At 40.5% G+C, this 144,179-nt stretch overlaps 2 protein-coding genes across 7 annotated transcripts; both read left to right on the forward strand.

Moving 5' to 3' along the window:
- Window positions 1-13,875: 13,875 nt before the first annotated feature.
- LOC131233905 (serine/threonine-protein kinase TOUSLED) lies at window positions 13,876-96,440 on the forward strand. Of its 6 annotated transcripts, XM_058230750.1 has the most exons (16): window positions 13,877-14,547; window positions 35,307-35,396; window positions 44,370-44,573; window positions 54,380-54,430; window positions 58,457-58,564; window positions 58,695-58,739; window positions 58,960-59,072; window positions 62,825-62,891; window positions 67,969-68,035; window positions 75,080-75,177; window positions 75,354-75,533; window positions 76,083-76,293; window positions 78,617-78,881; window positions 80,466-80,520; window positions 81,614-81,775; window positions 96,065-96,440. In XM_058230750.1, exons 1-16 carry the CDS (start codon window positions 14,317-14,319, stop codon window positions 96,158-96,160), a joined length of 2,043 nt encoding a protein of 680 aa, XP_058086733.1. In that variant the 5' UTR covers window positions 13,877-14,316; the 3' UTR covers window positions 96,161-96,440. The 6 variants fall into 6 exon arrangements, with proteins under 6 accessions (XP_058086729.1, XP_058086733.1, XP_058086728.1 ...); XM_058230746.1 differs by lacking the exon at window positions 96,065-96,440 and having other exon boundaries at window positions 13,876-14,547; window positions 81,614-81,949; XM_058230745.1 differs by lacking the exons at window positions 13,877-14,547; window positions 96,065-96,440 and adding an exon at window positions 21,938-22,614 and having other exon boundaries at window positions 81,614-81,949.
- Window positions 96,441-131,230: 34,790 nt separating this feature from the next.
- LOC131233081 (probable glycosyltransferase At5g03795) lies at window positions 131,231-140,065 on the forward strand. Its single transcript, XM_058229683.1, has 3 exons — window positions 131,231-131,639; window positions 133,976-134,540; window positions 139,491-140,065. The coding sequence occupies exons 1-3, from the start codon at window positions 131,279-131,281 to the stop codon at window positions 140,023-140,025; spliced, it is 1,461 nt and encodes a 486-aa protein (XP_058085666.1). The 5' UTR covers window positions 131,231-131,278; the 3' UTR covers window positions 140,026-140,065.
- The last annotated feature ends 4,114 nt before the right edge of the window (window positions 140,066-144,179 follow it).

Here is a 144,179-nt window from a genome sequence, read left to right on the forward strand (position 1 = left end):
TTTGATCATCATGATCATTCCATGATGGGGCCATTCTCTATGGACCCTATTATGAGTTTATTTTTCTTGTATACCTAGGGTCATCTAGACCGTCTATTTTAGTGGAGAAGGGATCTCCACCGTTGGATTTTGAATTAATGAGCCCATGTGTAATGGGACCCACTTGATGTATGATTGGTTGCAAGGGAGGGCCCATAGTGTCGGGGTCCCTCCATCACACGTGTCCCACTCTCTATCCCTCTCTCTCCCTCTCTATTTCATTTTCTTTTATGAGATCATGATATGGTTGTGTGGCCCACTTGAATGGACCCCACCATGAGGCATGTATTCTATCCAAACCATCTACAAGTGGGGCCCACTTTGTGTGTATTGTATCCACACCATCCTCCATGAGGTGGCCCACCTAAGCAGGGTGTAAGACCCGTGTCTTAGTCCGTACCGTTCCGTTGGCTTCTGCAGTCCTCCCGGTCGAATTCTGACGACCTGAGACCTATGCCATTGCGACCATGTCGTCGCTACGATTCCGATGCCGCGTCTCGTGCGTCAATCCGACGTCTAGATCTCAAGATATGACCCGTGTACGATCATAGCGGTGGACCGCACGTTGCGGGCCATGGTGTACACATTTCCCCATAATCATAATGAGGATGATGTCATCCTAGGGATGACATCACCTTATTCTACAACCTAACCTACCCCCCTTACCTAGCCTACCCCATAAATGCTCTCTTTTTTTTTTCCAAAACTCATTATTACACCTCTTACAACCCATCCTTTCACTCTCTCTATCCTCTCACTTTCTCTCTCTTCTCCTTCACTTCCATTGCTAGCCATGGACATCTTAAGCAAGCTCCATTTCCAACCCTCTTACCTTTAGATCCCTCCTAATCTAACCCTTAGAAGCCCATCTCCACCATTGGAAGGAGTCCTGGAAGGCTTATGAACCCATGGGAAGAAGAAGAAGGAGAAGATCAAGTGGGTGTCTCTCTCTCTCTCTCTCTCTCTCTCTCTCTCTCTCTCTTTCTCTCTCTTTCTTTCCCCTCCCTATAATGAAGTGGGCCCTACCACATCATGTTAAATTCACTCCATTCATCAATGGTGAGGCCCACCACATTTTTAGGTAAAATACACCATCCGGTGGGAATATATATATATATGTGTGTGTGTGTGTGTGTGTGATATATTATACCAGTATCATGCTAATACATATAAATATACATATATATGTAAATATATTTGGTGGGCCACATCCATGTGGGACCCACCACAATGCATGTGTTCATCCATGCCGTCCAGCGTCACTGGACGCTGGACGGGTAAGGCGTGGAGTGTGTATGTACTAACATGGGTGTGTACTAATGAAGGTAACAAAAAAAAAGGGGGTTGCTTTTGAAATAGCCTACCCATGTAGGCTCCATCTTTATGTATGGGGCCGATCCACGCCGTCCATTCCATTCTTCAGCTCATTTTAGGCGTTGAACCAAGAAATGAAGTTGATCCCATTTTCTGGCGGGCCATACCATAGGAAGTAGCGGTGTTACCATTAAAATCCACCCTGACCCTTCTATTCGCCAAAAACGGGCCGCATATTGGACTCTTTTGGTTAGTCTTGGACCAAGGAATCCAATGGCTGGAGTGGATCTTGCTGATGTGGGCCCCATCTACTAAAAACCACTGAAAAAAAAGAGACAATAGACAGCAGCAGCTGCTGCTGTCAGTGCACGCAGCAGGCGCTGCCTGCGGGTGACAGACATACGGACGGGTTGGGGCTCACGGCCCCAGTTGTGGGCCCCACTGTGATGCGTTTCGAAAATCTACTCCATGCATTTGATGGGTCCCCTCGGACCAGATGACCATATCAAAAATCAACTGTATACGGAACTCCGGTGGGCTACACCATTTAAAATCATGTGAAGACATGCCTAAACATATAAAAACACTTGGTGGGGCTTACCTGAAATTTGGATGAAGGTGAAACTTGGTCTGAACGGTCAGCCAAGTGGGACGCACCCAATGAGCGGGCTGGATCTGTGGACCACATCGTGGTGGGCCCCTGACTGTGACCTTATAGTCAGTTTGGATGGCAATAAATAATACCGTGGGCCCCTGGTCCACACGACCCGTGAACAGTTTAGATGGTAAACAAATAAACATTACAGTGGGCCCATTTTGGACGGAAAATAAATATTACAGTGGGCCTTATCAGGCCCACGTGACCTTATAAACAGGTTGTATGGCAAGTAAACATTGCAGTGGGCCCCTGGCCCATGTGACTTATCAACAGATTGGATGCAAGTAAATGTTGTAGTGGGTCCCAATGTCATGTGACCCTATCAACAGGTTAAAATAATAATATTATTAATAATATTAAATAAATAATAAATAAGTAAATATTGTAGTGGGCCCCAGGTTAATATGACCTTATCAACAGGTTGGATGCAAATAAATATTACAATGGTCTAGGTTGGATGCAAATAAATATTATAGCGGGCCCTAGGCCCATGTGACCCTATCACCAGACCAGTTTGGATGGAAAATAAACATCATGTTGGCCCCAGTTTGGATGGACAGTATGTTGGACCCTAGGATGGGTGGAAAATAAACATTTTGGTGGGTCTTACTTAAGACCCGTTTATGTATGTGTTGTGTCCACAATTGTGGACCTCCATCACGGAATATGTGACTTATCTTTGCCTTCTATCCCTATGGGACCCACCACGATGCATGTGTTTCATCCAACCGTCCAACCATTTTTGGAAAATGATTTTAAGGTTTAGGATGAAAATAATACAGATTTAGTTATCAAGTGGACCATAGTGCACGGTGAGGATTGAACGACTATCTTTGAAATCTTGAAACCTTATGATTAGATTAGATGGGAAATAAATGTTATGGCGGACCTTGGAAATTTTAGTAGTGGAAATCATTATCACCACTTATATTTGAGTGTGCCCCATTTGATATACATGGGGCCCATTGGTGTGGCCCATTTGATGTACGTATGACCATGTTATGAGGCCTACTTTGATGTATTTTGTGGCCCATTTGTCAGGCCCACTTTGATGTATTTTTATCCACGCCATCCAGGGTAGGCACCCCATTATGATATATATCAGGGCTTATGGGTTGAGGCCCATTAGTGCTGCCCATTTGATACAACCCACTTGATGTGTACGAGGCCCATTAGTGCGGCTCATTGATGCAAGGCCTATTGTGACATGTATTGGGCCCATGACGCGTGACCCATTTGATGCGTATAAGACCCATGGGTAGGGCCCACATATTATGTATTTGAAGCCCATGAGCAGGGCCCACCTGAGGTTTATATATGGGCCCCATTAATGTGGCCCACTTGTATTTGAGGCCCACGGGTTGCAGCCCATGGGTCGCGGCCCATTGTGATATATACTCGGCCCATACGTCGTGGCCCATTGAGATGTGTTTCCGACCCATTTAGTGAGGCCATTGTGAAATATTCCTGCTCATGTGATGAGGCCCATCGAGATGTATTTCTGGCTCATATGATGCGGCCCATAGCGATGTGCATTAGGCCCATGTAATGCGACCCACTTGATTTATGAGACCATTGTGTAAGGTCATGGGCCTACTATATGTTTGGCCCTATGTGGGCCACTCGTTTGGAGCAATATTGATTAGATGTCCACACTGTGACCTTCCCTTAGGCCTTGATCGGCCGATTACCTAATACCGATCGAGGCTGATTATTGATCTAGGCCGATTACCGATTCTGATTTGTCGCAACTAATTGTTGATTGTCGATCGAGGCTGATTATCGATCGAGGCCGATTACCGATTCTGATTTGTCTTGGCCGATTGCCTAATACCGATCGAGGCTGATTATTGATCGAGGCCGATTACCGATTCTGATTTGTCGCAACTGATTGTTGATTGTCGATCGAGACTGATTATCGATCGAGGCCAATTACCGATTCTGATTTGTCGTGGCCGATTGTTGATTATCGATTGAGGCTGATTATCGATCGAGGTCGATTATCGAATTTGATCTATCTTGACCGATTGCAGAATATCGATCGAGACTGATTATCGATCGAGGCCGATTACCGATTTCGATTATCGAGGCCGATTTTGATTGCCGAGGCCGATTGTCAAGACCTATAGATGTATATGCGATCCATAGTTGAGGTCCATTGTGATGCATTTGAGGTTCAGGCGATAGAGTCCATTGTGATGTATATAAGGCCCATGGTGTTCTATATGTGGCCCTTGTGTGAGGTTATGGGTCCACTATATGTTAGGATCCATGAGGGTCATTCCTTAGGGGCAATGTTGGTTAAACGTCCACATTGTCGAGGTCGATTGTCGATGCCGGTTGTTGATATCAATTATGAGTATGTGACAGCATAGCATCATGATACATGCCCATACGCATCATTTGCATGTTTGTTATTAGATGTGGTTGATCATTGCATATGTCATTGAGCATGTTGTTATAAGACTTCCTGATAGGCGGAGGTTATCTCACATGAGCACGCGGTGTGCGCAGGATTGATGCATGACTGGATTGTATGACTCATGCATCTCGCATTATGATTACTGTATGCCCTAGCGATATCAGGGTCGTAGCCTCCACAGGCATATCGTGGATGGCCAAATGGGACATCAAAAATGTTTGGTTCTAGCATACGGGCGCCATAGATGTCCCTGGATGAAAATCCCTAAACCTCCGTGGCCAGGAGACGCCCCAACGTTGAGACCGAGTGGATACATGAGCGCCCGAGTGCCGAATACCAGGAGGCCACGTCTCCCACTGTGTCGTGGTCAGTTGGGAGGGGGTGTAGCCTTACCGGCCCGAGGGTAGGGGGCAATACTAGGCTGAGTTTGACCAGCTCGTGAATGGGTCCGCTATCGACATGCCGGATAGGTATTGGAAGACTATTGGCCAGGCGGATAGTGAGGTTTCTTACGCTCACTTGGACTGTGCGGCTGGGAGAGCGGCAGTGCCATTTGGAGTGTACTAAACCCCGGTGATGATCCCAGAGATGAACCGTACTGATATGTGGACTTAGTGAGTAGGAGTTGCATACTCATTCATTCATTCATCATTCACTATCTACTCGGGCTGGTGGTGCGCAACTATTTGTTACGTGTACCTTCGCAATGGCCAGGATTTCGGTTGGGGCGCGTGACTAACCTGAGATCAGGAGTTTACCACATTGTGTCTGACCATCCAAATTAGGTATGGGACTAGTTTGGATAGAAGTCCATTGTGATGGACCCCATAGCTTGTGATACTACGTACTACCATACCGACTTCACACTCCAGCATGGTCATTCCATTTGCACTGCATGTTGCATTACATCCGCAGCATATGGTATGGTTGACGCTATTCATTTTACTTATCAGGAATGTATATTGCATTGCATCCTCTGCATCTGATATTTGGCTCTTTACGACTCTTCATTTGCATACTGATTTGTATTGTGTATTTTAATATTGTATGATTTATGCACTTATCAATATTTCCGCTTACTCTGTTATCGTATGATCTATGACTTTGTCAGTATTTCTGTTTACTCTGATAATTCCTGCTCTTGTCAGTATTTCTTCTTCCTCTGATAGCTCATGATCTTGTTCGTATATCTGTTTATTCTGATATTGTACGATTTATGGATCACCAGTATTTTTGGTCTTGTATGATGATGGCATTGTATTGAATACTTGGCACTTATCTTGTGCACACACTTACACCACCCTCTAAGCTTTCTATAAGCTTATGCACGATAGATGCGTGCAGGAGATGTTAGGTTGCAGCATTGTTGAGCTTGGAGGGTGCAGCGGTCTTCTGAAGCTTGATTTTCGATTTATGTATTTTCCTTTCAGCATTGTACTCAAATGATTATATTAGTGGATATGTGATGATGATGTTGCCTTTGTGATTTGGGTATGCTTGTGGTTATGCTTATTATGAGTTGAATGTATATAAAAAAAAATCCTCCTTGTAGCATCCCAGGATCGGAATCTGGCGTATGAACGCAAGGAGCCGAGAATGGGGTACTGCGGAGGCTGTCAGCACCGAATTTGGTGATCGAAAATTTTGTGAGTCCGGTTTCCGAGTTTGGGGCATGACACAGGCCCACCTCTAATGTATTTGTTACGTGCAACGTCCAGCGTCCAGGGACGCTGGACGTGGTTTGGAAAACACAAATATCAGCTTGTTTCCAAGCTTATAGGTGGCCCACTCATGTAGGCCCCACCTTGATGCATGTGTTCAATCCACGCCGTCCATCCTCTTCCTCAGATTATTTTAGGCATTGAGCCGAAAAATGAGGTTGATTCGAGTATCTGGTGGGCCATAGCATTAAAAACGGTGATTTTCACCTTTCAAATTTGCTTAAAATTTCTTACGCACCAAGACATGTCCAATATTGGACTCGATGGACTTATCATAGTCTGTAGAGACTAATGGTTGGGGTGGATTTACTTAACGCGGGCCTCACATATGAAAAACCCTAAAAAATTTGGGTTAAAAAAAAAATTACATAAAGGGGCAGCGCCAGCTGCCCCTGACAACAGCAGCAGCACACTGCTGCGTATGGGCGGTCGGGCCAGGGACTACGGCTCTACATGTGGGCCCCACCATGATGTGTACTTTACATCCACACCGTTCACGAGGTGGGCCACTCCCAACAGTGGGCCTTCTCCAAATTTCATCTCCATCCACAGCTCAGGTGGCCCACACTGCAGGAAACAGTGAGATTGAATTTCTGCCATTGAAACCGTTTTATGGGCCACAGAAGTTTTGGATGAAGATGAAATTTGTGTTTTTCCTTTCACTCAGGACCGTGTGACCTTGTCAACAGGTTGGATGGCGGGAAAACATTATGGTGGGCCATACACGTGGAACCCACCATTGTTTTATGTGTTGCCACACCGTCCACAGCTGTGGACGGTGGAACCCACCATGATATATCCATTTTATGCTGGACGGTGGAGCCCACGGTGATGCATGTGTTTTATTCACACTGTCCAACGACAGTGGGACCCACCAGGATGCGGGTGCTGCATCCAAACCGTCCATCCATTTTAGAAGCTCATTTCTTGGTTCAAAACTAAGAATGAGTCAGATCCAAGGTTCAAGTGGACCCCACCATCTACGTGGATAGTGACATCCACCATTCAAAACTTTTAAGGGCCACCTGTGATATATATATATATATATATATAAGGTCTATGTGTAGAGCCCACTTGTTGCATATTTATGGCCCATTGTGATGTATTAGGGCCCATGGATTGAGGCCCATCTTGATTTAATTGTGACCATCCATTGAGGCCTACCTTGGCATTTATAAGGCCCATGAGATGGGGCTCATATTGATGTAATTGTGGCCGTTGGTGTGGCCCATCTGATATATATATATATAAGGCCCATGTCACGAGGCCCATTTTGATGTGTTCTAAGGCCCATGGGTTATGGCCCATTGCAATGTACATAAGGCCCATTGGTGCTACCCATTGATGTGGCCAACTTGATGAATATTAGGCCCATATAATATGGCCCATTTGATGTATTTAAGGCCCAATGAGATGTACCTAAGGTCCATTGCAATGTGTGATCTCTACATGGTTCATGTGATGAGGTTTACGACGGGCTATGCCTTGGGAGCAATGATGGTTTGACGTCCATATTGCAAGTATAATATTGGTTAAATGTCCACTTAGGGCCCATTGATAGGCTCGTACTTGTTGTGTGTACGCCGTCTAGTCCATCTGCGTTATAAGGATAATGCATTACTTTATAACATGTTTAGTATAGTTCCATAATTCATGATCATACGCATCATATGTATGCTTGATATGAGAAGTGACTGATCATAGCATATGCCTTCGGTCAGATTGTTTAGGGGCTCCCAAATGAGCGGTGTTGCGCTACATGAGCGCACGATATGCGCAGGATTACTGCATGACTGGATAGTATGATTCATGCATTCGCATTGTGTGATATGGTACTGTTCTCCCTAGCGACATTAGGGCCGTAGCCTCCACAGGCATATCGTGGTTGACAGGATTGGATACCGAAAATCTTGTTCTACATGGGGTGTTATAGATATCCCTGGGTAAAAGTCCTTAAACCCTTATGGTACCAAGAGGTTGCTCCAATATCTAGACCGAGTGGGTGCATGAGTGCCGAGTGCTGATTACCAAACGGTCGTGCTTTCCACTGTGTCGTGGTCGGTTGGAAGGGGGTGCGGCCTTATCCGCCCAAGACGAGGGAGCAAAGCTAGGCTGAGTCTGACCAGCTCGAGGAATGAGTCCGCTATTGACCAGCTGAGCTCGATATTGACAGGTGGATAGTAAGGTCTCTTCCACTCACCTTATTGCGAGCGATGGGGCGGCAATCTGGTTGGAGTGTACTAGACCCCGGTGATATTCCAGAGTTAAGTTGTATTGATATGTGGACTTAGATGAGGATTCGCATGCTTGAGTTACATTTTGCACCACATGGCCTTGGTATGACCGACATCATTCATGTCTTGCACCGCATGGCCTTGGTACGACTAATAGCATTCATGGATTCATTAGCATGTTCCGCATTACTCTGAGACTGCATAATTATATTACTACCTTACGCACACACTTACACCACCCTCTAAGCTTTCCATAAGCTTATGCACGACCGTTGCGTGCAGGTGACGTTGGATCGCAGCAGCGCTGAGGCTTGAGCATGTGGCAGATTATTTTGGAGTTTTTGTTCATCATCATTGTATTTTAAACTTTATGCTCATTGTACTTGTAAAGTTTTTTTATCATAGTGAAAAATGTGATGGACTTTTTGGTTGTTGTTTGTGAGTTATGCCTTTGGTTATGCTTATTACGAATCAAACTAATGTTGAAAATCCTCCTCGTAGTATCTTATGATCGGAACTTGGCGAATGGGGGCTGGGAGCCGAGAATGGGGTTCTACGGAGGCTATCGGCGGCAAATTCGGTGATCAAGAATTTTGTGAGCCCGGTTTCCGAGTTTAGGGCGTGACATTAGGCTCATGTGAATGGTCCATTGTGATGTGGCCCACCGTGATGCGGCCCATTGTGATCTATTTAGCCCATATGATGAGGCCTGATATGATGTGTATAAGGCCTATATGATGAGGCCCGATGTGATGTATGTGAGGCCCATCGTGATGTGTATTAAGGCCCTTGAGTGAGGCCCATGGTGATATATATTAGGCCCTTAAGTGAGGCCATGGGTTAGGCTCTATGTGGGCCATTCCTTAGGAGCAATGTTGGTTAAATGTCTACATTGATGGGCAATGATGGTTAAATGTTCACATTGTGACCTTCCCTTAGGCCTTGTTAGGCCCTTTCTCATCGGTATCGATTATCGAAGCCGATTATTGATACCGACTATCGATGCTTATTACCGGTGTCAATTAGCGAGGCCGATTATTGATGCTGATTATCGGTGCCGATTATCGATGTTGTATCGGTGCCGATTATCGAGGCCGATTGTCGATGCCGATTATCGATGTTGATTATCAGTGCCGATTATCGAGATCATTGCTGATCATCGAGGCTGATTATTGATGCCGGTTATTGATACCGATTATGAGTATGTGACAGCATAACATCATGATACATGCCCATACGCATCATCTACATGTTTGTTATGTATCATTTGCATGTTTGTTATGAGATGTGGTTAACCATTGCCTATGTTATAGGGCAGGTTGTTTGTGGGACTCCCTGATAGGCGGAGTCATCCCACATGAGCGTGGTATGTACAAAATTGATGTATGACTGGATTGTATGACTCATGCATCACGCATTTTGTGATATGACTACTGTATGCCCTATCGATATTAAGGTCGTAGCCTCCACAGACATATCGTGGATGGTCAGATGGGACGCCGAAAATATTTTGTTTTAACATACGGGCGTAATAAATGTCCCTGGGTGAAAATTCATAAACTTCTGTGGCCAGGAGACGGCTCCACGTCGAGACCATGTGGATATGTATGAGCGCATGATGGTCGTATACTAGTTGGCTGCATCTCCTACTATGTCGTGGTTGGTTGGAAGGGGGTGTGACCTTACCCGCCTGAGTGAGGGGGCAATATCTAGGTTGAGTTTAACCAGCTTGAGGAATGAGTCCACTATCGATGAGTCGGGCCCAATATTGGTAGGCGGATAGTAATGACTCTTCCACTTACCCAGTCGTGCGCTCGGATACGAGCGACAAGCTGGCGTAGAGTATAATAGATCCCGATGATGATCCTAGAGATGTATGGTAATGATATGTGGACTTATTGAGCAGGAGTTGCATACTCAACATTTTTACTCATTCATTCATCCATTCACTATCCACACGGGCTGGTGGTGCGCAACTAATTGTTATGTGTACCTTCACAGTGGCTAGGATTTTGTTTGGGGTGCGCAACCAACCTGAGATTAGGAGTCTACCACATTGAGTTTAGCTATCCAAATTCAGGTACAAGACTAGTTTGGATAGAAGTCCCTTGTGATGGACCCCATAGCCTGCGATATTATGTACCATCATCCTAGCTTCACACATTAGCTTGGTCTTTTCATTCGCACCGCATATTACATTACATTCGCGGTATATGGTATTTTAGGTTGCTATGTTTCTGCATTTATATGGCATAGATACGGTCGACGGTGTCCGTGGACTCGTTAGGATTTGCATATTGCATTGCGTATCAGTATATGATATTAGACTTACTATATCTCCGCATTACATAGTTGTTCTACATTGCTTCCTTAATATATGATATTGACTTATTATGTTTTTTTGCATTGCATAGCCTAGATAAGGCTGATGGTATTTATAGACTTCTCAGTATGTTTCCGCATTGCTCTGATATTGCATACTTGGCATTTACCTTACGCACACACTTACACCACCCTCTAAGCTTTCTATAAGTTAATGCACGATAGATGCGTGCAGGTGGCGTTAGGTCGTAGCAGCGTTGAGCTTGAAGCGTGCAGCCGTCTTTTGAAGCTTTGATTTTCGATTTATGTATTTCCCTTTTAGTACTATATTCAGATGTTTATATTAGTGGATATGTGATGATGATGTTGCCTTTATGATTTGGGCATACTTGTGATTATGCTTCTTACAAGATAAATGTACGTTGAAAAATCATCATTGTAGGATCCCAGGATCAGAACCTAGTGTATGGGCGTTGGGAGCCGAGAATGAGGTATCACGGAGGCTGTCGGAATCGGATTCGGCGATCGGGAATTCTATGAGCCCATTTTTCGAGTTTGGGCCATGACACCTTTGCTTACTATGATGTTCACCTGTTTGTTTGAGATGCCAATCTTTGTTAGGCTTATGGGCTTGGATTTTAGGCTCAATCTTGGGTTTGTCTAAGGCTTGGGTTGAGTAGTTGAGTTGGTCGAGTCTTGGGTCGACGAGTCGACTCAAAATGACTGAATGAATTGATTCAATGGGTTAACTCGGTTGAACCGAGTCTTGGAAGTCTTATGGTTTGTTTTCCTAGGGGTTTAGGATTTAAGATCAAGGTTTGGGTTTAGGGTTTGGATCAAAGTTTGGGTTTAGGTTTTGCCCATTCATCGGGACCGTTCAATTTTGTCAACTTGTCAGCCTTAGGTAGGGTGTCTGTATATGCCCATCTTTGACAGATGTTGGGTGCAAAAGAATGCTAAAGTTAATGGACACCTCACCTTCTGTAGCTAGATTATGAATGTGGTATAGATTTGTTACATGCCTTTGTGTTAATGTTAGTTAATTGTTTGGACATATATGACTTGTACATATCATGAGGGTTTGGGAAAATGTTGTGATTGTCCTTGCACTTTATGTGGCATTATGAGTAACCAATTGCAACCATTTCACTCCCAATCAGTACTAACATTGGAATAGTACAGTAGGGCTTATGTGCTTTCTACGACCTCATGATGATACTAACTCGAACTAGAACGTCTATTGTTTCCTATATCACCCGAGGAGTGCTTGTTTTGCTTGATCGTCGAAGTGGATAGCTTACCCCGTGCTTTTTGCAACCTCGCAAGGATCTCACTACACTGACTTTGACTCGATCAAGTTTCGCAAGCATCCAGTTTAGGTATGTGTAAGTGACATTTTTCTATGCAATCTTCTGGTTTTGACACTTAAGTTACAATTCATCTTTTCTAATGTTTAGATGGTTCATTCTAATTAGGTCTAGCCCAACGTCTTTCCTTATAATTAGCACGTGGTATGATCGTTATGTCATTGATGTTCAGATCAATTGTACTTTATGCGCATTCAGATTTGATAATCTCGAGGAAAAATATGAGATGTCGGATCTTATTTGATCTCACGCTGACTCCCACCAAGGGTTATGAAAGATCTCTTAGTGCCTCGGGAGCTTGACGCTTATATTTTTGTGATTTTTAAAAAAATCATCCCATCATGAGGAGCGATACTCCGCGGGGGTTTTTATTGCAAGATAATTTTTAAAGAGTGTCCAACCTACTTGGTTGTCTCCACTGGGGATGCTTGTGGGACTTCAAGTAAGTTGGTTTTTATTTAAAACATGCAAGAGATTAGTGTGTGTGGTGATTGTGATTAACTCGGTTGGGGATTATGATTTTAGGACTTTGTGCTTTATTGTATTGGTTTTGATGGTTGCGATCAGAACTAAGATTTGCTGGGAATGGTTCATATTTTAGAGAACAAATTCAGAACATCAACTAATATTGAAATATTGATTTCAATTGAGTAGTAGGACAACCTCGACCAAATCTCTTAGGCAGGACAACTTTATTTCACAACTTTATCGATTTTAGTATTTCAAGATAATAAATACGAGGAAAAGATTATTAAACACTACAAGACAACTAGAATTATAGTGGTTCAATGTTAACACACCTACTTCACTCCTAAATTTATTTCTTCATGTAATTATGCCTTTCCGCTGTAATAAAGACTTTCACATGTTATCCTTAACAACCTCTTACAATTTGTGATTTTCATGGGCTACTACAACTAACCTCAAGTGATTTTAACGGGCTTATTACTTTTCAACCTGATGAGATTTTTCCGGATAATCTCATTCAACCTAAGTAAAAGTAAATTACTGGATGAAAACGTATCTTCTTGAAAACATGAGTTGAAATGAAGATATTGGTGAAGCTTTTGAAGATAAAGCTTCAGTAAATACATTAATTCATTCTTTTCACATATGAAGATAAATCATTGTATGCACAATTAAGAAGGATATATGGATAAATAAATTTTCAAAAATTAAAATACTAAAAACTACAAATTCAATAATCTATTCTTAAGTTAAGTATATGCCACTTTCTATTTGAATTTAATAAGGCCTAAGAAGAGAATTGAATAAGATAAGATATAATATATGAAAGACAATTCAAATATCTTGAAAATAAGAAGATTTTTCATTATTGTTTCGTGCATTTTCTTCCCTTGTATTGAAACAGTGAGAAATGGCCTCTATTTATAAGAGCTTTGGTTAGCCTGAGAATTCCTTTGATAGAGTTTTATAATTTTGTTTTAACGGGTTAACAAATTTCGTAGGATTTAATTTGAATCAATCTTAGACTGGCTCGAGATTCCTCTGGCTGGACAGAGACATGGTTCAGCTAGCCTGAGATTCATGTAAATCAAAACAACTTATTATTGAAAACTGAACCTGGAAGAATCGGAATTTAAAATCGCACAAACTAATAATTGATTTTCCATCCATAAAAGATTGCAAAAATTGAATGGTCTTGATAGCTGCACACCAGGGCCGCATCCGAGGATGGTGAGCCACAAAAATTTACAAAATGGTGTTGACCCTACAACCCAGGAGTCTAGCCACAGCTCCCAACAATAAATGGTGCCAAACCAAAACCATGAACCCAAAAACGGCCAGTCCATCGTTTCATAGGTGCTAGGGCAAAACATAATTTTTTCCCTTCCACTTTAATTTTCTCAGCGTCTCTCTGTGTAAGCATCTACATGGTCCCATCTTTCATTTCTCCTTTTTTCTCTCTTCCGTACCTCTACTGTTAGAAGCTTTCTCCAGTCACAGAAGAGAAAAGAACCCACCTCTCTCTCTCTCTCTCTCTCTCTCTCTCTCTCCAGCAAAAAACTCAAATCCCTACTCCGATAATCACCCTTCCTCCCTCGAGTGCCATACATGTGGCCTATTTTAGCAATGCTGGCGAATTTTTAACTTTTATTGTTTTTCGCCCTTGCCAGCGGCAGGTGCTTTTCTTGTTAGGACTTCTTCGCCAGTTGATCTGAATTAGGGTTTCTGGAGTCTCTCTCTCTCTCTACGAGATTGGTTTTGATATTCTGCAATGTCGTCAGAGGACATGCTTATGCACTTCTCGTCAAATTCGAACCAATCGGATCCATCCCTGCCGAATAAGCTGGCAAAGCTCGAGGCTCGGATGGCAGGGAAGGGCTCTTCAGCAACGTCGGCCCCCACACAGACCTTGCAGTGGCAACAGTCTTCCTCTTCGTCAAAATTTGGAGGCAACCCAGAGGAATTTCCAGAACCGTCAACTTCAAGCGATTCCGATGATGATGTGAGTTATTTATCATTTTACTTTCAGATTTCCTCAACTCTATGGGCATTGGCAAGGATGCTTTATAGCATCCATGGCCCGAGGAATTCCAGAGGAATACTTACATTTTCAGTTTGTAGTTTGTAAAGTGGGGCCTGTGGTTTAATGATCAAGACCATCATTCTGTTGGGCCCAGTGGTGAATGGGCCATGCTCCAAACAACTCCTTTCAACCTCTCAAAATTGGGTTTTGCTAACATCCCCACCTTCATATGGGGATGTTTGCGACCCCTGAAGCTTTTAAGTGACATGTGAGATGCCCAATCATCAATCTGCATTGTCCATTTGTTCGTACAATTAGAGACATGCCATGTGATGCAAATCCGAAAGGGAAAGCAAATAAATCAATAAGAAAAGAAAGAGATTGCAGGGAAATACCCAACAATCCTCTAGCCAAAAGTTAGAGATTACAAATGGAAGGCTGTGAGCAAGCCCTACAGTCCTTTAGTCTTGAACTAGAGACCACTCCCCGTCCCTTAAACAGCTACCGTGGAGAAAATAAGAGAATTTCATAAAGAGAATATTAATCAGCTTGCCTTATTCCATAGGCCATAGGCCCTATTTATAATCAAACCTTACAATCTGTAATAAAGGCCATGTAATCTAAAGATAGAATTCCTAGCTAGCCAATATCTGAGAAAATAGGAAACTACCTAAATAAGAAAGCATTGTAATTAAGAAGGTGTCTAAATAAGAAAATCCTCAAATAAGAAAAATAAAATTACTTCTTGCTAAAGGAAATTTCCTAACCTAGAGATTTGAAAGAAAAAGAAAAGTGGAGATGAGTTAAAAAGGGAAAGTGGGTATTTTCTTGTGCACACATGAAATGTCGGCCTTTTCCTCAAATCTTGATCAATCGGCTTGTGTGGCCATTTGGTTGCATCACCATGGTGCAAAAATAATGCCAACATCTGATTAATAGCATGGAAAATGGGCAGTCAAGATTGAGTGTAGAAACAAAATAGGTCCAATCATCATCTTGAACCATCTATTTGATGGATCCCACTTTATATTGCTTATGATTCCAAAGTAGCACTTTTGTTTGGCCTCATTCATAGTGTTGGGATCATTGGATCAACATGATTCTTGCATCATGGCTTCTCCCAATGGTACTATTGAATGACCAGTCTAGATTGATGATTGGGCATCCCACTTGTAAATTAAAAGCATTGGGGATGTTGTTAATGTCCCCATGAAGGTGGGATGTTAGCCACTAAACATGGCGCTAGTCTATTTTCAATTGTAAACAAGGGCCGAGTGAATGGTTCTAGATCAGGGGCCATTATAGGATCCTTGACTTGATTCCCGGGATATTATATTAAGCTTTTCAGTTTTTACAAGGCCATGGTTTAGTTTTCTAGACATTGATATTTAGGGCCCACCATGAATGGGAGCTTTGCTAGTGCAGCTTGCTCAAGATGTCCTACCTTAGGTTCTGCCTCATAACTATCCAAAACGGCAATCAAGAGGTCCCACCATATATGGCCCGCATGACACAAACTCTAATATGTGATGTCCTACCTTACTGTTCATTCTAGTTCCATAGCGGTCTCAAACTCAATTTTGTACAAGTGGCGAGATCTCTAATCTGTGAGACTTTTTCCATATGGCACATGTACGGTGGAGCCTTCTAGGCCTGGATCATCATGTTGTGGGTTAGAAGGGCAAGTAGCTCGGGTGTGCCTTTGTAGCTTTCTCATAGTTGAGGCCCCAAAAATTTCCTTTATTGAATGATCCTTGCTTTTCATTTTGTATCATGCACATAGATGTTTGAGAATAAAAATACAACACCAGTCTACATTCAACTAAAAAGGCTTAAAGATCTTCCACTGCCATTTACAAGAATTAACTTTTGTGGATTTTCTTGTTAACTCCATTGGATTTGGTTGAGATCTTTGTTAAATGTAGGATCTCTTGCGGATGGTTCAATGGATGTTGCTGTTTCAAAGAAGTCTAGGAAATGCAGAACTGAAATAGGGCTGGCATAGTTGTATGGTTAATGGATGATACCATTACATTTTTGAATGATGTTTTCATTTTATTTGAAATATTTCTTTTTTGTTAACTCTGACACAGTTGGCTAAGAACTTTGGGAAGTTTGGTTGTATTGTAGATGTTTTCATTCTATAGGAAATGAAATCAAGGAGTATGGGTGATAAGGCGGTCCCCTCAGCCTGGCAAGCTTGATCCAGCTTTAGACTAAGCTTGGACCTACTAGCTTGGCCCGTGGGCCGGGCTTAGGCTTGCCATGTATGGCCCAATCAATTTTTGGTCTGGGTTTGAGCTCTAGTCATTTTAACTTGACTCGGCTTGGTCCAACTTGGCCAGGCCCGGCTGCACATGCGCACATGTTCTATCCTACAAATATGCTATTCCAATCCTTGGTTAGGCAACACATGCATTTTGCACGTCGACCATTGGTTTCATTTTTCTAAACGTCTATTTCTTTGTGCCTTTGCAGCCCACTTGTAAATGATTTAATTATGAACTTACCGTGGCAAAAGGGATTTGATCAAGTTTCATGCCGGGCCTAACTAATTTTTTCGGGCTTGGGCTTTAGTTTGCTATGCAAGGCTCATGTAAGGCTTGGGCTGTATGGGCTCATGCCATTGATACTGCTCCCTAGATGAGGCAATGAAAGCCATCAAGGTGATGAACGACAAAAAGTTGTAAGGTAGGGAGGTTCAAGTTTGCTAGTCGAGAGACAAAGGCTTGAGGTTCAAGGGATGAAGCAATTTGTCTTTATAACCCCAAAATTGGAAAAGGTTCTCGAGTCATGTCAGTAAGGTGTTAGCTAGTGTTGAGAGAGGAGGGTCATTTCTTGATGTTGTCTGTGAACCCAAAGCTTTAGAGGCTTTATATAATGCTGGGAAATTACCTTAGGTGATGAGGGTTCACAGTCTATTGTTGAGAGAATATCTATAGAACTTGCTTATAATGTAGTTTCCACGGCTAGTAGGTGCAGTTTGCATCATGGTTCAAAAATCGGTTTTGGTATATCATATCATTCACCATCGGTATGGGGTTGTATCGCTCTGTATCACCCTATATTGGTCTGTTCTAGGACTGAAATAGGGCTGGCATAGTTGTATGGTTAATGGATAATACCATTACATTTTTGAATGATATTTCCAACCTTGGTTTTCCTTTGAAAGAACTCAAGGATCAGTTCACTCCTTTTGTTTTTTGTTTTTTGACGATACAGGGTGTTCCCGCCCCTTTTGAGGCGAAACTATTCCCTGAGGATACATGCAATCATCCGCAACCACGTGTATCAGGTAATGTCGAGAATGGGAGTTGAACCCACACCCGTAGGGAGCAAACCCACGGTGATGGCCGCTCGCCCAAACCTCGTCAGGTACTCTTCTCCTTTTGTAAAATAGCTAAAATTTTAGTTGCATGTATTTTATAGAACCACTTTGATTTTGAGAGGAGGTTGTCTCATTTATTAAGGACTGAGGCTAAACTTAGGCTATGATGGTGAAGATCCATTCGAAGGCTTTGGTGCCCAATTGCTTTTGGTCAACATGGCTCGAGCAGATCTGTTTGATGGTGAAGAGACTTTGGTGAGAGAATCATCTCTTGATCTATCTCGGGTGGAGGCTCTCGCTGAGGTTTTTGGGTGGAGGTTTAGATGCCAGAAATGATGCCATGTGGTCCTACTTTGGGGGAAGGGGTTGAAGCTAGCTCTTGTCTCGATGCTTTGCTTCGGTTGCTGTTGTGTCAAAATGAGATGATCCCATCTCTCAAAATATCTTCCGTTGTTGCGTCCGATCTAACTACAACCATGTCCCAACTTTACCCTCATATGACATGTGGAGAAGAGATAATTTCCTTCTTTTAAGCCAGAGGCATGTGTTATCTTGCACGAGTTGAGCACCTTAGGCTCGTTACGCGTGGGAAACGTAACGGGCGAGTCACTCGTGTCTCCTCCTCACATGTATGCTGTCCAGACCTCCTTTATATCCAACAAAGGAGTCGACTCGCATTCCAAAACTGGGTGCGGGGTCTTCTAGGTTTCTCTCCCCATTTAGAAAGGCTCTTTCAAGGTTCCTTATTTGAAGAAGGTAGGATGGTCAAGAGTGGCCTCAAAATGGTGGAGGTTTGAGACAATTTCTATGAGGCAAGGTATTCAAAATCGGTTACGTAATGGCTGTTACGTAACGATAATGATCATAGCTGTTATGCGTTATGAGGTCGAAACCGTTACAGAAAAAACAGGCCGTAACGGCCCGTAATCGTCCTGTAACAGTCCTGTAATGGTTTTTTCAAAAAATAAAAAATGGCTGTAACGACCGATACGGGGGCTGTAACGGCCCGTATCATAACGGTAACAGTGGTGGCCGTTGAGGCCACCGTTACCGTTTCGGAACACCTTGGAGGTAGGTGAGTCATTGTACCTTGCCGAAGATGCTGCAAGTGGGGAATTCTTCGATGATGTACTCGATATTACTCCTTTGGGATTTCTTTGAAGATGTTGCTTGATTTGCTCCTTCAATAGATATCAAGGTGTTGGAGTGCTTTTCGGGTTTGGGAAGTAATATATGTTGGTCTTCGGAAAGGGGCATTACGGTTGATAGATGTTTCTCGGTGGAAGGAGGGGCGCCCGGTGTCCTCTATATAGAAGGGATCTATCCGAAGCAGAAATAGCCGATTGCGCTGAATTATTAAATAGACTCCCAACTTTTCCTTCCTTCCCCTAATGAAATGGACTCTCTACACTAGCTAGCTTCTCCTTTCGGGTCTTTCACAATCATATCTTTCTACAACTCGATTCGCCCTTGTAGATCCGATTTGGAAGACATCGTTCCTTTTGGATTTTGGTCTTATGGGCCCCCTCCGAAAGTCGCTTCTTTTGTTTGGCTGGCGGGTAGAAATCGAATCCTCAGTTCCTCACCATAAACAATCTTCAGAAGAGAGGGATGACCATCCTGAATGTTTGTCATCTGTGCATGTTTGACGTGGATTCAGGTGATCATATCTTCATTCACTACCCCTTCGCCGTAGAGATTTGGTCTAACATTCTTTCTATCTTCGGGGTGCATTGGGTTATGCCACTTCATTCCTTGCACCTGCTAGCGGCTATTCATGGGGTTTGCTTGCCAAAAGAAAGGCTAATTCTTTGGAGGCTGTCCCTTCTGGCAATCTTTTGGAATATTTGGCTCCAGCGCAATGCCTGCTGCTTCAACAACAAGATGCTCCCATGTGGCCAATTGCGCTGGAAGATAAAAAGGGATGTGGTTGATTAGGTTGTTTCGAAATTCAATCTCAATGTGGATGTATCTCATTCATCCTTGGGTTTGTAAATCCCTTTTCTTCATAAATTCCTTCTCAAAACAGTGCCTATGGATCAAGAGGAATAGGCGCTGTTTTGAGAACGTTTCCTGGCCCGTTTAGGTTATGATCTGGTGTGTGAAGGCCTCCTTTTTGAATGGGCCTCTATTCTCAATAGCCTTGATTGATTGCTATTTCTTCCTTTATTTTAAGCCTTTGCCTTCTGTGTATTCTTTTCTCGCTGGCGGTTGCTAGCGGGTCTTAAGTTTAGGTATGTGTAAGTGACATTTTTCTATGCAATCTTCTGGTTTTGACACTTAAGTTACAATTCGTCTTTTCTAATGTTTAGATGGTTCATTCTAATTAGGTCTAGCCCAACGTCTTTCCTTATAATTAGCACATGGTATGATCGTTATGTCATTGATGTTCAGATCAATTGTACTTTATGCGCATTCAGATTTGATAATATCAAGGAAAAGTATGAGATGTCGGATCTTATTTGATCTCATGCTGACTCCCACCAAGGGTTATGAAAGATCTCTTAGTGCCTCGGGAGCTTGACGCTTATATTTTTGTGATTTTAAAAAAAATCATCCCATCATGGGGAGCGATACTCCGCGGGGGTTTTTATTGCAAGATAATTTTTAAAGAGTGTCCAACCTACTTGGTTGTCTCCACTGGGGATGCCTGTGGGACTTCAAGTAAGTTGGTTTTTATTTAAAACATGCAAGAGATTAGTGTGTATGGTGATTGTGATTAACTCGGTTGGGGATTATAGATTTTATGACTTTGTGCTTTATTGTATTGGTTTTGATGGTTGCAATCAAAACTAAGATCTGCTGGGAATGGTTCATATTTTAGAGAACAAATTCAGAACATCAACTAATATTGAAATATTGATTTCAATTGAGTAGTAGGACAACCTTAACCTAATCTCTTAGGCAGGACAACCTTATTTCACAACTTTATCGATTTCAGTATTTCAAGATAATAAATACGAGGAAAAGATTATTAAACGCTACAAGACAGCTAGAATTATAATGGTTTAATGTTAACACACCTACTCCACTCCTAAAATTATTTCTTCATGTAATTATGGCTTTCCACTGTAACAAAGACTTTCACATGTTATCCTTAACAACCTCTTACAATTTGTGATTTTCATGGGCTACTAAAACTAACCTCAAGTGATTTTAACGGGCTTATTACTTTTCAACCTGATGAGATTTTTCCGGATAATCTCATTCAACTAAGTAAAAGTAAATTACTGGATGAAAACGTATCTTCTTGAAAACATGAGTCGAAACGAAGATATTGGTGAAGCCTTTGAAGATAAAGCTTCAGTAAATACATCAATTCATTCTTTTTTCATATGAAGATAAATCAATGTATGCACAATTAAGAAGGATATATGGATAAATAATTTTTCAAAAATACAAATACTAAAAACTACAAATTCAATCATCTATTCTTAAGTTAAGTATATGCCACTCTCTATTTGAATTTAATAAGGCCTGAGAAGAGAATTGAATAAGATAAGATATAATATATGAAAGATAATTCAAATATCTTGAAAATAAGAAGATTTTTCAATATTGTTTCATGTATTTTCTTCCCTTGTATTGAAACAGTGAGAAATTGCCTCTATTTATAACAAACGATTTAGAGCTCCGGTTAGCCTAAGAATCCCTTTGATAGAGTTTTATAATTTTGTTTTAACAGGTTAACAGATTTCTTGGGATTTAATTTGAATCAATCTTAGGCTGGCTCGAGATTCCTCTGGCTGGACAGAGACATGGTTCAGCTAGCTTGAGATTCATGTAAATCAAAACAGCTTATTATTGAAAACTGAACCTCGAAGAATTGGAATTTAAAATCGCACAAACTAATAATTGATTTTCCATCTATAAAAGATTGCAAAAATTGAATGGTCTTGATAGCTGCACACCAGGGCCGCATCCGAGGATGGTGAGCCACAAAAATTTACAAAATGGTGTTGACCCTACAACCCAGGAGTCTAGCCACAGCTCCTAACAATAAATGGTGCCAAACCAAAACCATGAACCCAAAAACGGCCAGTCCATCGTTTCATAGGTGCTAGGGCAAAACATAATTTTTTCCCTTCCACTTTAATTTTCTCAGCGTCTCTCTGTGTAGGCATCTACATGGTCACATCTTTCATTTCTCCTTTTTTCTCTCTTCCGTACCTCTACTGTTAGAAGCTTTCTCCAGTCACAGAAGAGAAAAGAACCCACCTCTCTCTCTCTCTCTCTCTCTCTCTCTCTCTCTCTCTCCAGCAAAAAGCTCAAATCCCTACTCCAATAATCAACCTTCCTCCCTCGAGTGCCATACATGTGGCCCATTTTAGCAATGCTGGCGAATTTTTAACTTTTATTGTTTTTCGCCCTTGCCAGCGGCAGGTGCTTTTCTTGTTAGGACTTCTTCGCCAGATGATCTGAATTAGGGTTTCTGGACTCCCCTCTCTCTCTCTCTCTCTCCCCGAGATTGGATTTGATATTCTGCAATGTCGTCAGAGGACATGCTTATGCACTTCTCGTCAAATTCGAACCAATCGGATCCATCCCTGTCGAATAAGCTGGCAAAGCTCGAGGCTCAGATGGCAGGGAAGGGCTCTTCAGCAACGTCGGCCCCCACACAGACCTTGCAGTGGCAACAGTCTTCCTCTTTGTCAAAATTTGGAGGCAACCCAGAGGAATTTCCAGAACCGTCAACTTCAAGCGATTCCGATGATGATGTGAGTTATTTACCATTTTACTTTCAGATTTCCTCAACTCTATGGGCATTGGCAAGGATGCTTTATAGCATCCATGGCCCGAGGAATTCTAGAGGAATACTTACATTTTCAGTTTGTAGTTTGTAAAGTGGGGCCTGTGGTTTAATGATCAAGACCATTATTCTGTTGGGCCCAGTGGTGAATGGGCCATGCTCCAAACAACTCCTTTCAACCTCTCACAATTGGGTTTTGCTAACATCCCCACCTTCATATGGGGATGTTTGCGACCCCTGAAGCTTTTAAGTGACATGTGAGATGCCCAATCATCAATCTGCATTGTCCATTTGTTCGTACAATTAGAGACATGCCATGTGATGCAAATCCGAAAGGGAAAGCAAATAAATCAATAAGAAAAGAAAGAGATTGCGGGGAAATACCCAACAATCCTCTAGCCAAAAGTTAGAGATCACAAATGGAAGGCTGTGAGCAAGCCCTACAGTCCTTTAGTCTTGAACTAGAGACCACTCCCCCTCCCTTCAACAGCTACCGTGGAGAAAATAAGAGAATTTCATAAAGAGAATATTAATCAGCTTGCCTTATTCCATAGGCCATAGGCCCTATTTATAATCAAACCTTACAATCTGTAATAAAGGCCATGGAATCTAAAGATAGAATTCCTAGCTAGCCAATATCTGAGAAAATAGGAAACTACCTAAATAAGAAAGCATTGTAATTAAGAAGGTGTCTAAATAAGAAAATCCTCAAATAAGAAAAATAAAATTACTTCTTGCTAAAGGAAATTTCCTAACCTAGAGATTTGAAAGAAAAAGAAAAGTAGAGATGAGTTAAAAAGGGAAAGTGGGTATTTTCTTGTGCACACATGAAATGTCGGCCTTTTCCTCAAATCTTGATCAATCGGCTTGTGTGGCCATTTGGTTGCATCACCATGGTGCAAAAATAATGCCAACATCTGATTAATAGCATGGAAAATGGGTAGTCAAGATTGAGTGTAGAAACAAAATAGGTCCAATCATAATCTTGAACCATCTATTTGATAGATCCCACTTTATATTGCTTATGATTCCAAAGTAGCACTTTTGTTTGGCCTCATTCATAGTGTTCGGATCATCGGATCAACATGATTCTTGCATCATGGCTTCTCCCAATGGTACTATTGAATGACCAGTCTGGATTGATGATTGGGCATCCCACTTGTAAATTAAAAGCATTGGGGATGTTGTGAATGTCTCCATGAAGGTGGGATGTTAGCCACTAAACATGGCGCTAGTCTATGTTCAATTGTAAACAAGGGCCCAGTGAATGGTTCTAGATCAGGGGCCATTATAGGATCCTTGACTTGATTCCCAGGATATTATATTGAGCTTTTCAGTTTTTACAAGGCCATGGTTTAGTTTTCTAGACATTGATATTTAGGGCCCACCATGAATGGGAGCTTTGCTAGTGCGCTTGCTCAAGATGTCCTACCTTAGGTTTTGCCTCATAACTATCCAAAACGGCAATCAAGAGGTCCCACCATATATGGCCCGCATGACACAAACTCTAATATGTGATGTCATACCTTACTGTTCATTCTAGTTCCATAGCGGTCTCAAACTCAATTTTGTACAAGTGGCGAGATCTCTAATCTGTGAGACTTTTTCCATATGGCACATGTACGGTGGAGCCTTCTAGGCCTGGATCATCATGTTGTGGGTTAGAAGGGCAAGTAGCTCGGGTGTGCCTTTGTAGCTTTCTCATAGTTGAGGCCCCAGAAATTTCCTTTATTGAATGATCCTTGCTTTTCATTTTGTATCATGCACATAGATGTTTGAGAATAAAAATACAACACCAGTCTACATTCAACTAAAAAGGCTTAAAGATCTTCCACTGCCATTTACAAGAAATAACTTTTGTGGATTTTCTTGTTAACTCTATTGGATTTGGTTGAGATCTTTGTTAAATGTAGGATCTCTTGCGGATGGTTCAATGGATGTTGCTGTTTCAAAGAAGTCTAGGAAATGCAGAACTGAAATAGGGCTGGCATAGTTGTATGGTTAATGGATGATATGATTACATTTTTGAATGATGTTTTCATTTTATTTGAAATATTTCTTTTTTGTCAACTCTGACACTGTTGGCTAAGAACTTTGGGAAGTTTGGTTGTATTGTAGATATTTTCATTCTATAGGAAATGAAATCAAGGAGTATGGGTGATAACAGGTTGGGCGGTCCCCTCAGCTTGGCAAGCTTGATCCAGCTTTAGACTAAGCTTGGACCTACTATCTTGGCCCGTGGGCCGGGCTTAGGCTTGCCATGTATGGTCCAATCAATTTTTGGTCTGGGTTTGAGCTCTAGTCATTTTAACTTGACTCGGCTTGGTCCAACTTGGCCAGGCCCGGCTGCACATGCACACATGTTCTATCCTACAAACATGCTATTCCAATCCTTGGTTAGGCAACACATGCATTTTGCACGTCGACCATTGGTTTCATTTTTCTAAACGTCTATTTCTTTGTGCCTTTGCGGCCCACTTGTAAATGATTGAATTTTGAACTTACCGTGGCAAAAGGGATTTGATCAAGTTTCATGCCTGGCCTAACTAATTTTTTCGGGCTTGGGCTTTAGTTTGCTATGCAAGACTCTTGTAAGGCTTGGGCTGTATGGGCTCATGCCATTGATACTGCTCCCTAGATGAGGCAATGAAAGCCATCAAGGTGATGAACGACAAAAAGTTGTAAGGTAGGGAGGTTCAAGTTTGCTAGTCGAGAGACAAAGGCTTGAGGTTCAAGGGATGAAGCAATTTGTCATTATAACCCCAAAATTGGAAAAGGTTCTCGAGTCATGTCAGTAAGGTGTTAGCTAGTGTTGAGAGAGGAGGGTCATTTCTTGATGTTGTCTGTGAACCCAAAGCTTTAGAGGCTTTATATAATGCTGGGAAATTACCTTAGGTGATGAGGGTTCAGTCTATTGTTGAGAGAATATCTATAGAACTTGCTTATAATGTAGTTTCCACGGCTAGTAGGTGCAGTTTGCATCATGGTTCAAAAATCGGTTCTGGTATATCATATCATTCACCATCGGTATGGGGTTGTATCGCTCCGTATCACCCTATATTGGTCTGTTCTAGGACTGAAATAGGGCTGGCATAGTTGTATGGTTAATGGATGATACCATTACATTTTTGAATGATATTTCCAACCTTGGTTTTCCTTTGAAAGAACTCAAGGATCAGTTCACTCCTTTTGTTTTTTGTTTTTTGACGACACAGGGTGTTCCCGCCCCTTTTGAGGCGAAACTATTCCCTGAGGATACATGCAATCATCCGCAACCACGTGTATCAGGTAATGTCGAGAATGGGAGTTGAACCCACACCTGTAGGGAGCAAACCCACGGTGATGGCCGCTCGCCCAAACCTCGTCAGGTACTCTTCTCCTTTTGTAAAATAGCTAAAATTTTAGTTGCATGTATTTTATAGAACCACTGCGATTTTGAGAGGAGGTTGTCTCATTTATTAAGGACTGAGGCTAAACTTAAGGCTATGATGGTGAAGATCCATTCGAAGGCTTTGGTGGCCAAAGGCTTTTGGTCGACATGGCTCGAGCAGATCTGTCCGATGGTGAAGAGACTTTGGTGGGAGAATCATCTCTTGATCTATCTCGGGTGGAGGCCTGGGCTCTCGCTGAGGTTTTTGGGTGGAGGTTTAGATGCCAGAAATGATGCCATGTGGTCCTACCTTGGGGGAATGGGTCGAAGATAGCTCTTGTCCCGATGCTTTGCTTTGGTTGCTGTCGTGTCAAAATGAGACGATCCCATCTCTAAAAATATCTTCCGTTGTTGCGTCCGATCTAACTACAACCATGTCCCAACTTTACCCTCATATGACACGTGGAGAAGAGATAATTTCCTTCTTTTAAGCCAGAGGCATGTGTTATCTTGCACGAGTTGAGCACCTTAGGCTCGTTGCGCGTGGGAAACGTAACGGGCGAGTCACTCGTGTCTCCACCTCACATGTATGCTGTCCAGACCTCCTTTATATCCAACAAAGGAGTTGACTCGCATTCCAGAACTGGGTGCGGGGTCTTCTAGGTTTCTCTCCCCATTTAGAAAGGCTCTTTCAAGGTTCCTTATCTGAAGAAGGTAGGATGGTCAAGAGTGGCCTCAAAATGGTGGAGGTTTGAGACAATTTCTATGAGGTAGGCAAGGTATTCAAAATCGGTTACGTAATGGCCGTTACGTAATGATAATGATCATAGCTGTTATGCGTTATGAGGTCGAAACCGTTACAGAAAAAACAGGCCGTAACGGCCTGTAATTGTCCTGTAACAGTCCCGTAATGGTTTTTTCAAAAAATAAAAAATGGCCGTAACGACCGATACGGGGGCTGTAACGGCCCGTATCGTGGCTGTAACGGCTCGTATCATAACGGTAACAGTGGTGGCCGTTGAGGCCGCCGTTACCGTTTTGGAACACCTTGGAGGTAGGTGAGTCATTGTACCTTGCCGAAGATGCTGCAAGTGGGGAATTCTTCGATGATGTACTCGATATTACTCCTTTGGGATTTCTTTGAAGATGTTGCTTGATTTGCTCCTTCAACAGATATTAAGGTGTCGGAGTGCTTTTTGGGTTTGGGAAGTAATATATGTTGGTCTTCGGAAAGGGGCATTACGGTTGATAGATGTTTCTCGGTGGAAGGAGGGGCGCCTGGTGTCCTCTATGTAGAAGGGATCTATCCGAAGCAGAAATAGCCGGTTGCGCTGAATTATTAAATAGACTCCCAACTTTTCCTTCCTTCCCCCAACGAAATGGACTCTTTACACTAGCTAGCTTCTCCTTTCGGGTCTTTCACAATCATATCTTTCTACAACTCGATTCGCCCTTGCAAATCCGATTTGAAAGACATCGTTCCTTTTGGATTTTGGTCTTATGGGGCCCCTCCGAAAGTCGCTTCTTTTGTTTGGCTGGCGGGTAGAAATCGAATCCTCAGTTCCTCACCATAAACAATCTTCAGAAGAGAGGGATGACCATCCTGAATGTTTGTCATCTGTGCATGTTTGACGTGGATTCAGGTGATCATATCTTCATTCACTACCCCTTCGCTGTAGAGATTTGGTCTAACATTCTTTCTATCTTCAGGGTGCATTGGGTTATGCCACTTCATTCCTTGCACCTGCTAGCGGCTATTCATGGGGTTTGCTTGCCAAAAGAAAGGCTAATTCTTTGGAGGCTGTCCCTTCTGGCAATCTTTTAGAATATTTGGCTCCAACGCAATGACTGCTGCTTCAACAACAAGATGCTCCCATGTGACCAAGTGCGCTGGAAGATAAAAAGGGATGTGGTTGATTAGGTTGTTTCGAAATTCAATCTCAATGTGGATGTATCTCATTCATCCTTGGGTTTGTAAATCCCTTTTCTTCACAAATTCCTTCTCAAAACAGTGCCTATGGATCAAGAGGAATAGGCGCTGTTTTGAGAATGTTTCCCGGCCCGTTTAGGTTATGATCTTGTGTGTGAAGGCCTCCTTTTTGAATGGGCCTCTATTCTCAATAGCCTTGATTGATTGCTATTTCTTCCTTTATTTTAAGCCTTTGCCTTCTGTGTATTCTTTTCTCGCTGGCGGTTGCTAGCGGGTCTTTAATAAAAAATCCCTTACTCTTCAAAAAAAGATGTTACTCCTTTGTAAGCGATGAGGGAGATTCCTGTTGGTAGCAATGATAATCCTTCTCCTACCTCTCTTCTGAATCATTCCTCACACTCTCGGGACATCAATTTGATGACGAAAGAGGAATTGTGATGGCACAAAGACATGTTGGAGCCTGTCGGCAAATCGGTAGGGATGTTCGTAGGTGCAGAAGACGACGATGTGCAAACTTCCATTAATTTTGTTTAGGAGAAGCTGATGCAGGACGAATGCATGTGGATAAACGATGAAGTGAGATCAATCAACAAATTAAATTAGATAATCAAAATCACAATCATGCCAAAATCATCAAATATCTCAGGAATCCAACATGAAACTATGAATAGTCTAATCCACAATCAAGAAATTACGCCATGCATGATCATTGGATACTAGATATTAGGATCTAATTGATGTAAGAACACCCAATTAGCATGGGAATAAGTCTATTTCAAAAGGGAAGGACTATTGCTACCTAGGGTTTGCTCGATAAGATTGTAGCCTAACCTAGGATTTGAGGAATTTGGGGAAAAAAATGTGGAATTAGGGTTTAGATGGTTTAATTGGCTAAGGGATTTAGGGGCATGGGTATTACTTGAGGGCCATTAGGGATTTAAGTGGTTGGAGGTTTGGGGTTTTAGGTTAATCAGGGAAATTTAGATTCTAGGGTTTAGGGATTTTGGAATTAGGGTTTTTAGAAATTGGGAAAAATAGGAAATTTGGGATCTAGGGTATAGGGATGGGAAATCAAGGGGTTTTGATGGAGGAAGCAAGGGGAAATCAAGGGATTGATGGGCTGTTCGTGCGGTCATCCTAGGGGCTCGTATGTTGATGCAAACCCGAAAGGAAAATAAAATAAATCAATAAGAAAAGAAAGAGATTGTGGGAAAAGATGCAACAATCCTCTAGCCAAATGCTAAAGATCACAAAAGCAAGATTGTGAGCAAGCTCAATAGTCCTCTAGTCTAGAACTAGAGCCCACTCTCCCTCCTTTCAACAACCACCGTAGAGAAAATAAGAAAATTTCATAAAGAGAATATTAATCAGTTTGTCTTATTCCATAGGCCATAGGTCCTATTTATAATAAACCTTACAATTTGTAATAAAAGAAATGGAATCTAAAAATCTATGAAAATAGGAAATAACCTAAATAACAAAGTATTCTAATTAAGAAAATGCCTAAAATAAGAAGATACTTAGATAAGAAAATATTTAAAATTATTCCCTGCTTAAAATAAAGATAGGAAAGAAAGAGCAGATTTTCTAATCGAGAGATTTGAAAAAAATGGGAAGTGATGATGGACTAAAAAAGGAAGGTGGTCCTTTTCTTGTACACATGTGCGGAGCCTGCACGTGTGGGATGTTGGATGATTGCATCACATGTGTGCTTGTACGGTCACACGTGTGGGTTGTTGGCTTGGGTTTTGGGGTCCTCAATGGTTGGGTTCGATTAGGGTTGAAGTTAGATGATGAAAATTTGAAGAAAAAGATGATTTTGGATGGCTTTGGATGGGAATGGAAGAAGAAAGATGAAGTTTTGGGAAAATACCTCTTTTGGATAGGAAGAGAGAAGGAAGATGATAGATGGGAAGCCTTGTACTTTCGTTGAATGGGGAATGGAATCACACTACACCCAAGCTCCAAATCACATGGAGTATTCTCCAAATCACATGAAGAAGAGAAAACACAAAGTTCTTTTTTTTTTTTTTCAAAATAATGGCATTAGGGCTCCCCCCTCCCTTCAGAAAGAGACTAATACAAAAAACCTCTCAGGAAAGAATTTTCATAAAAAACCTATCTCAAGTAAAACATAAAATAGTCCAAAAATAATAAAACAAATGACAAAAACTACTCAAAACAAATAAATCTAAACTATTCATGGTCAATGGGGTGGTCCATGATCAAGAGTGGTCCAAAGGCCCATTGTGCACAATCCAATAGTTCGATCGTTGCGTGCATTCAATCCAACAATCTAGACTCCTCAAGAATGTAGCCCCACATGCATTTCCTAGTGTAGGGTCTTCGAAGATGTATCAAATGCATTTGGGGTGTTCAAAACAGTCCACTTGGGCTCACGTAGTGGTCATCCATCCAGAGGTAGACCCTGAATGATGCTTTGATGTCCTCATCATAAGCAACCGAAAGTTTGAAGCAATTCGAAAAAAAAAATCTAGGTTGGAGAGGATTGATGAGCTTGGAGAGCTCTGTGAACTATGAAGTTGATAGTTGCAGTGGTGGCAAAAAAGGCAGTGGTCTAAGAATTGGTTACCAATGAAGCTTCTATCTTGGAACGCTGAGAGGGGGGAGGTCCTTCTTAGTGTCAGTTGTATTCAGGGAGATCTCGTCACAGTTTAAATGGTCTTTTACTGTGGTATATGGAATTTGTTCAAGATTTCAACGGAAAAAGCATGCTCGCCAAGGGTTGGGGGCCTCTTTCAAAGACTTAATTCCATAGAAAACGAGAGCAGAGTCTTTCATAGGCTTTCGGCCCATTAGCCTTATTGGAAGCAACTATAAGATTCCGGCCAAGGTGTTGGCTAACCAATTTAGATAGGTGCTCCCGTCGGTCATAGTAGAATATTAAGGAGCATTTGTTGCGAATAGATAGATTTTGGACAATGCATTTCTTGCCCATGAATGCATCGATTCTACACAGAGGGAAGGAATTAAGGGTGTGGTTTACAATTTGGACACATAAAAGGCATATGACCACGTCGAATGGGATTTCTTGGAATACATGTTGAGTAGAATTGGTTAGTTGGATGTGTGAATGTGTGTCGTCGACCTCCTTTTCCATATTGATTAATGCTTCAACAAAAGGTTTCTTTCAAGGATCAAGGGGCTAAAGGTAGGGGCACCCACTATCTCCTTTTCTATTTATAGTGGTTGTTGAAGCTTTGAGCCGCATGCTAATCAAAGGGCAAGAGGGGTGGGCCTCATATCGGGTTATATCGGGGGCAAGGAATGGGGTTCGGATCACTCATCTACAATTTATGGGTGACACTTTGTTATTTTGCGATGTGGATGAAGTCAAGGTAGATAACCCAAGGAAGATATTGGGGTGCTTAAAAGAAGTATTGGGACTTAAGATAAATGTTCGGAAGAGCGAGATACTCAGATTTAAGTAACGAATGGACAGTTTAATTAGCAAGTGTCTTCAGGTGTGGAGTAGGCTCCTTTCCATCTACCTACTTGGGTCTTCCCCTAGTTTGCCCAAGCACTTATGGAGTAAGGTGATAGAGATGTTTGAGTGGGAAGTATCAAAATGGAAGGCGGGACACTTGTCATTGGTAGGGTGCGTTGCTCTCATCAAGGCTACCCTTTCTAATCTTCCTGTATATTTCATATCATTGTATAAATGCCCTAAATATATGTATTGGAAAGAATTGACAATCTGCATAGGGACTTTGGCAAGGAGTATAAGAGAAACGTAAATTTCATCCTCTCAAGTGGGAAGAAGTGTGCAAACCACTTTCTGCTGGAGGAGTAGGCATTAGGAATTTGGAATCTTTGAACGTATCTCTTCTTGGTAAATGGCAATGGAGATTTGGGGTGAAAGTAGGAAGCCTATGGAGGGAAGTTGAAGCTATTTTCCGAATTTGTTAAATGACAATTACTCTATGAGCATAGAGATAGAAGGAACCATAAACTCAAATAACGTTAGAGTCCATAGATACTTTCGTAGGATTAGGATATCTGAAGTGAAAGAAGCTTTGAGAAAGACGAAAATAGGAAAGGCCCTTGGACTAGATGGTATACCAGTAGAGGTTTGGAAGTGTATGGGAGATACTGGGTTATTTTGGTTGACAAAGTTGTTCAACAAGATGGTAAGATCAAAGAAAATGCCAGATGGATGAAGGAAAAGTACTGTTGTACTTATTTATAAAAATTACAGAGCTGCACCAACTATCGTGGGATTAAACTTATGAGCCATACTATGAAACTTTGGGAAAGAGTAATTGAACAAAGACTGAGGCATGAGACGAATGTATCAAAAAATCAATTTGGTTTCATGATAGGGAGGTCTACTGTTGAAGCTATTTTCTTACTCAGACAACCGATGGAAAATATAGGGAGAGGTGGAAGGATCTCCATATGGGTCTACTGTTGAAGCTATTTTCTTACTCAGACAACTGATGGAAAATATAGGGAGAGGTGGAAGGATCTCCATATGGTCTTTATTGGCTTAAGAGAAAGCTTACGATTGGGTCCCTAGAGAGCTAATCTAGTGAGTGTTGGGAGAGAGGGGTTTAAAAATGATATGTTTGACATGATTAAAGATATGTTTGAGGGAGAAGTAATTCAGTAACAAATATGAGGACCAGTGAGATCCCAATAACCGTAGGCTTCTACCAAGGGTTGGGGTTGAGCCCGTTCTCTTTGGTTGTTAGTTATGGACTAGTTAACGAGGCATTTGTAGGAAGAGATCCCATGGGATATGTTATTTGGAAATGACAGTTTTGATTGACATTTTTTTTTTTTTTCGATTGAGAAGGCTCTAATGGAGTCTTTGAAGATCGCTTGGATCTGGATGTCACACCCTTTTTCTTCATCTTCTCTTCACCCATCATTATGGCATGATAATGTGCTTCAGATGTGTGGATCCATGATCCATTATGTCATAATAAGATCCTACCAAAATAAAAAATGTCATAATAAGTTCGTAGAATTATTCCATGTGCAACTTTGCATGCTTTCATTTCCTTTGGTGAAGATGCGAAACTTAAGAAGAAGATAATACATGTAATTCGGTGGCAAAAATCTATGGTTAAACCTTCTTGTCATCTTTTGCCAACTTTTGATCCTCAATTTCACCTCGTTCTCCTGTGTTTGCCGAAGTTTCATCCACTGCGCGATTATGTCGATCCTTAACTTCATGGCAACTAGTTTCTTTTTTTCTTTTTAATGATCCAAGAGTTTTTTTGGTTCAAAGTATTCTTCCAACTGCTAGCCATATAGAAACATCCAACTGTGGAATTCTGGAAGATAAAACTTTAACACCTGAATCATAGTGTTGATCGTGGTACTAGCTCCTTTGTTCATTTCTCCTACAACCCCGGGTCTTAGATGCTTTTGTTGTACCAGATCATGCTTGAATGTCACTTAGCTTCGTCTTCTTCCCACTGCATTATCAATTGGATAAGTTGATTTGACTTATTACACATACTGCGCATCATGGTTGTCAGACTTTGGTCCATTGATTTTTAGATATTCTCTCTTCTGTGGAGCTAGCTCTGCTTGTTGCATTTGTGAAATCCTAACTGCTGGGTTCTGATGCTTGGCTGATTTAGAGTAGATCCTAGCATAGGATCAAAACAGGTTGAGTTCCTATGGAACTTGCTATGATACCAAATTGATGCATCGGGATAGGTAGAAACATCCCCTTTTTTATTGCAATCCTTAATGAACGAGAGGTCTCAGTCAGATTCTCTGATAAGTAACTATGAGGCAACTATGATTCTATTACCAAAAACAAACTTTTTTATTTTTTTTGAATTTCTATGAATAATTTATTAAAAGAGCCTGAAAAACACTCAGGACAAAATACAACCGAAAAAAAATAAATTACAAATCCAAAATAGAGTGAGCTACACTGATGTCAACTTGAAGAAGCTTTGAAGCCCACTCGCATGCATCCCTTTTTGCCTTCCAGAGATTCCCAAATACAAACTTTACTGCAGGAATATATAAAATAGCAGAAAATATAATTCAATTTCCAGCAATTGAGTACCCAAAAAACCAGCTGTAAAAAAAACAAAAAAAAAAAAAAACCCCCAAAACAACCCCAAACATTTCTCACTTCTGACTTCAACATAGATCCAGTTACATTTGACTTCAAACAAAAGCTACAACATTAGCCATTATTCTTTTTGTGGCTTTCATCAGCCCTAAATACTTGCTAAGCGGATCCTCAGACTTTCTTCTAATCTCGTCCATTAACTCTAATTAAAGGGACTCCATAGGAATAAATCTACTTGAAATGATAAAATCCCAAACCACCATGACTTCCACCCAAATGGCTCTTGTGAACGGATCTCTTCTTTAGCTGTCTTAAAACCAATGGTTTGCACACCTTTAAAAAAAAAAAAAAACAATCGCTTTCACATCTATAGTTATGACAAGAGCATCTTTTGATAGAGGGCTGCTGAGGTCAGTACCAGGCTGATTTCAGTATGATGTTTCCCAACTTTTGCTCTCAAAACTTGCAATATGGGTCCCATCTTTGCTGTCAGTTCCCCAAAGGCTGAATCTGGGCATCTATCGTTGACACTCGTGGTCTGTTCGGGGGCTTGCTTCGTAAATGTATTGGGCTACATCAGTCCCTAAAGACTTCCGAAGATTACATTTGCTTTTGCTTCTGTTAGCAGGCTTAGAACCTGCACTCATGACTGCATCAGTGAAAAATTAGATCATACTCAGGTAGAGTATGGAGGATCATACAGCTGCACGTTCCCAATGTTGACATAGTATGGGTGTAATAGAGATCCAGACTTTTTCAACTGTGGGCCCACAGTTGCAGGAAAATTGCTTAAAATCACTCCGGCTGGACAATCCTAACCTTACCCATTGTTGTTTCTCTTTCAGTCATCCATTTGGTGATCAATGATATGGCGAGGATTGGTTGATCAGTCCGATTTATTTTTTTGTTTTTTGGGGACATGCCTTGCACACATGGCGCAACCAATCTGGACAGTCTGGGTTGATTCACATGCTTTCCACCTATATGGTGGTTCTATGCATGAGTATGACAAACTATACTCCGCTACAATAAGGTATAATTCCTTTACGTTGGAATTTAGGTTCTAGGTTTTTCAGTTCCGAGCCGGTAAGTCTGATGGATTTGATCAGTTTTGCTTAGCCGGTAGTCTAAATTCATTTATTTATTTTTGGGTTCTTTTGCTGGTTCTGAAGTGCAATTATTATTATTATTTTTTTTCCAATTGAATTATGATCTATTTGAAAATATGTAATGAAATATGGGCTTTTAATATTTCTTTATTGCACGAAAGTTAATGCCTGCAATCACTAATTTCAGATTGGCGGGGAGTTCTTGATACAAGCCAACATTCAGAAACGGCAAAGACTTCAAGAGGACTATGAAACAGCGCTTGTTCAACAGTCTGAGGTGCGTTGACATGTGTGATGCCTTCTTCCTTTTGGAACTTGGGTATAGTCACATAAACTCAGGGTGAACATCGATAATATCAACCAATATTATTGATATCGATATCATCGATATTGCACCGATATCATCGATATTGCACCTCAATTATATAAAACCTATAGGAAGTTGTGAGACTTTTGGATATCATCATATCAATGATATTATCGCAATGTATTGATAATGTATCATCGATACATTGATACTAACAACCATTATTTGCAATATCGATAATATCGTCCAATATTATTGGTATCACTCCTCAGGGATACAAAACCTCAGTGGAGTATAAAAATCCCTGGTATCGCTCAATTTATTGCAATGCATCGTGCGATATCACAAATGTCACGATATATCACGAGGTATCGTTATAGTCCTTTTTGATTTTTTCCCATTTATTGATGATATCTATCGATGAATATTGTTGATACTATTAGGGAACTGCGGTTGTGTTGAGAGGAAATGCAAAAAATCCTTCATTTCTTGTATTTTTCCTTCTTTTTCCCTCTTCTAAATACATCTAGGATAGATTTCGGTCCATCCTCTTGAATCTTTTGGGAGAAAAACAAAAATTTCAAGTTGGAATCAAGATCAAAGCATATTTGGGGCTGGTTTCGATTTAGTGAGTATTTTTGCATTTTGATCCTTTTTTTTTTTTTAATCATATAAATTCAGTACCAAAAGGTTGGAAATGCTTGATTCATCATGTTTTGCATGGAAAATTAAAGATTTAACCCATCGATTTCAAGATTTGTGGGTAGGTGGTCTGATTTGGGAAAAATGGGGGATTAATCGAAGTTTCTATAATTTCTCCCAAATTGGTTGCAACCTTATTGTCCAAACATGAAATAAAAAATGTATGAGGCCTGATCTACTGATTTATGTAATTTGGAGATTTTTTGGAAAAAATATTTTTTAATTAAAAAATAAAAAAAATGATATATTTTTTCTTCGAAATTTCACTTATATCAACGGTCAATTAGGCCCAATTTCAGAGTATGTAGGAGTGTTTGATGAAATCATCATCACATACAGTCTAATTTCAAGATTTGGGGGTAGGTTGTCCGATTTTGGGGGAAATTGGGAAAATTCAAAAAATTCTCAATTTCCCCCATATTGGTTGCATTCTTATTATCTTGCTTGTGTTTTCGCACATGTCTTCTTACATTTATAAATTATATGAATAGACTTCGAATATACTTGCATCAGTCCAGTCAGACGACATATAGCTTAGGACCCTATACAAAGGAAACGTATAATGTGCACTTGTTTTTTGTGATGTTATGGTTTAAAAGTGTGTATCTATGTCCTTTTTAACAATTCCTGATGTTTCATTGAAAAATTCGACCAATTTCCCAATGTTTCCCCATGTTTCCCAAAGAGTGCGATAAATTCCCCGATACAAACAATATGTCCCATGTGATTACCGATATGTATTTGTATTCCAAGGGTGCGATACGTAACACAATACTGATACGGTAAACATTGATGACAACAACACTGGGGTTCTCTTAAAAATTTGAAAAAGAAACCTTACAAAATCCCAAAATTTGTCAAATCTTTCACTTCTAATCCATTTCTTAGATTTATAAATGATATGAATTGATTTTGAATATAGTTTTTTTTTTTTTTGAAAGATGATGCAAATTTATTGGGGATAGAAGTCAAAGAAAAACAAAACTATACAAACAAAAGAAAAAGGAAAGGAAAAGAAAACAATAAAAGAAAAGAAGAACAAGAAAAGGGAACCACAGACACTCCAAAACCCAACTTGAACCCACTCAAAGAAGCCACTCATATAATAACATGAAAACCAGGTTAATCACCCTCAACTGCTTTGGTTGTGAAAGACTTGGTGATTTCTTTCCTACCAAATCAACCATTAGATGGCCAAGAGAGCAAGCCTCCATTTTCGAGAACTAAAGTAGCCTTGTGAATCTCCATGCCAAGCTTGAAATTGAGGATCCATCGACTCAGGCATCACCCATGACACGCCCGAAGATCGAAAAATGCTAAACCACATCACCCGAGAGAAGGAAGAATGTATAAAGAGGTGATCCAAAGACTCCTCCATGTTTGAACACAACAGGCAGTCATTTGGAAGCACAATAGATCATTTCTGGAGGTTGTCGATTGTGAGAATCATTCTCCCTGCTAGCCAGCCGCACCCCCCCCCCCCCCAACACACACACACACACCAAATGTCCTACCAAAATCTGACCCTCAAACTCTCCCCCACTGCAAAACTGAACTTTTTGAGCACCCTAAGGGTCACCCAAATAATCATTTCCCAATGAATGAGGCTTGATAAGACGAAACTGCCAAACCACTTACCCAAAAGCGTGGAGTTAACAGGATTAAGCCGCCTAATTGAATTTAGTTGCATCACTTCTGTTAGACAACATATAGTTTAGGACCTCATGCAAAGGAAACTTATTATGTGCACTTATTTTTTGTGATCTTTTGATTTCTAAGTGTGTAATGACATCTTTTTTAACATCCCTATAGGTTCCATTGAAAAATTTGACCAATTTTGCAATGTTTCTCTAAAACTACAAAACATCATGCGATGCATCCAATATTTCCTATGCGATAACCAATATGTTTCCATATCCTAAAGGTGCCATATATCTGTCGATACCGATATTGAAAACATTGTCTGATTCTACCATGCAATGTCACTAGGCACTTAGATTTGCTTCTTTTTTTGCCTCTCCCCACGTTCTGTTGTTTATGTTTTTTGACCTTTTGACAATGGCAAAATGTATCTTTTTGGGCATAAATTAGCTGCACTTGCTGTCATCCATAGTTTGTAAGTGTGCATGTTTAATCTACCTTTACCAAACCATATGCCTTGAATTGTGGTGCTTTTGCACTTGTAGTTAGCAGTGTTCACAATATTGATACTATTGGCCGATATAATCGTCATCGTTGGCCAGTGACACAAAACCTGTCAGGAAAAAAAGAAGAAGAATTGTTTGTATTGTGCAATTTATCGCATGATATTGTACGATTTTTTTGCGATATCACCAATATTATCGATATTATTGTGTTTTTATCAGCGGATTTTATCATGGACTCATGGGTTTACTGTAGACTCTGTTACGAACTCATGGTTCTACTGTAGCTAACAACCATTCAACGATAATTTCAACGATAAAAGGGCCAGGAATGTCGGGGTTGCATGATTACTGATTTTTTTTAAAAAATAAATTTTAAAGCGGGAAAATCTTTCAATCCATGTGAGAGGGGATTTTTGTACCTGTAGAAAAATATTTTGTGATCGGAAGTAGAATTTGGTGGGCCGCTTGATCGATCGACAGTGGTGCACCGCACGTGCGATTTTTTTTTTTGAATTTTCAATTTTTTTTAGATTTAAATTGCGAAGGACATTTTGGCCACAAGTTTGCAAAAAATCCCGAAGATTTGGGTTTAGTTGAGAGATTTTATGGTTTTCAGAAGGACCAGAATCCTCTGTTTCGAAAATGGCTTTGCAAGCCTTTTAAGGGAACGCGGGTTGTGTATTACCCCCATCAGATGTAGCTAGAGATGGGCAGTCCTGTCATGCCCTCTGTGGGTTCCACCTTGATGTATATGTTTTATTCAATCCGTCCATCTATTCTAGAAGATCATTTTAGGACATGAGTCCAAAAATGAGATATATTGAAGGCTAAAGTGGACCACACCACAGGAAGCAGTGGAGATTGAAGGCCTACCATTGAAAACTTTTTGGCAAGGACATAAGTTTTGGATCAAGCTGATATTTATTTTTTACCTTCATTTAGGTCTATGTGACCTTCTGAATAGGTTGGATGGCAAATAAACATCACAATGGGCCCTAGGAAGTTTTGAATAGAAAGCGTTCTATCACCACTGCTTCCTATGGTGTGGTCCACTGGAGCCTTCAATCTGCCTTTTTTGGGATCATTCCCTAAAATGACCTGTTAAAAATGGATGGACTATGTGGATAAAACATATAAAACACGGTGGGCCCCATACAGCCCCTGGTAGGTCCGTCCGTCTCTTGCTACGTCCTAGCGGGGGTATTACCCAATCAATGCTCTTTTTACGGGAGCGGAACGGATTAAGAGTGTTACAGGCTGGGTATTACCCTTACCATGGGGCCCACCTTGATGATTTGGTTTATATCCACATCGTCCATCTGTTTTTTAACCCATTTTAGGACGGGGTCCCAAAAATTATGCAGATCCAAATCTTAGGTGGACCACACCACATGAAAAGTGGTGATTAAGTGTTTCACCATTAAAAATTCCAAAGGGCCCATCGTTAGGTTTTCATCATGTTGCATTCCAACCTATTGATAATGTCAAGAAGATCCGGATTAAGGGAAAAATACAAAGATCATCTAGATCTAAAACTTTTGTGCCCCATAAAAAGTTTTTAATGGTCATTCATCATTGTTTCTAGTGGTATGGTCCACCTGAAATTTAGATCTTCTTAAGGTTTGGGATCGCGCCCTAAACTGAGATGGAAAAACAAATGGACGGTGTGGATATACAAAAAATACATCAAGGTGGGCCCCACACAGTTACAGTAACACCCACTAAGGTGTTACCTAGGTAACAACTAATCTGCTCCCCTTTTTATGTGCGACTTCCATGCGAGCAGTCAACGTACTCTGTGGGCCCCACCATGATATCATGTGTTTTATCTGCACCGTCCATGTATTTTGGATGATTAGTTTAGGGCATGAGCCGAAAAATGAGTCAGATTCACATTTCAGGTGGAGCACACTATGAAAACAGTGGTGATTTAAAGCTTACCATTAAAAGCTTCTTTGACCCACCTTAACATTAATTTGCCATCCAACCACTTTTTAGGCCCCCTTGTTTCATCACATAACATGTAGATGAAGGGAAAACCAAATATCATCTTGATCGAAAGTTGGGGCCCCTAAGAAGTTTTTAGTGGTAGTCATTCAATGATCACTGTTTCGTATGGTGTGGTCCACCTCATATTTGGATCTGCCTCATTTTTTTGGCCCATGCCCTAAAATTATTTGCCAAAATGATTTGACGGTGTAGATACACTGTATTACATTGAGGTGGCCCCATGGTCAGGGTCCTTCCCAATTCACTTTTAGCTCTTGGATTTAGGGAAGCGGATTGCGTATTGAGTAAACTCTTTGGTGAGCAGATTAGGTGTTACCTAGGTAACACCTTAGTGGGTGTTAGGCTTTAGAAGCTAATGTGTTGCCCTTACAATATGAAGTTACGAGAGAGGCTGCTACGAGGCAAAGGAAGAAGAAAAGCGCAGAGGACCCATTGGACCTAATGGCGATCAGACAACATGCATTTGTTGAGTTCGAGGAAGAGGATCCAATTTATCACTGGGTTAGGTCGAATGACTTGGATGCTTCGAATGGGCAGCCGGAGCCACATGTGGCAGCGTGACAAGGGATTGATGTTGATGCACTTGTGGAGTGGTAGAGTTCTTCAGAAGAGGCATTTAACCCATTAATGAGGAGTTTGGAGAGCAGCCCATGACAATCACTATCACATGGGACATGTGGCGGGCATGCATTATTTGACACCGAGACTGAGACAGAGTGATGCTAGTGACAATGGTGATGGCAACGATGGTGATGGGGGTGATGGCGATGGGGATGGTGGTGGCAAGAGAGAGTCTCAGAGGCCTCTTAGCCCATTTACTAGGGAGAGGGATTTTGATCATGCCACCCAGGATACTGACTATGGTTCTCGTCCAGATGAACCATGACCCCATCTTGTCATTAACAAGGCATACACTCGTAAAAAGCCATTGGAGAAGAAGAAGACCACATAACTAAGAAAATTAGAGGAGTGGTTACTGGCCATATCCAAGAAGGATGCATACAGTCGTGGGAGTATTAGAGGCTCTAGACGGGGATCACGGAGGACGAAGGGGAGCTCGAATTTTAGGCCTCGGCATGATTATTGATTATAGACATAGGAGAGTTAATGCATGGGCATTTTCACACTAGGCTCAAGTGGGGTTGCCTGTGTGATGCAGGGGCACACTCGGGGTGGGCAGCCCATGTGAGGCGGTACCCATGTGAAGTGGGGCCCACGAGGGGGGTTCGGCTGAGGTCCTAATCCATGGGATGTGGGGCCTGGGCTATAAGATAAAGGGATTAATTTGCCATGCTCTATCAGTTTGAGCTTTTAGAGTTAGTGGTTAATTGTCCCGCATCAAGAGTAGTTCAAGCTTTGTACCACATTATGGGTATGGATATTGAGCTAATGGATATGCGGCGAGCGACTCCAATAGTTACGGCTCATCGTTTTTTGACTACGGTCAAGATTTTACTTTCGCATATGGGCAGGGATATGGTCAACAATATGGATATGGAGAGCAGTATGGATACCTAGGACTTCCATCTACGTTCCTTTTCCTTTTTTTTTTTTTTTTCTTCTTTTTCCGTTCTCTATTTTAGCATTGCATGCTTGCAAGCTACCGAAACCTTAAATCTGTAAATCTAAAGTCAATGCATACGCTCAAAAAGTCAAAAGCTAGCACTCAACACTTACCTGACAGACAACAATAGCCATACACCATAGTGGACCATTATATGCCCAAAAAAAATATTGCTTTGTCTGTTTACTTGCACCTTTTATCCTTCAAAAATTTATCTTACACCTTTTGATTTTTGATTTTTGATTACTTAAAAGGTTCAAGCTTACGCGCAACTGACATGTATAAGCTGATACATGTGTCAGTTTTTTTTTTTTTTTTTTTTTTTTTCTTTCTGGAAAAGCAATAAACCGCAATGGTACCAATCTTTTACACCTTGTTCATATCCTGGTTGCATGCGCGTGTACGTGGGTGGATGTGCTGAACAATATTTACATGGATACTTTTCCTAACAGAGTTATATCCCTGTATTGCATAATATTTGCATGTGTTTTGAGTCCATTCTTTGATTCTTTGCATCATAACCTTGTCTGCATAGTAAAAAGTTTCATGGCATATGGGTCAACTTTTAAAGATATAATGGGGTGCCCTTCCTAGGCAACGGTTTAAAAAAATCATTTGAAACCGGTAAGTATCTGGTATTGGAGGGTGGTGGTTGAAACTGGTAAGTATCTGGTATCAGAGGGTGGTGGTTGAACACACTGCCCCGATTCACATTCAGGACACCAAAATCAGGTTGACTTGGTTCTGACTTGACTGTGTCGGAGCAATGTGTTTGAGGCGGGATGATTCAGACTGAGTCATCCCCGATGACTCGCCGGACTTCTTTGAATCAAGTTGTGTGGGGCTCAATTCATCCATGATATTTTTTGATAATCTGTCCTGTTCATCCCATGAGGCCATCCATTATCGGCCCTTAGCCCAAATTACAGCCAAAAATGAACTCAAGTTGGCCACAGCAGTGGTAACAATTGGGAGAATGCCCACCCTAGAAAAATATGCAGTTTTTTGGGGCCAACCATTGTGTCTATCTCCTATCCAATGTGTTCATGAGGTGAGACATATCAAGATGAAGGGACACCCAAAATATATGATTGATCAAAAACTCAGGTGGGCCACGGTAATTGAATTAAGAAATTTAGGGGGGTGTTTACATTATTTCCTTTGTTGTGGCCTGCCTAAGTTTTGGTTCATCTTGATTTTTTGGGGTATCTTATCATCATGGTGTGGCTGGCACGGTTTGGATGCTGCACATGAATTAACATGGCCCCACAAGCCAAACCAGTCGATGTAGTTGAGACGTGGTGTGTACATTCGCTGCCGTTTTAGTGTTTATGATTTCTGTGTTGTGTTTTGATAACTGTCTGTGAAAACTAAAGAGGCTGGATCCTCTGCAACATTTGTAGAATAAACTTATCTACAACATGCTGTGTGAAGCCCACTACATGTAAAATCATGTCAAAATCAAGCTGATACAAAGCTTAAGTAGGCCACTACATGTAAAATCATGTCAAAATCTCTAAAATCGCGTGGTGTGGTCCACCTGCATTTTGAATGGCCTGGAATTGCCCATTCATCTTGGTGGGGCAAATATTCTGAATGATTTGGATGACATATATGAAACAAGGTAGGTGTCACAAATAATATGAAGGTTCTAATGGTGGGCATCCGTCCCAACAACTGTTCCCTGTGGTGTGGCCCACCTGTGTTTTGCATTTGTTCTGATTATTAGGACACAGGGCAAACTTGAAGGGAGTCTCCTTTTGGATGGTTTGGATATAGTTCCTATAGCACGTTGGGCCCTACACATTGCATTGTAGAATAAGTTTCTTCTACAAAAGTTGTAGAGGTGCCTGCCTCAAATCTGAATTTGAATTGACAAGTTATTTCATACTCTGGTAGAGTCTGACGCTTGATACACAATGCACTTAGAATTGTACATGTGGCATACATCAGCTCATATTAAACTGACTAAATTGTGGTGTCCACTGTTTTTGAGTCAGTTCCAAAATCAGATTGGTTGAACAATCCCAACCGCTGATTCAGGGAGACTTGTTTGTTGAAATAGGTCTGTCGGACCTTGGTGGTGACTCATCCTTTTACATATGGCATTAAACACAGCCATCTGAACAGTCAAAATTTTGGAATACATTGTGGATGGAGCCTATATATAAGATTTAAATATCAAGAAATCCTAATCATCTGGTCAGGGCTGAATGGAGCATAGATTTGGCGTATCGACTGATAAGGCCCCGATGCAGACCGTTATCAGCAGTGACTGATATGGTATTCGGAATTCACTTTTTAAACCTTGTTCGCAGACTGCGAGATTTTAGGTTTCTCCATTTTCATAGGGAGTCAAATTCAGTGCTGGATCACTTGGTTAATGATAGTTTATTTTTGGTTCTTTATTTATTAGGCATTTAACCTTTGATTTGGTCTTGGCTTAAGTCCTTCATTGTCTTCCTTTTTCCATAAGAGTTTCTTTATAGAGATTTCTCATACTAATGTAAATAAAACCAGGGAGTAGTGGATGGTAGGATGAAGACCATGGAAACAGTAGATGTCGAAGCTGGTGTTGATGATGCACCTAGGCGAAAACAAGGTCGTGGTAGGGCACGGTCAGTGACAAGCAGGGGACGTGGTTCAAGGGCTAATGATCAAGCTCGCTCCCAGAGTTCCTCATTTTCACCATCAAATGGTCATCTTGGGAACTCGGCACATAAGGTTTGTACAATACTTTATACCTTCTAGAGCTTCTATTTCCTTTTCCTTTACACACGCGCGTGCGCGCACACACACACACACACCTGATTAGTCATTTTCATTTCATCTTCTTTATTGTTTCCCAATGTTGGATAAAGTTTGGGTAAGACGTAAGAGCATGCACCTTGGCATCTAGCTATGCATCACTGTATTTACAATCAGGCAAGCATGTCTGTATATTTCCCATGATGGAGTAGTTATATATTGGGACAGTGGAATCCATCTTTATATATATATATATTCCTACTTTACAATATACTATTGGTTGAAGATGGAATATAGCCATGAACCCCTTGCTCACATGTACAAATTTGATAGTAGTATTCTTTTGATAGTATATAACTTGTTCAAAAGAAGGATATCCATTGAAATATCTGATAGGTTAATGTTGAGGCATAAAATAAAGGATCAAGATTGAATAAAAAAGAAGACGAAAGTTATGAAAATAGAAAGAAGAGAATGAAGAAAGTGAAGACTCATGGTATCGCGCCAACCTGCGCAAAGGGTACTGATTGCGCGGGTCGGTGCAAAACCCCATTTTTGGTTGTGTGCTCCTGCACAAAAGGTAGACTGATTAAGAAGTTGGGGTCTTTGTGACGAACCACGCAACAGTGTAGTGTTTTGCGGACCCGCGCAAATAGGATAAGGTGTTGCGCGGACAGGCTCAAATGAAGATCTGGGTATGCTGACGTGGATGGCTGAGATTTGATGAAAGGTGGGCCCATGACACGGACTTCAAGTGTTCGCATATGTGGAAACCTATAAATACCCGACTCCCCCTCTCATTTGGACAGGTGGAAGATTTTGAAGAAGATCAGAGCTCCGAAGAAGAAGAGAAGACTGAAGGTATCAGAGGAAGAAGGAAAGAGAGAGAGGGCTTTGTGGCTGTTGCGCGGGCCCGTGCAATAGTGCCATCAATGTCCAATGGTTGAAATGCTGCTGAAATTACTATGGATTTGATCTTCGTAGCTTTCTTAGTCTTCAGTTTTCCTTCCATACAAGGACATGAGCTCAAGAAAGAGAGATCGGATGATCAGATCCGCACAACATTCCTCTCAATGAGATGACTAAATCACAAGCCGAAATGCTGACGGATTTGATATTCAGATTCGATATTCGAACTCTTGCGATTTTTGTATTTTAAATAATCTATCTTAGAATTAAGGGAAATCAAAGGGTGTAGATGAACTCAATATGAATAAATATGATGATTGTTCTCTATACGCTCTCTCTGTTATAATTAAATAAGATAATCTCCCAAATCGAATGCATTTGTTTCTTGTTGAAACAAAATTGTGATTCCACTGGGGATCTTTCTATCTTATTTAAGATTAACATTGAGAAGGTTACAGGAACTTTTGTCATAGTTTGGCGTCGAAAGACGCCAAAATGGCGACTCTCAACGGGAACATCCTCCCCTTCATCTCTAAGATATAATGTTTTATTACCACGATACTAATTGTAATTTTATGTTTTGTTTGAAGGTCATCAGACAAAAATGCAAATTACGATCAATGGCAAGCGCAACAAAGAAGATGAATTTCTACTTCACTGTGACTGGATTCGTGGTGGAAATGCAACGGATCAGCTTACAGGCCATAAAGCCCAATCTCTTGCAAACAAGAATGACAAGCCCCAAGTTATGGCCGAAGTCATATCCACTTTGCCACTGGCACAAGAAAATGACAATGACTGGATTGTCGTAGCATCTCGAAGAACAAGGACCCGAAATACAGTAACTGCCAAGATGAATTCATCTCCACATAGAATCAGGGGACCGATAACACGGAATGTCGCTAAAAATAATCCTGAACTAGCTCCCCCGGCTCTGTATCCAGGGATATCTCTTCCTTCTTTGACTTCACAAGATTTCCTAGCGCTACCTATTATGAATACTCGATGGACGAGAAAAGAGAGGCAAATCACCGATGAATAATGCAGTTTCTGTTTCAACTCAAGATACACCTCAACAAGAAATCTCACAGTCGGCCGAATTTTGCGGGAGTACGGAAGGTCCGAATGGAACTCCTCTCTCAATAAGTCCCATCATACCAAGATATTCTACTCCCGCGACTGCCCCTTCAGATAGTGTAGAAGCCACTGTGCACATGGCAGGAATTAGTCAAGGTCCCCCGTAAAATGTTGATGAACGTATGGTTGAGATGGGCGAAGCTCAAAGAATCTTAATGGAGGAGTGTTGAAGCTCGAGAAGCTTTGGCTACTCTTGCTCATAATGTGGCTCAAGCGATGGCCCCGCCAGTAGTGGCCGCTATGAATGAACAAGAGCAACAACCCGAGGGTTCATTGCCACATAGAGTAGGATCGCACGGATCTGCTTCGGCTGCTAGGGCAATAACACGAGGAAATGCGACAGATGGTTGCGGAAGTCGTTAGAGAGCGCGAACATACTGGAAGATTCCGATATAGAACACCGTATCCAAGAGAGATAGAAGATATTCCCTTCCCAGTAAACTTCAAGCAACCGGGTTTTCAGAAATTTAATGGAGAAGGGTCTCCAGAGGAGCATCACGTACACTTCATCACTACCATGGAGAACTTCTCTACTGTTTCACAATACTGCTTACGGCTGTTCGGTGCTTCCTTGACTGGCAAAGCATTTCGATGGTATTCTAATCTGACACCGGAATCAATAAGAACTTGGGAACAGATGCAAGACGCATTTATATCCAATTTCTTCTCATTAGAACGCGATGTTATGTTGCAGAATTGGCTTCTGTCAGACAGAGAAAATGAACCCGTGGAGAAATTCATTGATAGGTGGAAGAATTTGGGGGCCTCATGCAGACAGTTGCCAGAAGAGAGAACAAGTAAACATGTGTTTAAATTCTATGGAGCTAGGAATTGCCTTCGGGCTCACAAGTGCTAATATAAAGACTTTTCGTGACCTTGCAATGAAAGCAAATGCATTGGAGTTGATGGTCAGGAAAACGCCAGCATTTCAAATCAGGACAGAAAGAAGAAGATCGAATAGATTAATGATGCATACTATTGATCAGGAAAAGAAAAAGAATGCTTTTTACAATAAGCGAGAAACAAGAAAGAGGGAAGATACGGATCGGTATAAAGATTGAATAAATGATAAGCGAACGCGATCATACGACTATCATAAAGAATATGATTTTGAAAAAGAAGATGTCGTACCAATGATGGAACAACTACTGGCCGCCAGAACTATTCAATTACCTTAGCCAAGGCGTCCAGAAGAAGTCGAAATGACTAAAGACGAGATATTGCCGTTATCATCGTTATGTTGGACATTTGACAGAAAATTGCTTTACTCTAAAAGATATGTTGCAGAGAATGATAAAACAAGGTGAGATAGTAATGAAAAAGGATGAGAAGTGAGACAAGAAAGCGACTGTAAACGCGACATTTGTAGAAAATCCATTGAAGATGGGAAAAGATAAAGGGAAAGTCGTTGCGACAAGAGAATGGCCGGCAGCGATGGATTCACTCAGAAACTCTCATTGTGATTCACAATTTGTTGAATCATTGTCTAAAGAAGTTAGTAATGGTTTAACTTCTATTTGACAAAGAGAAGATGAACCAGTCAAAAAATTCATTAATCGATGGAGAATTCTGGGGGGCATCACATTTGTGACTGGTGAAAGAAGAAAAAGAACAAATTAAGTTATGCATGGAATGCATAAAGTTGGGTATTGTATTAAGTCTCATGGGTTCAAATATACAGACATTTCAAGATCTGATCGTAGAGGCTTGCAGTTTAGAAAGGATTATTACAAGAGTGTCTGACTTTTGTATGAACCACTTGATTCCGAATCTCAAGAGAAATTCAGCCGAGAGGACAGAAGAAGAAAGAAAAATGAAGATCAACAGGACTAGCAAGAAAGATCCGATACAAGAAATATGGATGAACATATAGCCAAGAGCATAAAGAAAGAATTTGGACAGTCCGAGGATTATGGAAGTTATTCATTCGAAGAAGATGTTATACTTCCTATGTTAAATAAATGGTTGGCAGCAGAGAAGATCAAATTGCCATGGCCAAAATGTCCAAAAAAGATGAAGAAAATAGGTGAAAGTGACTATTGTTATTATCATCGTCTCTTCAGACATCGAACTGAGAATTGCTTCAATCTAAAGAAGATATTGCAAGGAATGATCGATAGCGGCAAAATAATCATAAGGAAAGTGTATGATATAAGAGAGGAAATAAGAGTACACATGCCTGATTAGTTCAAGACTGGGGGCAATTCTAATATTGGATAATCCGTACGCAATGATAAGGCATCATTATATTTGTCGAAATTCATTGCATCAATATATATTGCCTCTAAAGATCACCATGATTTTGATTACGAAGATTATCAGTATAATGCTTCCTAATCAAAGGGGGCAAGACAAGTAGAAAGAGATGAAATAGCTTCAAAGGTGAAGCCATGTATTCGTCCCCGAACATGAATGAATACAAAGGCAGATTTCCAAGCATATCAAGTTCAAATATATTATTGTCAAGCGCCGACGTTTGTTGCTGGATTAACAAAAACTACCATCGCCATCGCCATATCACTGACGCGAAGATTATTCTATAATCGAAGTTTATCAAAATTGATATTATTGCTAAGCTAGCGAAGCTTATACGGTTAACCATATATGTAAATACCACGATAGCGATGGCAATTTATCATTCACGGCAGCATAGCCAAGCCCATACGGCCAACTACGCATAAGACCTACCATCATCGGCAATATATATATATATATATATATATATATATATATATATGTATGTATGTATGTATGTATGTATAAAATTCGGGCAGCAGTGAGAAGTCAGTGGCCCTAAAAAGCCCGTATAGGCCGTCACATGCATACCCATGCGGGCAGCGGATGGAGCCAGCGACTAAAAGCCCTACACGGCTAAAAAGTCCACAACGGCCAGTCATGTGTGAGACCAGTGCCGCCTGTAGAGCTTTCGACAACGTCACGGGGAAAGAGGAAAATGCCCTCTTGTGAATGGGTCTGACCTTGCAGGCGAAGAAAAAGCGGGCTGCAGTGTGCGCTCTTTGGCCTTTGTCCATAGATAGGCCAACCATGCATAAGACCCTCCGGATTCCTAGTTTGATTCCAGTAGAAACTCATGAGGAAGAGTTTTTAGCCTACTCATTGATGGACTGATGACCTTGGATTTGGTACCTAAAGGTAGCCTTGCACGCCCCATGAACTTTAGAGAGTTATTGCGGCCAACCCTGTGTGTAAATCCCACCGAGTTCACGGCCCCGGTAGCTTCATTGGGCCCCTCTGATGGATCGCGGTTTGTGAACTCCCCGACCGCGATAAGTTCAGCTAACTCTAGAGAGTTACAACGACCATTCGTGTAAAGACCCGACTCCCACATGAGTCTAAGAAATTGTGCTTGCTCCACTACTCAAGAGTTTAAACTGTGTGAAAAAGTCCTGTCAAGTCTAGTCAAGTCCAGTGAAGTTTTGTTTAGTCAAGTCCAGTCAAGTTTTGTCCAGTTTAGTCCAGTCAAGGTATGGTCGGTTAAAATACACTAGCTCCATTATTCAAGAGCTTAAACTATGAGTAGCATCAAAATGCTGCAAAAATACATGATCATCTGTTTACTTGAAATATGCTCGAAGATGCAAATTGCCTGATATGATGACATAAGTCATGAAAATTTCATACTTAGAATAAATAGACATACAAAATGTGTTTCTTTTGAAACAGGTACAGATTACGACGACATCAAGTCTGATCAAAATATTTGCTATTTTCTATTCTAAAGCCAAGTGCTTCAAAATATGTTTATTCCTTTGAAGAGGATGAGTCTTCAATGATAATATGTTTATCCTTCTAAGGTGGACGACTATGTCTTTCTGTTTCCTGCCTTTCTGATGCCAAAGGAGTATTATCTCTTAAAATTTGCAAAGGAGGAGGAGGATAGAATTGCAAAGAATCATTATTTTCTGCAGGAAATGCAGGGGTATTCTTCAAAGGCGTACCAAAGGCTATCCATCCCTCGAGAGTATTAACAGGTTTTGTTTCAGAAATATTATCCGTAGAAGAAATTTTTATGCAGAGTTGGCCTGGAGAGGGGGCATGATCTATTTCTTCAAAATATCCAATGCCTTGGTCTTTTTGGAAATCTCTTAAGCGAGGAGGGAGAATCCATATGGCATGATTTACTGGGTAGCAATGTTCCACTAAGAAATACTGATGAACCCACTACCGCATCTAGGAATAAGAAGCGCTAAAAGGATAATTATAGCCAGGAATTATGAAGTGCGACCCGATGCAAATGTTCAAGAGTTGCTTCCATATTAAAGCCCAATTATATGGCCCAATGCCGTAACTTCTCATTGCTCTGGTAACAATATTGCAAGTCTCCGGAATAGTCTGATCAAATCCGAATTGGCGGGCAAATCTGCTAGGGTAGTATGGTTCGCGCCAGAATACACTACCTTCTCTCCAAGGAAGAGTGCTAGTAGGACCTGATGGAGACAAGTAATGAATGTTCGCCAAATGAAATAGAATCATCATTAACGAGTGCCATGTCGTCAGGATAACTAGTGAAAGAGAATTAATAAAAGTCGATAGGATCATTGCTTTCTATTTTTCTAGCGACCCATCTATTCGACTTCTTAATCATCTTTCTCAATTGATAATGTTGCAGAGGAAGGTGATCAGGGTGATCAGGATGCGAATACGCTCCTTCGGAGTCAACAAATGTCCAAGGAAAATATACTCCGAGCCAACCCACGAAGAAATGCCAGGGAACATAGACAAGAAAAGATTCGGAAGAAGAATCCTTGGAGCTAGAGATAACATCCCAGAAAGCACGGTACAAAGAACACAGGACCGAAGGAGCTAGTGAATATTTTTGGCATTCCGCCATTGCGCCTGCAGCCACAAAGAAGGATGGCTTGATGATGTCTGTCTGTTCAGAATCCGGGAATAATACCAAGCTTAACTAGTAAGCTAAGAAAGCACCTAGTTCGCTGGAAGAACTGTATTCAGCAGTGTTCTTAGTGTTCTTGCGAATGGTCTTGAGTTCTTGATGGTTATGGCTTGCAAAGCTGTCAATATGAAAATGCGATCATTAAAATCAAACCATACAAGATCGAAATTGTTAAAAAAAAAAAAAGAAAAGAGAAAAATATATAGCAGTTTTCGAGAAAAGTGAGCCAACCATTCAATAGAAGTAATGCAATTAGGGTGAGGGAGGTTAGCTAGTGCACTGAAGAGTTCAAGTGTGGTCTTTGAAATCTCGGATGTGCCTCCTCTCGCGGATGCTAGAGCAAGTTCTCTATTAGAAGGCACATGCATCAAAGATGTTGCCCATAATGGGAAGACCTGCTATGCAAAGAAGATCCCATAAAGTGATACTCATTTCGCCCGAAGGAAGATGAAATGAGTTGGTGATTGGAGACCAATGATTGAAGAAGCCTCTGAAGATAGCAGCATCCGCGTGAAAATGCTTTGACGTAGCTATGATTGCATCAGAAAAGGTTGATCTGTTCTAGAATGGCAGTGTGTCTTCGAATGACAGCTCGAGCCCAAGTACTGTAGAAATTTCGAAGAGATAGGAGTCCTATTGCTGAGAATTTTTCTGTGTTCCAAGGTAATCTCTTAGAGAAGAAGTGCTGTTGAGCAGTTTTGAAATAGTGGGCAGGGAAAGGTTGCTGAGGATCGTAGCATGGATGCAAAAATCTCATCTTATGAATCCTACCAGCTCTTTGACGGGACCCATTTTCTTTCAAATATCTTGTCAAAATTCTTGGTTCTTTCATGATCCAATTGTCCACGGAAACAAAGATATTTCGTCGGTCGAATGGTTCACTGTGTAAGATGGACCAGTGGCGCCGTAGATTGATTGGAATAACGGTTAGTTTGTTGTTAAAGGGGTTGTGAAGTTTCAAAGTTTCTTCGTTCATCTCTACATATTTCTAAGAATGATGGAGAGGCTGTTTGGACCCTGAAGAAGATGGGCAATTCTTTCTTTTCAAAGAGGAAGCTTGCTAGCAATACATGTTTATGGGCTAAGAGTTGTCAAGATGAAGAAGAAATTTTGAAAAATGAAGGATTCAAGGGCAGAAGAAGGATTTCAAAATCTGAAAATTCTCAGACTTTGAGAGAAATTCTCTAAGAGATGATTGCGTGCAGGTGCGCAACAGGGATCAATTGCGCGCTATTGTGCAAGTAGGGGAGAATGGCTTGGAAATCCTGTGTAGGAATGCACAAGGACAAGATTGTTGCGCAGGGGTGCGCAAAGGTGGATTCGTTGAAAGAAAAAGGAGGTGTTGCACGGGGATGCGCAAAGACAAGCAGTTGCGCGGGTTGGAGGAAAAGAGGCAGAGCTTCCGCAAGGAGTTGAAGGAAGATGAAAATGAAGAGCTGGCTCTGGTATTTATAGGAGGATGTTGGACCGGATCCGATTGATGGGACTCGATTAGGTCCTTTGCGCAGTCCCGCGCAAAAGGTAGTTGTGAAATTAGTTTTGATCCTGTTTCTTCATCAAATAGAGGATGAACAAAAAGGATCAAGGGGGCATCTGTTGAGGCATAAAATAAAGGATCAAGATTGAATAAAAAAGAAGATGAAAGTTATGAAAATAAAAAGAAGAGAATGAAGAAAATGAAGACTCATGGTATTGCGCCAACCCGTGCAAAGGGTACTGATTTCGCGGGTCGGCGCAAAACCCCATTTTTGGTTGTGCGCTCCTGCACAAAAGGCAGATTGATTAAGAAGTTGGGGTCTTTGTGACGAACCGCACAACAATGTAGTGTTGTGTGGACCCACTCAAATAGGATAAGGTGTTGCGCATACAGGCTCAAATGAGGATCTGGGTATGCTGACGTGGACGACTGAGATTTGATGAAAGGTGGGCCCACGACACGGACCTCGAGGTTTCGCATGTGTGTAGACCTATAAATACCCCACTTCCCCTCTCATTTGGACAGGTGGAAGATTTTGAAGAAGAACAGAACACTGTTGCACGGCCATTAATGTCCAATGGTTGAAATGCTGCTGAAATTACTGTGGATTTGATCTTCGTAGCTTTCGTAGTCTTCAGTTTTCCTTCCGTACAAGGACATGAGCTCAAGAAAGAGAGATCGGCTGATCAGATCCGCACAACATCCCTCTTAATGAGATGACTAAATCACAAGCTGAAATGCTGCCGGATTTGATATTTAGATTCGATATTCAAATTCTTACGATTTTTGTATTTTAAATAATCTATCTTAGAATCAAGGGAAATCAAAGGATGTAGACGAACTCAGTATGAATAAATATGATGATTGTTTTCTATACACTCTCTCTTTTATAATTAAATAAGATAATCTCCCAAATTGAATGCATTTGTTTCTTGTCGAAATAGTTGAAACAGTCAAAACCATGTCTACACTCTAGATAGCACCTTTTTAGTTCTGTAAGTGCCCAGATGTAGAACACCCCTAGGCATTATCATCAATGATAACTAGAATGCTGACTCCTGGAAATTCAAACCCACGGGTTCTTTACATGAACTTGGTTAAAAAAAATTAATTACAAGAAAATAGGACCATTTTTTTTCTTGAAATGGTGGTACCACTATTGCCTATAACTGTATGTTTGTTATCTCATGAAATATGACAATGCATTTGATGGCTTCAATATTTCACTAATCAACTATTCTTCTTTTTTCCTAAAAAAATTGGGGCCTCTTGCACTGCCCAGAATCATCAAATAGATTTTTGTTTCTTTATAAAGCTGATCCCTCTTGTTGATTAATTTGGCAGGAGAGTTGGCCTAATGAGCAGCATGGAAAGGATGAGAGGGCATCTTTGCTGGTATGTTGTGGCCAAATGCTTTAGTTCCATGACTAGCCATGGTTTTGCATCAGGCTCATAATTGGCACCTAAAATATGTATTTACTCTTGTTAACGGATGTAAATGTGGGCCATACTACTGTACGACCTACCTAGTCCTTGTTCCCGGTCCTTTTCTTTATTAATTAGTAGTTATGCTGGTTTACGACTTAGTGGGTATTTCTGCTTTTCTTACTAGAGGGTATTTTTGTCATATGCATTTTTTTTTAAAAAATTATTGAATAATAAAAAGGGGAGTAGAGGAGGTCCAACTTGAACTCTTCTTCTTCTCTCTCTCTCTCTCTCTCTCTCTCTCTCTCTCTCTCTCTCCCCCCTACAAAACTGCATGGTATCAAAGTGAAATTCTCTTAATTTAGTTTAGCTTCCGCTCTTCTCTACACTCTCTTTCTTCTTCTTCTTCTCTTCTTGCACTTGCTCATCATCTTGTGCCGAAACTTCTTTAAGAAACCTAGGGTGTCTTCGCGTTCTTATTCATTTATTTTTGTGTGTTGGGCTTTTGTAATGGCCTGTGCCTGAGAAGGTGAGTGAGGTTTACATGATCATCATCTCCCGTGTGGTTTTTTGAAGCATGTGGGTTGGTTGCGCTCATCAGATGTCGTGTTAGTGAGCATCATCCCGGAAAGTGTGGATGTGTGCGTTGGCTGCTCTCTCCAAATGTCTTCTTTCAATATGTATCTTGCAACATTCTATAGATTTGCCCCATAGCTGTCCTCTCATTCTATTCCCAAGTCATACCATATGTCTTCTTTATTGACATTCCACTTTCCTTCTTTCATGAATTTTCTTATGACTAATATATATATTTTTTTACTCCTAACATATACCACCTACTTTTGGGCACTAATTAATTTCATTCCCTTTCTTTGATCTCTTAATTTAAACACCCATAGTCATTAACTTATGCTATGCAGTCAAACTCTCACTAGATGTCACCTTTCAGTCCTTACATATTGATTGTTCTATCTTCCTAAGTAGAAAGAAATATAATTGGCTTGTTTATGATCCACTTCTGACAGTTATTAAATGTTCATCTCTCTTTTTGAAGTATTTGTTTGCTAGAGCTAGATTTTATGCCATAGTGAAATCAAGGATAGCTTTCCCCATCTCATTTCTTATCCTAAAACCGTATCCTCTGTGTACCCTCTCATATCCTACTTTCTTTTCCTCTCTCTTATCCTCTACTTGCTTTTCCTATGTGACCATTTAGGTCTCCCATAGATATCCTCTCTCTGTTCGTTTTTTCCATCCGTTTCCTCCCAAAATCATCTACTGATTCTATCTTTCAACCCCACTTGCAGTGCATATGCACTAATAACCTTGATTATCTCCTCTCCTAACACAAGTTTTGTTAATAAATTCCTATTCCTTTCTCTCTAAACATCTACAACTTTATCCTTTAAATCTTTATCTACCACTTTCCCTACCCCATTTCTAGTAGTCTTTTCCTATATTACAAAGCTTACATCAATCAATTGCGCTAGTTTTGGCGCCTTTCATCTTGTTGTCCTGAACGCAAGCTATGTTAACTCTCTTTGGCTTCATTGTATCTGATAACAACATACTCTAACCCATCAATGTTCCTATATTTCATGAAGTATGACAAATCCAATTCTCTTGAACTAGCTTCTTTACCAGCACGCATCCAGAACGGCGTGAGAACCGTTGCTTACTTCTTACAGCAACTGGATGCTGTTGTGGCATGCTGTTTTGCTTCTAGGGGATGCCGAGCCAACCCTTACTGATTCCTCACTGCATTCGGGTTCAGATGCAGCACGTTTTTTTTTTTTTTTTGGGTTAGCTTGTTAGTACGGGTGTACATCAAGTCGAACCGAGTCGAGTTGGCCTCAGCTCGGCTCGGTCCTCGAGCCTGACTGGCCAACTTGGCTCGGTTTGGTCAGCAGCTCGGGCCGAGTTTGAGCCAAGATCGAGCCAAGTTCGCCATTGAGGCATTTTCACAAACACCTGGACTGCAACTTCAAAATCTCACTGTATGTAAAACAGAAGCAATGGTTTTACAGGTATTTTATCAAACACCTGCTAAGCAACATAAAAACCAAGAAAAAAAAGGGTATTTGTTTCATGTACATACCTTCCTTGCCACCAGCCACACTTCGAGTCACCGAATTGGTTCGATCCGAGTTCGATTCGAGCTGGATTTGATCCGAGTCGAGTCGAGCTGGGGCCAGCTTGAACTCAGCTCAAACTCATTTTCGAGCTCAAGAAATCAGCTCGACTCGGTTCGAACTCAGCTTCGAACCGAGCCGAATCGAGCTTTTTCGAGTCGAGTCCAGTGAGCTAACCGAGCTAGCTCAGTTCGTGTACACCCCTACTTACAGCTACAGGGGTTGTCCTAGCATGAGTATGGAATGTCATATTGTTCAGACTTTGGATTCGTGTTGGAAATTATGGCATAAGTTTGATGCCAATTGCCAACCTGATTCAACGCTCGTTTATCATGCTGGGGACTGGCAATGAGAGCGTAAAAATCCCACAGGTGCATTGTAATAGACTATTACATAGGTTGATTACAGTCAAGCACTATCTAATAGTCTATTACATAGGCTGATTATGATCAACGAGTTCGTCCCAAGTATATGTTTAAATCTTCCATGCTGAAGATCTGGCTGACCTTTAGCTCAGGTGGAAACTCAGTGAGAAACATGATGTGGTATTGAAAGGGGATGATCCTATATAGTGGTTCATAGAAGAACTTTAGGCTCTACTTGAGATCAAGGTTTTAAGTAGGCTGAAATCGACTAATGTCACTTGATATGTCTTTGTTATGAGCAAGTCACCCCAAAAACCTCCCGATTCGCCTATTTTGCATATTTCAGGAGATGACAATTTAGAATGCTTATTAACATGTTTAATGCACTTTATAGGGTTTTTGATACTGTTTCTTATTGAAATTTTAGCATTTCGTCCGACACGTATTGGGTATTGTTCATGGATAATATAATACCTGATAAATTGGTTTAATGCTTTCATAAGGTGGAAAAGGGCCCACATGCTGATTTGGTCACCCACAAGAGATTGCAACTAATCCAAAGCCTTTGGCTGCAAAATTCTTCTAACTAGACACCTCTCCCGCTTTAAATCACACTCATGCCTCTGTTTCCTAGCCATTTATGCTTGCTAACTTTTTTTTTTTTGGGAGGATGAAGAAATTATTATTAAAACTGCCAAACTGCGAGAAAATGCAATTACATGCCTGCCATTGCAGATCACTCATCATGGCTGGTGGCATTTCTAGATGTAACTCTTGGACTTCACATTTTGGTCAGACATGATGGCTCCGTTTCCATCCCAATGATTTTGCTTGTTACTTTATTGTTTGTACATAATTTCCCCCCTTAGTATTCTGTTATTCTGCTCCAAAGGGTCACCCAAAATGAAAACTTCTACAATAACTGTCCAGGGGACCAGCATCAACTGTCCTCCATGCAGAAAATAGATTTCCAGGGTCTTGGGAATTGCACAACTATTATCAAACCGAGATACAACCGCAGACAAAGCCTTCATGTGAAGGGGCAATATATCAATAAATGGGGATCTGATTCTTCAGCTGTAAAATACATGATGCACATGCTGGTAAAGACCTCTGCTTTTGATATGGTCGTGAGTTGAATTTTATCCAGCAGTGCAGTCCAACGGAATATGTTCACTTTTAGGGGGCCAGAGAATTCCAGAAGTTGGACAATGAAAACATTTGTTGGGGCCTAGCCCCCACAGCAATTGCATTATAGAACAAATGAATTGAGAAATCCATCAGCTTCCAGCACTCATATTCTTTTGTCCCTTCCTGACATCAGAATATAAAATTTCTCAAGAATGCTTAATATTGGGACCATATAATTGACTTGCCTATTTATGCTAATTAAAATGTTGAAGTAAATTCTTTCATTTGGGTAATATAATCAATTGCTTGAAGATTGAATGGATGTCTGGTTTTTCCCATGTTCTCTCTCCTTCTTTTATTACTTTTAGGAGGAGATCACATCATTACGTGGAAAAGTTGCATCATTAGAAGAGGAGTTATGTAAAGCACGCCAAGAGGCTGTTCATCATCAAGAGCAGTGTCGCCTACTAGAAATGGTAGTAATTTTTATGGTTTAATCCAATGTTGCCAACTCTAGAATGATTTCCATATATCAGCCATAAAAAGGGTTTCCTGTGTAACAATGCATGACATTATGTCCATTTGGCATGATTCTTGTATTTACAGGAACTGGGAGACCTCAAAGAGAAGGAACAGCAGATGAAGCCAAAGGTTGTATCTTTTCGATCTTTTTTTGTTTTTGCCACACAAACTCACTTCATTATATTTTGAGACTAGGAAGAGCAAATGGGAACTCCTTTCTCTTGTTTTAAAAAGCACTCATGGCATAGCAAGGCCTTCATATATATATTTTTGAAAGCCATACCTACTGATTGGGTTCTGGGGACATTCTTCTAATATTGCTTTTCTTGGTTTTGCTCCATTGATGCAGCGAATAAAAGTATTATCTGATCTACTTATTTCCATCTCGAAAGCAGAGAGGCAAGAAGCAAGGATGAAGATACGCCAAGATTCTTTGAGGCTTGGCAATGTGGGTGTAATCAGGTAGAGTACCATTTTGTGCATTTCATTGTCTTTCTTAAGAGTGCCAGACCATCCAATAGATCCCAATGGAAACAATGTTTTCCGTATCATTATCGCATAATATATCGCACCCTCGGGATACGGAACGGATACATATCGGTAATCGCATGGGATATATCTGTTGTATCGTGTAATGTATCACTGTTGTTGTGAAACATTGGGAAGTTGGTCGAATTATTCAATGAGGGTGTAATCAGGTAGAGTCCAATTTTTTGCGTTTCATTATCTTTCTTAAGAGTGACAGACCATCCAATAGATCCCAATGGAAACAATGTTTTCCGTATCATTATCGCGTAATGTATCGCACCCTCGGGATACGGAAAGGATACATATCGGTTATCGCATGGGATATATCTATTGTGTCGCGTAATGTATCACTATTGTTGGGAAACATTGGGAAGTTGGTCGAATTATTCAATGAAACTTTAAGGATTGTTAAAAAGGACATCAATACACACTTAGAAATCAAAACATCACAAAAAACAAGTGCACATAATAGGTTTTCTTTGTATGGGGTCCTAACTCCTAATCTATGCATTGCCTAACCGAACTGATGCAAGTATATTCAAAGTCTATTCATATAATTTATAAATGTAAGAAATGTATGGAAACACAAGCAATACATTTAAAAGCAAAAGAAAAAGTAGAAACCTAGAAATATACTTGTGGATAATGTGTGTGGTTATGGCTCAGACCCATATAGAGCTACGTAGTGGCTTAAAATCATCATCTCCATCTTGTCGGGGTTGGGCATAATATTGCTGCTCCACAAACCAACAATGCTCTGCCCGGGACATAGTAGAATAATACAAGTGAAGATTTTTTAACATAAGCTGCTACTCATCATCTTCGATTTGAGAAAATTTAGGGAGATTTCGAACTTTCCCCAATTTTCCGCAAATCAGCCCATCTTCCCCCAATCACAAAATTAGAGTTTGTGCTGATGATTTCATCAAACACTCTTGAATACTGTGAAATAGGGGCCAATTGACCGTCGATCGAAGTGGAATTTCAATTTTTTTATAAACATTTTTAATTAAAAAGTAAAATCTTTCAAAAAATTCCCAAATTACAAAGAATCACTAGATCAAGTCACATGCATGTTTTATTTTGTGTCTGGACATGGATATGATGTAAGACATGAAAATTAAATATGATATGTAAGATTTCAGGCTTTAGATCATACTAATTTAGAAACAATCACAAAAGTTCCACATCCCACATAAGTCAAGCATTCAACAAGGGGAATTTACAAGGGTCCAAGCCTACACATGCTAGGGCTGGATTAATTAAAAATTATAGACCAAACAATGCCCAAAGGAGAGTAGATTCATCCACACATGCAAAGGATTATTTCCCAATCCAAGGGATTCACATGTTTCAATTCGGGAAAACCTAGGGTTGCAAAAGTTGAATAGAACTTTGGATTTAGGATTATTTAGGGTTAGGGTTAGGAAAATAAGGCGAGAGAGGAGTGAAATAGAGGGGAGAGACAAACCCAAGATGATCCATACGTGTGGACAGCGGCCGGGTCTAGACGCACGTGTGTGGGATCCTGCCCGGACGTGTGTGGGGCCCACAAACCCAAAAAGGGAAAGCTTGGGTCTGGTTGGCCAGGGGTGGGCCACCCACACACCAAATCTCAGGCCGATCGAACGTCTGGTCTGTGCACGGTGCTCCGCTGAAGTTTCCACCCTCTTGGAGGGCCTGATTTTGCAAATCTGTTGTAGAGGAAAGATCGGCTGCAAAAGGGGGTGGATTTAATGATGGGATGGTTGTGGGAGATGATGAATATTGAGGTTACGAGGTGGGGGCAATTTGAGATGGGTGTGGCTTCGTGCCACGGTAGTTAGCCCTTCAAAAAAGGGAGGGTTTTGCACCCAATTGGATTCCTCAACTCAAAGAATTAGAGAAGCAGGAAAACACAGAATTTTATTCATAATATTCAATGAGAAAAAACCTACAAGGAATTGCCTATTTATAAGAAAACCCTATACCCCAAAAGCCGCGCCATGTGCGCACACAATTACTTAGAGACGAAGTAACAAAAATAGCAACTAATCAATGCAATCAAAACCATTCATGATGTTCCTAATAACGATAATAAGAAAAACTCAAAGTCCTAGATCATCTAGGGTAGTGGGCCACGATCATGAGATCCAATAGTGGGATCCACATGATGATTGGGTCCACTCCAAGGAACCAAAGCATAACTCTCTAATTAAGAGGCCCTCCATGGATGTCGTCATCGATCCAGATCGATGGTGGGGCCTTCATCCTCCTTGCGTACGTGTATAGGGGGGCGTGCGTGTGCGCGTGATGTCCCCGTCAGGATTGCAACCGATCTATGAGAAATTGGGACATTTCAATTTCTACCGATTTTTCGCAACTCGGCCCATCTTCCCCCAAATGTAAATATCGAAGCTTTAAATCCCCAATTTTCATGCAAAACATGAAGAATTATGGATTTGTAACCATTTGACACCGATTTAATATGATTCACAACACAAAAATGGATTGAAATCGAAAATGGTCACCAGATTGAACAGGTGGGATGTATTGCCACTACTTGTGCATTTTGTATTGCACATGTGGGATACAAGGTATATGGTGGGTTATATCGGTCGATATTGTCGATACCGAAAGTATTGAATGGAACTCAAAACAGGAATAAGTGATTGCTTCCTGTTATTATTTGGCTCTTTTTTTTGGTCATAATAATTACTGCTTTGTCTCAAATTCTAACCAGGGAATTTTCATTGATTTTTTTTTTTTTTTTGACAAATGGAGAATCACATTGAAGAAAAAAGGAAACATGAAAACAGCATGACACAATTATACAGGCAATCACACCCTGGCCTAGGTTGACCCAAAAACAAAGGCAAGCTACTGAAAAGATCTATAGAAACACCACTACAAGCTCAGCGCAGGGCCCTAGCCAAGCTAACCCTCATCCAAAAAACAAAAGGTGTCATACAGTGTCGTCTTTTGCGAAAATGTATGCCTGGTCCTTGATTGGGCATCCCACATGAGATAACGAGGCAGCCTACCTGCCACTGAATTTTGTTGCTTCCTCCAAAATGTCAGCAAACTGCCAAGGAATCTTCCTTGACAGGATGCAACCGGTGACATTCTTTGAAGCCCCTTCAACAATGATCGCTCTGAGATTACACTTTGCCTAAATCCTCAAACTGTTCAGCAATGCCATAGATTCTGTGGAGGAATCCCCAGAACCCATGGCCCCTGAGTATTCCACAATGGCAATCCGGTGCTGTTCCAAATGAGGCCCCTGACTCCCACTGGCCCCAGAATCCCATTTTACATACAATCTTCAGACAGTGTCTGTGGATTTATATGATTATACGTTCCAAACGTGCTTGACCTCCTGCAGCCTACTTCCGTCTCATATTATTCAAGAGTTGATGCAATGGATCCATTCTTATTTGATGATTTCTGAGGCATAAACAGTTATCATACACGATAAAAACTGTTGCTCACTACTTTATATTGTTATTTCTTGATTGGTTCTTTTTCATTGTTTCTCAACTGAAATCTCCCATATAGGGTGTTAAGTGGTGAAACGATCAAGATTCACTCTTACATTTTTCTGGTTCTATAGTTTACTGTTGTTTTAGGTCGCAGCTCCTGTGTCTTCTCTGCCTCGTCTGTTTGTTGATGTGTTCGGGTTTGTTGTGTTTGCTTTTTAACTGCAGAGCTGGAACTGTTATATCTGAGACTTGGGAGGATGGGCAAGCACTGAAAGAGCTTCATGCTCATCTTGTATGTTCTCTTCTCATCTTCATGTTTCTTTCTGCTTTCGTCAAGTGTCAATAATTTTCTTATCAATATACAGTTCAAAACCTTATTGTATTGTTAGGACTTTTTAAAGTGTTCAACACATAAGATTTGGAACCCGTAACAGTAGCTTATGAAGAAAAAATAAGATGAGGGCCTTTAAGTGGAGAGCATCTTATAATCTAGTCAATTCCCACCAAATTGTTAGCCTATTTGAATTGAAGAGAAAATTCCTTGGTTTATGTATCCTCTGATTGCTGCCTGATTTGCCAACTTTGCCTGCCTATAAATGCTTGGACCTGGGTTTAGTTGCAATAGGATCAACATTGAACACCTCATTAATGCAATGGCAAGATTGTTGATGGTGGTTTATCTTAACTCACTACTAAGCTGCATTAAGATAATAATTCCCTTTACTACTCATCATCGTCATCTAAGCCTTACCCCAACTACTTGGTTGGCTAGATGAATCATATTCCGCCATTCTACTCTATTGAGGAACATAGCCTTAGTTAAACCATAGGTCATCAAATCTTTACTATGCTTATAAAAAGAAATATCTTTACTGGTAGAGAAAACAAAGAACTTGGGAAGAAAAGAAACTTAGAGTGGCTTGGATGTCCAGCCCTCTCTCTTTATATATTAGGTGAATGACAAAATTACACAAGCTTACTCTTAGAGAAAAGGGTAAGAAATGAACAAAAATAAAGGAGAACTAATAAAAGGGAAATAAGAGGCCCATGGCCCTAGTCAGGCCCAAGGGAATGGGCCATGTCCCAATTATGTCAACACTCACCCTCAAACTGAGGCATAGATATTAATCATGCGCAACTTGCCTTGAATACGTCATCCCGCTTCAACTGAAAGAGCCTTAGTGAAGATATCAACAAGTTGTTTAGTAGAAGGGACAAAGCACAAGACTGGCGGAAAATCTCTTACTTACAATTTGTGGACGGTACAATTCTTTTTTGTGAGGCAGAGATCGCAGTGGTGGATAACCTAAGGAAAAATTTGGGGTGTTACAAAGAAGGGTCAGGCTTAAAAATCAACGTGAAAAAGAGCAAAATGTTAGGCATTGGGATTCCCAAAGAAGAGGTACAATCCTTCAAATGTATTCAGGTGTGGGGTTGGGGATTTTACATCATTCTACTTGGGGCTTCCTTACGCTTAGGATAACCGGCGAAACACTTATGTAGTAGGTGATGGAAAGATTCGAAAGAAAGCTATCCAAGTGGAAGGGTTGTTATTTATCTCTAGTAGTAGTAGGTTGTATTATGCTTATTAAGGTGGCACTTTCCAATCTGACACTCTACTTCATGTCTCTATGTAGATGCCTGAAAACAGTTCTGGATAGGCTAGAAAAACTGATCCGCAACTTCCTATGGCAAGGGGTAGAGGAGAGGCATAAATTCCACTTGCTTAAGTGGGATGAGGTATGTAAACCATTGTCAAAAGGAAGAGCAGGTATTAGAGTGTTGGAAGGCATGAATGTGGCACTCCTAGGAAAATGGCTAGGGGGATTTGGATATGAAGCTTGTAAGTTGTGGAGATAAGTACTTGTATCAAAATATGGTGTCCAAGAAAGGGGTGGTTGGTAAAGAAGTCCTCGTATTATAGAGCTTTGGGTATTTGAAAAGCCATTAATTAATTGCTCCCTTGTTCAAGCCTGGTGTGCTCTCCCCGGCCGCCACCCCCCCCTCTTTCGGATGAGTCACATATTCATTTTTAGGTGGGCCCTTGGTATGGAGAAAGGCCTTTGATGGTAGATTTTCCATCCTTAGCAAGGTAAGCACCTATGAAGAATATCCTAGTTGCCGATTGTTTTTCCCATATAAATGGGGGAGGTGTGTGGTGTCTGTGTCCCCCATATCAAAGAGCCTTAATAGATAAGGTGGCGACAAATTTAACACTACTTTGGGAGCAGCTACACAACATTCATCCTTGTTCAACTCTCAAAGATCACTTGGTATGGAAGATGTCACCTAATGGGAAATTTTCAGTTAGATCCTTCTGTAAGATTCTTAGAGAGATTGATTTCGAGCTCATCAGAAATTTTGCATTCTGGTTCTATGGAGCGCCCCCTAAAGTGGCATCTTTCGCTTGGCTAATCAATCGGAACAGAATCATAACAATTTCCAATCTTTAGAAAAGGATTGATGGTTCTTCCCAATATATGTCTATTGTGCATGAGAGATGCAGAATTGATAGATCACATCTTTATTCATTGCTCATTTGTGCAACATATATGGTACATGTTCCTACAAGGTTCTGGTACTCAGTGGGCTATGCCTCAATCATTCACCGAGTTGTTTTGGATGTGGCATGGAAACCCAATTTTGCAGGGTTTGCTACAGACATGGAATCTCTTCTTGCTAGCAGTCCTATGGAATACTTAGGAGAATGCAATAATCGATGTTTTTGTAATAAACATCGATCATGCAAAGAGAGTGTGGCAATCCAAGAGAGGTGTAGTAGCAAGGGCATTTGGAGCGTTATGGGATGTTGATGTAAATGTTTATGAAATCTCTTCTTTGTTAGGGTTGTGATTCTAGGATGTAATCTGATTTGCTTTTCATGATGTATTTTTTCCTGCTTTGGTATCTATCATTGTTGCTATTCAATAAAAGCAGTTACTATTATCCTTTGAGAGAGAGAGAACTTACGCCACCGGCAACCTTTTCACAGATAAAATGACAATCAGCTTCGGTATATTTTGTGCGTTCATGAAAAAGGGGATTGGAACCAATATGAATGGTAGCCTGTTTGTCACAATACGTGGGCACAGGAGTATTCATCGGAATTCCTAATTGAGCGACAACTTTTCAGCCACAAGATTTGAAATGCAATATTCACCATGGCACGATACTCAGCCTCGGCATTGAATTGCACAACAATGGTTTGCTTCTTGGTCTTACATGTAACAAGATTTACTTTGAAAAAAGTAAAATCTCTTGTCGTAGAACGACAATGATAAGGAGAACCTACCCAGTCTATATTGGAATAACCTTCAATATTCCAATTATTATAACAACTATTAGGATACCACGACCTGGAGAAGACTTGATATGGTGAAGGATGTGATGAACAACTTCAGAATGGCTGGAGTGAGGAGCATGCATAACTCGACTCACTAATTTGACTGCATGAGATAGGTCAGGATGAGTAATAGTCAAATATATTAACTGACCAACCAAGCATTGGTACATGCGAGGATCATCAAGAAGTTCGCTATCATCAGGCCGAAGCTTCTTATTAAGCTCTAAGGGGGAATTGAGCAGTTTGATACCAAAATTACCAGTAGAAGTTAAAAGATCAAGAGCATTTTTTCACTGAGACAAAAGAATACCCTACTTTGAATGAGAGACTTCAATGAAAAGAAAATATTTTAATAGACTCAAACCTTTGATCCCAAAAACCTTGCTTAGATAGATCCTCAATTCAAAGATCCCACTAGCATTATTACTTGTAACAATAATATCATCCGCATACACACTGACAATGATAATGCCTTGGACCCGCCACTTAACAAACACTATGGTTTTATTGAGTACAAGTAAATCCAGTCCCAATCAAGGCCCTACTAAATTTCTCAAACTAGGCCCAAGGGGTATGCTTTAAACCTTATATCGCCTTTTTAAAATAACAAACTTTCTTTTCCTCCCCCTTTGGAGTGAAACTAGGAGAAGGAAGCATATAAATTTCCTCATCTAAATTACCATTTAAGGAGGCATTCTTAGCATCAAACTGGTGTAGCCAATTTAGATCAGCAGTAAGAGAAATAATAACATGAATTGAGTTTATCTTAGCAACAGGAGCAAAGATCTAAGAGTAATTCTCACCATATTTTTGTGTAAAGCCTTTAGCAACTAGGCAAGCTTTATATTTGGCTATGCTACCATTAGGCTTGGTATTTAAGGGCATAATACCCAATGACAATTCACTGGAATCCTCCCAACAGGTTACGTAATCATCTCTCACGTATGATTTTTCTCAAGAGCAGTCATCTCCTCCATAGCTTGATGCCATAAAGAAGTAAAAGTCTCCTTATGATTTTTTGTTATGGTAGAGAAAGAACGCTTGAGGGTAGAAACAAAGGACTTGTGTGTAGAAGATGAGTGATAAGAGACAATTTGAATAGGATATAATAAGAAGCTTTGAGCTGATGATGAGGAATATAGGGGTTTGACACCACGATTACTAATAAAAGTCAAAAGATCAAGAGCATATTACAAAACAATACCCTTTTTCGAACGAGAGATTTTAATGCTAAGAAATTATTTTAACAGACTCAAATATTTGGTGTCAAAAACCTTGCTCTGATACCGTGTTGGAGGAAATAACTTGGGAAGAAAATAAACTCAAAGATGCTTGGCTGTTCAACCCTCTCCGATGTTCAACCCTCTCTCTCTCTCTCTCTCTATATATATATATATACATATCTATATATCAAGTGAATGACAAAATTACATAAACTAATAAAACATAAAAAAAGAATAAAAGTAAAAGATAACTAATAAAAGGGAAATACGAGGTCCATGGCCCATGTCAGGCCCAAGTAAAAGGAATGGCCTGTGGCTTAAAGGGATATGGCTCAATTATGTTAACATTCACTAGTAACCTGAGATTCCATTGATAACAATGAAATAATTACTAGTGTCCAAGAACCTTAGGTATTGTTAAGAGTGGTGTCAAATCAATACCTTTTCCTAGTCAATAGAAGTCAACCACACCTGGCTTCTAGAATGCAATGAATCTCCATAACATGCTACACCCTGATTGTCTGTCTGTTGTCACTTATTTTTTATTTAAGTTTTTGACACCCTGATAAAGAAGCTTCGAAGAATCTAGGGACTCTCCTTGGTGGACTTATGTTCTTGCATGATGCATCTTTCGAGTAAACTAGGCTTAATACACACAAAAGAGGTCATTTTCCTTGTTTGAAACATTATATTGGTTTGCAATTTTCTTGCCATTTGGATTTTCGTAGTGTTTTTAGTGAAGTATAATTAATGCTAAATGCTTTGAGATGGGATGTGGAACTGATTTCCTGTTTCCTTTTTAGAAATATCTATTGGAAACAAAGGAGAATATTGAGAGGCATCGAAAATCGTTAAAGAAACGACAATCTGGTAAAGTTCATCTGTTTTCACATTGACCAGCATTGTGCTTTCTAGTTCTTTCTTTGATATGTGTGAGATTGGAACCACAGTATTTGAGATAAGTTCAAATATTTCAGACACAAGCCTTTTGGTCCAGGCAAATGTAGCATTTATCTATTATTCAAGTGTTTTTCTTGCATCATTATATATTGAGTATTACTTGTCCACTTTTTGTAGAATCCGGAGATCTGATATATTCTCATACTTGGTAGTGGTTGTTCTTAATTCATCATCAACATCATCCAAGTTTTATCTACATGAATCCTGTTCCGCCATTCCACTCTATCAACAAGCTATCAAGCCTTAATTGGTCATAAACACCCCCCACCCCACAAAAGAAAGGAAAAAAAGAAAGAAACCATCTTGGTTACACAGTAAATGGGAGAATGAAAAAAAATGTAATTGGGATTTCTTTTTCTTCTATTGTTTCTTCTTCTGCTACTACTACTACTTCTTCTTCTTCTTCTTCTTCTGTTACTGCTGCTGCTACTTCTTCTGTTGCTGTTGCTTCTGCTTCTTCTCCACCTACTCCCCTGCATGGCCTCAGCATCTCTCTCTCTCTCTCTCTCTCTCTCTCTCTCTCTCTCTCTCTCCAAAGAAAATCCATCAACGGGGCTCCTTATGTGCCTAGTTTAAAAAGGAGATTTTTGAAACTTTGGTGGCGTATGACGCTTGATACACTTGCACTCAGAAAATTGTACACATGGCATATATTAAACTTAAAATAATACCACTAAATTGTGGGACCCACTGTAACTAAGTCACTGTTTGAAAATAAAATTGTTTCAACGATTTTAATCATTGATTTGCGGACACTTGTTTGTTGAAATAGGACCACTGGATATTTAATTCTTAAGCTTCCAACAAATGTCCACTAATCTGATAGCCAGTTAATGAAATAAGCATAATTTCAGGCCAATTGCATTAATGGGATGAGTGCCATAGATTGCATGAATTTGGGGCATTGACTGGCCTACAAATCTGCAATACTATCCATCTGAATTTAATTTAATTTTTTTTGTTAAAATTTCTTGGGTGGAATGTTGTCAAATGCTGGGGATATGCACTAGTGCCTAGTGTTGTGGACAGATTAAGGAGGAAAGAGAAGAAAAAGAGAAGAAAGGAGAGAAAGAGAATGATGTTTAGGGTTCATATGTCCCTAGCTTCCTTAAGTCTATTTGCATAGTTTTCAATATTTACAAGAATTCCATTAATAACTAAAAATACCATTACGTCCTAAACCTAGATGCGCCTAAGAATGGGTTGTATAATAGTGCTCACATTCACATTCGGTAACACTACCTCTCAAGTTGGAGCATATATATCATGAATGCCTAGCTCGATAAAGAGAGGATGTAGTGGAGTACGACTTAGAGCTTTTATAAATATACCTGCCAGTTGATATTAAGACTTGATGAACGACATTCAACTTTCTTTAGCTACAACTCTCTCCTGGATGAAGTGGCAATCAAATTTGATGTTCTTAGTCCTCTCATGATAGTTATGGTTGTTGGCAATATGAGAGGCTGCTTGATTATCATAGTAAAACATCGTGGGAACCTCAACTACAAATGTAAGTTCACCCATTAATATTTTTAGTCAAATAAGCTCACATGTCGCATGGGCCATGGCTTTGTATTCCTCTTCAACACTTGAATGGACCACAACACTTTGCTTCTTAGTCTTTCATGTAACAAGATTAGCACCAACAAAAGTACAATAGCCAGATGTAGATAGCCTATTAGATAGAGAACCAACCTAATATGCATCTGAATATCCTTCCACTTGAAAATGGCCATTTTGCTCGTAGATGATACCATGACTGCGAGCTCCCTTTAAATACCTAAGGATATGAAGCGCGCCCTCCATATGAGGAATGCAAGGAGGCAGCATAAACTGACTAACCACATTAACAAGATATATGATAAATTATTTTTTTCACAAGTTGACGATATCTCCCTAGATCATCAGGTTTTCACCCTAATCCATACCAATTTTCTGATTTGAATCCATGGGAGTTTCGACAGGCTTGGCTCTTAGAAGACTTATCTCATCAAGTATTTTTTTTTTTTTTTTTCCTTTTCTTTTTGAAGGATACCTGGTCAATCAAGTAAATATATTGCATATTTTCATTGTGATAAGTTGATGACCACCTTGGGCCTGGCCACCTCAATGACTAAGAAATATCGAAGACGGCTCAAGTCCATATAGAAATGCCGCTGTAAGAATTTCTTCAACTTGTCAACTTTTGTATTGTCACTGCCTATGATAGTGATGTTATCTACATATAGAACCAACACAATAGTGCCTGTCTCACTATCCCGAACAAAAACAAAATTATCGGCTTGGCTACGTTTCATCTCTAACTCGAACAACACTTTATTAAACTTGTCGAACAAAGCTCTTGTAGAACGTTTCAACCCATAAATTAATTTCTTAAGACGACATACCTTATCTGACTCCCCCTTGAGCAACAAACTCAGGTGGTTGCTCCATGTAAACTTCTACAACTAGATCTCCATAAAGAAAAACATTTTTCAAATTAAGCTGATATAATGGCTAATGTAAGTTCGCAGTGATGGAAATAACTATTCACAGTGAGTGAAGCTTTGCTACATGTGAAAAGGTCTTTGAGTAGTTGATTCCAAGGGTACGAGAGTTATAATGACAACTAATTGAGCTTTTAAATGATCCATTGAGTTATCATGGTTTTATTTTACCATATACACCCATCTGCATGGTTGCACCCAATTACACGCTTTCTAGGAAGTAGTTTAATAAGTTTAGTTAACGTCCAAGTTTGATTCTGATAAAGTCAAGCGATTTCTTCTTTCAGAGATCGTTTTCACCCATCACAACGCGGAGTGTCCTGAAAAGAATGGAGAATGGATACAGACGACATAGACAGTAAATTGTCAAAGTGATAGAGACAAATCACTGAAGGAAACAAAGTTGGAAATAAGATGTTGCATGCATGAACGAATGCCCATACAAACCGATGGGAAGATTACCTTTATCAGATGGTGGAGGCAAGGACTTAGAAGAATGATGGTCTTCTGACTAATTTGTAGGATTGGTAGAAGTCATGATCATATGTACTCTATCTCCACGTTTAGAACGTCTGGTGTAAACTTGCAAAGGCCGATTTGCATGCTGCGTAGTCATCTTCCCAACTCTAGTAGTAATATCTAGTACAACAGGAACAGTAGTTATGGAGCTCTCATCAAACTGTCCTTAGAGAAATATGGAGTTTCCTTAGAGAAATATGGAGTTTGTTCAAAGAATGTAACATTGGTTGATATATAACGTCTCTTGGAGACATGGTTATAACATTTGTATCCTCGTTGGGTATGGGAGTACCTAAGAAAGATACACTTGATAGTCCTTGGTTCAAAATTGTCATGAGCATGATCAAGTTGATGCACAAGGCATACATAACCAAATACCTTGGGAGGAATAGAGTAAGAGGGAATATGAGGACACAAGACAGAGATTTGGCTTTCCATCTAAAACAGATGAAGGCATCTGACTTATTAAGTAGCATGTTGTTAAGACGACATCTGTGGAAAATATTAATGGAACCTTCATATTCAACAATAAGGCTCTGGCAACTTCAAGTAAATGACGATTCTTACGTTCTACTATCCCCATTTGCTGAGGTGCACACACACATGAAGTTTAGTGAATAATACCATGAGATGAAAGGGATGAATTAAATTCATGAGATAAATATTTTCTAGAATTATTTGAATGTAGAACACAAATTCTAGACTTGAATTGAGTTTGTGCTTCCATATGAAATTCTTTAAAGCAAGAAAACGCTTATGATTGACCTTCATCAAATATAGCTATGCCATGTGAAAATAGTCATCCACAAAAATAATGAAGTGCTTAAAAGCAGATAAACCGGTAAGATGAATTGGACTCAAATATAAGAATGTACTAAATAAAAAGGTTTATCACTTCTCTTATCTAGATGAGGAAGAAAAGATGCTCGATGGTGTTTACTCAACTCACAAGCCTCACACTCTAACCTAGACACATGTAACAATGATGGGGCTGGATTCTTCAAACTACATTAAGGATGGATGACCAATTATGGAATGCCACTGATGAGGAGAGATGTATGTCTACACTGCAGCTCTAGTTATTACACGATCGAGATAATAGTGTCAATTTGCTTTGTGCCTTCCCCCAAGCATCCTTCCTGTCTTTTGATTTTGGAATTTACAATAAGAAGGATAAAATGTGACAGAACAATTTAATGATTTAGTTAGCTTACTCACTGACAACAGACTTAAAGGAAATTTAGGAATGTAAAGTACTGATGACAATGAAAGTGATATGGTAGGATGGACTGTACCCAATCTAGAAGCATGGGTTGAAGTACCATTTGCTAATGCGACAAAAGACATGGGTGGCGACAGTCTTAACTGAGATAACACAATATGCTTACTGGTTATATGATTGAAAGCTCTTGAGTCAATAATGACCTAGGGTACACTATCAGACGATTCAAGACAAAAGGTACCTAACTGCGCAAGAGTAGCTGTGGAGGATGATGCGTGAGTGGAGTGATCGTTTAGAAGTCTGGTATATTTTTTCTTAGATAGTGTAACTGTCACCTGAATCTTTTTTATAAAAAAAAAACTATATCACATTAAGTACTATGCTCCGCAGTGGAGGAGATAGGCTTGGACACATAACCCCCATTATCAGAGGAATAAACCTGATTCGTTTAGGTAAGCTTACCAATAAGAATATAAGATCCTAACATGTGTCCACTATGTGGTTACTGTGACCACAATGATTGCATTATCGATTACCATGGGTATGGCCGCGACTATCATTGAAATCTGTACCACGTGCTTCCAAATTACTTCGGCTCTAAAGTGACCTTCTCTTGTATCTCTATCATCGAAACGGTCACTATGACCATGGCCACCAACAAACTTCCCCCATCTCTTCTACTAGACGTAGATATAAATGCAGAATGATCTGATGAAGATGAACTCTGTACGCTAACCGTACATTGAACACAAGCAAAAGCCTTAATAGTGTCTGGGATCTCGCTAACTTCAAGAATTTGAGCTTGGACAGGCTTGAACTTAGGACAAAGATCAGAGAGGAATTTGGTAATATGTAATTCATCTATCTGCCATCGCGTAGTCTCATAATCTGTAGGTAGGGGCTAGCATATGTTTAGTTCCTCCCACATACCTCACAAGACAGAAAAATAACCCTCCGGTGCTCTCATCTCCTTATTAAAGAGTGGAAATACTTTGAAGTAATTCATAGATCCGAGTTAAGTTCTTTTCCTCTAAATACATCTCCATTAGGTTATCTCAGGCTTCCTTCACTGTCTTGAAAAATATAACATTTGCACTAATATGAGGCCACGTGCTATTCCATAACAGAGCCCTAATTTTGGCATCATTTGCCACCCAATCTTCGTACTCTATTGAACTTTTGTCAGGTTTGAGAGAAATCATATTTTAATTTCTTTGTACCCACAAGGACTACCTCTATTGATGTGGCCCACTATAAGCAATTTGCCCCATTGAGTTTATTCAATGTAATATGAAAGTTTATTGCCTTGGATGGAGACAAAAGACTCATGGCTTGATTATTGACATCTATTGATTATGGAGAAATCAAACACCCAAGGAGGAAGGGATAACTTTTACTAACCCCACACGTATTTTACAAACCAATGTAGATCAACGAACACGATCACTTGATGGAATTTTTTGTTTTAACACCTTCACACGTACATTGATTCTTTAACTCTTGCAATGCTCACCTTCAACACATTTTCAATCTCAAATTTGATAAAAAATCTGGCCATAAACACACAATGCCCTACTTTTGTTCATCACGATGGATCTATATGAGAGTGGGCCTCACACACATTCATGGGATACGATTATACAGCCCACCATACGGTGGTTGAGAGAGATTTGAGTTGATTAGCCTCCAACGACCTTAGATTTTTACCTCGAAGCAATAAGAGGAAAAGAAAAGAGAAGAAATGTGGAAGAAGGAAAAGATCGATGCCCGGACCTATTTATCTCGGATACCATGCGGATGGATTGAGAAAGGAGGATAGAGAAGAAGAAAAAGAGAAGAAAGGAGAGAGAATGAGGATTAGGGTTCATAGGTTCTCACCTCTCTCAAGTTTATTAATATAGTTTTCCATATTTATAAGAATGCCATTAATAACAAAAGTAAAAATACCCATTATGTCCTAAACCTAGATGGCCATAAGAATGGGCCATATAACATCCCACATTCACCTTCGATAATAAGTGGGATGAGTGCCATAGATTGCATGAATTTGGGGTCAATTTGGGGGCATTTGAATGGTTCTCCAAATCGACGACACTACTTATCTGAATTTAATTTTAATTTTTTCTTATAATTACTGAGGGGAATGATGTCGAATGCTTAGGAATATGCAATAGTGGGATGGGTGCCATAGATTGCATGAATTTCAGGTTGATTCAGGGGCACTCGAGTGGTCCTTCAAATCGGTGACATTATTTATCCGAATTCAGTTTCACTTTTTTCTTTGAAAGTTCTTGGGGGGTGTGACGTCAAATGCTTAAGGATTTGCATTTGTGGGATAAGTGCTGTAGCTTGCATGAATTTTGGGCAAATTTGGGGTGAATATAGCCTTTCAAGTTAATAAAATCATTTGACAGGCGGAGACAACATTCTTACCATAGAATGGACCATTACGCCATCATAAACATGTTCAAAACCACAAAAGAATACATATTTTCAATCATCTCAATATCTTAGATCTTTCCGACTTTTTTTTTTTTTTTTTTTTTTTTTTATTTTTTATCTAAAAAAATTTGACCGTTATGGTTGTTATGCATGACAGTTTTCGGTTGGGCCATTACACGCACCATTACCTTTATGGAATACTTTGATCACCACTCATGCCATTTTGGGCCTTCCCCTAGTGGTAGTTCTTAATTGCTTATGTGATTGTTTTCTGCCTTGAAGATAAGGGCGATGGAAGTGACCTTGAGATGGGAACGCTAGAAGAGGACTTTCTTATCCAGGATGAAATTTGCAAATCCCGTCTAGCAAGCATCAAACGTGTAAGCTTTTTGCATCTTACTTTTCTATTTCATGATTTGATTTGTTTCATGGTCATCTTTCTTCACATTAGGGTCCCAGACAGTGGTGTATCATGTTAGTCCTGTTTCGAGCAATTCCTTATCTATAAACAGGTACCAATTGAGCACATGATTACTTTGTGTTGTATTTATTTTAGGAAGAAGAAATTGCTTTGCGAGAAAGGGATCGCTATGAACTGGAGAAGGGAAGGTTGATACGTGAAATGAAGCGTATAAGAGATGAGGATGGGTCACGCTTTAACAATTTCCAGATCCTGAACCACCGATATGCTCTCTTAAACCTTCTTGGAAAGGGAGGCTTTAGTGAAGTTTACAAGGTGAATGTTTTTTTTTTTACCCTTTTAAATTTCCAGTTCATTTCCCTGTTTTCCAGCACTTCTAGAATCTACCTTCCAAGAGTATGGTGTTAATGGATCCATTTCATCATCATCATCATCATCGTCATCATCATCAAAGCCTTATCCTAACTAATTGAGGTCAGCTACATGAATCCTATTATCCTTTCCACTCTATTGAGGCCCATATCTTCAGTTAAACCTTAGGTCTTGGAAGTCTTTCTTTCTACCTCCACCCATGTCCTTTTGGGCATTCCCTTGCCCTTTTAGAGCCTTCAACTTGAACCGACTGAGTCTTTCCAATCGGTTCAGTTCTTGGTCTTTGTTGCACATGGCCAAACCATCTTAGTCTTGCTTCCCTCATCTTATTACCTGTTGATGTTAATGGATCCATTTGCTGGAAGAAAAAAGTCGACCAAGATTCTGCCTTCCTGGACCTTGAAACAGATATCTGGATCATTGTTTTGCCTACATAGGCATTTGTGAGAATATACTTTTTTGCAGTGATTTGAAGTGGGAACTTTCGAGCAGGCATATGACTTGGTGGAGTTTAGATATGTCGCATGTAAGCTTCATGGTTTGAATGCGCAATGGAGTGAGGAAAAGAAGCAGAGTTACATACGCCACGCAATTCGGGAGTACAACATTCACAAGACCTTGGTGCATCATAACATCGTGCGGCTATGGGACACCTTCGAGATCGATCAGAACACATTCTGCACTGTCTTGGATTATTGCAGTGGTATATAGACTTGAATACCTAAACCTGTTGATGCTCCTTAGTGCACTAAGGAAGCTTTATGCACCTTGGGCACTTGCAAAGCAGGTTTTGTACAACTAAATTATGTTTTGCATTTTCTTATACTAGTTTATAGTCCATATTTTTTTCACATGTTGTAATTTTATGAATAATCATGCCTTTCCTGTTATCAAGGCCAATGGATTACTCTAACATGTTTTTCAAATGTAATGCTGTGAAAAATTACGTTTACTCTCCAATTTTCTAAAGAATACTTTGTGTGAGGAACACATCATCTTTGATGTTTGAAAGACATCTATTTCACACTACCCAACTGCAGACATACAAACACATTTTTTAAAAGCCTCAGAAGTGGTTGAACTTGATTTTTGTTAGCAAAACATGAAATGAGAGAATTTGACACTTTGCAATTGGGACTGAAACGAGAGAATTTTCTAAATAAATTGATCGATTCTGCCAGGTAATCCTGATGTTTGCCGCAAGATTTTGAGAGATCCAGGCTGTTCTTGCATCTGATCTGATCATCATATTGTCTTCTTACAAAATATTAAGTGGGCAATGCTGTTTTTGGCTCAGAATTAAGAAAAAAGAGGACACAGTACACTTATTGTTAACATTAACAACTTCAACTGGCAGCCCACCTCAAATCGGCGGGTAAACTATTCATTTTTCGCTTATCAAAAATGAAATTATACATCTGGCTTCACATCCTCATCAGATTGGCCCAGATGATCCTACAAGACAGCCAGATGAAAGATCAGGCCATTTGATGACGTATCAGGCCCGTATCATTCCCATCTATGGGTCCTGATCAAATAACTGACAGTCCTGTCTATTTAAGTTGGACCATCCTATTTTCCATTTCATAGATCGCATCAAGGGTCCGGATTGATTTGATGCGATATCAGGGCCATCAGAAGGTCTTGATTTGTGTTTTGACCAAGTTCAGTCGTGTTGGAATGTGAGACTGCTTCCATCTGATTTCTTGGATGAGTCCACATATGCAATTGGATGGCTGACAGATTCATCTGGGAATCAAATATGCCCTCAATATGACAATCAAATGATTAGTGCTTTCTGTTATAGTATTTCATTTGGAGTCCAAATGCATGGTTTATATTGAGTCCTATAATAGTTTGGAGCGTTAGGGCTGTTTGGTTGATTCATGAAAAATGGGTTAATTTCATATTAGTTAATCATAATTATGTATTAGAGATCATGATATCTAATACAGAATTCTGATTAACTAAATGGCATAATTTAGTAGAGATCATGATCTGTAGTACATAATCTCTACTATATATAACATGGATAGGTTTTGGATATTTTTGCCCCCGCAGTTAGTTTTCCTGGTTGGAAAACCTTGACTGTTTTAAGGCAATGGTATAACATTTAAAGTAAATTTAAAGGGTATTTTAGGAACTTTAAAATGTGGCTGGTTGACATTTGATGGCTTGGATTTCACCTGCAAAAGCGGACGCCTTACATCTATCTGCATAGAACCAGCGTGCTGCTGATTTCTCTCCCCCAAACTATAGCGCGATTTTTCTCCCGAATCTCTCTCTCTCTCTCTCTCTCTCTCTCTCTCTCCATGTGCATTATGGTAAACTAAAATGAGATTAATTCATTTTCAGGTGTCTACAAGCCATTAGTATGTGGTTTTATATTTTCTTCTGGAAAGCAGTTTGTTATAAATTGCCATTCAAAAAAGCACCAAAAAAAAAAAAAAAACACAGGAAGAGGGAAAAGAACAAAAAAAAGTTTGTTATGATTAGGAGTGTCCATTATGAGTCATTTGCAATGGTAGGGTTTAGTTTGAACCCTTAAAGGATTCCTTGTGCCCAGGCATATAAATAGTCATATAGGCCATGCATATTGAAAGTTTACATGATTTTCTTTGTGATTGAAATTCTCAAGTTCTTTTACGGGAGCTGTGAAGGGGGTGTTTCTTTGTGGAAAATACTAGTCCTATACTAGTAGGCTATTAAATGGTCCTCTTTTTATTATATTCACCTCCATGTGTGTGCACTTTCTTTGGTTTTCTTAAGTATTATTTCATATTTATGCATTCAGATAGTTCTAATTCTGGTTTAAAAGATATATATATTTTTTTTGCTGGCCCTTTGCTATTAGAAGTGAAAATTCTGGTTAATCTATGGAGAATCTTGCCTTGTTTAATTTTCCTTTATGTTATTTAGATGACTGAATGATTCACATTTTATTCTTATTGTTGCAACTTTCTGAACTAGAGGAGTCATTTTAATCTTCAGCTCTCTTCTTTATTGATCTCTTGTTTTGATCTTAGGGAAAGATCTTGATGCAGTTCTTAAAACAACCCCCATCCTGCCAGAAAGAGAAGCTCGGATTATAATTGTTCAGATATTTCAAGGCCTTGTGTACTTGAACAAGAGACCACAGAAGATCATTCATTATGATTTGAAGCCTGGCAATGTTCTATTTAATGAGGTTGGCGTTGCAAAAGTGACCGATTTTGGTCTGAGCAAGATTGTGGAGGATGATGTTGGATCTCAGGGCATGGAACTGACTTCTCAGGGAGCTGGAACATACTGGTGAGTGCATCACTCAGCAATTATGTTGTCGATGTGTTTTTTAGAGATGTTATTTATTCTCATATCTGAAGATGAAATTTCAACCATTGATAGATTGTTTTATTTGTTCTCAACTAATTTAGCTCAATTTACTTTCATGTTAATAATTTTTCAACTCTTTTAAAATGAACTGTTCCCTCTTCCCACTACAAATAGTTCGAGTATGTAATAGGTTCAAGAACAAAGAATTATATGATAAGTGGGATGCATCTTTGCACAGTATACTTGGATTTTCAATTATGACAACTTGCCCTTTGTGGTTTGGTAATCCAGGTCCCGATTGTTGGTCTTTTGATTGCCACTGTAGATGGATAATGGCCCAAAATAATCCCAAAGTAGAAGATCTCGGAGACAACAAATCAGGACAAATTTCAGTTGAATGTGGACCATGATTATGTTTATCTTCTTAGCCATCTATCTGTAGGCCAGAAACCCAAAAGTTTAAGATTGTTCTGCTAGGGAGATATTGGGACATGGTGCATCCACAGTGGAGACAGCAGACCAATGGTTTGGATTGCTGAACCATGAGCTCCACTTGTCCACTTGTTCAAAAACATGGCCCAGGAATTGTATAATACTCTCAAGGAATCTGGAGTTCTTGTATAGTGTACACAGATGGCACATACTTACCTAAGTTTCCTTAGTGAGTAGTTGTGTTTCCCAAAGTCCTTTCTTATGGTCATTGTTATTTTTACCAAACTCAATTAGTTGGAATAAGGCTTAGAAGATGGTGATGATGGCCATTTTATTCTTATTCAGAGATGCCGCTGCTATTTCCAAGTTCCGATCTCAGTTCTGTTTCCTGCAATATCTGCTAATCTCTCCATCTGTTCTAGAAGTCGCTAGACATGGAGAAGTCTTTGGCATGTAGCATAGCTATCTCTTCACTTCAAATACTGGATTCCTCCAGGAAAAATATGCTTCGTAATCTAATTTTGTGAATGTAATCATTTGTTTACTTACAGTTAATCTTCCCTGAATGATTTCGTACACTATTGTACACAGACCTTAGAAAAAACTAGAGCATCTGATTTCCATACTTTGAAACTCAGGTAGGAATTTTTCTCCTTTCTGAGACATACCTATTAATAATTTAGAGTGAGTCTCACTAATTGGGCTACAGATTGGAACTTGTTATATTTTTGGGGAATGTTTCAACATGGTTATACTTATTACCCATAATGAATTAATATGCCCCATTTCTTAAGAATTTGGGGTCTAGAAGATCTGGCGTACCCAGTTCTTTTCACACTCTGTAGTTGAGATCCATACAAGTTCAATCATGCATTTCTCTAGTCTTCTCATGTTTCAGCTGTACTTGTAATCACAGTACCACCTCTCTTTTGTGATACTGAAGAGCAATTACATTTAATTAAACTTAGTTTTGTATCATCACTTTCCATCCTGTCATTTCTCTTCATTTGTTTCTTACCTCAACATTTTCCTCATGCATGCCATATGATTTCTATCCTTTTCTAGCGACATCATGAATTGCCCTATGCTCACAGATTTTTTTATATTTTTTTTTTCATTGTGTATTTTAAGGTACTTGCCTCCAGAATGCTTTGTGCTCAGCAAGACACCACTCATTTCATCAAAGGTCTGTAACAAAGACAATTGTGTGGTAGCGCATAAGGTTATCGGGATTTGGAATGATAATAGACTTGAGATTTTAAAGAATATTAGTCCTGCTTTCCGGGAAAATTTACTTGCAAGGCATTTTCAGTAATTCGATTGCTTACAAATGACATTTCTTGTCTGAATGCGATTCTGCTTTTAAATACATGGAAATGCTATCTCTTTGGGTCATTTAGTTTTTGGTATGGACAAAAGTGGCCTTTTCCATAGCATTTCGAGTGGATTCTTCTGTCCACTCCAAAAGTGTATCCAATGGTTAATGTGACATTTGTATTGTCACACTTGATCAGATTGATAATCTCACATATCTTTGATTGGTTGGTTCAGTTCAAAATGAGCAGTTATATGGCTATTGGGGGAGTAGCCATCCAAATCCTACTCCCAACATGTGCCAACATGGTTCATCTATGCAAGAGCTGGACCATTCATCAAGTGGGCCCCACGTGGCAGCTTCCATGACCCGAATATGATGCTGTTCCTGTCATCATGTGGACCATACACATCGATTGTCCACTGTGGATCAATGCCCGTCCATTTTTCATTCACATGGCTACCTGATAACTTTTCTGGCTTGATTTTCTCTATGTCACACAGTTGGTACCACCAGATGAACAACCCCAATTTCTCGCACATGTACCTGTGGGGATTGTAGGATTCGGATGGGCACTTAGGAGGGCAACCAAAATTATATTCATTAACAGGCACCTTCTCACGCCGATAACAATTACTTTATTGTCTTATAAATTATGAGTTTTCCTGTATTCATTAATTTACATACCTGTTGTTACTAAACATGATTCATGTCAAAGGGTAACTAATGTTCCATAGAATAGGACCTTGCAAAACTTCAGTACTTTTAAGAGAAAAACATCGAACTAAAACGTAAGGTTAAGTGTTCTCCCCAGTTGTGAGTCAACTCGGACTTGGGGGTTCTGTAGTTGATTTTTTTTTTTCCAAGTTCCTGAATTTTGTTTGTCATTTGTGTTATCTCATTTATTGGTGCATTACTTGGTGATATTTCTATTTCTTCTAATCTGCTACTACTTGGGAAACAGGTCGATGTTTGGTCAGCTGGTATTCTGTTTTACCAAATGCTCTTTGGTAGACGCCCCTTTGGGCATGATCAGACCCAAGAGAGGATACTCCGTGAAGACACGATTATAAGAGCACACAAGGTGGATTTTCCTTCACGTCCAACGGTCTCAAGTGAGGCAAAGGCAAGAACCTCTCTGTCTTACTCATTTGTACAAATGCTTATTTTCTTCATTGCCTTGTGGAACCATTGTGAACTTGGAGGCTATGTTCAAGGTGCCATTCTTCTTGCTGAGACTCAAGCAATTGCTTCTGCTAGACACTTCATTTACTCATGTTCGTAGAGATGCAGATGTCATGGTCGACATTGGAGCCAAAGAGGGTGTTGTTTTAGTGTCGTTTGTGTTGGAAATTCCATTCTCCTTTTTGATGACTTCTTAAAGTTGTGGTTTTGCTTGTTTTTTGAGAAAACAGCACTAAAGTCTTTGAGATGAAGCTTCTGATAAAACATCCCCTTAAAAATCACTCCATGTCAAATATTTTTGATGCATTATCCTTCCACAAATTGTAGTGAATTAAACATTGTCATGGCTTAAAACCAGGGTCCTGAATGTTTAGAAAGCCTTGATGTTGGTTTTGACAAAATTTTATGAGTCGGATTTAAATCTTAGGATTTGATTCGATTCCTGTAGAAAATGATTTATGATTCTTCTTGGAGCAATTATGCAGGTCCTGGACTTCAATGAGAATACAATTTGCTGAAGGGCAGGATTCTGCATATTTGGTGTTACAAACCATTGTTCTGATGGACCCACCATCTACCTTGATGCGGGGCATGGTGCCAAGTCTCAAAAGTGTCTGGCTTGGCACAATCTGAAAATCTATGCATAGGGATACTTGCATATACAAAAAAGATCTTAATTAAATAGATAACACAAACAACGAAAACAATAAAGAATAAAGGAAATTCGGAAAGAATATTCACATATTTCTAAGAACAAACAATTAATAGCAGTGTATTTCAAAGGTGCTAGGTGCAACCAGTGTTTGAAATATCGATACTATCGGCTGATATTATCGTTATCGCACCACTGCGAGACGATAAACCCCCGATAACCCCCAGAAGATACCAAAAAAATCCCAAATTCAGATGTCGGCCGATATATCTTCGATATCACACCATAAAAATCGGATCCGGGTTGTGGAGGAAAAAAAAATTGAATTAGAAAAAAAAAGAAGAAAAGAAATCGGAGAGTACCTGGCTGTAGCGGTGATCCGAGGTGGGCCATTCGACAGGTAAGTAGGATTTTCTTGCCATTTTCTTCAACTTCCCTCTTTCTCGGAGATTCCGGCGAGGAATCAGGCCGGATCGACGAACCGTTCCTTCCGGAACGAGATTTGAGGGGAAGAGCCTTGCATGCGTGAAAGAATCGGATTGGACTGCGTGGATGGCGGTGAAAATGGAGAGGGAAAGTGAAAGAGGGGCGGGATGGGGAAATCGGATTGTGTATGAGTTACTCAGTACGCTCTTATCATACTGAGTAAACTCTGTAGGGCCCATTGTGCAGTTTTTTAGTTCATCCACGCCGTCCATCCGTTTTTCCAGATCATTTTAGGGGTTGACCCCAAAAATGAAGTATATCAAAATCTCAAGTAGACCTTACCAAAGGAAATAGTGGAAGTATTGATTTCCACTGTTGAAATATTTATAAGGCCCCCAATGATGTTTATTTGTCATCCAAGCTGTTTGTAATATCACAAAGACATGGATGAATGGAAAAAACAAATATAATCTTGATCTAAAACTTCTGTGGGCCCCAAGAACTTTTCAACGGTAGACTTCAATTCAAACTGTTTTAGGTGGTGTGGTCCACTTGAGCTTTGGATATGATTAATTTTTCTTTTAAAGCCCTGAAATTATATGATAAAACGGATGGACGGATTTGATAAAATGCATGAATGATAGTGGGCCCCACAGTTTACTCAGTACACACTGCGCAATCCGCTTCCGCGGATGGCTTGTCGTGGTGCGTGGTGCGTTATGCAGTACACTCTTATCGTACTCAGTAAACTCACTTGGGCCCACCTTTAATGTATGTGGTCCATCCACGCCGTCCATCCGTTTTCCCATCTAATTTAAGGGTTGATCCAAAATTTTATAAAAATCTAAGATCATACCACAGGAAACAGTGGTGATACTGATTTCCACTGTTGAAACCTTTCTCAACTGTTTTCTATGGTGGGGTCCACTCGAGCTCTGGATCTGACCCATTTTTTGGCTCATGCTATAAAATGATCTCTTCAAATGTATGGACGGTGTAGATAGAAAAAATACATCATGGATGGACCCACGTAGCTTGGTGACGTCTCGTGTCCCTCAGTGACGGGCGTTCCTACAGATTGCGTACTCAGTACGCTCTTATCTTACTGAGTAAACTCTGTTGAGCCCACCGTGATTACATGTGGTTTATCCATGCCGTCCATTCGCTTTTTCTGATCATTTTAGATGTTGAGCCCAAAATTGAACCATATCCACAACTCAAGTGGACCACATTACAGGAAAAAGTGTTGAATGAATGTTGACCATTAAAACGTTGTGGGAGCCATAAAAGCTTTGGATCAACCTGATATTTATTTTTTCCCTTCATCTGGGTCTTTAGGACCCAATCAACAGATTGGATGTCAAATAAACAATACAGTGGGCCTTAGGAGGATTTTAATGGTGGATATCCAATCATTATTGTTTTCCTTTGGTGCTTTGTGGGGGCCACCATGATGTTTATGTTTCATCCATGCCGTCCACCCATTTTTCTAGATCATTTTATGATATGAGCCCAAAAATGAGATTGATCCAAATCTCAAGTGGACCGCAAAGTGTTGATTGAACACCCACCATTAAACACTTCTTGGAGGCCACAAAAGTTTTGGATCAAGTTGATTTATATTTTTTCCTTTCATACAAGTCTGTATGACCTGATCAACAGTTTGGTTACATTGGGCTCAGGAGGTTTTTAATGGTGGAGATTCAATCACTATTGTTTTCCCATAATGGACGGCGTGGAAAAAACAAATACATCATGGTGGGGTCCATGTAGCACTGCCCCACAATTCTTCACTCACCAGTTACCTGTAAGGAAATGGGCCCCACATGCTAGAGTTACTATCACACCACTGCATGGGTGGGGCCCACTGCAGGCTGACGGGACAAATGGGCGTGGTTTTCTCGGATCCACAGAGGTGGGTGGATCCCTCACTGTGGGGCCCACTATGATATATTTTCATCACATCTATTCTGTTCGTTCGTTTTGAAAGATCATTTTAGAGCATGATCCCAAAAATGAAGAATATAAAAATTTGAGGTGGACCACACCATAGAAAACGTTTATGATTTGATATCCACTTTGTAGTCCACTTAAGCCATGGACTTGCCTCATTTTTTGTATCATAAATTAAAATGACCTGAGAAACTTTAGGACCCTATACAAAGGAAATTTATTATGTGCATCTTTTTTTTGAGATGTTATGATTTAAAAGTGTGTATTAAGGGCCTTTTTAACAATCCCTAACGTTTCATTAAAAAATTCAACCATTTTCCCAATGTTTCCCCATGTTTCCCAAAAAGTGCAATAAACTATGCGATACAAACAATATATCCCGTGCGATAACCGATACATATCTGTATCCCAAGGGTGCGATACATTGTGCGATACCGATATTTCGAACACTGGGTGCAACTTCCCTGCTAATGCCCAAAACACCTACACACTCCTAGTAGCATGCCTGGAGATTCCAGGCACAATTTCTTTCTTAATGTTTTATGCCATATTACATATAGATAACTATTTAATAGTTTTAGCTCTAAAACTAATCTTTACCCAATGCAAAAAAATACTAGAATGTGAAGTTATTACATATTTTAAACAGAGTGATAGTTGGAGACCAATTCCAAAAAATTACTGGCAGTGTATCACTCTGTTTAGGAGTTTTAGCTCTAAAACTAATCTTAACACAATGAAATAAAACTAGAATGTGAAGTTATTATGTATTTTAAACAGAGTGATAGTTGGAGACCAATTCCAATAACTCATATCTACTCAAACATAACAGTGAATCCACAAAACCTTAGAAATTTCAATTTCCCCAAATTTCCAAACATGAAACCTTAATTTCATAAAAATCCCAATTCCTCTTAGCTCAAAACCTTGTATCCCCAAATTCCTAAATTCCCCCAATTCTAAACCCTAATTTTCCAATTCCCTTAAAATCTGCAATTTGTCTTCTATATCTTTATGGTGCAAATGGAAACTCAATTTGCTCTTAGGAAGTTCAATGTTTCTACTTGAAACACTAATAGAAGAAAGAACTTGGGAATTCACTAGTTCATGAAAAATCTAAGAAATTTGAGAGAATAGGTAATATTCATAATCAAAGCTTTGATCTAGAACAAATGGGCAAAATGTGCTTTAATGGGGTTTATGAGATGCCCTTCTACCCTTAATGGGTGTCAAAACCCACGATGCCATTCTTCGAGGCTCCCATAAGGGTACCTAACAACATTATGTAGGTGCCACACGGACACAAATACTTGTGCCTAGGTGCATGCCTCGGAGAACTCCTTGCTTGTGGCCCAATTGAGGGGCAGTTTGCCCAAAATGCCTAGATGTGCGCTTGAAATGCCTTAGACTAACATTGATTACTAGTAATCCAAACTAATCCAAACCTCAAGTGGATCGCACCTTCACTGTTAAAATATTCGTAGGGCCCACCATAACATTTATTTTCCATCCAATCTGTTCATGAGGTCACACAGACCTGGATGAAGAGGAAAAACAAATATCATATTGATCCAAAACTTCCGTGACCGTTAAAAGGGTTTCAATGGTAGATGTTCAATCTCCCACTTATTTTTGTAGTGTGGTCCACTTGATCTTTGGATCTGTCTTATTTTTCGGCTCAAGCCTTGTGACGAGCTCGCTAAATGGATGAACGGTTTGGATATAACACATACCTCATGATGGGACCCACAAAACTTGGTGACATGAACATACCAACCAGGTTGGTGGTGTGCGGTACACCAGCTGGAAGCGGATTGCGTATTGAGTAACTCAGTATGCTAAGCGTACTGAGTAAACTCTGTGGGGCCCACCGTGATTTATGTATTTTATCCACTCCTTACATCCATTTTAATAGAAAAATTTAGGGCTTAAGCCCAAAAATGATTCCAAAGCTCAAGTGGGCCACACCACAGGAAACGATGTGAATTGAATCTCTACCGTTGAAAAGTTCTTGGGGTCCACAGAAGTTTTGGCTCAATCTGATATTTGTGTTTTCCCTTCATCCATGTCCGTGTGATCTTATGAACAGGTTGGATGACAAATAAACATCACTGTGGGCCCTAGAAAGGTTTCAACGGTGAAAATTATTATTCCCACTGTTTCCTGTGGTATGATCCATTTGAGCTTTAGATATGATTCAATTTTGGTCTCAACCATTAAAATGATCTAGAAAAATGGATGACGTGGATAGACCACATACATTCACAGTGGGCCCAACAGAGTTTACTCAGTATGATAAAAGCGTACTGTGTAACATAGTATGTAATCCGATTTCACACCAGCCCATCTGCTTCCCGTAAAAAGGAAAAATAAAAAAGTAGAGAGGGTTCCGGCCTTCCGGAACCCTAAAATCTCTCCCAAATCTATCATTTGGCCGAGAATTTCTCTAGGTTTTGTCAAAATATACGGATTTCACCAAAATCTCTCCCAAATCGGAGATTTTGTTTGCACTAACCTACGAACAACGTTTCGATTCTAATGGCCCACCAAATGTAGCTTCCGATCAGGGCGATCTATTCTACAGGTACCGAAATCCACCTGTTGAAATTTTCTCTCTTTTATTTTTATTTTTCTGATTTTTTCGGATAATGACGTAGATGTTCTACAACCAAATTTCTCGAAAAAACAAAAAAAAAAAAATCCCGATAAAAATGATAGTATCGTCGATATCGCATGATATTTAGTGATACTGAACGATATTTAGTGATATCGAACGATATTTGGCGATGTTATGCGATATTTTTTGATATATTGATCGATACAAAGTATTCTGTAAAATTTACTAATTTCTTAGTCTCTTCCGAAGGGTTTTGCATTGCTGGACTGCGATATCGATAATATCGGTTGATAGTATCAATATTTCGAACATTGCGTGTCACAAACCTGGCCTTACTTTGCACCCTTTCCTCGTCCACAATTTACAACTTTATCTTGTTCGATCTTGCTCCAGCAGTAGCCATTGAATGGAAAAAAAGTTTTTTTTTATCCTCTTTCAATCACAAACCCCATGAGCGTTGGCGTCATTTGATTTCGTCCTCACGAAGTCTAGCATTGTATTTTGCTCAAAATACTTCTTGCATTATATTTCGTACTCCGAAAATACCTTTGATTCCTCCTTTTGCATCAATGAGCTGAATTTTTGAAGGATTTTTATAGCCTCCTCTCCGGCCCCTAAAACCTCTTCTTCTGCTTACAGATTTCTTTTTGCAAGTTCAAACCTAAAAGGTTCCACCCAATTAGGTGATAGGAGGAATCAATCTAATTTTGACGGTATTGCTTTTGCTTGGCCATTCAACCATGTGAATCTTACTTTGCCCATAAGTAAATTAACCATCTCATTTCTATTAATCCATTCTGAAAATTTCCTCGCACTGCTTGTTATTCGATTCCTGGACATTCAGCTCCTCGCAAAATTCCGCCCAAAGTCTCGGTTGACAGGTGTGGTATACCGCTGAAAATACCCATTGAAAACCTGAGGAAAGTTCTTTGAGCAAAACGTGCATAGAATACTTCCCTCTCCAACAATCTTCTTTACTCCAAATTTTTGTGTCCCAAACAACTAGTATACCCCCTGCTGCTCCTATAGCATCTAAGGCTTCCTATTCTTTCATCTGCCCCCACCGTATTGAATTTACCATCCTCTATTCTATCCCTTCCAACTTCATTTCCTGAAAAACTGAGATTTGCACTTTATACCTTTTACAAAAATCTTTGATCTGGCCATGCTTCTGTGGAAACCCCAACCCCCTAATGTTCCAACTCATGATTTTCACTGGATACTTGCTGATCCCATAATACCCGATTCAGTGCTTCCCAACTCCGGATTGCTCTCATCCTCCTTAACTGTGACCATTGCTGTCGTATCACTGATATGCATCAAATTAGACTCGTCTGATTGAATTGGTTGTCTTCCTCTTTCTTTGATGAATTCAAATAATGCTACGTAATCCTCCAGTCTATCGATGAAAGTGACCCCAACCAGCCAGGCAATTTCCACTGCAAAAGTCTTAATTTGCTTACCTCGTGCCATAGAAACTTTTCGATTCTGCGGTAATGATATGTCACAAACGGCATCAGCCCTTTTACTTATCTGCATGCCTGCCTTAATTGATTCTGCTGTAATCGCCTGGCACTCAATCGCCAGTGGGGTCAGCGATTGTGATTCCGTTGTTTCTATTAAACTGTGGCCTAAAGTCCAATTTATTCATCTAGATTGATGCTTGATTTATTGCTGGCCCTATACATTCCAGAGCTTCCTGATTTTCATCCCTGTCCTTTGACTCTGTTTCATTATCGAAATCGTTGTATGCCACTAATTGCAAAAGGATCTTGCTCTGTCTTTCCGTTTGGAAACTCTGAGGTTGCTCCCCTGATTGCGTCAACTCTATCCTCGAATTCTTTTCGTTCCGGAACGTTTACAGAGGTAGTAACAGGCTATCAGATCATCTGCATTTGACTTTAGGAAAGAGTCGGAAGGCTCAGAGATGATCCCCGATCTCTACGGTTGAAGGGCCTGTGTCAAAACTTCATCCGCTGTTTTTTCTCCCTGTGCATGTGTCCCTTTGACGACTGGAAGCAGAGAAGGCTCCCCCTTGGCTTGCTTTAGTTTCTTTCCGTGGCACGTGTGTGTAGCCCAGGAGCTTGTGTGGAGGAACCATTTAAAGTCACACATGAAAAATCTTTTGCACTTGGTCGAGAGACGATTTCTTCTGACGAGAATATTGGCTCCCGCAATATTTCCTCTCTTTAGCATTTAATTTCGTGGCGGAGGAGAAGCCAGGTGTCGTTGCTTTTTCAAAACCTGTCTCCTCGTCATTCATACTCTCCCTCTCTCTCTCTCCCATGTGTCTCAATAGCTGAGTGGGGATTTGGAAATCCTTTTTGAGGGCTAATCGGAAGCCAACACGACTTCCTTTTTTCTTCCCATGCTCCAAAGGAGCACTTTTTCGGTGCTCCAGCCTTGCTGATCCACTCAATCGCCATTATTGCAATCTTGAGACCTGCTTCCTCAGTTAACATTTGCTCCTCTAGTTCTTGGAACACCCTTGATGGCCTTGTAATCTCAACCCGCAATGTTATCGATTCCGGAAAAGGTTTGATTCTCTTTTTCCTGATGCGCATTTTGGTGAGACGTAGCTCATCGCTGTTATTTGTTCGGGGTTCCATGGCTATTACCTCTCCAATGCAAGCTTCGATGATATAGGACAACATGATCTATCCTAGATGTGCGGAATTAGAATTTAAGATAAAACACAAAATAAACAATCAATTTTCAGCGTGGTTATTCATCATAAATAAGAATTATCTGAAAGAAAACTCATCAATGATCATGGCCATCCATTACAATCATGTAGTACTAAAGATTTAAATATGAAACGTGGATCCTACGAAAGATAGGATTTTCATGTCTCACAAGGGTCAATTAAACCATCCAACATGATGATCTAATCTTTTAACAAACTGTTAGATTAAATAGGATTACCAGTTGGGGACGTTTGAATAGATCCAATAAGTAGGAAATTCACAAATAGAATTTCAGATTTTTGTAAATAAACTAGATGGAAGAATGAAGAAGTAAGAAGAAGATTAGAATGATTAACCAGAGAAAGAAAGTAGGAGTAGCTGGAGGAAGAGGAAGGTCTCACACCGGACTGTGGAAAAACTCAGTAGCTTTATTCTTTTCTCCAAAAAATCGCCCCAATGTTTAGGCCTTAACTTCCTTTAAATAGAACTTGCAAATAAAATGAAAATACCAAAACACCCGTAGTTACTTAAATTAGAAACAACCTAAACAGGGAACTAACAAAAATAGAAATCTCTTAAGACTAGAATTTTCCGAAAATCAAGAAATTAACTAAAATAAAAATATCCAAAAATAGCAATTTCTGAAAATAGAAACATCTAAAAATAGAAATTTCTGCAATGAGAAATTAACATAAGACTAAACAAAAATAAAAAAATAAAAAATCTGCAATGAGCTTCTCTTGTTCTTCGATCTCATCCTATCCATAGTGATGCTTGTGGGGCCCGCTTCCATCAACGGTAAACTTTAAACGGTTGGATGTCCTCATCATCCAATCTCCTTGAAGATTTCATCAATCCAGAATTCCATCGGGATGTTCCAGATCTAATACCAATGTTCTTCCCATCCAAACAAAGACCACTTATTCCATTTGGGAATCTTACTCACTATTTCAATTCGAACAAACTTACACATGGTTAGGATGATATCTGCATTGTTTTGGCAATTGAGGGAGACTAGAAACACATTCCTGTAGTTTGTTCACCACCAGATCTTCTTCGTCTAAGCCTTTAGAATTCTGAGATAAGCATTCCACCAAAGCATCCTCTTTCAGGCTTGGTTTAACCGAGACATAAAAACAAAATTCAAAGGTCTTCATTGAATCTTCCAAGACCTTATGTATACGCACTTCCAGGCCCTCCTCTGTGCTCTCCCTGCATACCCACTTTTCCTCCAGAGACTCCCCATCTGTCAACATCCCTCAGTCCTTGGTTTTGTGAATTCTTCACCACCTGTTTATAAGATTTCCCAGGTACCACCCACCAGTTGAGAGTCCTGAACTGGACCCTATTTCACTGGAATTGTCGGCCTTGAGCTGTCTCCGATTTTTGTTCCTTGCTCCACATTTTCTCTTCCCTGTTTTTTTGTTCTAGGTCATACCGCACCTTCTGGACGCTTAGGGCCCATTTGGATCCCACCAAATAAGTTACTTTTTTCTACTTACAGCAGTAGATAAGTAACTTATTTCAGATAAGTAAGTTTGGTTTATGATTAGTTATAAGTAACTTTTCTACTTAAAAGTACTTAATCACTTCAGTTAATTTTTTTAGCTTTTGTACTTTTCATAAATTGCTGAAGAGAGGCATAGGAGAGACAAAAGAGAGGAGAAGCTGATAAGTATGTTTTTTACCAAACATTCTTATCTTCTTAATAAGTAGAAGCTGAGATAAGCTACTTGTGGCATAAGTAACTTATATTAGGCAACTTACGATCCAAGCAGCCCCTTAGTTTGAGGCTGTCGAAGCTTTTTCCATTTAGCATCTGGACTGCCTTTTGAACCTCTTGCTTCAAACTCATTCGGTCGAACGCGAAACCCCAAAGGGTGGAGGAATTCTTCTCTCGGAATCACCACCTCCTTGACTATCCCCACCTGTCTGAAGACCCTTTCGAAATTAATCGGTTGCCACCCTACCGGAAAGTTCTCAACGAAGAGAATTGGATACTCTGATAACCCCGACGGGCCGCTCCTTCCATTATGCTGTCGTTCCACCCTTTTCTTACTTGCTACCTCCCAAATTCCCCCTGTCTTCCTGTTCCGAAACTCTGGCCTGGGCATCGCTGGCTGGAGGAACCCATTTACCTTTATCTCTAATTGTCTCTTGCCATTTACCCATTTACCTTTATCTCTAATCACACATTATTATTAGTTTCTATGAATAGCACTTAAAAAAAAAATAGAGAACCCCAACAAAAGAACAAAAAAGGCAAAAAGTGCAACAATGCTGTGCTCTTTCATGGTACCTTTAATGAAAAATGAACTAAATATAGAATTTAGAGGACACCCTTATGAATGCAGACAGGCCTAAGGGCTAGGAGCGAGATATGTTTCACCTGACAAAAGAAATTCACCTAAAAAAGAATCGAGAAAGTGTGGAGAATATGTTTGGATTTCTCACTTGAAAGTGTCCAACATGCTGTACTTTTCAATGACTTCACTAGTATATACTGTCCGAACCAATTTTGAAGTGTTGTGTTGTGCAGAGTGTCCAAGTGTGGGCCGGCAGAAACCCAAAGAGTAGAAGTGTCCGGGTAACATGGATTGGTGGAATCCTTGAAATCTGTGAGATTGGAGTATCATAACTTTTTGACCAACCTGCAACTCGTAAATGGTTAAGGAAAAAATGAAGCAGATGCCCCTCGACCAATGGAAAGTAGTCCAAAGCTCAAAGACTTCCAAGTCTGGAAGATTTTGGGGCATCTCTTATCCGTGGTGGGGTGGGCTCCACTAGCATGGATTCTGTGCATAAGAAGATTCAAGGTTTGCCAATGCAGAGGTCCCTATGATTCCTCTTCCAGTTGAATCCTACTTTTCCGAAAATGCATGAATCAATACCCAAACATGGCCTGGAACTGGATATGAAACTAAATTGTAGGTAACACAAGCAAGGTTCTAAAAGAACATTTTGGCAGCTGTTATAATAGGATATAATGGTCACTCCCTGATGTGTTATATAAACAAACAATAGCTGTTAAACAATGGCCATTGTCTTGAAGACTGGCTGATATTTTGAAAACAAGATCCATCATCTAATCTTGTGGTTTATTTTTTTAATTATTATTTAAACCATAATGGTGCTACTGTCCTTCTCAGTGAAAAAAAAAAATCTTTTATTTGTCAGAGTCCAATGCTTTCCATCCTTGCATTAATCTTTTTTTTTTTTTTTTTCCTCTCCCTGATTCGTCAAGCTACCACTGTTATATAACTGTAACACCAGTCTGCTGTTTATGGGGTCATAACACCATTTTAAAACCCTGCCTCAAAGTACTAAGAGTGCTTCTATTGTCTTTATTTGTTTGACGGCTCTAAGATCAGATTGTTATAAATGGACTAGAAATTGTTGTTTGATGTTAGAATATGGTTGATTAGGCTACATCGTAGTGTTTTGTTTCTTTAAGTTGGTTTTAACATTTTTTGTTGGTTATCCACTAATAGGATGATTTGATCTAGCCCTTTTATAGGGTATATTTAGAAGCACTATCAAATTTAATTGCAATTAGTAGTGTGATAAAATGGAAAGAGCAAAATGGATTTCTTTAGCATTCAAATCATGGGTCCAGGTCTGAATTTGAACTACATATTGAAAGAAATGGTTGAAATTTGAGGCTACTTTCTTGTCATGAATGCTCGGGCACCTCTACTCACTTCGCCAACCATCGTCATTAATGAGTCGGTACTTCTATTATTTATCGTAACAGTTGTTTTTATCCCCAAATTTCTGTTAATCCCTTCAGCTTGTTGAAATGTTTCCAACCGTTTCCCCACAAGCCCATTGATCTCTGGTGGGGAGAATTACCCAATCAGGAGGGAAGGAGGCGGTGGTGGAGATTCAAGGAGCCTTTGGCCCTTTGGGGCAAGGTAATCATGAGGAATCCAATGGTGGTTGCTTCCATATGTTACCACCGTAGCAGTTTAGTTTGGAGGTTCAGAAGGCTAGCAAAATGGGGAGGCACATTGATGATCCGAATGAGACTCTTGTTAGAAAATTTGGTCATGAAATTGAGAAGGGTGTTCTCTCATTGTCGGTAAAGGTTGTAGAACCTGTTTTTTTTTTAAGATCCTCAGATCGATGCTCTCCTAAAGGATTTATTTCAAGGCATGTGCTCTCTGTTTGAAAAGAGGGGAAAAGGTTATTGATTATGAGATGAAATCCTTGGTGAAATTGTCGGGACACATAAACTCAGTTGTCACCATTATTGCATACCGCCCATCCTTCTCGTCACTTCTGATAGGTCTCTATCAAGAAGCAATTCCTGCAGCTCCAAGCTCTTGGTCAGGTGTGCCATATTGGTATTGGTGGGCATAATGGTACCCACCCATATTGGTATGCATAGGTTAGTGGGTTTTTTTTTTTTGGGTGAAAAAATATGAAAAAAATCCCAAATATTTAGAGGATTCTAAATATGTATGTATATATGTGTGTGTAATGTGTATATTAATCATGTTTATGATGACGTAACAGTTCACTTTTTGGTGAGAATGCTGTCTCATCCTATCTGATGATTTTATGAACTTGATAGCCTTGGATTGACAGCAAAACTCCTATATTTAATTTCCTAAATAGCAATGTTGTCATAATTGTTATAATATCGTAAATTGTAAGGTTTTTTCAAATTTTCATAAAACATGTCATAAAATAAAATAAAATTTGTATATAAATCAAAAGAAACACATCAATCATCCGTTTTGTCATGAATATGCAAAAAATAAAAATAAAAATGGTATGATGCATCATTGATTCATTGTCAATGCATAATCAAGTTAAAAAAATTGCTCCTTTTTCCATCCCATGTACATGTAAATTTTCTATATGATTCAAAAAATAACATTTTCCCCATCCCATGTGCATGTAAATTTTCTATATGATTCAAAAAGCAACATTTTTCCATCTCCAATGCTAAAACAGAAGCAACATGGCAAGTCGGCAACACACAAGTGACAAGCCTACGTATTGAGGAACAAAAAAAAAAAACACTATTTAGGCCCCACACAAACATAGAAGCTTATAAATGATTAAAAAAAAAATGAGAAAACTATTGAAAATTTCAAATACATGAGAATTTTCTAGAGAAGTTACAAAATTTTCTAAAACCAACAAAATCCTTTCCTATTCAATTAGGGCCTGTTTGTTCCCCAATCACCCACTTTAATATAAATAAAATGAGTAATGATTACAAATTTCTTTACACAACATATGCATTTGACCGCTGATTCCTGTGTTTCATTTATCATTAGTAAAATTGTAATGGTGTCATTCTTACATTACTTTAATGTCTAATCATCACCAAAATATACTAATGTCTGTATTTGGATTCAAGATTTTCACAGTAATTATATGAAAAAGTGCAATGATTACAAATAACTTATCTCCTAAATACATTTGCATTTGACCAACCATTCCTGTATTTGGTTTGGTAATGGTAAAATCATAATTATGACACATTTCCTTTACATGGACCGAGGAAATCGGCAAAATAAACAAGCCCATGAGTGCAATGTCACCACTTCAATCTTGGACTGGATGGACACTATCTAGACTAAAATGTAGGGGAATGCTGTTTTGAGGACGTTTTGAGTGTTTGGAAAGTAGAGTTCCAGACATGAGTAACAAATAGGTCTTGTGGTTCTTTCTGCTGTGGAGTGATGTTTCCTTTGCCTGCATTTGTTTGTGATTGTTTTGGTGGCTGTTTCGCCTCAAAGCTTGAGTGACAAGAGAGGTCACTTGTTTGGGCTGGTTATTGTATTTTTCTTCTACTCTTTCAATAAATTTTGTCACAAAAAAAAAAAGGAGAAAAAAACACCATTATAGTAATTTATGGTACTTCTCATAATGTTGCAGGAGCTGATTCGGCGATGTTTGACATATAACCAAGCAGATAGACCCGATGTTCTAACCATTGCGCAAGATCCGTATCTTTCATACACCAAGAGATGAGGGATGTGAGCAAAGCTGAGGATCCATGAAACAAGCACAGAATTACTGGATTTCCTTTGTCATCACCGGGTGAAAAGATATACCCACATGAATGTTGTAAATTTTGTAAAGCTTTTGTTTCTTTGGTCATTGTATTTCTGCTTGCTTAATTCTTACTTTGCAGCTTCCTTTTTTTCTTTTTCTTTTTCTTTTTCTTTTTTCTTTTTTAATTTTATAACAACAGATGAAGCTTTTTTCCTTTCATATTTTGCCAATGAAATTGAGTTTACATGGTTAGCTACGTTTATTCTCAGTTATAGTTCTGATTTCAAAAGAGGAGCTACAGAAATATATGATCTTTTCAAGGGCAAAATTTGAAACAGCAAATCTAATGTTCTAAAAAAAAAAAAAAAGGAAAAAAAAGAAAAGGGAAGACAAAACGGCTGGCTGGTTTTGATGCAAAAAAAGACAAAATGGAGAGATTATATTATAAGCCTGCAGTTGGAGGGATATCACATTTCAAGATATGGCTGAATGTAATGTAGTGGCAGAACAAAAATGGCACATGAAAGAAAGGAAAGATGGTTTGAACAGGTGGATGATGGTTTGCACTTGTGGCCCAGCTGATCGATTGTCCAGCCTGATCATTGGGCCAAGGCATGTGCACTCTAGGAACCATTCAATGTACACAGAATTAGAAAGGCTCTAGAAGAACATATTATTAGAGGATTAGATATTAGTATTTAACACAAAAAAAAGTTTGTACGAGTATGTGTGAAAATGGCTTATAATAACTATTCATAGTGGAAAGAGAATTTACAGGTTATTGGAGAATATTAGGGCATGTTTGGGGGCCACTTAAAATTGAGTTTTTGTCCACCCCCTAAAATTGAATGTGTAGGCTTGCTCGTTCATTTGGGTAAGACCCGGAAAGAACAGGCAGGGAGAGAACGAACAATAGAGTCGTAGTTCCCCTCAAAGCAGAGGGAGAGGGTGTGTACAGCTTTGTTGTGAGCTGTATCTTTGCAGAACTGTCCAACTTCATTTGCTCCTACCGGACTTCCTAAGGTCACTCTTGCCTAAAAGCTAAAAGGAGGGGATATTAAGACGACTTGGCCACAAATCCGAAAGTGTCATATTAAGACGACTTCGGCACATGGAGTCAAATTTGATTAGTTTGGATTGAGCCGCTATATCAATTCTAGCGCACACATTATACGTGATAGAAAGCAAACTAAAGTGTCAACATTTTTGGCATGTTCGGCGGGACTAACAATTACTAGGCTGTCATAAATATTTATTATGCACCAGTTGTGCAAAACCGTTGTGTCAAAATTTTTGGCATGCTTGGTGGGACAAGATAAAATATTTGGCCGTCTTCAATATTCCTTTTGCACCAACTGTGCAAAAGGCCACTGTTGACACCAATATACTTGCTGGTCTAGTAATATCTTGGAATCATTAATTGAAGAGGTGGTCGTAATACTTTAACAACCGTTGTTATAGGTGCCTGAACAATAAAATCTACCACCTAGTCCAATGCTTATTCCTACAAATCTAACATAACAACCAATCAAACCAAATCTATCAATTCATATTTTATCTCAGTTTATCTTTTGAGCAGTGGTAATCCAGTAGCAACAATTCTTAACTATAATATTTTGTTGTAATCCAAATCTACACTCGTACACTGACCCATCTTCAGAGAAAGAATCCCACCTTCCAATTATCGCCTGATCATTATCAAATTCTGCAAGTGGTAAGTAATCGATCTTTTAAGAATCCGGTCATATACGTTCATATTTGACATGTCTGCGTATTTCAGTGCTTGGGGTTAAAGTTGATTGGTTTATATCGATTTTGGCACGCCCAAGCACACTACACGTGATAGAATGCAAACCGAACTGTCAACAGTAGTAAAAAAATAAAAATAAATAAATAAAATAAAACAAAAAAAATTGATCCTAGATTATGATACAACAACTGTATCTGATCATTTCTTTTTTCCCCCGAGTTGTAGCATGTAAAGCTATGCATAAAAGAGGTTCAATTAATAATCTTTTGAACTGTGGTATGATAGAGCCATCAATATCTTCGGGCCCCGCTTGATTTTAAACATTTGGGAGTGGGGAATTCGGCTAGGACAATCTGCCATTTGGACCCCACTTTGGATGGATCAGGGTTCCAAATCACTGTTTATATGATCCTGGACATCTAATTGCTGGCCACACAATGATTGGTAGAAAACAAATGGTTGACGGCTGACATTCTGTAAGAAGAATGAAAGACTGAGGACCTTTCCCACTTAAAAAATGAGTGCATCTGATTTTAGTGACAACCATTACCTATCAGAGACTGTAGGTGATACCATTTCATGTATAATGTTCCAAATCCAAATCCCAGGTAGTATGGAAAAGGCTCAAAATGGCTGCTAATAAAACTCATCTGAGTCTTTGAGTTGATCTGACCTAACTATACATCCGAGTCTGAGTTTTCAGGTTTCTCAACTGAATCCAGCTGTTACACAGATTTCAATCTTTACTCCTGCATAATGTTTGGCTGAAAGACTGGTTCCATCATAACACCACTGATTCTCTATCATATCAGTGCCGATTGAGCCATCGGATTTTCCTCAAGACTCTGAGTTTTGCAGTTGGTCTTGCGTGTCATCATTTTGCAACATTTAAGTCTGAGAGTTTCAACACCTGGTCAAGGGTTCGAGTATCCATAGGTGGTGAAAGCCCACTACGGCGTGAGTATGTGGGGGTCTGTAAATTATTTTATTATTTTTTTTTAAGAAAGAAAGAAAAAAAAAAAAAGAAAAACAGGTAGCCCTGTATCAGTACTTTAGAGTAAACTGTGGGGCCCACCGTGATGTATGCATATTATCCATGCCATCCATCTGTTTAGGAAGATCATTTTAGAGCATGATCCCAAAATTGAAGTATATCCAAAGCTCAAGTGGAACACACTACAGAATACAGTGGGGATAATGATGTCTAGCGTTGAAGCCTTCCTTGGGCCAACAGTGATTTTTATTTATCATTTAACCTGTTCATAACGTCACACGGTCATGGATGAAGAGAATACACAAATATCAGCTTGATCCAAAACATCTGTGATCCCCAGGAACTTTTCAACGGTAGCCGTCCAATTCACTCTGTTTCCTGTGGTGTGGTTCACTTGAGCTTTGGATATGCCTCAATTTGGGGCTCATGCCCTAAAGTGATCTGGCAAAAAGGATGGATGGCCTGTCTAAGACACGTACATCACGGTGGGCCCCATGGAGTTTACTCAGTTGGCAGTCCGCTTCTGTATTTTAATAGTTGGTCCACTCAGTTGGGCCACACATGTAAATTTCACTGCAGATTATAATCACGTCGTTTGCCTATACTCTGGTGTCCAATAATCATTTTTGAGCCATTAAACCATGTTCATCAAAGGATATGTAGTAATGATGATCATCAGTTTTAGAATAATGGTTAACATCTTAACCATTTAGGTGGGGTTGATCTTTTCTGGTCCCCACAAAGGATGGCCCACTGTAGCACGCAGCCCCACTAATTAGTTGTTTGCATACATACATTCAAGAGAGGTTGTTACGAGGGCCAACACTAGCTGGAGACACCCAAATTATGGGGTATTTTGGACCGTTGATTCGTCACCGATGAAGGCCGGCAAGTTTGGATTATTAGTAAGCAGGTACTAACTTCTCATGTTTCCGAGGAGCAAGACAATAGATAGGATTGATGATGGAGCAGGCTCCACCCTTCATTGTAGTTTGGACTGTGGAATCCTTAAAACTGCTATGAGTTGGAAATGGTGATGGGCTACTTTCCATAAATATTGCTACTTGGCGTTTATAAATTATGATGATGTTAACTTACGCTGGAGGATATGAGGGACGTCCCATCGTGAGCAAGCAATGGCTAGATTTAACTTTAAACCCTCGAACTGACTTTATAGTATAGATAGTCATAAGCTTATGAAATAAGCAAGCATTGGCTAGGAAATCGAGGCTGTTGTGAAATATATATATATATATATATATATATATATATATATATATATATATATATATATATGCGTGTGTGTGTTAAAAGAATTTTGTTTGAAAAAAACTTTGGTATTTTGGTGTATTGGGAATAGTCCCATGTTAAAAGGAGACAAGAAAATATTGTGTTTATATATTGGGTATGGAGTACCTTATTATTTGCTTAGTTGATCGGTGGAGTACCGGGACTTGCTTCGCACTGGAACACCCATGCACAGGCACAGGATCAAAATTAGTGTTAGGGCATGGGTATGTAAGGTAGTGTGGCCGTAGAGGTGCTCGTGGCACACCCAGTGTGTCTTTTATAGAGGCTGAAAACTGGTCGTTTGAGAGAGGTTTAACTGTGCATGCAGCATTAAATCAAACCATGTAAAAATTGTTGCATGTGGCTAGCCCAACAGTCATAAAACGGGTAGCCAATGAGTCTAAATGGTTAGCATACAATAGCCGGTTGTTTCAGATGCATAATGGTCAGAAACAACCAATAACGGCTAGTTTCTCACCAACGGCCATAAAACGGTCATATTGAGTTATGACCCTGGATCAAAACGGTCAACAACCTTGGTCTATATAAACAGTGCCTGGGTGGTTCATTGAACCATCACCAATAACATGAATCACTCTTACATACGACCCAACAAGAAGAGTAAGATCAAGCCGGCCAGGTTCAATACAAACCTTAGCCAGCAATCCTCAAGAAATAGACCAAAGCAGTGGTGTCTAAACCAGCAAAAAAAATTTCCACTTTTCTCTCTGATATGAGATTTTATTTCATTTATCTACCAGAAAAAAATTGTATACACAGAGTTCCATTTGTGCTTATTCGTGTTTGCTAAATGCAGAACCACATATAGGCTTGTTGTATCCTAGAAGTTATTTTCCTGCAACCTATCAACATTCTCAATCACTCTGATAAGGGGCGAATAACGCTTAAAAGACAGTGTGATCACACGTGCTTCGACCTGTCCTTATTTTTCCAGTTTCTTTATTATTTTTACACAATTTGTAGATCTGTAATTTGCAATAACAATTTAAAAGCGTTATTCCAATAGAAACCGAAGGTGTATTTTTCATTAAGCTGATGAATCAAGATTTGATTCGTCTCAATCAGTTTGACGGAACCAATTTTAGAAGGTGATAAGACAATATAAAGTTTCTCCTTACGGCCTTAAAGATCTACTGCATCTTAGATCCAAATTTGCAATCACTGCATGAAGTAATCGACGATTACACACTTGAGCAGATTGCTGCTCGCAACAAACGAGCTAAAGATGAACTCCTATGCCGTGGTCATATACTGAATGCTCTTTCCAACTGACTGTATGATCTGTACACACAAATGTTGTCTGCAAAAGAAATTTGGACCGCTCTAAAGTTCAAATACAAGGATGAAGAAGAAGGTACTAACAAATTCCTAATAGTTAGGTACTTCGACTATAACATGGTAAATAATAAATTGCTTATTTACAACCTCAAGTGTAGGGTTGCGCTATAGTAATAATTCGGTGAGACCGAGGTCGAATCCACAGGGACTTAACTTGTATGTATTCTGAAATAAACAAGAACTAGAATTAGAATAAGAATGTAAACTAAAATCTGGAATAAGAGATTAATTGTGAACAAACTATCAATAAGAAAATGAATACTAGAGCGCCAATGATCCACTTGTAGCCATTAAGATGCTACCTTACTTGATCTAACAAATATAACTGGAATTGAAGTCTTATCCTATACAGTTGGATGATAGAGCAGTTAAACCAAATATGAATTTTTCATCGAATTAGTTCCCACATGAAGCGCCAATGTGATGATTTAAGGGAATTCAATCATCCACCATGCCCAAGAGACAATGGTGAATCACGAATTTTACAGATCTCACAATTACAAAACAAGATAAGAAGATATCAAAAGCTTTCCGAGCATTTACTGAAATTGAAGTCACAAGAAACCATGGAAAACAAAAAATATTCCTTCATTCAAACCATAAATCAATAGAAGTTTAATATAAACATGAATCAAAGTAAGATAATTATCTAAACAAATTACAAGCTTCACCTCTTAGCTCTTACTAAGAGATTAGCTAACCAAAGACATGATTGAAATAAAATCTCTTAAAGAAAACACAAAAACTAACTAGAATAAGAAGATTAGGGAAGAAGGAATGACTCCTTGAAGTTCTCCAAAGTCATAGTGGCATTTATTTTGACTAACAGAATGATGCACAACTCTTCATTTCTATACCACATCATTATAATAGTTACTTTCTTTATAGTATATAAAAAAAATTAAGTAAAGAATGGTTGAGATAGGTACAAAAAGACAAAAATGGCACTTTAGCCGATTTCATAGATTTAAAATTATTTTACAAGGCCAAAAAAATAAAAATCAAAAGAAGAAAAATAAGCGATCATCTCTAATATCTTCACTTGCTTAGCCGCTTGTTTGACAAGAGTCACTTGAGTCTTTAGGACTACACGTTTGGCTTGACCGACCAATGGTGTTTTGTCTTGGACGAAGTCGACCAGTGTGTTGATTTCACTCTTCTGTTCCCCATAGGCCTTTTCTATCTCTTCACGATGTATCCTCAAAGCCTCTAATTGCTCTTCTAATGTTGTGACCTAGGCAAAAAGATAAGCCATTTTCACTTCAAATTATTTGAGTTAGGTGTATGCGGTAGAGAATATTTCCCCTGTGACACTAACCTCTATTACTTTGAGATTTGCAGCTGAATTCTCTGCTTGAATCTTCTTGATCATGGCATTGATCACTTGATGCTCTTGCACAAAGTCCAGGAACTCATGAAATGTAGGTACTTTCACCAAGATGGTTTCGTCCAAGCAAGAAAATACTTGATAATATTGGATGAGAGATGCACATCTTTCGGCCGATCTAGTGGAAAGAATTTTTACAACTCTTGAATGTACGAGAGCTCATAGTTCATCTTTGAGTTGCTAAAGTTCTAGGGAAGGAAGTGGAGATTCGGCTACATCAATATTACTAATAAGAGATTGGCCGAGAGAAAAGAGTGCATTTTCAACAAGAGACACCTTATTGGGCTCTATAGAAGATGTTGTAACTATCTCTGTCTGCGTAAGTATAAGAGTAGATGATGGCTCTAGAGAGGTGAAGACTTTGGATATGGTGAAAGTGGTAGAGTTCATCATAGGAACATCACTGGCTACTTAACGATCGGAAGGTGGTTCTGGCAGATTAGCTGCCTGAGTTGGTTTTTCTTCTTCATTGTCCACAATTACTGGACACCTAATAGCTGCATTGGAAGTAGGTCATTTAGCAAGAACTGTAGATGGTATAGAGTGACTAGCTAATGCAGGAGTGGAGTGAGCAGACATGCCTTGTTGAGGATTTTACGATGATGTTGCAAATGACTTATCATTTTCTTGGTCAAGAATAGCTGATGGAGCCTCATAATAGAAGGAAATATGAAAAGGTTCCAGCGGTTGGGTAGTTTTCATGTCTTCAGGTACATTCCTTCATGTCGAGGTGAGTTGCCTTTGGTTGCTTCAAAATTAGAGCCATTGAGTTCCACCATAGGATCTGCAAATTTACCTTCAACAACAGAGGTGGTAGTTTCTTTTAGCTATTGAGGATGAGAGACAGTTATAGGGACAACTTTAGCTTTAATAGCTGTAACTTCTTTCATCATTGCACTAGATAAGAAGATATTAGAAGAGGTAAAGAATAAGAGATAAGTAGAAAATAAAAGAAAAAATATCCACCTAAGTCAGAATTAACAACAAAGGTGGAATATCGGTTGATCACTGACTAAATTTTGTTTGGATGATTGATAGCCACTAGAAAAGGACAAGCAAAAAGAGGAAAATATGGTGGATTGGGTGTATAAGGTTTGAGATAATAATCAAGGAATGATGAGATTTTTTAAACTTTTCTTATCTTTCTCACATTTACTCCAAGCTCGATTGAATTTAGCTTCCTCATGCCTCTTATGAACCTGCTTCATTTCCCAAGCATATTTGGAAGGAGGTATTCCCGATCAAAATTTCATTTTATAATATTTTTCGAAGGTAGAGACAAACTTGGCTGCAAGAGAAATACCTGAGGTTTTCCTAATAGCACAACTTGCCCAAGATGTTATAACAGAACTTTTTAGTAAAGCTGGAGCAGTAGGAGTTGTAGTAGCGTGACCTGGCAAAGGTTCGAGGTTCGAAATTCTCTTAATCACTAAGGAGTTGTAACAGTGGGAACAAGTTAAGTAGGTTATTCCTTCTTAGGAGGACTAGAAGCTGAGATTTTCTAGTGCTTGTGCTAGGGAGATGTCGGATCAACCACTCTTAGTTGCTGACAGAGAGGTGGCTGGGGTAGCTCTTGTTCTCTGTGAACATGTCATTCTCTAACTTGGAAATATATATGGTTTCAGTTTAAATTTCTGTTTATTTCCTTCGGTCATTGGTTTCTTCTTCTCGACCACAAGTTTCTCTTTCCCGGTCGTAAGAGAGAAGAGTTGGGCAATAATGAGGTCAGTAAGATCAATGATCAATTTATTATAGCAATTCTGCCACCAATCATAGAAGGTGATTATCTAGTAGGAACAACTTTGGAAGACATGCAGTTCAAAGGTGACATAAATCATCTAAAAATTATTATGAAGGGTGTGATAGATGTCAACCAACTATACGATCGAACGTTAATGAGGTTGATTGGCAGTTCTATGAGTGAAAGAGTAAGGGATGCTTTGAGTTAAGACAAATTGATGGGTAAGAAGACTAAGATAGTATTATTTGAATCCCGCCTTTGCAGTGACACTAGTTTCCATAGTGCCATCATAAGGGATATCTCTGTAAAGGAGATAGCTTTGCTAGGACCATTTTCTGTTCTCGGCAGTGATGTTGTCGGCCATCTCTAAGTTCTTTTTGGTGAACCAGGCTACGTCGATGTCTTTATTTGAGAAGGGATAGAAAGAACAGTTGGATTGATTGGCACGTAGAGAAAAGAAAAAGTTCATACACTCTGCAAACATGCATGTAATCCTGGAATACAAGATATTATGCTAACCTTAAGAAGAATGAAGACCAGAAAGAGTAGTGGGATTGCAGACGAAAGAATGAAAGTACTTGCAAAGCCACATTTAGAGAAGCCACAGAGCTCATCCACTATGGTAAAAACATTTTGTTTTGCTTTATACATGCCGCGATACAGATGGTTGTGCACAAACGGAGTGAGAGCTAGTTGTCGTCTTTAAGCTAGTGGGACTAGATAAACATATTCTTTTGTGATTTGAACGACATTCACGTATAACAAATAATAACATATGCACATCAATAGGAACGTTGTATGTTCCCGGTCACTGACTTTAGCATGATTCTAATTATGAGAAGCATGAAATTGGAATACACTCTTCCATTTTCTCTGGAAGATTGAAGTAGTAATCGTCATCTTGAGCAAAACTTGGAAAGACTACATCACCAAAAGGAAGATGATCGGTGAAAGCACATATGTACATAATTGTTGGACTCATGGGACCACATCCAAAATGAAATGTGTTAGTCGATTGGCTCCAAACGGTCGAAGAAGAAATAAGGAAGGATGTGTATGATGGATATTAAAAAAGAGAGCTTGATGCATTCATATATGCCGGCTTGTTTCTATGTGTCGTCGTGTTGTTGAACTACACGATTGTACTATTCTACTCATCCTTTCATTGGTTTTGGTTAAGATATTGGATTTTTGAAGGATGGATTGTAGCAAAAGTTTTTCTCTTGGATAGATTGGAAAAAATGATCTATTATCAGAATCTCTTAATGAGTGATTTTAAGGTGGAAAGTCGGTCCAAGCGAAAGGAATGATCTTTCATCGATAAGAATATTGAAGACGATATCTTCTATGATCTTAGGGTAATATTGTCAAGTTCTCTAATGAAATCTTCTTGATGAAAGATAGAAAGTGTATAGGATGAAAAAACAGCCATGGTAATGGTAGAAGTTTCGAAGGAAAAAGAAGATAGAGAGAGAGCAAAAAGTATAGAAAATCAAAACTGATTCGAAATTGCATACATATTAGTTAGGGACTTGCACATTAATAAAAGGATAATTATGATTCCTTGTAGGATTCGATTGTATGCCACATGTCACAATAATAGCCGTGAGAAAAGTAGAACAATCATTTGAGTTTTCATCTCGGCTGAGTAAATCAATAGGGAGTTAGTATATAGAAGGAAAGACCGATCATATTTGTTACCGTTCTTAAAAGAGCCAATCAGGAAAGGACATGTGTCAATGTACGAGAAGTATACAACATGTATAAGATCCGCGAGGATATTTAAAGCATTTTTTAATGGAATTATAATTGACATTGTTTGGGTGATACAAGTCATCTGTAGATAGAACGTGGTCGAGAAACCTTAAGACTAAACGTGGTCGAGAGAAAAGCGGTGCTGAGTCAGTTATTGTGATAGGTGTCCAAGAAGAGTTTGAAAGGTAAGAGTGGTGCCAAAGTAGTTGTTGTAATCGGCTGCATGTGAGAAGAAACATCTAGATGGCTATTTCAAGATGATCTATAAATAGCAAAGGAGTTCAACGAAGCAAAATGCCTCGTATCAACCCAATCAAACCAATTTATCTATCAATTATCATTTATGTTCCTTAACATAATATATCTTTTACGTTATTTAGAGTAACCAATAGCTTAATCTTACATTAAAAGTGGTAGTAATCCAATAGCTATAATCTTTACTTGTAATCAAAGTCTACACTCATATGCCTAATGTTTTCCATTAAAATACAATCATTTTTTTCAGAAAGGTGCTTTGCAGTTACTCCCCACGGTTGACTGCAAGTGTTTTTCTTTTCGTTTGCTTTTGTATATGAAAGTCCTTTCGTATGAAAGGTAAGGTGTAACCCATTCTTGGAGGATGAACCCTACCCTCCGAAAATCGCCTGATCATTTTAAACAATATTTTATGAGTGACTGAATAGGTGACCCGTTCTTCTTAGATCTCGGTCATATATAGTCAATTTCGACATATCTACATATTTTAGCGCTTGGGGTCAAAGTTGTTCGGTTGGAATTGAGCTGTATAGTCAGTTCTAGCACACCTGCACACATCACACATGATCGAATTCTGAAAATCGAGAGGCAACAATTTCATTACTTAAAAAGAAGCTCAGCACTGAAAATATCTAAGTTCATGATCTTCCATATTTAACAGATGACAATAATAGTCAAGCCAAACTGGAATCAGTTTTGGACTGCCGCATGCTCAAAAAAGACAATGTAGATATGACAAAAGTCTTGGTCAAGTGGGTCGAAGCGGCAATTAAAGATGCCACATGGGAATTGTGGCTGGAGCTCTCTCAACCATTTCCAAATTTCCAACTTTGAGGCTAATGTTGTTCTTATGGGGAGTGGGATGATGGGATTCTATAAGATTACACAAGAAACGACTGCTGCAATAAGTATAATTTATTTTCCTATTTTAATAAGTTTTTTTTTTTTTTTTTTCTAATTTTTGTTTTAGGTAATTTAAGTGAATTACGACCTTGGAACGAAGCCTATAAGGCTTCGTGATTGTAATAAAAGATCAATGAAAAATCTATGTTCCTTCCTCCTCTTCTCCTCTCTCCTCTCCTTTGTAACTGAGCCTTTCTTTTTCTTTTTCTTTTTTCCTTAAAAAAAAAAATCTTATTTTTCTCTGTTTTGACCACCATTAAACCTGCAAGCTGTGTAACCCCAAATAAAAAGGTCAGAGCCCCTAGAGGATATTAGTGAGCGGCCATGGTCTACCCACTACAGGACAACTTACTATTATAACAGATGTTACGTAGCGTCAAATAAAAAGGTCAGAGATGGCGGCCCCTCGAGGATATTGTTAGCCACGGTCCACCCTCTACAGGACAACTTATCAATGGTCTGAATTGCAGAACCATGTGCCCCACTCATCACCAGAACGTAAAATCCGGGTATACAGAGCCATTGGTCTCACCTGATTAACGGGCTTGATGAAATATACACACCTGTGCCCAATATTCCCATGCTCATTATTCCATGTGGTGTGGCCCATCTGATATGTGGGTCTAGCTGATTTTTTATTTTTATTTTTATTATTTAGGAACTAACATCTAAGTACGGAAACTGATAGAGGGAGTGGACTTCGGAAACGGATTGGCTACTCCCCTGCCACTGACCAATGACTAGTGGTCTGTGTTATGTGGGCCCCACCATGATGTATGTATTTCATCCATGCCGTCCATCTATTTTCCAAGACAATTTTATGTTATGAGCCCAAAAATGAGGTATATCCCAATCTCAAGTAGACCACATTACAGGCAACAGTGTTGATTGAACGTCAACCATTAAAAACTTTTTGAGGGCCATAAAAGTTTTGGATCAAGCTGATCTTTGTTTTTTCCCTTCATCTAAGTTTGAATGACCTAATCAACAGATTGGACTAATCAAGAGATGAGATGTCAAATAAAAGTACAGTGGGCCTTAGGATTTTAATGGTGGATATCCAATCACTATTGTTTTCCTTTAGTATGGTCTACCTGAGATTTATATCCCTCTACTTTTTGGGATAAAGCCCTAAAATGATCCGTAAAAATGGATGAACGGCATGGATAAAATACATACTGTAATGGGGAAATTTGTATAAGGATAGTCGGGGTCAGCTTGAGCTACACGAATCAAATAGCGAGACCTTGGAAGGAGGATGCAACGTTGGCGGCCAACTAAGTCACGACTCGGGACTACAAACCTGATTGGCCGACCTGAACCCTCGTCCTAGTTCGAAGGAGAATGGCTAAGCCGAGTCCTGATCTTCGCTCTTGGCTTTGATCAGCGAACTCCGACCTCAGTGATCTATCGACGGGCTCCGACTATTAGTACTCGACTTCATGACAGTATGATCCGAGGTCGAGTCAAAGCGCAAGTATTCCGTATGCCGAGGCCGAGGCTGGGTCAAGGCATGTATGTATCGTGCACAAAGGCCGAGGCCAAGCCCAATCATGGACGTATCGCGTGTCGAGGCTGGGGACGAGTCCGTGATAGTACTTCGCACGCCGAGTCTGGAGATCGACCTAGATGTGGGCATGATCGATGATCTCGCTCAAAGATATACGCCATTAAGACACGATACGCTGCGCAGTCCAAAGATTACAAACAATATCCCCACGATCATGATATCTCGTTGATTGAGTGAATCATGCCGCGATTAACGAACGTGGATCATCCGACCCACAGGTATAAATACCAGGGGACCCATTGCTACAAGTATGCAGGATCTCACACCCTCTCTCTACATTTGACTTAGACCCAGATTCCCTAGCCTGACTTAGGCATCGGAGGGTCCCTCAGCTTATCCAGGGTCTCCTTTGCCCACTCTTTTGTGTAGGACTAGGGTTTGTCGAAGGTCCGCCGCATTGAGTGGAGGGTGGTCTAGATTTTGACCTCAATATTTTTTGGCACCGTCTGTGGGAAACACAAACGAAAAGCTAAAAGCTTTTATCAGAAATGGCGAGAGGAAAGAAAAAGACAATAGTGGTGGAGCCCGAACCTAGCAGGTAACACTAATCTTCTTCGCTACTGCACACCGAGTCGGCTCCGATAGGGCCGTTCCAACGGACACGGAGCCGAGGAGGGAAATAGAAGGCGCTGCAAAACGAAGTCCAGATGCTAAAAGACGAAATCAGGCGAATGAAGGTGCAACAGAATCAACAGCCACTATTAAACCTGGTGAAAGCCACCTCAACGCTCGAAGAACGACCGCAGCCAGTCAGTTCCCGAGCTAGAGGTTCCCAAGCGCAATCCGCATGCACTCCCGACCCCGCGTGCAACGCAGTGCCCCTAGAGCGATCCACCTGAATCCCATAACCCACTCGGGACGTCGAATAGTCTTACGTGTCTGCCACTTCGGCTCTGGCCCCCACCGACCTCCGCTATCGGCTGGAGAGGAGTAGACGGGGCAGAACATCCGAGGTGGCGGATGCCTCCCAAGAGATAGTAGCTGAGAATCAGAATCCTTTGGAAGCATAATTTAAGGAACTCTGAAACCAATTTAAGGCGTTCCAAAAGAACTAGCAATCTGCATCCGTCCCAACTGTTGTCCAGACGATGATGGAAGAGACCGAGCCTCCCTTCACCCCATAAATCATGGACGAGGTGATGCCATCGAGGTTCAGGATGTCTCCCATCATTCAATTCTCCAGATCCGGAGATCCCTCGGAACATGTAGAGTCATATCGTTCATGGATGCAGATCCAGTCGGCCATGGATGTCATGATGTGTCGAGCCTTCTCGATAACTCTCTCCGGGTCTGCTCGGAGTTGGTATCGACAACTTAAGCCAAAATCAATCAACTCCTTCGCAGAGCTCAGTAGATTGTTCCTTACCCAGTTCATTTCCGGTAAGAAGAGTCAGAAGCCAACTATTCATCTGTTCACCCTTAAACAGGAGAACAAGGAACCACTGAAGGATTACATTGCTCGCTTCAATGAAGAGGCGTTGTTAGTAGAAGACTATGACGACAAAATGGCGCTCTCAGCTATGTTCAGCGGGCTCAAAGAAGGGAAGTTCACCTTCTCAATTGGGAAAAATCCACCAACTACCTTGGCCGAGCTCATCAGCAGGGCTTAGAAATACACTAATGCCGAAAAATTCTCCAGCTCCCACAGGAACATCCAAGCAGTTGAAACGTCATCAAAAGAAAAAAGGCCAAGGAAGGAAGAACCTCAATCGTCCAACAAAAAGCTAGACGACCGAGCCCCTCGTGATCGTCAGCCAATCCAGAGACCCGAGGGTAAATTTCGTTCTTACACCGTTCTCAACACCTCGACTGAGTAAATACTGTTGGACATTAGGGCCCGTTTGGATAGGAGTATTAGGTTGGATTCGGTCGTAGTAGGTTGGATAGCGGCGTCATATCTAACAGAGTACGGGCGTCTGCCTATTTGGACGAGAGAGAGATGAGCAGGGCAGTGTCGCCTACTGGATTGCATCTCAGCGCCGGATATGAACCTCTCTCTCTCTCTCTCGCTGGGTTTCCCTCGGACATGCTCCTCTCTCTCTCTCTCTCTCTCTTTGGATTTGCCTCGAGCCCATCCCAGTTCTTCGTACAGACTAAGGGATGGGATTGAAGGTTGCTGGATATGGCGGGAGCGGTGGCGGGAAGGATCATTTCCCCAGTATAATCGTCTTATAAATCTCAGGTATTTTCGACGACGGTGGTCATCACAGCTATCACCGTTGCTACACGCAAGTACGTCTTCTTCCTCCTATGGCCTGATACAGTGGCATACAGTTGGGAATCTGTCATGCATGTCATCCCACCACTTTGTGAGAGGGCCATTGCCTTCCGATCTGCATGTCCGGTTTTATAGGCCCCTGGATTTTGGGGGTTTCTGTGTAATCTAATTTTTTTTATGTATTGTGCACTCCAGAAATCGGGGGTTTCGGATTTTTAGAGTGTGATGGCTTAATATTTGCTGGAATAGAGAATCCAAGAGGATTGTTTGTGCTTCAATCCTTCTGTATTCAATTAACTACTTCCATTCTCAGAAACCTCTTTACTTATGTTTTCTGGATATTGGGGGTTTTGCGAAATCAGATTTTTTTTCGATGTTGTCTTCTCTAGATAACCCTCATGTAAGCAGATTGTGGGCATCGTGGCTTATTCTGATTTGGATTTTCTTAAATTGGATAACTGATTCTTCTTCAAACAGTCTATATTTGTTGATTTTTGGAAACCATTTTGATCATGGTATCTGGAAATTAGGGGTTTTGTGAAATCTTAATTCTACTCTTCAATCCCACTCCAGATAACCCCCAATTTCTGGATTTGGGGCATTTTCGCGAAACCTGACATGGATTTTTGCATCCAAAAGGACTGATTCTGCTTGAAACAGTTTGTATTGAACTGATGGATTTCAATTTTCGAAACCTGTTTGCTCATGGTTTTTGGATATTGGGGGTTTTGTGAAATCTTTATTCTACTGTTGGGAGGGTTCTCCAGAAAATAGGGGTTTCAGGATTTTCGGTTTTCAGTTAATCTAAAATCTAACAGTCTTCATATCCAACTGCTGATTTGCTTCCATTTCCAACTCAGTGTTCTTTGATCTTTGCCATTAGCTTAGATAAAGATCTCTGGTATGCTCCATATTAATTTTCTTACCTTTTCCCTCTCTAATTCTTATCATTTTTTGCCTCCATAGCCAAAAGTTATGAAATATTATTGTAGATCACTCTTTACTCTGTTTCACAGTTTCATAGACAGTGCAATATCCTTGGAATTATGATATATGTTATCCACTCTGCTATTTTCATGGAGAAATAATTTTTATTTTCTTTCTTAAGGAAAAGCTTATTATGAAACAAGTTACTCTGTCCATTTTTGTTTGAGACCCAGTTGTTGAGGCACATCGATCCAGTCATTATATGCAATTGGTGAACCATTTGACTGGACAGGTTTTACTAATCATGAGTGTGATCGTGAATGCTTGCCAAATCTGGTTTACCCTTGTTGCATCAGTGATTCAGATTCTGAGATTCGAGTGTGCTATTAGTAATCAGAGGTACTGGACACCTTAATCTCATATTTTACTGTTAACAACATGACCTTATGTGCATGTGTCATGTCCTTCAAAACCTGCATACACCGATAGAGGAAGCTTGCTTATTTTTCATATGCCACTGATCATTTAAATGAGTTTTGGATAGTTGATTCGTGAATTCTTCTTGTTTAACATATCCCACCTTGTTGCCCAAATGCATACATTCACACCTCTTTTATATAACTCTCCAACTCTGAAATTTGGATGATTTTTGAGCAAGTGAATATATACTTCTATTATCTCTCTTCTCTTTGTTCTTTATCTTTACACAAATGAGGTATTTGCTTTTTTAATGGTTTTTATCAATTTCTTTTCATTATTTTTGGGTAGTTCCTGTTTGGATTATGATTTCATTTTTTTCAATGACAACTTTTTTATTTGTGGCTAACTATTGGGGGAATTTGAAGCTAGGGGTCTCTGATGTAAGCTGTCAAATATTGGGTTATCTAGTTGTTTACTTTTCACCTGTTCTCTGCATATTGCTTGACATGAATGTTTCAATTACTCTCATTATCTTATAATTTTTCGCTACTCTGGACTTGTATTTTTTTTTCAATTCAGGTTATTTACAAGAATGCGCCTATATGTCCTATTTACCACAAAATTTCTTCTTTTTGACATGCAAAAATTTAATGACTAAAAAAAAATAAAAATCTAGAGCAAATCTTCATCTCGTTATGTAGGAAAAACACTCGGAAGAGTCATATAATTTGGCTTGCATTCTCACTCTTCCCCCAAACCAGATAAAAGGATACGGTAAGTTTCTAATTGCATTCTGTAAGCTCTCTCCCATTTTTCATGTCTTCTTCTTTTTCCTGTATGGGTAACTGATAAAGAATGTTTAGGGCCTGTTTGCACAGGAGAAATCTTTTCATTGTGTGCAAGCAGGGCCCATGGTTCAATTATCTACACTGTTGATATGGCAACCATTAGCGTGGATGACCCATGCACCAAGTCTCAAGATTGAAAGATTCTAGATCATTGTAGTTGAAATTGAAGCACTCCTGTTTTTTTCCTCTCTTGACCGTTTCCATTTATTTGTTGCCCACTATTGAATTGTTACCAATTTTCCAATCTGGAGGCTTATTTGGTGCTTGGGCCATCCACAATGGAGGCCATAATATCAACAATCTGCCCATAGTATCAACTATTCAATCACTGAATCATGGGGACCACTTCCCCCTACTTTTACAAACTCAAATGGACAAAGGTCAGAGACAAGGTTCCACGCCACCTTTTTTTTTTTGGTGCCAAAAATCAAGCCCATCTTTTGGGGGCTCCTCCTACATGGGAACATGACACGTTGGCACCCTTGCTAGAGATTAAGGGTCTGTTTGGATGCATTGAAAAGTTCAAATTAGAAAGTTTCATTTCTTTGGAACATTTGGGAGCTTCCATTGAAACAGAATTTCATGGATATTATTTTAGCACTTTCTACAGGAAAAACAAAAGTATAAATATGCATTATGGTAATTTCCCAGCTTGAAAAGCACTTCCCCATATCATTTTGTGGTAAAAATCCCAAGAATCAAAACCATCATTAGTAGAATTTTCTCAACTATTCTATTGTATCTTAATCATTGGATGCACATGTTTCTCTACTATTCTTTAGTTTCTTAATCATTAATATCATTGGCTATATGAAGCCAACTTGTCATTTTTGGGCATATGTGCCTATTTGATTATAATGGGGTTTAAAGGGTAAAGATCATATTGTCAATCAGATCTGGCTGGCACAATTTCGTGTGGGTGGTTTGGTCCACCCAGTCTGCCCATTTTGGATTGATCCTGCCATAATGTACTCCTACCTTGAACAATAATGATCATAAAAAAAAAAATAGAGTGAATTAACAGCTAATCTACGGTTAAAGAATTATATATATATATATATATATATATATATATATATATATATATATATATATATATATATATATATCATGCGATTCAATTTCCATACATGTGGCACATGTTCATCTAAGTTCCTTTTGAGCCCCATTGGACGGGCCATAACCCAGATATACAACTGTTGGATGATCTAACCTTCCAAACGAAACAGTTGTGTTTTTTTTTTTTTAAAAAATATTGTCCATATACAAATTCCATCAATGAAAAAAAAAAAAAAAAGAGAAAGAAAGAAAAAACACCAAATCTCCAATTCCTGCTGGGATTTATCCCACAAAAAAATAACATTCAGGGCACAACACGTATAGATATAAAAAGAGTTAAAAAGGATACAAACTTAAAGATGCCACTGAAAACACTGGATGCACTTCAATTATGATACAAAATAACATTCCCATTTTCTAAATAGTTATTGTTAAAGGATTGGAGACTTCCCGCTTATAATAACATTCCCATTTCTGCAAATATTCTTCAATGCATCAAAACGGGCACTTAGAAATCCACTAGGATTCCTATCCAAAAGGCCCTTGATTATCTCTTCGAATTTTCTCTTGGTTCTCTCTCTTTGTTTTCTATGTTTCCTATCTTTGTTTTCTTTGTTTCCTGCTGCAATCCTCATACTCTACGTTTGGTGTATTGAGAAGTTTTAGTAATCAAGAGTTCCTATATTCTGTTGTTAGAGGAATTCTACAATAAGTCTGAATCTCTTTCCCTACAGAATTCGGTTTGAAGCTCATTTTTCATATTAATTTCCTCCAGGATGAAAGCTTTTATCCATGCTGTTATCCATACTGTTATCCATGATGTTATCCATAATGTTATCCATGTTGTTATCCTTGCGGTTATCCATGCTGTTATGAATAGAGTTATCCTGTAATTTGCTACACCGTTACACTGTGTATCATCAAGGGCCCGATTAGACTAGCCCATTGAACTACTTTAATCTTGTGTCCATGCTGTGAATGGAATTGTTGTTGTACATCTTACTCATGTCTAAGGAATGGTTGTGTTGCTATATAATCTTCAGTTGCCGAGAGTGTGCTGCTGCAGCTGTGCACTTTTCATCCACTGGATAAGGTATTGTTGTTGTATAAGATGCTCATCATATATTTACATCCATTATTATCAGTATCGCTGATATGTGAATACAGATAATATCAGAGATATTTCGAAAATATTGGAGATAATTCGTACAGGAATGTTTGCTATGGGATAGTAGGCACTGCTGTTGTTGACGCTTTTCTATGCATGCCATTGATGGTTGCTCTAAACTCAGCTAGGACTCACAAATAAGCATTATAGCCACTGTTAGAGGCCGACCATGAAGGTCTAAGTAGTCATATACTATATATATATATATCTATAGATATATACCTTCGTCCAACATTTATCTTTGTACCCACTATTATTTGCAATGTATATTTATGAGAAATACACACGTGAGAGTGTAGGTTATCAGTTGACGATGGATTCTTCAGATGAGGAATCGCCGGATAGTATAATTGTGTTTCAAGCGGTGGCAGCTTGTGTGCAGGTTGTTGGGGAATATTGTCGTACGTACGTGTTCAAGCAACTAACGCGTCATGGGGATGATGAGCGAGTAAGGTTCATCAATTCTATTATTCGGGCTAGGGACAAAGATTGTATAGATCAGCTTAGGATGAATCGAGATTCATTTTTTGAACTATGTACGCTACTATGCGAGAAGACATGACTCCGTGATACGCGTAATATTAGTCTTGAAGAACAAGTAGTTATTTTCATTCACATGTTGGCGCACAATGTTCGTAACTGGGTCATAGTCACAGATTTATTCGATCGAGTGAGACAGTTAGTTGGCACTTTCACCGTGTGTTGGAGGCGATTATATCAATGTACCCTGATTTAGTTAAACCGGTCGGCACAGAGACGCCATCAGAGATCCAAACAAATCTAAATTGGTCTGCTTACTTTCAGGTATATTTGCAATAGGTGTGTTTTCTAAGTCTATATTTTTTACTTCCCTCTAATGTACGGTCGCTTCATGGTTGTTGATTCTTCACATTTAGGATTGCATCGGTGCAATTGATGGTAAACACATTCCAGCGCATGTGTTGGTAGTTGACTACGCGAGCTTCCGCAATCGCAAAGGGGTGCTCTCCCAAAATGTACTAGCAGCGTATACTTTCGATATGAAATTTACTTATGTATTGGTCGGTTGGGAGGGTTTTGCTTTGGATGCGAGAGTGCTACACAATGCATTGACCCGATTAGATGATCCCTTGCTTGTCTCAAATGGTACTATTTATATGAAAGTGTTAATCTAATTGTTAACTATAATTGTATCCAGTTTTTCAGTTAATAGAACGTTAATTCGAATGTATAGGAAAATATTATGTTGTCGACGCTGGATACGCTCATTCACCTGGATTTATGGCTCCATACTGGGGCATTTGGTATCACTTATAAGAATATCAAACCGGGAGAGCTCCTGCGAATATGAAGGAGCTGTTTAATTATCGACATACACAATTGCGCAATGCAATCGAGCGATGTTTTGGTTTATTGAAAGGTAAATTTCTCATCTTAAAGAGCGCTATGCAGTATGAATTTCAAATACAAGTCCAGATTGTGACAGCCTGTTGTGTCTTACACAATTATATACGTGGCCAAAATGAGTCTCCACAGGGCAGTGATTTCGCTGGTATATCTGCTGCCGATGTGAAGGGTGTCCCAATTTCACAAGAGCTATTAAGTAATGACGAGCGGCAATGGTTGATTTGAGTAACACAGCGTGAAAAAGATGCTTGGAATCGAATGCGCGATGACATTGCAGCTAGAATGTGGGCAGATGCTCAGCAGAATAGGAGTAGATGACGGTACTTTTTATTTAATTTTCATATATCAGTTGGTGATGCTATATTTAAGGTTTATTTAACTTCGAAAAACAGGAATTATGGTTACCGAGTTACACACTTGGTGGTTTGTTGGATACTTATAAGGACCAGTAAATTTTTGTTATATAAGTCTATCTTAATATTTATTGTTTTAACGATTATAGTTGCCATTTGCAAAAAAATCATACATACTTCATATTCAGGTGAAATGGCAGACTCCTTTAATGAAACATCCACACTGACCCAGTCACCGGTAAAAACACCATCGGTAGCCACCCGATGTTCACCACGTGCAAAAACCATGAAATCTCTCGTGGAGCCTTTATCTAGAGCGCTGAAGATCAAATGGACAAGTGTTATGGACCAGATACTGTTCAACACATTCCTCGAACGGGTCGCACTAGGCCGTAAGGTTGATAATGGATTCAAGCAAGAGGCGTACCAGATTGTAGTTGATGAAGTTATAAAGCACACTGAGGTAATTGTCATATGGCAAAACGTGTCCAATCGGTTGAGATATTACAAGCGAGAGTATACTGCAGTGAAGGACATGCTGGCAGCAAGTGGCTTTGGTTGGGACTATGAGAGGATGGTTGTGATAGCCCCTGATGAAGTCTGGGAGCAATATCTTAGGGTACGTTTTACTGGTTTTGTATTTCCTATCATCTATCTCTATGTAATATTTACCCATTATTACATCTGTCTTATTCCTCTGGCAGTTTCACCCAAATGCTGTAAGACTCCGCTGTAAATGAATCGACAGCATGGATGACCTTGCAGTCTTATATGGATCCGACCAGGCCACGGGCCGCTACGTATGAGGCAGCAGGAGTATGGCCGCTTCAGCATCTTCTTCTCGTATACAGCGAGACCTTGATGAAGCATGAAATTCTGTTGATGATGATATGGATGATATGATAGATCATCAGAGGATTATGTAACAGACTCCACAGGGACCATTCCATTACCATCGGACAGTCTTGTGATGGGACATCACGGGTCCCACGGTACTCCCACTCCCACTCCTGATTCTGATGGTACTTACGAAGGGATAGTAATAAGGAAATGATCGCGCCCGCCTCGTCCATGTGATGTACTCGGAGCCTCATTAAATACCGTTACCGAGTCAATGATGAAATTTGGGCTCGATAAACAGGTTAATCGTACTAACAAAGTATTTGATGTGCTCGAAGAGGTGAAAGGCCTGACCACCAAAGAATTTATCGATGTTGGTGAGATCCTGAGTAAGGACAAGTTGTTGGCGTCGTTCTTTGTTAGTCTTCGACTTGAGCGCCGAGTGGAGTGGTTAAAGGAAAAACTTCGTGATCACTTCAGTAATAAAGGTGATGGTTCTATCTGATAGGGTGTGGTCAATGGGTTTATTATGCTGGTTTCTATTATGGACATGTAATAACTTATATTGTTGTGATGTTTATTTCCATATACTGATTTTTTTCTTCATAATTTTGGATTTTGCTTGTGCTGGTATATATGCCTAATGTATACCATTGTGACTGCTGTTTTAATGACTAAATATGTTTTGGAAGCAATTCGGTATATATACTCACATGCTTGCATTATGCACATTAACTCGGATTGGATTAGTCAGTTGATATAATGCAGGAAGGGTATGTATATACAACTTTCATATTCTTATCAAGGATTAGTATGGGATATTTGAATTACGGATGTTCAGTTTTTGATATATCACAAAAATAATCCATGCATGTCATTGCAGATGGGTAAAGAAAAGTTCTACGTTGTCCTCGTCGGACGTTGCCCTAGGATATATGACACTTGGGATGAGGCGCGAGTAGAAGTTGAGGGATACAGTGGTGGCAGACACCGCGCGTTTTGAAACTGGAAGGAGGCCATAGCATGCTGGGACAATTTTTTCTGTAAGGCTTGTGAGCCATCCAGACCACTGCCAGAGTCTCCGTGTCTTCAGGTTGCCGCTGCATCTGCTGAGATGGAGATCCAACACGCTACGACTTCATTTACCCATCAATCGACCCAGACGAGATAGGAGGTGGTGGAGAGGGCCACATCGACTAATGATCTTTCTCGATTGGATAACGAGAAAGTCATTACGATTTTCGTGGGCCTGCTGGTTCTTTTTTTTTCTTTTGTATTGCTTATTATTATTAAAATTTAAATATTATTGTTGTAACTTTGATTATTTCTTTTGACTTATGTTTATGGTTTTAGTGGACTATAGCCGTTTGATGGTTTAATTCCAGGAACTGCGAGACTCCTATGTTTGTTTCACACAATTTAAAAAATGGTAGTGACTCATGCTCACGTTTGGCACTGATGTACAGATGGTAGAGCATTCAATCACCACCGTTTGCTATCTAGGGTCTAGATGATTATGGGATCTGCTTCATTTTTGGGATGGTGTCCTAAAAATATGTAGAAAAATGGATGGACAGCGTGGATACAAAACACATACATCAAGGTGGGCATCCACGTTAAGGGCCACACCGACTTAGCTGAGGCCCAGGTCTCACCTAATTGGCTCCCATGTACAGATATCCAAACCATCTGATAGGTCAATATATATATGGACGGCGTGGATGAGACAGGTTTGGATGGTACCCATTGAACGACGTGGATGAGACACAGACATCATAGTGCCCCGTGGAGTACCCAATCCGGTCGATGGCACCCTTTCAAATACAGAGAGTGACTGTCAGTTTCAAATTCTACAACGTCCAAACACTCTCACCGTTAGATTGCATGCAATCCCATGCCCGGCCAAACATCCACCGCATCTGCCATGTTTGGCTTTCCTGAACCGTCCAAACGTGCACACCAAGTGGGCGTTGGATTGTCTACTCTAATTGGATTGGAGACAATCCACTGACGGGCAATAAAGGGCTTCGTTTTCTGTGCACTCCACCCCATTACAACCTACTCCACTTGAATACATCTGTCCAAATGGGCCCTTAAGGGTCAGAGACTCTTGAACTGGCTTGTCTACATGAAGACCAACGCAGAGAACCGAGATAAGTGCAAATACTGCCGGTTCCACCATGACCACGGTCACAACACGAGTGACTGTGTGGACCTCAAAGATGAAATTGAGACCCTTATCCGCAAGGGTCACTTGCGCCAATACACTAAGGAGGAGAGGTCAGCTCAGAAAGAAGAATGGCCGAACAAAACTGCGGAAGAACCTGCTGAAATCCAGACCATCTATGGCGGTTCATCTGGTGGGGGCGATTCGAACAGGGCTCGCAAAGCCCATTCTCGGAGTTCAGACCCCGAGCACTATGTCCACTTGACTGAAAGGCCAAGGAAAGAACTCCGTGTCAGCCCTTGAAGCTTGACTTTCACAGAAGATGACGCGCGCGGAATCCACCATCCGCACGATGATGCCCTCATGGTGGTTATAACATAGCTAACCATAAGGTCTTCTGCATCCTGGTCGACACAAGAAGCTCAGCCGACGTCATTTACTTCGAGGCATTTTAGAGAATGGGTATTGACAAGTCACGCCTCCGACCTGTGAAGATCCCTCTACATGGCTTTACCGGGGATTAGGTAATCTCCAAAGGAGCCATCTCCCTCCCTATGACAGCTGGAGAAGGACAACACTAAGTCACACTTCTAGTGGACTTTCTGGTTGTTAATGTGCCATCAGTGCATAATGTTATTCTGGGCCGACCTTCCCTTAATGCAATGAGGGCGGTTGTATCCACATACAACTTGATGATGAAGTTCTCCGCCGAAAGTGGGGTCGGATACCTCCGAGGGGACCAGCATGAAGCTCAAAAATGTTATGCAATAGCTGTAAGAAAAGGGTCAGTGAAATAGGCCCTCACCATCAACGTCCTCGGTCTCACGGAAGATCCCCCTGAAGACTTGGAGACCATCCCGCTTGAGGAAGCTGACCCCAGCAAAACTGTTCAACTCGTGTCTTCGCTAAATTTCGAGCAGAGGACTCAAATGATAACTTTCTTATAACAGCACAGGGACGTCTTCGCATGGTCACACGAGGACATGCTGGGTATCTCTCCTGATGTCATGGTGCACAGACTGAATGTGGATCCAGATCATAAACCAGTAAAACAGAAGAGAAGAGCGTTCGATGCCGAGAGATATACAACCATAACCGATGAAGTTTCCAATCTCCTCAGCGTCGGATTCATTGAAGAAATACCTTATTCGGACTGGATCGCCAACGTTGTCCTGGTGAAGAAAGCAAACGGGAAGTGGCGGTCTGTGTTGACTACTCGGACCTGAACAAGGCCTGTCCTAAGGATAGCTTCCCCTTACCTCGGATCGATCAGTTGGTGGATAACACAGCTGGACATGAACGACTCTCCTTCCTGGATGCCTATTCCGGGTACAATCAGATCCCGATGCATCCCCCAAACAGGTAAAAGACTACCTTTGTCACCGACAAAGGGCTCTACTATTACCGGGTCATGCCTTTTGGCCTGAAGAACGCTGGGGAAACATACTAGAGATTGGTGAATCAGATGTTTACCAAGCAGATCGGTCAAACAATGGAAGTTTACGTCGATGACATGCTCGTCAAGAGCGTCAGAGCATCCGACCATCTCGCAGACCTCGGAGAGATGTTTTCGATCCTCCGGGAGTATCGCATGAAGTTGAACCTGGCTAAATGTGTCTTCGGAGTCGGTTCGGGTAAGTTCCTTGGGTTTCAAGTCAGCTAGAGAGACATCGAGGCGAATCTCGAGAAGATAAAAGCGCTGCTCGACATGAGCTCCCCTCGAACAACGAAGGAAATCCAATGTCTAATTGGCCGAGTAGCAGCGCTCGGACGGTTTATCTCCAGAGCTACCGATAAGTGTCTCCCATTTTTCCAGCAACTAAAAGGTCAGAAGAAAGCGGAGTGGACCTTTGAATGCGATCAGGCATTCTAGGAGCTGAAGCAATACCTGGGATCGCCTCCCTTACTGTCGAAACCAGAAGAGGGCGAGCCCCTACTCTTGTACCTGACGATCTCGGCCTCGGCCGTCAGTGCGACACTCATCAAGGAAGTAAGAAATAAGCAGTATCCCGTTTATTATGTAAGCAAAGCGATGGTACCCGCCAAGACCAGGTACCCGAGCATTGACAAATTGGCACTCGGCTTGGTTTTCTCGGCATGGAGGCTTCGTCCGTACTTTCAAGCACACGCCATCGTCGTCCTGACTGACTCCCCCCTCAAGCAAGTCCTTCAAAAACCAAATGTCTCGAGACAGCTGACAAATGAGCAATAGAACTCGGGGAGTTCGACATCCAATATTGTCTGTGGACTGCAATCAAGGGTCAGGCTGTACCTGACTTCATAGCCAAATTCACCTTCCTGAGTGACGATACCAAAGCAGAAGTAGCCTTGGCGACCCCACCACTTCCATCACCCGCTAAGGATCTGGAGTCGGAGCGGAGGTGGGTCCTTTATGACGACGGGTCTTCCAATGCCAAGCGAGCTGGGGCGGGAATCGTCCTGGTCACACCTGACTCAACTACTATCGAATATGCCATTGGGCTTGGTTTCAGAGTCTCCAATAACGAAGTAGAATATGAGGCTCTGTTAGCAGGACTTAGAATGACGGCTAGTCTGGGGGTTCAGTCCCTTTAAGTACGATGTGATTCCCAACTTGTGGTGAACCATATCTCCACCGAGTACAAAGCCAAGGAAACCAGGATGGTGGCCTATTTGGCCGAAGCCCGGAAATTGATCGAAAGGCTCTGGAGTTGCACCATCAACCAGATTCCGAGGGCAGAGAATTCTTGGGCCGACGCCCTGGCAAAGTTAGCCTCGACCACGGAAGGAAAGATTCCTCGGATCATTCCCGTATAATTCATGGAAAGTCTGACCATTAACCAAATAGACCGAGAGGTGGTCAACTTGGTCGAGACTACACCAAGTTGGATGAAGCCAATCTACAAGTACCTTGTATCTGGTGAAGTCCCCCAGGATAGACTGGAAGCTCGACGCCTTAAGATCAGAGCCGCCCGATATATTATCCTGGATGTGGTCTTATATAAGAAGGAGCATTTACAACCCTACCTCAGATCTCTTCGGCCCGATGAAGCGGACTATGTAATACGAGAAATTCATGAGGGCATCTGCGGCAATCATTCCGGTGGCCGAGCCTTAGCTTTGAAAATACTTTGCTAGGGGTACTTCTGACCGACCATTCGAGAGGACTTAAAAGATTATGTCCGAAGATGCAACAAATGTCAGAGGTTCGCAGCAATACCGAGGTAACCCGCAGAAGAGATGACCCTCATGAGTGGGCCGTGGCTGTTCGCTCAGTGGGGGATCGACATCATCGGACCTCTGCCCACAGGGAAAAGACATGTGAAGTTTGCTATCGTCGCGGTTGATTACTTCACTAAATGGGCCGAGGTAGAGCCCGTGGCAAAGATAACCGAACAGAAGGTGATCGACTTTGTCTGGAAGAATATCATCTGCCGGTTCGAAATCCCGCAAACCATTGTTTATGACAACGGCAAGCAATTCGACAATGACAAGTTTCGGAGCATGTGTAGGGGGCTCGGTATCTCGAGCGCTTATTCTTCACCTCGGCATCCGCAGCCCAACGGACAGGTGGAGGCCGTAAATAAAGTCATCAAGCACCATATTAAGACGAAGTTGGAGAAAACAAAATACAACTGGGCCGAGGAGCTCCCATTTGTTCTTTGGGCCTACCGGACCACGGCCCAGTCATTTACTGGGGAAAGCCCCTTTACGCTGTCTTACGGCTTAGAGGCGATCGTCCCAATCGAGATTGGCCTCCCAAAAGCTTGGGTAAAAAACTATTAGGAAGATCAGAATGCAGAGCAGATTGCAACAAGCCTCAACTTGCTCGAAGAAGCTAGAGATATCGCCCGACTCCGAGTTGCTGCTAGGCATCATCAAGTAGCACGATTCTATAACTCAAGGGTCAAGACAAGGCGGTTTCGACCAAGGGACTTGGTCCTCCGCTGCGTCTTTCAAAATACAGCAGAGTTGGGGGTTGGGACGTTCGGGCCCAACTGGGAAGGGCCCTACCGTGTGATCAGATCAACCCAACCAGGCTCCTATCACTTGGAAGACCTCGAGGGACGTCCGCTCTCCCATCCCTGGAACGCCGGGCACTTGAAGATCTACTTTTAGTAGGAATCTACTAGCCATTGAAGGCCCTCAACGAATGTACTGCTCAAAGCTACTAGCCTCTTAAGGCCTCTAATAAAATTTCTCTTTTTCTCCATCGACTACTTATGCAATTTACAAACGAAAAAAGTTCTCTCAAAGCAGAGATGAACTTAACAGACCGATCCCTTAAAGAAGCGGCCGGAATGTTAAATCCATAAAAATTGACAAAGGGATCCCCTCGTACGCAAGGAAAAATCCTGGAGACGTCTTAATCCCCTGAGAAAGCGGTCAGCTAGTCACGCAATGACAAATCTATGAAAATGACTAAGCGCGCCATTCGGGGGGGGGGGGCTTAAGGGGTCGGTCCTTAAAATACTAACCTTAAGGAACCATCACGACAGTTAACACATATAAGCCATCTGCCAGTAATCGTCATTAATCAAAAAATTGTTATTAATACCCATCTACATTGTAAAAAAAAATAATACAAGTTTCATTCCCTTCGAGTAGAGGGACCAGCCACCGAGCTGGGGGGCTAAGCATCTGGGGCGGTTTCGGCGACAACAGGGGCATTCTCAGGCTCATCTGCCGCAATAGGTTCGGCATCCTTGGCATTATCTGTCGCGAGACGTCGAGGTTGAGAGTCAGATGAAGCTTTCTAACCTCAACTAGACAAGCATCGAAGCCAGTATCATAGCCGAAGTAATATAGTTTATCCAGCTCCTTCGCTCTCTCAGTTGAATCCTTGTATTCGACCATAGCCGCGGTAGCCTGCGAGGCCGCTCGAGCCTCGAGCTCTGCCTGTAAGGATGCCTTGTCTGCGGATGCCGTGGACTCAAGGACAATCCGTTGCTGAGCTAACTGGTCCGCACTCATCCGTTGCTCCGTCTCGAGCTTCTCCTTCGCCACCTTGAGCCCCGATTTGGCTTCCATGGCCCTGAACTCCAGGTCCTCATTAGCCCGGCATAAATGCCTGACTTCGGGGTCGGCCACATCCAAGCGAGCTTGGAGTTGGTTGACCTCGCCCTGGAGCGCAAGTTCCCTTGCCCAACCCTCCGCGACAGCCTTCTTCAGCTCCTCTTACGCCACAGCTAAAGCTTCCAACCTTTTCTCGAGCTCAACCCGCCTTGCCTCTTGCTCTGCCTTCTTCACAACAAACTTGGCCCACTCTGCTTCTTGCTCTACCTTCTCTACTACGAACTTGGCCCACTCTACTTCTTGTTTTGCCTTCTCAACCACAAATTTGGCTTGCTCCGCTTTGAACCGCTCCATCTCCTTCAACCTCTCCTTCACCTCCACTATCATTGGCAACGACTGGTAGCAGACAACAGCATAATCGTTCATGAAGTTAACGTAGCGGTGGGAGAGTGTGTCGGCTATCTGTGCCTCTGGTACATGCTTAGTCGTCCATGGGTTTAGCAGCGCCATGTGATAACCGGGAGGAAGAATTTCTAGAGTAGGCTTGGAAGTTCCTCCGATCCCACTGGCAGCAGAAGCTTGGGCAGCAGCCTCGGGTCTGGTAACATACCTCACAAGAGTAAGAGCGTCAATTCGGCCCGCTAAGGCCTCGGCTTCGGCAGCAGCGTGAGGGGACGCAGATCGTGCAGTAGCAACCGTACCAGAAGTTTCCCCCACTACTTCTCTCCCCACCCTAGAAGGACCCGCAACCACGGAAGGAGGAGCCTTGGGGGCTTGCTCCTTTGCAGAAGGCGACGAGATCGTAATAGGCTCGACTCTGGCAGGGGCCTCGGGAGCTCGTGCTTCCGGGACAGGGGTCAGAGCAATGGTAGGGGCAACCTCAGAAGGGACTACGGTAGGCACGACTTTAGCTGGGGCCATGACAACAATGGCTTCGGCAGAGGACCTGGTTACAACCGGAAGAGCCTCGACTTTAAAAGTCTTCCTCTTCTTCGGCGTCACTTTCGTCCTTAGCTCAGAAGAAAGGACGACGTCCATCGGAGGGCGCGGTGGCTTCTTCCTCTTTGAACCGCCTGTCTCTATTCCTGCTCAAAAAAGGGGAAAACAGCCAAGTAAGATCAACTGAATAATTGAAGGTTAGCGTACTTATCTCCGAACGTCATAACTCTGCTTACCCAGAGCAAATAGTGTAGGCCAGATTTTACAAAAACCAGATGACACCAAGTTTTCCTGGTTGATAAGGTTAAACCAGGCACGCTGATCCGTAGGGATCACCCGGACTCGGTCGACCTGCCGCTTGTGAAGGGAAGAGAGGTCAGGGAGCCCCCCTTCGGCTGAGCTGTAAACAGAAACAAAGCATGAATTAAAGCGTAGAAGAATGGATTAAGGAGGCAGTACAAGAAGGGCCCGACCTGGGTTGGCGAACTTAGTGGGGACTCGAACCTGCAGTCTGTCCAGCTCAGAGGCAGTGGCCTCCCATTCCCCCAAGGCCCAGAACCACTTACCATTCCAGTCCTTATTGGAAGAAGGAAGTTGGGTCACCAGACCCGGGATGCATGGAAGCCTAGCTAAGAAGTACCACTAGGCCTTATCCGTGTTATCGAATTTGGCCATGTATAAATATAGAAACTCGTCTAGCGTCAGCCCTTGATTTCCCGCTTGATGCCAGAGGACAAAAGTGGAGGCGAGGGTCCTCTAAGAATTCTGGACCAGCTGCCCCAGCGCAATTTTCAGCTGTGCTGTCAGTTCGTGCAAGAAAGGATGGATGCGGAATAGGAGCCCGCATTGGAGGGCACAGATGAAGATAGCAATTTCCCCCTCAGTCGGAGATCCTGCTTGGTCTGTGGGGGCAGGGGCTCGGATGTGGACCGAGTCGGGGATTTGATAGTCTTCGCGGAGTTGGGCAATCTGGGACTCAACCATAATCGATCCCCCAGGGACTAATGGTTTCGACTTGCTTCCCTTGGGGCCCGCCTTCGACCGCCCCGCATGATCTCTGAGGGCCCTCTTCGGTCCCTTGCCTTGGCTCTTAGTTCTCTGACTTGCGGTTCCTTGAGCCAGGGCTGGAGTGTAGAGGGGTACGACCTCGAAAGGACCTTCAGATTCTTCGGGACCCGAGGCTGTAGTCTCTGGTTCGAACTCTGAACCAGCTCCTCGGGCCACGTCCATCTCGTCAAAGTTGCTTGACATGAAGGAAAAATGCGTTAAGTATTGGAGGACTCATAGTGATGCTGGCGATTTCCTCCGGTAGAAGTTTTTCTAACCCCGACGTCTTCCGCCGGGTTGAATCCCCTCTCTGATGGTCGGGAATCCTTTATTCGGCAATAAAAATGCTTTCTCCGGTAGAAGGTGATTTCCGGAGAAAGGCGATTTTCGGCGAAGGGCGATTTCCGGCAGAAGGTGATTCGGAAGGAATGAGTAGAGAAAATGAGAACAAGAAGTGTGAGAGCGAAGATGGGAGGGGTTTATATAACCGCCTCATTGCTTGGCGCCATTATTGCAAGCAACTGTTCCCGAAGCCGATGCGATTCGGTACTAGCGCCAAGGGACACGTAGAAGAGTGCCATAGTCCGAACCCATGCTTCGAGGTTGGGATCTTCTCAGCATTTAATGTCATTAAAGACGCAGGTGCCTCCTCGCCCCTCTGACACAGGTGGCGCTGTTTCCTTCGCCCCGCCGTCTGCGAATCGTAATCGCCGCCACGCGTCTTTTGCTAAGAGGACAGAAACCGAAGGGATGCAACCATTGCACAGCACGCGGGATCTGGGGCGTACGAATCGCATTAAATACACCCCGATCATCCCAATCACCATCATGAGCAAGGGAGGGGAGACATCGTTTCAACATCATTTCATTTCCCCAAGTATTTACTCTCCAAGTCTGGACTCGGACCAAGAGAGTAGGGGGCTTCTGTTATGGAGAAATTTATATAAGGACAGTCAGGGTTAGCCTGAGTTACATGAATCAGATAGTGAGGCCTCAAAAGGAGGATGCAACGTTGGGGGCCAACTAAGTCACGAATCGGGACTACAATCCTAATTGGCCGTCCTGAACCCTCATCCTAGTTCGAAGGAGAATGGCTAAGCCGAGTCCTGATCTTCGTTCTCAGCTTTGATTATCAAACTTCGACCTCAGTGATTTATCGATGGGCTCTGACTATTAGTACTCGGCTTCACGACAGTATGATCCGAGGCCTAGTCAGAGCGCAAGTATTTCATATGCCGAGGCCGAGGCCAGGTCAAGGCATGTATGTATCGTGCACAAAGGCCAAGGCCGAGCCCAGGCATGGACGTATCGCATGCCAAGGCTGGGGACAAGTCCATGATAGTACTTCGCATGCCGAGTCTGGAGATCGACCTAGATGCGGGCGTGACCGATGATCTTGCCCAAAGATACGTGCTGTTAAGATACGATACGCCGCGCGGTCCAAAGATTATGGACAATATCCCTATGATCACAATATCTTGTTGATTAAGTAAATCATGCCGAGATTAACGGATGTGGATCATCCGACCCATATGTATAAATACCAGGGGACCCATCGCTACAGGTATGCAAGATCTCGCACCCTCTCTCTACATTTGACTTAGACCCAGATTCCCTAGCTTGACGTAGGCATCGGAGGGTCCCCTGGCTTAGCCAGGGTCTCCTTTGCTCACTCTTTTGTACAGGACCAGTGTTCGTCGAAGGCCCGCTGCATTGAGTGGAGGGTGGTCTAGATTTTGACCTTAACACATACATCATGGTGGGGCCATAGAGCACCGACCACTAGCCACAAAGTTAGTGGCAGGGGGAGTAGCCAATTTGTTTATGTGGACTTCACATTTAAACCATGGTGGGCCCGTATACTTAGGAGGTGCCGTAGAGGAAATCCGATTGCGTATTGAGTAACTCGGTACGCTCTTATCATATTGAGTAAACTCAGTAGGGTCCACCTTAAATTTTACTCAGTAGGGTCCACCTTAAATGTATGTGGTCTATCCACGCCCATCCATTTTTCCATCTAATTTTAGGGGTTGAGCCCAAAATTTAAGTATATCCAAAGATCAAGTGGATCATATTCACATCATATGAAATAGCGGGTATAATGATTTCCACGGTTGAAACCTTGCCAGGACCTACAGTGATGTTTATTTGTCATCCAACCTATTTATAAAGATCATATAGACATGGATGAACGGAAAACACAAATATATGCTTGATCCAAAACTTCCGTGGCCCCAGGAAATTTTCAATGGTAGAAGTTCTTGTCAACTGTTTCCTGTGGTGTGGTCCATTTGAACATTGTCTGTGCTTAATTTTTGGTCTCAAGCTCTAAAATTATCTAGGAAAATGGATGGACGGTATGGATAAAATATATAAATCATGGTGGACTTCACAAAGTTTACTCAGTACGCTAAGCGTAGTGAGTTACTCACTACGCAATCCGCTTCCCTGCGGAGGGCTGCGACCGCGGATCCAGCGGACGCGACTTCGCTGCAACCCCCGAACCAGCGACGCGGTTGGTACCATGACTTGCCCCACCTCAATGTAAGAGTTTAATATCTATGCCGTTCATCTATTTTTCTAAATCATTTTAGAGCATGTCCAAAAAATGAAACAGATCCAAATCCCACGTGGACTACACCACAAGAATGAACGGTCATTGACCATTAAAAACTTTTTGTGGCCTACAATAGCTTTGGATCAAGCTGATATTTGTGTTTTCCCTTCATCAGGGTCTCTGTGACCTTATCAGCAAGTTGGATGGAAAATAAACATCACGGTGGACCGTAGGAAGTTTTTAATGATGGGCGTTCAATGAAAATTGTTTCCTGTGGCGTGGTCTACCTAAGATTTGTATCTGTTTCATTTTTGGAACCATACACTAAAATAAGTTTAAAAAAGGGATGGACAGTCTAGATATGCAACGCATAGATCGAGATAGGCCTCACTGACAGGGTTTCACCCACATCGCGTGACTTAGCTGCGACCCAGATCCAGCGACGTGGGTTTGGACCCTTTTTCGTCGCGTTTGTTGCAGGGGATTCCAACCCGCCGTTGACCGCAAGGAAGACTTCTTTGGATTAGCCACTGACATCGTTAGTAGCAAATCTTGCCATTGAAGTGACGTCATTAAGTTCTGGGTGTTACTTCCACACTGACCATCCATTTGGAGAAATTATTTTAGGACATAGCAAAAATTAAAAAGATTTACAGCTCAAGTAGACCCATAAGAAAAAATAAGAATAATAATAATAATAATAATAATAATAACAATAATAATAATAATAATGGAGATTAAACACCTATCATTAAAATTTTTTTTATGGGCCGGAGAACTTTTCGATCAAACTGATATTTTTGCTTTCCCTCCGTCCATGTCACATTTTAGATCTTAAATAAACACCACGGTGGCACTTATGAAGGTTTCAACGGTAGGTGTCATTGTGCCCACTGTTTACTATGGTGGGGTCCATTTGGGATTTGAATCTGTCTCATTCTTTGTATCATGCCCTAAAATTATATCTCCAAATGGATGGACGGCTTGGATACAACACATACATCATGTCGGGGCCACAGAACTCGGTGACGTCACTGAAGGGAAACTCGCTACTGAAGCCGTCAGTAGCTAATCCGCGTCCGACTCTTTTGGTCGTTGATGAAATCAAAGAAAAGGAAAAACCAACACCCCGTCTCTCTCTCTCTCTCCTCCCTCTCCCCCTCTCCATGTCTTCATCTTCCTTTCTCCTTTCTCTTTCCTCTCGTCCTCGCCTCTCAAACTCCTTTCTAAGCTTCTCCATCGTACCCACAACCTTAGCTCTCATTACCTCTCTCTCTATCCTCTTCTACATCTCTCTCACCTCCAATCTCTACCCATCCCCTCTCCTCATCTCACCACTCGAGTATTTTCAATTCCCTCCCCCAACTAACTCAAACCTCAAATCTACACTTCAGACCCCTTCTAGAATCAATCCTAGCAGGACCCACGAGGCCGGAGCCCCGAAAGTGGAACAGTTATCCGCCAATGGCTCTGTAGGAGCTGAGGACCGTCGGTTTGATGGGAAAGGAGGCGATATCAATTCAAATGGTATGTGTCTTTTTCATTTTGTGTTCATGGGTTTTGTTTGGTTTTGGAGTTTGTCTGGAATTTTCAGTCAAAAGGTTGTACTAGTATGGGAATAAATTCTCCGACATCACTATGCCACTTGCAGAATCTGTGTGGGGCCCACCGTGATCTCCTTTAGTAATCCAGTCCGTCCATCAGTTTCTCCAGTTCACATTAGGAGATGAGCCCCAACATGAGGTAGATCCAAAACTCAACTAGGCCATATGATAGGAAATGGTGGGGATGGAAACGCCCACCGTTGAAACCTTCCCAGGGCGTTTATATGCCATCGAAACCGTTCATAACGTTATTCCCACTGGGATGAACTGAAAGACAAATATGAGCCTGATCCAAAACTTCTGTGGCAACACATGTTTCAATGGTGGGTGTTCAATCCTCACTCTTTCCTGTGGTGTGCCTTACTTGAATTTTGGATCTGGCTCATTTTGGACTCGTGGTCTATCCTGAGCTCGCAAAACTGATGGACGGAGTGGATGTCACTTGGCCATCGTGGTGGGATACATGAATTTCCTACGGGGCACAGGCAATTAACATTGTAAATTATCTGTCCAAACTGTCAAAATCATGGTCCATGCTAGCAACAGGGCATTTCCAATAGAGTCACACTCATCAGACTATTCTTTCCATGCTATGGTTGTCCATGAAAAATGGGTAAAAAAGAGAAAAGGGCCTACGGTCAAAACCGAGCAAGCCAATGTCCCTTGCTTGAGGGTTGGAATTGCATGGTCTCTGCGTTTTGGGGCTATGCCCCATCTGCAGTGTGGTCCGCAGTTTGAATGGTTTGGATTTAGTATGTGTAACATGTGTAGAATGCATACATGACGGATCTCTTCTAGAGAGGTTTAATTCCATGTAGGATAAACATAGCATTTTCCAAAGAAGGACATGATTGGAATTAGGTTGGGATGACGGTATGGCACTTGATAGAGTGGAATGGCGGAACATGGTTCATGTAGCTGATCCCAATTAATTGGCGTAAGACTTATATTATGATGATGATGATGGATGGAGGGTCTTTTAGTTGAATCTTATTAGGTTGAGATGGATGCACTTTAATTCACAGTGAGGCCCAACATACAAATGGTTTGGGTCATTGAATCATGGGCCCTTCCATTTCTTTATGACTTTTCTCAGATATTGAGGTTCTTTACTCATGCAAAGATGGCCCTTAAGAAACTCTAAGAGACTGTTTGGATTTGGGAAAAGTTGGGTCGCAACTAGCATCCATGGCATCCTTTGAGGGCTAGCTGGTCATGGACATGTTGCTGGCTTGCTGCTGACTACTTGTTCTGCCCCTTATTTGTCAAACACCCTGGAATATGGACTGGATGGATATTGGCAAATGGGGAAGTTAAAGATTGGTTGGTGGCACATATGCTAATGTGGGATGCTCGAACTTTGAGGTCACACACATGGGACATTGCAACATGTCATGCATATGCATGGATAAGGGTGATCCTCATATACACTGAGACCATGAAGTATCATTGACAAGTAGTTCCACCTTTCCATGCAGATGTGGGATGTTTGAACTTGGACGATCACACGCGTTGTGCATTTCTGGATAAGGGTAATCCTCATGTGCACCGAAACTGTAAAGTGTCACTGACAAGTAGTTCCACCTCTCCATTAGAGAAACTCAATCCATGCTCTGATGATCATGTATCCATGACTACTCCGAAAGTGCATTGGTTCTTGGGTAATACAAGAGGGTTAACAAACCATGGACACGTATGGTTGCTCTGACTGCTTGTCGCGACACCACTTTGCCCAAATCGAAACAACCACTAATTATTCGCTTTCATCTATTCATTCTTCCAAAAGGATTCTCATTGTTCATGTTTTTAGTCACTTTCAATTGTGTAAGATTTAAAGGTGACGTGAAAACTAGGGGTGCAACTTGAGCAGGCTTGGTCAGGTTGAGGGTCAACCTGAGCCCAACCTGACATGAAGAGGACCCAACATGCAACCTGACCCGAATTCCAACACGAGGTGCCCAACCTGAAGTCCTCGATACTCAACCCGACCTGACTTGACCTCGACCAAACCCAATATATGTGATTACTCCCGACCTGACTAGAATTTGCTCAACTTGAACCCAACCTGAATTCAGAATTGGGTTGGTGTTTTTACAAGCCAAACCCAACCCAAGGACCTGGACAACCAACCCGAACTTTGGTTAGGTCAATCCAGTTCTGGTTGACCCAAATCCAAGATGCATCCCTAATGAAAGCTACAGACCATTGAGTTGTCATATATCGTACTTATGTAGACAGTTTCTCTCTGTTGATGTGCAGGAGACATTGTTAATAGTGAGGTCTTTCATGACAAAGATCTCTTTCTGGAAGACTATAAGGAGATGAATAGAAGCTTGAAGATTTATGTTTACCCACATAGGAAAGATGATCCCTTTGCACATGCACTTTTGCCAGTGGATTTCGAACCAGGTGGCAACTACGCCAGTGAAAGCTACTTCAAAAAAGTTCTTATGCAAAGTCATTTCATCACAAAGGATCCTTCAGAAGCAGATCTCTTCTTCTTACCTTTCTCAATTGCAAGGTTGAGGCATGACCCCAGGGTCGATGTTGGTGGAATCCAAGATTTTATTCGAATGTACATTTCCAACATCAGTCAAAACTACCCGTACTGGAACAGAAGTGGCGGGGCTGACCATTTTTATGTTGCTTGTCATTCCGCTGGAAGGTCGGCGATGGAAAAGGCAGCAGAAGTGAAGTTAAATGCTATACAAGTTGTGTGCTCATCAAGTTATTTCTTATCTGGATATGTGGCACACAAGGACGCATCTTTGCCGCAAATTTGGCCACGGCAAGGAAATCCTCCTGAGGTTGCTTCATCAAAAAGGTAAACTTACTCCTGAGGTTGCTACATCAGATATGAGCTCTTTTCTGCAGCAGCCATCTTGTTTCCTAATAAGGATCTATCCAAGTAATGTTGGAAGATCTATCAGTTTCACGAGATACTGAGATAGTTTTTATGCCTTCTCATATGAATGTTTCGAAACTGGAATCTTGATACAAGAGCATTTTCGTCACTTATTTTGTAGGCCACTTTTCGTGGGCCAAATAACATTCGGATGGATAATTGGTACCATTTGGATAACCTATCAAGTTATCTTTCCAACGGGTCCAAGATTACGTGATTCAGGCAAGTACTGAAGAAGTTAGCCCTATTATTGAAGAAATTTTGGCCCTTGATAGAGCAGAATGATGGGATAGGATTCATGTCTGAACCCAATTAATTGGGATAGGACTTAGACCATGATGATGATGATGACCAATAGGGTATAGCATTATGATGAAAAATAGGGTTTTGTTAATTATGTCATCATGCAGAGTCCACCAAGAGTCAAACTGTTTAGTCCATGATTTAGAAAAGGTTCCATGTGGGTCCTAGAGTTAAAAACTAATTCGTCCAATCAAAGTTAGTTTCTACCCATAAAAAAATAAAAATAAATCGAAGTTGGTTCCTAAGATATAGCTTAGTTAGCTAATTACCATAAAAGTCCTTTGTTTTATTGGTAAAAGATTGTTTTTACTTATTTCCAATTTGGATTTGGTTGATATCAGGAAAGTTTTAGTTGTGGGCAAGTTTTACACCAATCTAACTCTATCTTTGAGGTGCAATGGGTTTCAGAAAGTCCTCATATGATAAGTTGAGTAAGGAGCATTTTAGACTTAGATAGTTGGGTTTTAGAGTTGTTGATTTCTTTGTAAATATGCGGAATTGAAAGAATCATGCCTAGCTGGCCTCCTCATCAACTCTGTGTCTTTCGAACCCACCTCACCGAGCTTTGGCAGATCGCCATTCATCGTTATCTGGCTGCAAGGGGAATTATGAATTTAAACATGAAGATTTGATTGAATAAAGCTTTTCTGAGTCATGTTTCAGAGTTGCTCTAGCATTAGTTGCTTTTGTCCTTTCTTTCTAGCTGAATAAACTACAAGACTGCTGGAATTTACTTCCATGCTCTCCTATTTGGCCTTTTTATTCAATCTTGTGCCAACGTTCATGAATTTTTGGAGCTTTGAATGGTAAGTATTTTCAGTTTATTCAATTTAAGTTGAAATCTTTCAATATTGTTGCACAAAAATTTCCCACCCAAGCTACCTTCTAAAGTCCATGCAAAAACCAATGAAGAATGAAGTGACGAGTTGGTTTCATGAATCGTGTGCTTTTGCTCCAAAACTTGGCTTGGGTGGATAGATCGCCAACATAGTGTAGCGGCTTGCAGTGTCCTGTTTAGATTGTTCTACTTGCATTACCCAAATTTGTATTATGGCTATCTCAATTGTAGATCTATCTTCCATCTTCATCCGCATGCTGATTATGGTGTCCACATAAGATATAATGATGAACTAGAGAGGATCGGCTTAGGTGGCCAGTCTGCATAAATGTTTAAGGATGATATGTAGGACATTACCTTGAAAATTAAGCTGGTGAATGCAACAACATTACTTACCTTTGATTGCTCTCTTTTGACTTTTATGTTCCGTTCATTAGCTAGAGCCGGAAGCACTGAAACTCTGATGCTTCCTTGTCAAGGTGTGACCCTATGGCTCCCAAGCAAGATATTCAGTAATTGTAACAGCTGGCCATATGACCATTATGATACGGGCTGTTAATAGCTGTAATGGCCCTGTAACAATTGAATATTTTGTTCTAAAGGGGAAAAAAAAATGAATTTGGCCCTTTATGGTGTAATGGGTCCCACCGTTACCATTATGTAATGGCCATTATGGCTGTTACATAACTTTTTTTTTAATAGCTTGCTGCCAAGATGACAGTTTTGCAGTTCACCTAGTGTATTGCCACTTCTAAGTTTATTTTCAGATCAATGGTCAAATCTCTTCTATTTGTGATTTTGCCCCAATTTTCATTTGAGAAATTTTGAAACCGTTGGCTCGATAGCCTCAAATAGAATGCAGCCCTAGTTAACAATGTGAGGGGCTTCAATCCTAATGGACTTGCAACGTGCTGGTATTCTGTATTTGGTACCTCTAGTTAACAAAACTTTAATCTAAATTTGAGTTTTTTCTTTCCAGTAATATGTCAAGTTTTTCCGAGTACTCAGGTCAGAGGTATTCGAGTATTTGATTGAGGCTTTTAGCACCCATTAAGTTTTATATAACAAAAAAACCGTTCGACTTAAACACACACCAGTCTCGGTCGTAGTTACTGGCAACCTATTTCCCTTGCAAAAACACCAATGCCTCCATCTTCCCTGTTTTCCACATTCGGCCCTAGGTAACTACCACACCCAGCTGTCAAAAATGAGACATTTCACATCTGTTTCTTGCATCATTTCACCCATTTACGAGTCCTGCTAAGTATAGTTCCGATCAACTAAATCAACTAAACAGGCTTTTTGAATATTGAGTTTTCAGATACCAAAAACTACTATTTCTGGGTACTCAAAAAATTTTTAATGTCTGTTACACTTTGTCTTTTTGATTCTTGGATTATATGTACCTGTTCTCTGATTACAGTCATCATCAAATCATCAATAATTACGATCGTATTGCATAACCATAACAGATGAGATTGCCACTCACAAGAACCATAGTCCTCACCTTGCCATCGGTAGAAGGCATTGGACCTAGGTAAGCAGTGTAAGAGCATCTATGTTTTAGGCTGGCAATATGGCTAATAGGAGAGTTGAGTGGTACACGACCTTGTATGGTGTGTAAGCCTATTGTATCTTGTTTGTGAGGAATGACCATCAACCCAAGGACATGCATGTTAGGTGGGGTCCTAGGTTCAGTGATCCATATCGTTTGGGCCCTGTTGTGGATGGATCATGCCCCAACAGTCACCCAGATCGAAACATTCTAGCAACACAACCATTCTCCTTCTTGCTTTTTGTGAATGCGGATAGTCAAAATATTCCTATTCTTGACTATCCAATATCAGGTCAGGTCACGAATCAAAGGGTTGGCATTGTCACCATGGAGGCGGTGTTTGCGGCATGGTCCATCCACTGTGGGTGCGTTGGATCGACAGTCTGAATCACCCAACAATGGCATCCACTTGTAGATACTGAAACCACAGGATATGTACATATTGCCTAGTTGTTCATGCGATAAAATTCACGCGTGTGCATTTATTTTAACATGTTAAAATGAATATAAGGTCCCTAATCATGATGTGTCGTAAAGGCCATTACGTAAAGGCAGTGTTCGAAGTATCGGTATTGCTGTAAGTTTTGCTGGCTAGGGATATGGAAACAATATCGATATCGCCTATAATATCGCTGATAACCAAAAATGCGGGGAAACATGAGAAAAATTGTGGAATTTTCAGCGAAACTTCAGGAGATGTTAAAATGTACATATTTGCATATTTAGAAATAATAATAAAAAATAATTTGCAAAAAGAATACATATATAACAAGTTTCCATTTAATGAGGCCTTAAAAGTATGTGTTGTTGTAAGAAATCAATCCAACCATCCCATCCGGCCTATTTAACCATCCAACCTTCCATCCAAACATCCATCGATATTGCAAAATATCAACAATACATGATATTTCACCAAGAAATCATCAACAATTGGAAAGGAAATGAAAAATTGTGGTCTTAATATTGCGCATGTTGCAATATCGATAATATCGAGATTTATCAATATTATCAATGATAAATTGAACACTACATACAACCATGTGCCCATGAAAAAAATTGAAATAATTTATTTTCTAATAATAAAAAATTTGATGATATGAGTACGCTGGCAATGTTATTGAAATATCATCGATACACTTATGATACAAGCATTACCTAGAATTTACATAGTCGAAAATATTGGCGATATTGATGCATTAGCAATACAAGTGACACCTAGAATTTACATAGTTGAAAATCTTGGTGATTACATTAGCGATATTGATACGTTGGCAATACTTAGCGATACATTGCTAATACATGAAATTTCTGATACTACCAGCATTATCGGTATCGCTACCAGTGTTATCGGTATTGCTGAGCTGGAGATAAAGATAATATCAGAGATAATTCGAATACTGCGTAAAGGTAATAGTCACAACTGTTACCTGTTACGGGGTTATAACGGTCATAATAGCCGTTATGTAAAAAAAAATGACACGTAACCACTGTTAATGGCCCGTTACGTCTCCTATAAAGGCCGTAACAACCCCATAATGGTCTGTTACGGGTCAAATACAGGTTTTTCAGATTATTATTTTTTCAATGTTATGGGGCAAATACAGGTCTTTTGAGTTTTTTCTTTAAATAAAAAAGAGAGACCGTAACTGCCGTTACGAGGGCCGTAACAACTGTTACAATCCGTATCATAAAGGTAACGGTGGTGCCTGTTATGGCCATCGTTACCGTTACGTGGGATGCCAGTTTTGACAAGTGGGCCCCATGGTTCAGTAGTCTAGACCATTGATCTGTTGCATCCTATTGTGGATTGTACCATGCTCAATAATCTATCCACCATTCTTTGGATTTCTTCCTCATTTGAATGTGGGTGATTTTGCTGCACTTTTCCTCTTAACCACCTACTTGCGGGCTAAAGCTTAAAAGGCTATATTATTCATCCCCATTGAGGTGATTTCAGGGCATAGGCCATCCACATGGCAGGGCTGACCAGGACAAATGGTCTGGATCACTGAAACATGGGCCTTACTTTTCAGAACCTAACAACTATACTGTGCAGAGCCTTAGGATGAGGATCCTATACTTCGTCTATGTAGTATGTTTGTTATCTTATACTTGAATTATTTCCATAAATTTTCTGATGTTCTAGCTGATCTCTATCTGCCCAAAATTTCAGGAAGAAACTAGCCTTCTTTGCGGGGTCCGCCAACTCCCCAGTGCGTGAGAAGCTTCTCCAAGCTTGGAAACATGATTCCCAAATCTTTGTCCATTCAGGCCGCCTTGCAACTTCTTACTCGGACGAGCTCCTCCACAGCAAGTTCTGCCTTCATGTCAAAGGTTTCGAAGTGAACACCGCAAGGATAGGCGATGCTTTGTACTACGGGTGCGTCCCAGTGATCATTGCCAACCACTATGATCTGCCATTTGCAGATATTTTGAATTGGAAGAGCTTCTCGCTAGTCGTTGCCACCTTGGATATTGTGCTGCTGAAGAGGATTCTCCATGGAGTAAGCTCGGATGATTATGCAATGTTACAAAGGAACGTCTTAAAGGTGCGGAAGCATTTCCAGTGGCATCTATTTCCAGTTGATTATGATGCATTCTACATGGTCATGTATGAGTTGTGGCTAAGACGAAGTGCTGTAAGAATTCTGATAAGTGGGCCATCAGATTTTGATTGGCCTGGAAGAAATATTTCCAAATGTATGTGACATAAGATCAATTTATTGCTCCATCTTGGGGAGGATTGTATGGTTCTTGACCCAAGGATATGTTTAATTATAGGATTGAGTTTTTAGTTTGTACAAGTGGGGTCCATGGTTCAGCAATCCACACTGTTGATCTGATTGGCATCACTGTAGATGGACTATGCCACACAACTTCCTAGATGGGAAGGTCCTAATCGTCCATCAAGATCATTTCACTGTTGGATCTGGACCTGCTGTATTTTCTCAAGTTTGCATGACCTGTGGGATGATTGGATTAACAGTTGGATGACCGAGCCAAGGAACCCATATGTACAAAGCTGAAAACACTAAGGATATCATGCATCATATTCTTGGGATCCAGGATGGTATTTTTTATTCAGATCATTTATCTATTTATTTATTTATTTATGGTGGGTATTGCGTTTTGTTTATTTTTTGTAGAACTCAAGAGAAACTCAATTTATGAAGAAGGCCTACTCAATGTTTTTATTTTTTATTTATTTATTTATTTTTTCCGTTTAAGGATGAGAAAATTTTATAGAGAAAAAGGCCTTGGCCAGAATCTGCAGGACAGAAAAACTAAACAACCACCTCAGATTCCTTAAAGCTCAGCCCAACTTTCCGAAACCGAATTACAACCTTCGACCTTTCTATAACATGCCATTTCACTATCTGAATACTGCTTCTACTCGCCCTGCATGATTTATGAGACACCTATTATTCCTTACCCTCCATAGGAACTAAAGACCCGCCGACATCGCAAGTTTCCATACTTTTCGACCTCCATTCGAATGCATTCCTTCTTGTCACAAGAGGAAGAACTGCCCGATGGAATTTGGCAAGACCCATAATACTCCAAAAAGGTTGAAAAACTTTTGCCACAGCTGCCTCGCAAAAGCACAGTGGATAAAAATGTGATCCACCGACTTGTCATCTTGATAGCTCGTAACCAAACATTAATCATTTTCCTTTTTCTGATATTATCGATCATAAGAACCTTACTGCACCCTACAAGCTATGCAAAAGCTGCCACCTTTGAAGGCAATCTGTGGTACTAACAAAAGCCAACAGACTTGTCCCATTACTAGAAACAACTCCCTCCAATATCCTATAAAAGGAACTTACCAAAATTTTGTCAGATATCTCTTTCAACCACACCAACAAATTCGATTATGATATCACCAATCTCACTTGAGAAAAAAGAGACAACAAGTTAACTCGATGGATCCTTTTACTTCAAGAGTTCGACTTATAAATCTAAGATAAGAAAGGAGTAGAGAACGTAATGGCTGACCATCTCTCTCGGCTTGTTCTATCTGAATTCATGAAGACGATTGTGGATCCCTCCTGAGCAATTTGGATCTCACCTGAGACTCCCAGGTGTTTCGACAAGAAATGAAAGGTATTTGGTTTGGGGATTATCTTATTCAGTAATAACAAAGAACGATGAAGAGAGAATAATCATTACAATATATTTCATTTATTCCAAATTTGTTTACATCCTCTTTATCCCTTGATTTTAAGATAAAATATACATAACAGAATACAAGAACTGAATAAGATTTGGATATCTATTTCAACAACATTTCGGATCGTAATATGATCTTCTGATCGCATAAGTCGTTGTGCAGATAATCATTGTTTTAATTAGTCCGGCGGACTTGAATAACTTTAATTCCATAGCATAAATCGAATCCTTCTTGATGTCTTCAAGATGAAATTCATCATTAGAATTTATTGTCTGCACAACATATTGATATCCTTCTCTGGTTGCGCGGGTCACTTATTGTGCGCCGTGCAATAGGTACTCGGTGTACCTTGGCAAATATTGAGAAGTCTTCTCTCTTCTGCTCTCCGAAAACCTCTTGATCGATGCAAATGAAGAAGATGGTAGGGTATTTATAGCCTCCCACACGTGTGAACCCTTCTATCCGCACAATAAACAAGCACAATATATCATTGCGCGAACATGTGCATTGCGCGTCCATTGGTATTGCGCATAGACTTTCATTGCGCGCCGCACAATGGATCTTTCAATACTTGTGTTGCACGCCGCACAACAAACAACTATGGATCTTCAATTTTTCCTTTTTTTTCTTAATTTTTATACGCCAACACCACCAGGTGTGATTCACAGTGCTCAGGGGAGATCCACCCCACTAGGTGAGAGCGATATTGCTCAGGGGGGATCCACCCCCCTCAGACCCACTCCAAAGCGCACATCCATATTCACATCCACTTCCACATGCATATGCACAAGCACTTCCACATCTACATTCATACAATTCAACATTATTAATCACTTCCACATCACATTCACTCCCATATTTTCATTCATACAATTTAACATTCACAACTCACGGGCACTTCCACATCCACTTCGACATTTGCATTCACACAATTCAACATTCTCATCCACCTTTGTATTATCATTCATACAATTCAAAATTCACATCCACTTCCACATTCACATGCACTTTGACACGTACACACTATAATTCAAAATTCATACCCACATGAACATACACATCCACTTCCACATGAATATGCATATTCGCATCTACATTGTACATCCACAAACACCTTTTATATACAGATCATATTATTTGAAAGAATAAGAGAAGATGTGAATTTTGAATAGAATGGATGAATATGTGCATGTGAATGCTAAATTGAATGAATAAAAAAGTGGATGCGAATGTGGAATGCATGAAGTGGATGTAAATGTTAAATATGAATTGATGAAAATGTTGATGCGGATATAGGCTTGAAATTGACAAAATGCAAACGTTGGTGTGGGTGTGGGTGTGAAGGTGAATGTGAATATTGAATTGAAGATGTGGATGTGAAGGTGAATGTGAATGTTGAATTGAAGATGTGGATGTGGATGAAGATGTGAATGTGTATGAATATGTGAGTGTTGAAATTATGTGTGGTGGGCCCATGGGCTATGTACGAAAGCTTGACAAAGTTAAGGAATAATGGTCATGTCCTAGAAGGGGGGTGATTAGGGCCAAATAGATTTTTTTTCCTTTTAAAATATAATTTCTTGCTTAAACCAATGCAATTAACTTTAAGGCTTCCAAGACAATAGAGGATCCAATCACATAGACTACAAATAATATGCTAATAAAGCAACTAGTCTATATATGATTGTGTACATGTGTATGTGGGATGTGTTACCTATCAACTTCTAGCATTCATCTAATCATGTATACATAATTCATCAATTCATCACATAAGTATAATTAAACAAGTGTTCAAAGATAATCCTAAACACAAGCATATATATTAGTTCGGTTTACCTACTCCAATCCCAGTGGATGCACTTAACACATGAGTGTACCAGATTTCACTATCGAAGGTTTTAAATCAGTTTCACCTCTAACCTTTACAATCCTACATAGGTACCGACTCCCGCAAGATACTTTATGTGGTTTTCTATAGTCTCGCCACGAACCTTGGTCCTACATAAGAACCTACTAACGTATACTCCCACCAGAGGTTCCCGTAAAAGACTTGAATTGATTTTCTATCAACTAACCAACAACCTCGGTTCTAATCTAAGGACCTACGTTTACTCCCTCCAATGGCTCCCTTAGAGAATAATACGTACACACCCATGTCCGGTGGCCTACACAAGGATTTAATTTGAGTCATACACGGAACTAAGGTCCTACACAAGAACCTAGTCAAGTTTGGCAATTCAAACTCTTACACTCAATCATACACAAGAAAGGAGTATACATTGACTCTTGTACATTACCACTTACTTGTCGAATTGAGCCCCTTTTGTATCACCTTTTTGGGTTGCTTGATCGATGCTCTCCTATGCTTCAATCAGCTCCCATTTGCTCCCTAAATCATGATGCCGATGTGTTGTCAATGCTTCAGCTCCAAAATTAACCATCTTGTATATGATGCTCCTTTAAGGTGACCAAGGCGATAGGATGTTGGGTGAATCTCTTGAAATTGCAGTTTAGACCATTGATATTTTAAGTATGAATGTATGACAAAGGTCTTAGATGGGGTGAATAGGACTTTTCAATAATTATGCTAATTTAAAAAACCTCGTTGCCTAACTTAAACTAATCTCCAGTTAAACTAAGTAAGGCACTATAACTCTAAAGGCTTCCAAGCCAATAGAGGATCCAATC

This window comes from Magnolia sinica, chromosome 18 (assembly GCF_029962835.1).
Source record: "Magnolia sinica isolate HGM2019 chromosome 18, MsV1, whole genome shotgun sequence".
Classification (NCBI taxonomy): domain Eukaryota; kingdom Viridiplantae; phylum Streptophyta; class Magnoliopsida; order Magnoliales; family Magnoliaceae; genus Magnolia; species Magnolia sinica.

What these genes read in the sequence shown, in the direction of transcription:
- LOC131233905 (XM_058230746.1), top strand. Translation starts at nt 14,317, where the DNA reads ATGTCGTCAGAGGACATGCTTATGCACTTCTCGTCAAATTCGAACCAA. An exon ending in CAGGGAGCTGGAACATACTG is followed by an intron (nt 78,882 to 80,465) that starts GTGAGTGCATCA and finishes GTGTATTTTAAG; the next exon opens with GTACTTGCCTCCAGAATGCT. An exon ending in CACCACTCATTTCATCAAAG is followed by an intron (nt 80,521 to 81,613) that starts GTCTGTAACAAA and finishes CTTGGGAAACAG; the next exon opens with GTCGATGTTTGGTCAGCTGG.
- LOC131233081 (XM_058229683.1), top strand. Translation starts at nt 131,279, where the DNA reads ATGTCTTCATCTTCCTTTCTCCTTTCTCTTTCCTCTCGTCCTCGCCTC. An exon ending in AGGCGATATCAATTCAAATG is followed by an intron (nt 131,640 to 133,975) that starts GTATGTGTCTTT and finishes GTTGATGTGCAG; the next exon opens with GAGACATTGTTAATAGTGAG. An exon ending in GAGGTTGCTTCATCAAAAAG is followed by an intron (nt 134,541 to 139,490) that starts GTAAACTTACTC and finishes CCAAAATTTCAG; the next exon opens with GAAGAAACTAGCCTTCTTTG.